Source organism: Eschrichtius robustus, chromosome 20 (genome assembly GCF_028021215.1).
Source record: "Eschrichtius robustus isolate mEscRob2 chromosome 20, mEscRob2.pri, whole genome shotgun sequence".
NCBI lineage: Eukaryota > Metazoa > Chordata > Mammalia > Artiodactyla > Eschrichtiidae > Eschrichtius > Eschrichtius robustus.
Window position 1 is genome coordinate 23,034,708 of NC_090843.1, and position 140,626 is coordinate 23,175,333.

A 140,626-nucleotide genomic window follows, 5' to 3' on the forward strand; every position below is an offset into this window, starting at 1 on the left:
AAAGAATTAATGTGCTGAAGGCTGTTTGTTTATTCTCTTGCATGCGTCAAATATGCCCCACAATCCTGTTTTGGTCAAACCTTGGCTTAGAAAGCCCCCTTTTTCTGTTCCATGGAGAGATTAAATGCACTAATACAAAAAAAAAAAAAAAAAAAAATTGAGCAACCGTATAGATAAATCTTAAAAGGTTTCGGATAAACAGCAAGTTATTAAAAGATTTTGGCAGTATGATTCGTAGAAATTTAGGCCACCAGATTCTGAATTTGCAGAGTTCCGATTAATGAAGCCGTTTTGTTCCTTCTCTGTACCCTGTAATTCAGTAATTCTGTAATTCATCTCAGGTACAGAGAGTGCTGAGTGAGGCTGGGGCCTGCATCATGGCTGTTCCCTCCCAGCCTCCCCCGACTTGAGGGGTGGGGAACAGTGTGTGGGGTGTGCCCTGGACTTGGGATTTGGCATGGGGAGACCTGACATTGAACTTTGGCTCCGACGACTTTACTGGGCAAGTGATCTTTCATTCACCAACATTTGTTGAGTGCCAGGCACTAGATTGTCACCAGAAAGACAAAGATAAATAAGACACAATTCCCCCCCAACACTTTTGTTTTTGTTTTTTTTTAATGCTGAGGAGTACTTTTAAATATGTCAGGCAATCAGAAAAGTATAAAGGATACAGAATAATAAAATGAACACCCATGATAAGAACAACCTAGCTTCTGAAAGAAAGCTAGAAAAACATTTGAAGTCCCTTGTGCATAACTGAGTCCCCTCTCTCCCCCTAAAATGGAGCCTCTGTTCTGCATTTAGGGTTTATCATCCCCCTGCATGTCTGTTATTTGTACAACCTGGGTATGTATGCTTAAACAAAATGTAGTGTTAGGTACTTTAAAAATTTCTATGAATCATACGACCCACATCTTTTCATAATGTGGTCTTTGCACAAAAATGTTTTCAGATTTATTGATGTGATACAAGTAGCTCAATTCATTTGTCTTTTCTATCTTAGTGTATACTTTTTATTGAAGTATAACATTTATACAAACAGGTGCATAAATCATTTGTACAGCTTAATGAATTTTCATAAGGTCAACACACCTGTGTAACCACACCTAATAAAGAAACAGAACACTACCAGCACCCCAGATCTCCCCAAGCCTCGCTTTTAATCACCAAGGGCAACCTCTATCCTGACCTCTAACGTAGACAAGTTGGCTGTTTTGGGACCTTCTGTGAAAATAAACATGCTATATGTACCTCTTCTGTGCTCGGTTTCTTTCCACCAACATTATGTCCGTGAGATTTATCTATGTTGCTATGAGGAGCAGGTGTTCGTTTTTTCATTGCTGTATAGTATTCCATTGCATTAATATCCTAAAATGCATGAATTCATTCTGCTGCTGCTGTACATTTGGGTTGTTTCCAGTTTTGCATGGATTATGATGAGTGCTGCTATGGAAATTATTTTACATATCTTTTAGTGCCCATGTGCACACATTCCTCTGGGGTATATATCTAGGAGTGAAAGTGCTGGGTCGTACTGTATGCATATAATTAGCTTTGACAGGAACTGCTAAATGGTTTTCCACTTCTACCAACTGAGTATGAGAGTTCCTTTGCTCCACATCCTTGGCCAACACTTGGTGTCTGCTCTTTTCATTTCAGCCATTCTGGTGGGGAAGGGCTTCCTTTTTTAAGTCAAATGTACTGTGCTAAGCACTTTCTATGCATCTTCTTATTTTACTGTCACGTCAACCTCATGCGGAGGGTACTGCCATTAGCTCTGTTTTATAGATGAGAAAACTGAACTTGAAGAAATTAAGGAAATTCCTTAAGGCCACATAGTGAGGACTAGAGCAGGGCTCCCAGGTTTCACTGTCTCCCATCAAGTGGTCTGGAACCTGGTCTGGCACGGGTGGGGGACCCATGAAGACAACTGCAGTAACTGAGACATCATGTGAGGTGCAGGGGTCACCCCAAAGCTGAATGAGATCAACCCCACTGGGAGAGTCAGGAAGAGTCACAGAGGAGCACTGGATTGAAGTGGATCCCTGGACAAGCCAACTTAGAGTACTAGTGCCCGTCTCCAGTGGTCCTAGTGAGGATTTTTTTTTTGGTTGTGAGGGCGGATTTAAAGTGCTGGCATTAGCTAAGGCTCCTTGTACCTCGCACAGAGCTGGTGCTCAGTGAAGGGCTCTCGTAGGCCTTAGTGAACACACAGGATTCGGAGAACTTCACACAGTTAAATGGTCCTTCCTGCGGCCAGAGGGATGGACCAAATGACCTCGCTAGGCCCCCTTCACCCCGAGTCTGGGAGTGCTGGGGAAGAGTGGGAGTAAAGGGCCAGCTCCACCTCCCAGGCAGGGAAGACCTCCGCACACCCACCCCAGCCCCCTCTACTGCAGAAGGGCTGTGAGAGCAACTCCCTTCCACACAGGAAAAAATAACCTCACTGGGCATCAGGGCATCTCTCCACCCCCCTCAGCACCCTGTCACCCCCTCTCCATCTCCATCCTGATCCCTGGACCCAGCAGAAGGAGCTGGAGTCTAGGAAAAACAACTCCTGGAGAAAGGCCCAGGGAGGCTGGGGGTGGGCTGAGGGGGTGCGCAAGTTTTGAAAGCCCTGGGGCCGCTCTAATGAGAGGAGGAGGAGGAGGGGAGTGAAAGGAGGGGAGTGAAAGGGGGAGAAGAGGAGGAGGAGAGGGAGATGGGGCAGAGAAAAGGGGAGGATTAATTTGCAGCTCGGATTCTAGGGCCGAGGACTGAAGCCTGTTCCTGCTTATCCCCTCCCCTCCTCCACCGGGCGTCATCCAAGAGAGTTGCCTTGGGACATCCAAGGTGGGGGAGGGGGTGCGGGGAAGCTGAGGCCCCGGGAGTGGGAAGTGCAAGGATGCAGGGGGAGCAAGGGTGTGCGAGGCTGCTTACAGACCCCAGTGGGCTGGGTTCTGGAAAACACCCCACGGCTGACCCTCTCCAGGTGCCGCCTGAGCCCCTGCCAGGTTCTGCCAGCGCTGGCTCAACAGCGACACCTGCTGGCCGGACCCCTCCCTGCGGGGCGGGGCTTCCCCTCCGCCCAGGGAGCCCAGCGGGTGAGTCACTCCTGGCTGGATTGGCGACCGAGCGCACCAGCTGTCGGGTCAGAAAATGTCGCGGCCGAGGCGTGTCCCCCAGCGGCGGGCCTCGTCCCTTCGGGTCGCCGTCCCCGGTCCTAATGCTGCCCTGTACACCCAGGACACCGACCGAGGGTCCGCCCTGGGCCAGCCCAAGGCCAGCGTTGGAGCAAAAGAGAAGGATAAAGGGCCCTAACTTCAGGAGGCTCCTGGTTTGGGTAGAGTTTTTTTTGTTTTTTAAAACTTTTTATTTGGAAAAATTTTAAGCTCACAGAAGAGCTGCGATACAAAGATCCTTCATATACGCCTTACCCAGATTCACCAGTTGTTAAAATTTTGTCCCAATTGCTCCCTCTCTTATTCTCTGTGAAATATATATTTAATATTTATTTATTTGTTTGTTTATTTATTTATTTATTCCCTGAACCGAGAGTAGTAAGTGGCAACCGTCATGCCCATTTACCTGTACATACTTTAGCGGGTATTTCCTAAAAACAAGGACATTCTCTTGCATAAGCACTCTTTTCAACTTTGGGAGATTTCAAGTTGATACAATACTTTCATCTAATTTACTGTTCATATTCCAGTTTTACCAGATGATTCAATAGGGTCCTTTAGAGTATTTTTTCCCCTCTAGTGTACGATCCAAACCAGGATTACAGATTGCATACAATTGTCATGTTTCTTAAACTTCTTTAATCTGGAACAATTCCTTATCTTTTTTCATCTTTCGTGACATTTTTTCAGAGTAGACCTCCCTGCCTTTTCTTCTTTTAATTGAGTGTTCCTCATTTGGGGTTTGTCTGCTGTTTCCTTAGGGGTAGATTCAGTCTACACACCCTGGGAGGGAATACTACGTAAGCAATATTTTATGTTCTTGAGGTGGGATTCTCCACTTTAAGGAGTTCATGGAACTCCTAAACCTCTAAGGATTAACCCATGAGTTATCTGTAAAAACTTGAACCAGATTTTCAACACAGGTTAAGAATGGCACCATTAATTATGTGTGTGTGTTTTCTGTCTGCTGGTGGCTGGCTTAGATTTTGACCCTCTCTTCTCCCCTCATCTCCCTTCTGCTGCCAAACTTGCCCTTGAAATTCAGAGCTCCCATGGAAAACATTATTCTTTTTGAAGGCTACTAGGGACATCCTGATTGCCCAACTCAATCGTCTTCATAGTCCTTACCCTCTTGACCTCCTCCCAGGGCTGGAATCTAACCCTCCTCCCTGAAACCTCCCAGGCCCTGCTTCCCCAGTCTCTGCCCATCCTCCCTCCTCAACAAATGATGGAGTGCTGGCTGGGCCTGCTGGCTTCTCTGGGAGTCAGCCTTGCAAGTGTGGTTTATCCGAGGAAATCTGCAGGTCCTGGTCTTTGTTGTAGCCTCCCCACACCCCAGTGGAGACATCGTCCCAGTTCTTGTCCTCAGATGGGTCTCTGGACTCATTCGCCTCCCTGCAAGAGCTCAGCCTTCTCACGGCGTCTACATCCCCTCTCTTCTTCACTAACATAGGAGGGCAGGACTGGTCCAGTGTCCACCCCCCTGTCTGGACTGGCCCAGTGGATGCCCCTCAGAGTCTAGGAATCCCAAATGGAACTGTTTATTTCTCTCCCAATATGTGACTCCTCCTTCGTCCTTGTCCCTGTTGTGACCCACCATCTCCCCATCACCTCCTCCCCAAACATGAGCTGTTTTTCACCCTTACATCAAAGCCACGTCTTCCCTCTGAAAGATCTCTCCCTCCCCACCCCTCTGCTTCTCTCTCCTGGTCTGTTGTTCTGTTTTGTTTTGAAATCCCTAACTGGTCTTCAGTTCTTCCTTCTCTTTCTGATGTGCCCAGCTGGCCATGTCCCTCTTGCCCCTCCTGCCCTCATCAACCACCAGCTCAAGTCTCATATCCTTAGCATGTCCTCCAGGACCTTGAGGATTGGGCCTGTGGATCCTTCCAGACTCCCACCCTCCTCCCCCCTCTAATCCCATGCCCCTCATTCCAGTGGCCACTGGACCTTTGCATATGCACATGCTGTTCTCTCTGTTTGAATGGCCATTCACATTCCTTTTCCCACCCCCTCCCACTAATTTGGTCAAGTGCTCAAATGACACCCTCTTTGTGAAGACTTCCTGACATCCTCAGGCTGTGCAGCCTTTACATCTGGGCAAGAGGGGTGCAGCTCTGACCTCTTCCAGGTGAGGAGCTCACTGGGAGGCCTGCCTCACCGTCTAGACCAGCGCTGTTCAGTAGAACTTTCTGCGGTAATAGAAATATTCTCTATCTGTGCTGTCCAGTGTGGTGGCCACAAGCCACATGTGGTTATTGAGCACTTGATATGTGGTTCAGTGGGACTGAGGAATTTTATTTAATTTTAAATAGTTTAAATCAAAATGTAAGTAGCTACATGTGGCTAGTGGCTACCATATTGGATCGCCCAGGGCTAGCACATGCCTTAGGGACCTGTTATCTGTGGTTCCCTGCTCAGAGGGTCCCAAGCCTGCTTCCAGGGCCTACACAGGCCACCCTCCAGGTTTATTCTCCTAAGGGCAGACTGTACAGCTGGTGTGCACAGCTCTAGTTGTACAGGTGGGTCAGGGTGCTTGGAAGGGTGTGGGTGTGGAAGGGGCTTGGCTATGCAGCCTGAGGTGTGTGTGTGTGTGTGTGTGTGTGTGTGTGTGTGATTGTGGCTCCTCTTAGTGCAGAACAGAGCCGGGGGTGTTCCAGTGCAGAGCTCTAGTTGGAGAATTTATTTTTATAACTGGCTTTCCAGGTCCTCTTGAAGGTATATTTATGAGGGTAAGAGGATAGAATGTACTTATCTGGGTTGGCTTGCTGTATTTATTTATTTGTTTGTTTTTTAATTTAATATTTATTTATTTGGCTGGTTTGGGTCTTAGTTGCGGCATGCAGGATCTTCGTTGCCGTGTGCAGGATCTTTAGTTGCGGCATGCGGGATCTTTAGTTGCGGCATGTGAACTCTTAGTTGTGGCATGTGGGATCTAGTTCCCTGACCAGGGATTGAACCTGGGCCCCCTGCATTGGGAGCATGGAGTCTTAGCCACTGGACCACCAGGGAAGTCCCTGGGTTGGCTTGCTTTATAACTGTTAAACATTTAGATGAATGGTAAGTGGGCTCCAGTTGACTTCTTGTCCTGAACCCACAAGCGTCAGGAGTGGGGCTGGGGTTAGTTTCCTCTTCTGTGGCCCCTGGGGCACACAGAACCTCCCTCACGCCCCCCACTCTCAGCTGTGAGCTCTTCCAAGTCAGGCCCAGTGTTAATTCTTCTCTCTTCCCCGGTGCCTGGCAGGCTGTGGGCTCACCAGACAGGCTGTTGGCTCACCAGAGATTGTTATCGAGTAAAGCGGTTCAGCTGCTTGCCCAAGGCCTTGCCCTGATCTTGGCTTTCATCACAGTGACCTCTGGGTCGGCAGACTGGCTGAGAGGGAGACCTTTGAAAACCAGCTGTCCCTGGATTGGGAGACATGGTAGGGAAAGCAGGGCCCCCAAACCTGGATTCTTGTCTCTGCTCTGCCACTTTCTTGACCTTGGACAAGTCACATAATCTCTCTGAGCCCTAGTCCCCTCATCTGTAAAAAAATGGGGATAATAACACCAACCTCAGCATATTACCATGAGAATCAAACTAAACTAAATGAGACCTTTTCACAGACACTGTGCCTGTATGCAGCAGGTCTTCCATAAATGTCCCTCAGTCAGCATTCATTAAACAATTACTGTGTGCCAGGCAAAAGGCTTTGTTCCCCATCATAGGTGAGGTGACCTCTAGCCTGGAGGGTGGGTCTGGGTGCTCCCTGTGGCTCCCTCAGGCCGCCTTTGCCTCTCAGGTCGGCAGCTCTGGGCACCTGTGTGCCCCACTTCATTTGGCCACTGGTCGAATGGGGCCCCATCTGCCCTAGTTTGTGTGGACTTCAGGGCCCTGCATGAAAGACCACGTTTTTCACTTCTGGCTGGGCTAGCAGAGCTGGTTGAGACAGACCAACCGACAGACAGACCTATGACGGCTGTGGTTTGTGGCCTCTCGGCTCAGCCAGACAGCTTGGAGCTTGAGAGGCGAGCAAATGCCTCCTTGGCAGACTATTTCGAAGATTAAGACAGTTGATCTGAGACTGAGATTTATTGTTAACTGACAAGCCTGTCCCTGCCTCCCTCAGCTGTCCATTCAGGGGCACCATGAAAGTGAGAGAGCCAACCTGGGTCTGCATCCCGGCTGTGCCATTTTCTGACTAGGTGACTTGGGCTCCCTCGCCATTAGCAGCCTCAGTGGCCTCATTAGGAAAATGGGACCAGAATAATCCCCAACTCACAGGGTTGTTGTTTGTAACTCATCCTTGGGGTCTTCCCTTCCCAGACTCAGTGGTTACCTTCAAACTCAGCCTTTCACACTTTCTCCTCCTCCTCTGACCTCAAGACTGACTAATGGGGACTTCTCTGGTGGCACAGTGGTTAAGAATCTGCCTGCTAATGCAGGGGACACGGGTTCGAGCCCTGGTCCGGGAAGATCCCACATGCCGCGGAGCAACTAAGCCCGTGCTCCACAACTACTGACCCTGCGCTCTAGAGCCCGCGAGCCACAACTACTGAGCCCGTGTGCCACAACTACTGAAGCCCGTGTGCCCTAGCTCTCATGCTCCGCTACAAAGACAAGCCACCACAATGAGAAGCCCGTGCACTGCAATGAAGAGTAGCCCCCACTTGCGCAGCTAGAGAAAGCCCGTGCGCAGCAACGAAGACCCAACGCAGCCAAAAAAAAAAAAAAAAAAAGACTGACTACTGCCAAGTTTGTTTTACAGAACCCCCCCCCCCAAAATATTCTGGATAATTTCTAATTTCTTTTATGAGTTCTTCAACGCATAAATTATTTAGAAGTGCGTTTTGACATTTGCAAATTCATGGGGTTGCCTTTTGATTATTGATTTCCTTTTTTTTGGCCGCTGTGGCTTGTGGAATCTTAGTTCCCCCACCAGGAATTGAACCTGGGCCCCCTGCAGTGGAAGCAGGGAGTCCTAACCACTGGACCACCAGGGAATTCCCAATTGATTTCTAATTTAATTATATTGCTGTCAGATAATGAGGTCTGAATGATTTTTTTGAATTAGTGGAGACTTGCCTTATGATCTGATATGTGGTCATTTTTGTAAATGTGTGACTGAAAGCAACAGTGTGTTCTCCAGTAGTCAACTGGAGTATTCAAAATATTCAATTAGGGACTTCCCTCGTGGCGCAGTGGTTAAGAATCCTCCTGCCAATGCGGGGGACCCGGGGTCGATCCCTGGTCTGGGAAGATCCCACATGCCGCGGAGCAACTAAGCCCGTGCGCCACAGCTACTGAGCCTGCGCTCTAGAGCCGGTGAGCCACAACTAATGAAGCCCGCGTGCTACAACTACTGAAGCCTGCACACCTAGAGCCCGTGCTCCGCAACAAGAGAAGCCACCACAATGAGAAGGCCGCGCACTGCAATGAAGAGTAGTCCCTGCTCGCTGCAACTAGAGAAAGCCCGCGCGCAGCAATGAAGACCCAACGCAGCCAAAATAAAGAAAGAAAGAAAAAAAAAAGAAATGCATTGAGAAGTCTTGCTCCCACCTCTGCCTTGTTCACCCTGTTTCCCCAGAACCTTATAGGTTACCACTTTTATTACCTTCCCTACGTAAATTCAAGCAAATACAAACATTTATTCTTATTTCCACCTCCCTTTCTTATACAAAAGTTAACATACTATATATACTGTTCTGCACCATATTTTTGCTTCAAAATATATCCTGAGGATCTTTCCATGTCAGTCATTCTCTCTTTTTTTTTTTTTTTACAGCGGCATAGTTTTCCACTAGGGGGATATACCATTTTACCACAGTTTATTAAACCCTTCACTATCCAATATAGTAGCCACATGTGGCTATTTACACTGAAAATTGCAATTAAGTAAAATTTGAAATTCATTTCCCCAGTTGCACTTAGTAGCTACATGTAGCTAGTAGCTACCATATTGGACAGCACAGAGAACATTTCCATCATCACAGAAAGTTCTATTGAGTTGCTGGTTGAACTAATCCCCTATAGCTGAGCATCTGGCTTACTTCCAGTCTTTAAGAGCTGAGGGATGATGAGTCCCATCCCTGGGTTGCAAGAGAGCTAAGTGAGAACTGCCTAGGGAATGCTGGACCTTCAACCTCAGATCTTGAAATCTTGGAGGCTCCTGCAAGAGAAGCACTTTTGTTTGTTTGTTTGTTTTTGGCCGCACAGCGTGGCTTGAGGGATCTTAGTTCCCTGACCAGGGATCGAACCTGTGCCCCCTGCAATGGAAGCACAGAGTCCTAACCACTGGACCGCCAGGGAATTCTCAAGATGAGGGCTTTTGGGTTTGAGGCAGAGGCTTGACCAGGGCCTGGAAACAAGAGTGACCCTTAAGGACAGGCTTCATGCTTAACCCTAACCCTCTACTTCCCTCTCCAGTCCTACCAAAATGCAGTCCTATTTTCTTTCATTTAATATTTAAGTCCTGTGCTAGGGAGACAGGTTCAGAAAAGACACAGTCTCTGTCTTGAAGAAAGAGAAAGATCATCACCTGCCTTGTGACAGACTTTCAAGGAGGCCTCATCAAAAACCAAAAGGCCTGAAAATATCCTCTGTTAGTTAGGATGGTTGAAACAGGTGATCTCATCCATTTCTGGAGGTTGCAAATTGGTGCAAACTTTTTGGAAGTCAATTCCAAATCTATCCAAATTCCAGTGAAAATCTATCTGAAATTTAAAAGCACATAACCTTTGACCCAGCAATGTCATATTTATAAACTTGTCTTACAGATACACACGTAAGTGCAAAACAATTATATGTACCAAGATATTTCCTGAAGGCACCATTGTTTATAGTAACAAAAGGCTGACACGCCCTAAATGTCCACTAGGTAGAGAATAGCAAAATAAATTGGGACACAAGCAACCTAAGTGTCCATCGACAGATGAATGGATAAAGAAGGTGTGGCACATATATACAATGGAATATTACTCCGCCATAAAAAGAAACAAAATTGAGTTATTTGTAGTGAGGTGGATGGACCTAGAGTCTGTCGCACGGAGTGAAGTAAGTCAGAAAGAGAAAAACAAATACCGTATGCTAACACATATATATGGAATCTAAAAGAAAAAGGTTCTGATGAACATAGGGCCAGGACAGGAATAAAGACGGAGATGTAGAGAATGGACTTGAGGACACGGGGAGGGGGAAGGGTAAGCTGGGACGAAGTGAGAGAGTGGCATGGACATATATACCCTACCAAATGTAAAATAGATAGCTAGTGGGAAGCAGCCGCATAACACAGGGAGATCAGCTCGGTGCTTTGTGACCCCCTAGAGGGGTGGGAGGGAGTTGCAAGAGGGAGGAGATATGGGGATGTATGTATATATATAGCTGATTCACTTTGTTATACAGAAAAAGCTAACACAACATTGTAAAGCAACTATACTCCAATAAATATGTTAAAAAAATTATTGAAAAAAATAATAAATTGCGACACATTCCATATGATGGAAGACTATATAGATTTTGTGGAGGCAGATATATTATTAAGTGAAAATAGCAAGGTGTCAAGCAGTGTGGAATGTGTGCTATCATTTGTGTCAAACATACAAACACACACACACAAACATACTGTTTGTATATGTCCAAAAATATCTCTGGAAAGATACATTAAAATTGGTTTTCTTTTAAACTGTACACATGTATTACCTTTTAAAAAAAAAATGAGGCACCAACTGAGTAACGGTGAGCAGGGATGGGGAGGGAGGAGATTCCTGGGGAAACCTGCTCAGTCACCTGAGCTCCGAGTGTGCCCAGTGACTGCACAATCATTCCATCGGAGGTGACAAGGCGACAACAATTCAGAAATGTCACCCATGCTGTGACTCCATCTCTATCACCTCTGGAGGCCTCGCCCTGTCTTGGCTGTCATACCGCCTGTGCCCAGCAGGGGGAAGCACAGACCCACCAAAGTATTGGTCCCAAACTTCAAGCATCCCTTCTAGGATTTCCTCCTCTGTGGACCACGGTTGGAAAGACACTTCCTGCCAAGCCAACCAAATCTATTAGGTAATAATTGATTAAAATTCCTCCCCCCCACCCTTTTTTTTGTACCTTACAGTTCTGATCAGCATGAGAGAGAGATAATGTAGGCTTGTTGGGCTGATCATTTTCCACACAACAGGTCCTACTTAGCCCAGGCTTATTTCCATCAGGCCTTGGGTGGGCAGTGGTTGGCAATGGCCTGAGCAACCCCAGGGACCGAGGGTGCAGGCTGGCAACTATTAAGTCATTAGAGGCTCCCCACCCCCCTGGGATTTTCAGCTGTGGGGCACAACTCCCACTCTTGTCCTACCCACTCAAAGAAGTAGTTCTGAGCAAGAGTAAGCATGAACACCTGGCACCATAGGCGGACTCTCCCAGTCACTCTCCCAGATGTGTTTAGAGTGTGTCCTTTGCTAGACTGTGAGCAGCCCAAGGACAGAGACTCTTCTCATCTGCCACAGAATCTTCAGGAGTGAGCACAGTCCCGGGCACAGAGCTAGTGCTAAGTAAAGCCTTGTTAAATGGAAAGAGACAGTCATTGAGGAGAACAGGGACTAAATTTTTTAAATAAAAAAGAAAGAAGGAAAGAAAGAAAGGGAGAGAGAGAGAGGTCTTAGCTAATCTCAAGGGCAAGAATCCAAGGGCAAGACTGTGGTCTGCTCTAGGCTGGAGGTGAGGGCAGTGGGCACAGAATGGATCACCTTCTTAGCACACTCAAGGAATATCCTGCTTTGTCTTACTTTGTGGGTCCCTGCCTGGGACATGAAATAAGTGATGACATCTCTCACCCACCAGAGGTGCTGGTGACCTTGGCAGAAGAAAGGCTTAAATCAGGTCAGCCTGGGGGAAAGGACTGGCTCATTCCAGGGCCTTCCTTAAGATTAGATAAATTCCCAGCTCCTGCTTAAACTTCGGTGGTTCTGAATTTGAGAAGGGAGGGCAGAAGGAAGAGGAAGCTGTAGTGGAGGGGATGTTTATGGCCCCTGCCCGGCCTAGAGAAAATCCAGGGCTCATTAATGGGCCCCCGGTCCTCAATGCCTTGATGGTGCAAGGAAGGACCAACTGGGGATCCCCACAAATTATAATAGATGGGAGTGGGAGGAGCAACTGAAAGAGAAAAGCCTCAAATTCAGGCTGGAGATTGTGCCCAGACCTGGGGTTCTAACTGCCCCCCTCCCCCACCGCAATACTCTCTCATCCTCTGGTCCATCCTGAATGAGAGGGCCAGTGGGAGGAAGGGGCAGCAGCTCCAAGGCATTGTAGATTTTGGAGGTGGACAGAAAGGAGGCCTGTTTCTGCCCTTTATTAGCTGTGTGCCCTTCGGCAAGTCACTTAACCACTCTGAGCCTCAATTTCCCCCTCTAAAATGAGGATATCAATACCTACCTTCCCTGGTCATTGTCAGGATGAATGAAAGAAGACCTCTGGAAGTATTTCTGTAATTGCCAGACATCAGAGATTGTTATTCGTCAAGGCAAGCGAGAAGCCACCGTAGGTCTCTGGAGGTGACAGCATCAAGATTTTTTTCCCCCTCTGCGGTTCCTGCTCCTTTCCCAGCGTGGATGCTGGCTTTAATCTTCCCGTTCCTCAACACCCTCGCTTCTCCTTGAGACCGCCTTGGTGGTCCCCAGATTTTCGCAGCCTGCTTTTTTCCTTGGGCGCCCCCATTCTAAAAGCACTGGGGATGCCGGCACAGGCGCAGAGTTGGTCCAGAGTGGACAGGTCGCGGGGGTCTCCGCTGGCCTGGATCTGCGCCCCCCGCCCTGCTTTGGGATTCTTATTTGCAGATGGTTCCCTCTGGTCTTCAGCTCGGTCCTGGGCTAAAGAGAGGAGGGGAGAAACAAGGGGTGGGGGGGCCTGGAAGGGGGTTCCCACCTTCTCCGGCGGGAACCCGAGAGGGGGACGCAGCCCTTGCGCCCCAACGCCGCACCGTCATGGGTCTCCAAGCCGCGCTCGTAAGTGGTGGCAGTCCTCGACTCCGATGATTGCCCCCTCTGTCCCCCAGGCCGTGACCCCCTTCACCCAGACCCCGTCAGTCCCCCGGCTCCGAGCGAGCGGGAGCCTGCGGTTCTAGGACCCCGAGGCGCGGCCGAGCGCGCCGCCGCCTCTGCCTCGCCTCGGTTGCTCCCGCTGCGGCAGGTGAAGCGGCGCCGGCCGCCCCCTCTGCGGCAGGTGAAGCGGGTCGGTAGCCCCCTCTCCGCCACGCCATGGCTGCGGCCGACCCCCGGCCGGCGCCCGGCGCCCTCCCCCTCCCTCCAGCCCGCCCCCCTGGGGCTGGGTGCGTAGCGGCGGCGGAGGCGAAATGCGGTTTGCGCGCACAGGGAGCGACAGCAGAAGTTAGAAGATCGCCGAGGGGGGAGCCCGTGCCGCAGCTTCCTGCCCCCGGCCCAGCCCTCTGGCCCCGGCGGCCTGCAGCCTGACTTCCTCCCCCGACCCCGCAGCTCGCCGCCCGGCTCCTCGGACGGGGCTGCCCCGATGGGACGCCGCGCCCCGGCCCTTGCGCGCCGCTGAGCCGAGCGCCCGCGTCGCCGAGCCCCCGCCGCCGCCGAGAGCCGCTGCCCTCCTCGCCCCCCAGGCCGGGAGCCTCATCCGCCCTCCCCGGGAAAGCTGGATTTCCGAGGCTGGAGGCGCCTGGCCGACTGGGTGGGGACCACCATGGGCAACGCGGCCGGCAGCGCGGAGCAGCCCGCGAGCCCCGCAGCGCTGTCCCCCAAGCATCCCGCGGCGCCCAAGCAGCCGATGCCCGCGGCCGGAGAGCTGGAGGAGAGGTTTAACCGGGTCCTGGTGAGTGTGGCCGGCTGTGCGCGGGGCGCGGGCGGGGGGCGGCAGGGGCTCGCCACGCGTCCCCGCCCCCGGGGGCTCAGGTACCGCTTGGAGATCTCCGGCGGCTCGGTGGCGGCCCCTCCATGGGGTGGGAGTGACAGTGGTTTCTTAAAGAGTGACTTAGCACTCTCCCCCCAAAACTTTCTTCTGCAACCGTCCAGTCTCCCTCCCCAAGATACCCCCTCCCCCAGCGCTTCTGGGTCTAAAGGTCTAAACAAAAATGTCCTGTGAGGAAGTTGGGAGCGCAGAACGCGGGGGGCGGGGGTCCCGGAGCACCCCCTTCCCCACTGCACGCAGGCCCAGCCACAGGGTGCAAGAGCATCTACTTGTGTCTCAGGGTCAAAGACAGAAGGGGTTATATTTTAACCTCCTGGGAGCTGCAAACTGAGTAGAGGTGTTTGGTCCTGATCTGCTGGTGCCTGAGCTGCTGGGAGCTGGGTTGTCAGATCATGCAGTTGGGGGTGTCTGTGTTTCTCCCTCACTGCATGTCCGGGAGAGCTTGTCTGTGGGTCCTTATGTTGTGCATCCCCTCACACCCACTGGAGGGATTAAGGTTAAGGATGGGCGGGGGCAGGATGTGTTGGTCACTCTGGCTTGGGGTGGAACAAAAGTCTGGAAGCCCCTCTCCCTCACTGTCACCTGCTCCAGGGGATTGGGGGGCTTGGGGACTAGGCCACCGGGGAGGAAGCCATCAACTGAGCCTGGAGGCAGTTGGGATGGATGTGGTGGGTAGGGGCTCCAGAGCAAAGTCAGGGTTCTCTAAGACCTGGTAGAAGAAGGGAAGGGAAATGGCCACTCATTCTCACTTCCCTCTCCCTATCTCAACCCTGTCCCAGGCTCCTTCTGTAACTAATTGCCTGGTGGCCTGTCTGCTGTCAGCTCCCTTGCCAGACCCTGGGTGACAGGCAAGTAAGGCCGTGCTTTTCCCCAGAGGCACTTCCAAGTCCAAGCAGGCTAGCACTGCAGGTCTGAGGGTGGGGGCCGGAGGGAGACGCAGGCAGCAGAGCCACGCAGGCTGGTGGCCCTGTTGATTCTTCGTCTCCTCCACCTCCTTGACATCATTTCCCCTCCCCTGGCCTGCCGTGAGGCCCTACTTGCCAGATCCCCTGTGTGGCCCCTCCTCCCAGTTCCTGGAAATCTTGTCTGCTGCCCCCTCCCAGGAGAAAGACTGGGAGGGATTTGGAGGAGCTGTAGGGTGGGGTGGGGTCTGATCTGTCCATGTGAAGTCACCTTGCTTGATTCGTTGAGAGGGAGGGACGCTGAGGGACACCTCACATCAGGCTAGTCCCCAAATACCCCACCTCTCCACCTGCTTCCCTTTCCCCAAACCCATGGCTTCACAAAGCTGAGTTGAGCGGAGCAGAAGGGGGAGGGGGAAGAATGAGATAGACGGTTTCTGGAGAGCCTGAGTTGGTGGTGGATCCCTGGACCTTGGCCAGCCTGACTGGGAGGACACCAGTCTGTCTTTCCCCTTAAGTGTGTGTCTATGGATGGGGGGGATGGGCTCTCAGGGTGAGGTCCAGGTCCCAGTCTGTTCTCTGTTACACACACCTAATGGGAGGAGCTGGGTGAATAATTCAGACCACTGGAAAATCCAAAAGTCAAGTGGTGAGGTTCTGATGCCTGTGTAGGACTTGACTGCCATGCTTGCGTTTTTTTTGGCCTTAGCTCTGATTGGCTGAGTCTGACACTAAATGCCACTGGGAGTTCCCTGAGAACCAGGGCGTGGAGGGTGAAGGCCCAGAGAGGGGTCCGAAGGTGTCCTGGTGGAGAAAGCGGTGGTGGCTAGGTAGAAATCTAGGGCAGCAGCACCCACTGGGGTTCACCGCCCCCCTCCCCAAGGAACCCCAGTGTGTTTACACTTCCCCCTTCTTCCTGGGGATGGATCAGCCTGTCCCATGTCTTGTATGCACAGAAGGCACCCAACCCAAGGTCACTTGGCTAAGAACCTCGTTCCGCACTCCTCACTGTGCCCTGGGACTATACCCTTGGCCCCTGCCTGAGGCTGGCGGGGGTGGGAGAGGTGGGGGGGGGGATGCAGATTTGGCTAAAACTATAGTCCCAGTGACGGGGATTACAGGGAGTGCCTCCATCTGAGCACTGCCTCCTTGGCCAGAGCTGAGCCCTGTCCTCAGTGAATGTCTAAAGAAGAGGGCTTCCCTGGTGGCACAGTGGTTAATAATCCGCCTGCCAATGCAGGGGACACGGGTTTGAGCCCTGGTCCAGGAAGATCCCACATGCCGTGCAGCTAAGCCCGTTCGCCACAACTACTGAGCCTGCGCTCTAGAGCCCGCGAGCCACAACTACTGAAGCCCGCGCGCCTAGAGCCCATGCTCCGCAGCAAGAGAAGCCACCGCAATGAGAAGCCCGCACACCCCAATGAAAGGGTAGCCCCCGCTCGCTGCAACTAGAGAAAGCCCATGTGCATCAACGAAGACCCAACACAGCCAAATAAATAAATAAATAAATATAAAATCCTTAAAAAAAAAAATTAATAAAAGGAGAAGAATCTCAGACTGATGAGTGGTGGGCCTCCCACCCCCAGGGGATCCCGTAGTCTGGAAGGGGGAAGCACAGCCCTCCCCTTGGGATCTAGTCACATGGCCCCAGGGAAGCTCTTCCTTTCACTGAAGCTCAGCCCTTTCATCCCTGGTGGGGAGTAGGATCCTGAAATCTAAAACCACTCCTTGGCTTCTGGCTGTGGAACTCCTCTTGTGGGTTAAGGGTATCCTGACCGAGGCCCACTGCCAGGCAGGAGATGAGGGTGCTGTTCTCCCTTTCCCCCTGGGCAGCCTTTTTCCCATGCAAGAATGGGTGGTGGGAGCTACTTTTCTGAGGAGGCTCTGAGAGAGAGGGGTGCCCTTGCTTAAATGGTGGTGGGGAGGAAGAGCAGGTTGATCCAGGGTTTCCACCTGCTGCCTTAGCAACAGTGGAGGAGTGATGGCTGCCTGCTGCAATGGTGGGAAAACCAGCCCGCCAAGCTCCATGCTGTCGCCTCTCCTACGCCACGCTGAATGCTGGGTGTCTTCCAGCCTCTTCAGGCCTTCCCCTGCAGGGGTCAGGGTTTGGGGTGGCAGGGCACTCTTTCCAGGCCTGCCAGAAGTGCCAGGCTTACGGCCTGGCCTAGGACACCCCTGATGTGTCTGGGCGGGGAGGAGCCTCTAACCTTGGGGCAAAGGGATCAAGGGAAGGCGCTGTGATGTGCTTGAGTCCAAGTGATGCTGCCATTCAAGAGAAGAGGAATTTACCTGATGGGGCCTGGCACCCTGGGGTGCCCTTAGCATGTGCCTAGGGTGGTGGGCACTTGTCCAGGCTGTGTGGGGAGGTCAGGGCAGTCCCTGGCAGGGTGTGGATGCTGGGAGTCCTGCTTTTAGCTGGACTCCTTCCCTGCTGGGGCTGGGACTGGGAGTGAAGGGCAGAGGTGGGTGTCTCCATTCTGTAGGCTGTGACCGAGGCACTGCCTCCTCAGCCAGCTCCCTCCTCTGGGGTGGGGCAGAAGAAGTTTGGCGCATGGAGCTGTGGGTCGCTTAGGCCCTGTGCCTCCCATCTCTGGGGTCTCACATGGAGGATCCCAATGGGGTTGTGGCCCCGTGTCAGAGGCTGGGCTGGGCAGAGGCCGTGGGGTGCCATTCCCAGCAGGCAGCGCTGGCACATGCTGCCCCTGGAAACCCAGGGATGCGGTAGGCATGATTCACAGTGACATCTGGGACCAGTTGGCAAAGAGCTGGGGGAGATGGGCAGGAGCAGGTGGGGCTGCTCTTGGGGCCACCTCTAAATTTTTCCTGGGAGCATGGAGCCCTGGAAGGTGGCTCAGCCCTCCCTGCCTCTGAGAAAGGCAGGGGTTACTCACAGGGAAGGCTGAGTAGCTTCCCGGGCTTTGGGGTCATGAAGTTTGGAAGTTGAGTTTTGTCTTTGCCACTTACTACCTGTGTGACCTTGAACAAGTTACCCACCTTCTCCGAGCTTCAGTTTTCCTCCTGTGTAAAAAGATAAAAATGGTATATGCCAGGGAATTCCCTGGTGGTCCAGTGGTTAGGACTCCTCGCTTCCACTGCAGGGGGCGCGGGTTCCATCCCTGGTTGGGGAACTAAGATCCCGCGTGCAGCGCAGTGCGGCCCCCCCCCAAAAAAAGCGTATATGCCGGCCTGCTAGGGTTGCTGAAGGGATTAAATAGAGTTGAGGGGATTAAATAGAGTGCTTAGCACAATGCCTGACACAGAACAAGTGCTCAATAAACACTGTCCACTGTGAGGACGGGATGATGTTGAGGCTGACCTGGTCCTCTTCATCTTGGGGCCCTTCGAGGTGAAGGAGCCCAGACCCTGCCTCTTCCCTCCCCCCACCTCCATTTCCAAGACCAACCATGGGTGCCGTCTTTAGTCTTCAGCCATCACAGGCCAGGCTGCCCTCCCTGCCATCACGCACGTCAGCCACAGAGGGGCCTAGATGAAAACTGCCTGGTGGCCGGAAACCACGAGAGGGAGGGCCCACCTCTCCTGGAGGGTGGGGCAGCGGTGGCACTAACGGTAGCTGTGTGCACATGGGGAGGGGTGGGGAGGCCTCCACTTCCCGCAGAGAGAGGGTGTGCTGGTGAGGGGGGGTTCCCCAGTGAGTAAGAGCTCAGTGTGGGCAACAACAGGAAACGTAGGGTGCTGGGTGGCAGGAAATGGGGCCGGCTGTTCCTGGTTCCTCAGACAGGCGCAGGGGCCAGGCTGTCTGCAGAAGACCCCTGGGAGGCCAGGACCCATGTTTCTCATTGCTCTGAGCGCTCCTTCTTCCGAGGAAACTGAGTCTTCTTACCAGCTTGCCAGCTAGGTCACCTTGGGCAAGCAGCTTAATGGCTCTGTGCCTCAGTTTACCGTTTGTGAAAAGGGGATTATAATAGTATCTACTTTGTAGGCTTGTTGTTGAGATTTAAATGAGTTAATAGAGGTAAAGCCCTTAGCATGGCACCTAGCGCGGATTGAATGTTTGGGGGAATATTAATTATTGTTGTTGTCGTTATTCTCCTACCAGCCTGGATTACAAGGGCAGTGCCTGCTGCCCTGGCTCCTACCCTGCTTGCCCTTGTTCCTGCCATGGGGACACTTCAACCCTGATGGGAGAAGCTGTTAGCTTTTTGGGGTTCTTAGCACCCTAGGGCCGGGTTACCCCACACCCTCCTCTAAGCCTGGGATTGCTTAGATGAGCCCTAGAAAATCTATATACCAGAATTTTTAAAAGAGGATAACGTTGGTTGTTTTTGGAGATGCCCTGAGAGCTCTAAAACCAAGCTTGAGGCCATGTATAGGTGGGCAGGGGAGATGGATGGGGAAGTGGGGCCGGGGGACAGGGCTGGCTTCTGGACCCATCAGGCTGTGGAATACCTGTGGGGCTGATGTGAGACGGGCTTGTGCCTAAGTTCAAGGGCATCCTGGGGCTTGAAGGGCTGGGCTTCCTAGGGAGACGGTGGGCAGGTGGGTTGGGACATAGTCTCAGCTCAAACTAAAAGTGAAACTGGAGGGTGTGACTGTGTCCACATGTAGCCGGAGCCCCTTCAGTCTCCAGGGACACCTGCCCACATGTCAGTGTTGGGATGGGGGGCGGCCTGCAAGGGACTGGCCTTGGGTGTGCAGGGCTGGAGGTCCCTCTGACACACAGAGAGGGGGCAGGGAAGGAGGGGAATGACCCTCACCCATTCTAATAGGAGGAGCAGGGAAACAGCTCCTTCTCTTGGCCACACCTTGAGAGGTGAAACCTATCTCCCTCTTCGCAAAGTGTGAAGGGCAGCAGCGGGTGGGAGCTGAAGGCTCAGTTCATTTTTGGCCAAGCCTTGGAGACAGGTCTGCTTCTCCGAATGTTTTCACCAACTTCTGTCTGCCACACAGCCCCCACCTTGGGGTCTTCAGTGGACTCCCTTGACCCCCCCAACCTGTGACATGCCTCTTCATAGTGGTATGTCCCTGAAGAGTATTGTTACATCAAAACACAGCTTCTAACCTAGGGACAGGACAGGAATAAAGACGCAGATGTAGAGAATGGACTTGAGGACACGGGGAGGGGGAAGGGGAAGCTGGGATGAAGTGAGAGAGTGGCATGGACATATATACACTACCAAACGTAAAATAGCTAGCTAGTGGGAAGCAGCTGCATAGCACAGGGAGATCAGCTCGGTGCTTTGTGTCCACCTAGAGGCGTGGGATAGGGAGGGTGGGAGGGAGACGCAAGAGGGAGGAGATATGGGGATATATGCATACGTATGGCTGATTCACTTTGTTATATAGCAGAAGCTAACACACCATTGTAAAGCAATTACACTCCAATAAAGATGTTAAAAAAACAAAAACAAACAAACCAAAAAAAACCCACACAGCTTCTCACTGAAGTGTTCCTGGGAGCCTGGTGAGTCTGAGGCAGGAGGGAAGTGTGCCCACTTTATGGAGGAGGAAGTTGAGGCTCAAGGAGACAAAGAAGCAGTCAGGCTAGGTGGGCCCAGAGCCTGGGTCCCCTGAATCCCGCTCGGGTTCCTCCACATCACAGCCACCCCCCCTCCACCCCTCACAGGAGGCGGGTGTTCCCCCACCCCCCCGCCACGCACACCTGGACTTCCCGGTCCTTCCCTGTCCCATCTGAGGGCCATCAGCCAACCTTCTGCTTGTCTCCCAGTCCCCAGCCCCATGGCGCTCCCTCCTTGCTAAGGGCCCCGAGTCTGGGGGTCTGTCACTGTTTCCAGGATGGCCTCACCCCGCTCTGAGTGAGTGGCATTGCTGGTCTCTCTCCTGCTCCCTAGGGTACCCATCTCCTCTGTGGGCACAGCCGAGGAACAGCTGCTAATTAGTGCTCAGCGCTGTCAGAGCTATTTCTGATTTCCGAGCCTAAATTTAGCCCGTCTGGCAGGCTGGTATGGAGGCCCGGGGGCCTGAGGAGGCCCAGGTGGGGAAGGGGCAAAGGGGTGCCTTGCCCTCCACCACTGCTGGGACAGGGGCGCTGGCCCAGCAGAGACCTCCCCCTCCCAAGTAATAACCATGGGCTGAACTGGGGGAGTGGACATGGGCGCTGGTTCTGAGTTGGCTCAGGGCTCAAAGTCAGCCCGGCTCCCCTCTTACTGGGTTCATAACCTTGGGCAGGTTACTAAACTAATCTGTGCTTCACCTGTGGGATGGGACTAATAGCAGTGCCAATAATGGTGGTGAGGGTGGAAGGCTGCCATCTGTGAGCAGGGCTGGTAAGCCTTCGGGCAAAGCTGGCACCACAGTTGTCAGAGTCATTATGATGATTAGTTGCTGTCTCTAGAAGTGCCACTGGGGCCACTCCTGGAGCCAGCAAGTCCCCAGGGTGGGTGAGGGCCCAGATGGACCCATGTCAGGAAGCGGCGATCTCCTCTAAGGCTCAGCTGCTGAGCCATCCCCCTCACTCCTCTGTGCCCTCCTTCCCCCGCCACCACCTCCTCCCCCGTGCTGGCCGCTGGTCCAGTTTCCCTGGCATCGCCTGCCTTCTCTCTCTGCTTCCTCCTCCCCCCTCAGCCTTGACCCCCACCCCCACCTCGGCCCTGCCCCACCCTGGGTCTCTGTGAGGTGGGGATGGATCTGGAGGGACCAGGGAGAAAGAGAGAGAGAGACAGAGACAGAGAATGGCCCCAGGGAAGCCTCCCTGGCCAGGTACGTCCTTCTCTGGGCTCCAGGACCCCTTCCTGGGCAGTCCCTCTCATGGGGCAGGAGCTGTCCTGGCTGTTGGCAGGTTGGTGGGGGGCGTGCAGTAGATGAGACCGCAGGCGGTTTCCTCAATCTGGGCTCACTTTCGCAACGGAGGAGAGGAATGACGTATCGCCATGCCCAGCCGGCCCAGGGGAGAGGGCCTGGTGGATGGGCAGTTTCACCTCTCAAGTGGGGCCCCGGCCGGAAAGCTTGGGCAACCGGGGCAGAGGGTACCAAGCTTCCTGTTGTCTGGGGCCGACCTAAGGCAGTGATTTTCGGGGTGAGGTCTGGCCAGAGCCCCAGAATTAGGCCTAGCACCCGGGAGAGGAAGCTGGCCGAGAAGCCTTGGGTGGGTGTGACCCCTTCTCTGCTCCAGCTGTGGCCTCCTCTCAGGGCCGTGTGACTGAGGATGTGTAGTCTGAGCCATCAGAGCTGGTGACAGGGGCCTCTTCTACCCTGGGCTGGGGCTCCCTGGGGCTCCCACATCCCCAGTACAGACTAAGCTCCTTGAGGGCCAGAACTGTCTTTTGGAGCCTGACATATAGTAGACCCTCAATAAACCTGGGGTTTACTGAATCGGGGTGAACTGGCGTCACCTGCTGGTTCTTTTAGGGAGACACGCCAAGTCCTGGGGGTCCAGGGAGCTCCTAGTGCTGGTGGCACCTGGTGATTCCATAGCACCAGGTGGGACACTAAGCCTGTCCTGTGGGGAGAAGTTTGGCAGGCACATTGTACCCTTGTCATCTGTGGCTGGGGGAGGAGGACCCAGGCAGAGCAGTGCTGACCTTTCTTAGCTCTTGAGGGGAGTCCCAGCCTGGGCCACCAGCACCACAGACCCAGCGTGCTGGCTGCTCTCCCTGGTTCCTGTAAGTGGGTGACCTTCCCCTGGAATCCCCCCGGGCCCTGCAGCCACCATGCACCTGCTTGGAAATCCCTGCCCATCTGACCTCATCTCCCTCGGTCTGTCCCGAAGTGACCAAGTGGGAGGGGGCTGGAGAGGGACGGGGGCTGCTGGCTGCTGTCCTTGCAGAGGCTTTGTGGTGTTCGTGAGACACTGGTGCCCTGGGCTGGGACCGCATACACGTGTTGTTTGGTGGCATGTGGGAACGGGGCACAGTCCACGCCTGGCCACACTTGGGCCTGGCCAGAGATGGGTCCCTGTTAGCTTCCCATGCAAATGGGAGAAGAGATGATACCCCCTTATCACATGTGGGGAAACGAGCCCAGAGGTGCCTGAGGCCCCAGGAAGTTAGGCTGCGAACCCACGCTCCTGCCTCCATGCCAGTTGTGCCAGGGGGGCGATTTAGGGGTGATAGAGCCCAGGCCCTGGAGTCAGGCAGACTTGGATTCAAATCCCAGTGTCACTTTCTAGCTGTTGGGCCTTCGGAAAGGTGCTCCATCTCTGGGTCTCGGTGTTCTCGTTGGCTAATGCTACTTATTTCCGGGGGTGATGTGGTGACGGGACTCATATGAATGACAGGCCTACTAGGGAGCTGGCCTCTAGTGGGTTCCCTGAAAATGCCCATGCTCCTCTCCCCCTTGTGTTAGGGCCCCAGACTCAGCATCTTTATCTTGTCGTCTTCCTCCCCAGAACTGCATGAACTTGCCCCCGGACAAGGTCCAGCTGCTGAGCCAGTATGACAACGAGAAGAAGTGGGAGCTCATCTGTGACCAGGTGGGCACAGGCCCCTTCCGTCATCAGGGTGCCCTGCCCTGGCCAGGCTGGGGCTGGCAGGAGAGGCGACACTGCCACGCTGCCACAGGGCCAAGACCCTGCCCAGAGGCCAGCCTAGCATCTGGGGAGGGTGCTGAGGACATATGCAGGACTCTGGAATCCCCCTCTCTTGGGCCTGGGCCTCCCCAGGGACCTTATGAGTCACGAGCAGGGCTGGGTCTGCCCTCTGAAGAGCTGGCAGGGGCTGGTCCAGGGTACTGGCCAGTGCAGCTAGGGCCGTGTCCCCATGCTCCTTGCTGAGCTTCCCGGCGAAGCCTCTGCCCACCCTCCAGCTCTGGGCTGGGGAAGAGAAGGGGCAGCCCTAGGGCTGGACATCTTCATTCCACCCCATGGGAGGTGGGGAGGAGGGTCAGGAATTCCTGTCCTCCTTTGACCTTGGATCCAGAGGAGCTGCAGTCAACCAAGCAGTTCCCCAAGTCAGCCAGCTCCCAAGTGGCAGAGCAGGGACTAGAGCCCCCGTCTCCCGGTTCTCAGTGGGGCACGTGGACTTGCCACCTCCCTGGCTCTCTTGGCTGCCCCAGCCCCTTCAGCAGTAGGGCTGCTGTCCGAGGTAGCAGGGAGGACCCCTGCTGTGGCAGGGAGGGTCCTGGCTGCCACAGTGATTCAGAGAGGGAGGGAGGCGGGCCTGTGGCCCTGGAGGCTGGGGGTGGGGAGTTGGGGAGCAGGGAGCCTCTCCTGGGAGCTAGGGCTGGGCCTTCGGCTTCTGCTAATGGACCAGAATGGGATGAGCTGGCAGAGCAGGGGTCTGGGGGGTGAGGGCAGGGCTATGGGGAGAGGGTGGGGAGCTGCCTCCGGAGGCTTTGGGGCTGGGGTAGGGGTCCCTGCCCCTTGGCCTGGCATCTCAGGTTGAGCTCACAGAGGCCTGGGAGAAGTGGGAGGTTGAGGGGGGTGGCTGGGCATATCTGAGGGGTCTGGACTGGGAAGGGTGGGAGCTCCTTTGGGTGGAGGGCCTCTAGTGGGGCCCCTGCCTCTTTTGTGAGTGGCTCCTGGAGCCCTGGATGGGGTGGGGGAGTTAAGGATTGTTTTATTGAGCACAGGTCACGTGCGCGTGCACACACACAGGTGAATGAGAAGACTGGGGCGGAGCCCTGCGGGAGGGGCCCCCAGCCTGCTAGGAGCTGGGCGCTTCATAAGGCCCTTCCAGAGTGTTCTTCCTCCTGGTACTCCCACTTCTGGGCTGGGATGTGGCCCAGGGAGGGCACAGGGCTGGGAGAGTGCCACCCACTGGCCTGCCTGAGTCTCCCCCTCCAGGGTGGGGTGTATAGTAGGACTGACCCCTCCACACTCCACCCAGGCTGTTCTAGGCCTGTGGCCATAGACCAAGGGACGGCCTGGCCGGGGACTGGGGTCTTTTCAAGTGGCAGACGGAACGTTTGGGTTTATGCCTTTGGTATTCAGGGGGGTCTTAAGGCAGCCTGGGACCTTGGGTCAGAGCTGAGAAAGGGACTCTGGGACAGGGGCTGGCCATTTGCCCTGGGGTGGCCCTGGCTGGTCCCTTGTACATCCTACTCCATCTCCGCAGGAGCGGTTTCAAGTCAAGAACCCCCCTGAAGCCTATATCCAGAAGCTGAAGAGCTACCTGGAAATCGGTGGGGTCAGCCGAAAGGTAGCAGCAGATTGGATGTCCAACTTAGGGGTATATGTCTCCCCCTTTTCCTCTGTCCCTTTCCCCCTGCACTTTCCAAGCTCTGGGCAGCTGGAGTAACTGTGTGTGTAGACTTTTCCGCAGGCCTGTGTGGGTACATGGACGAGTGTGTGTGGGTATTTACAGGGGACTGAGAGTGCCCTGGACGTGCACTTTCACGGGTTCCTCTGCAGCTCCTATTTGTACTCAGATGTGTACACTTGTGTGTACTTGTGTAGTGTGTGTGCATGTGTGCACACTGTGTGCCCAGGCATGGATGTGCATGTGTGTATTATGTACGTCCTTTTGTGTCCACATATGGATGTATGTGTATCCTTGAGTCTTTGTATAGGGGTGTGTGTGTGTGTACCCCCTGTGTCTGTGTGTGGATATGTGAGTGTCTTATGTCTGTGTACCCACTGTACTTGTGTATGGATATGCACGTGTGTGTGTACCCAGGGTGTTCATGTTTGAATGTGTGTGTACCCTTTGTCCTCATATATGGGTGTGTGTGTGTGTGCGCGCGCGCGTTGTATGTCTGTGTCTAGAGACGCGTGTGCCTCTTTCGTGTCTGTGCATGGCCGTGTGGTGTGCACCCTGTGTGTCTGTATAGGGGGGCGTGTGTGTGGCCTGAGTATGCTTATTCTGCTGGGCAGGTGTGTGGAGGTGGTGGAGACAGCCGAGCATGAAAGGCCAGCTGTCGGGGTGGGCAGGCACTGTGGGCTGAGGCCCGGGCTCCACCCACCAGACTCCCCTCTTCTTGGCTCCCAGTTTAAGAGGAGAGTTCAGGAGTCCACCCAGGTGCTACGGGAGTTGGAGACCTCCCTGAGGACCAACCACATTGGGTGAGCAAGGGCTCAGATTTCCCTGGGGAGGTCGGGGGAGGGGGAGAGCTCTGCCAGCAGGCAGCCCCTGGGGTCCCCTTGTTATCCCCCCATACCCCCACAGGCTATGCCTATGGGCCCCCTCCAGGCTGGGTGTCCTCTCTTGCCCACCCTCTGCCTGCCCCTTGAGGCATGGCTGGGCCGTGGGTCCTGCCCGAGGTTTCCACCATCATCCCCTGGCGTCACTGGGTCTTCCGAGGCCAGGGCTGGTGGCTGTCTTCCTGGGAAAGGGCAGCCCAGGGCCCCTTGCTGTGCCCGTTCTGTGCCAACACTGGGCAGGACTTCCTTCCTGGGCGGCACTCAGGGAGCCCTGTGCCCTGCAGGTGGGTGCAGGAGTTCCTCAACGAGGAGAACCGTGGCCTGGATGTGCTGCTCGAGTACCTGGCCTTCGTGCAGTGCTCTGTCACGTAAGCCTGGCCCTGCCCTGGTGCCCCCCCCAGAGTCCGTGCCTTCCTGCGCCTCGCCCACTCCTCGGGCCGCTTCCAGGCAACTTAGACTGGGTCCATCCTGGAGCCCTGCAGTTGGCTTGAGCAAGGCCCCTTCCTGATGGCCTGCCTTGGACGGGGAGGGAGGTGGCCTGCGGTGGCCAGCTGGGACCTGCTAGGCCCAGCACAGCGCCAAGAACACAGCCTCCTATCCTGCCCCCAGTCTCTCCTGCAGATCTGTCTCTCCCTGGGTTCCCCCCACCCCCTCTGAAGTGCCCTGCAGTGTTGGCCTCCATCCCCAGTCTAACCCCCACAGGTACTACATGGAGAGCACAGACAATGGGGCCCCGGGCTCCGAGAAGAGCAAGCCGCTGGAGCAGTCGGTGGAAGATCTCAGCAAGGGCCCGCCCTCATCCTTGCTGCCACAGCCCAAGAGCCGCCACCTGACCATCAAGTATGTGGGCCCCCTGGGGGGGTGGCAGGTGGCGGGGTGAATGGAGAATTCACCCCTGGGCGGCTGTACCCAGCCTGCTCCACCAGGGCCCTGGGGGTGGTGGGAGGGGTAGCCTGGCATCGGGGATCAGAGTAAGGGCCTCACCCAGGGCTCGGGAGATTGGTGTGTTAAGAAGCCTCTGGGGTGCACTTAGAGGCTGGAATCTCGGTGGGGTCTGAGATAAGGAGTGGGTTTCGGGGTCGGTGGGACCCCTTTTGTATCATCTAACCCCCTGTTTTCTCCCATGCGGACTCCAGATGCCCCCCTTCTCCCCGGTATGTAGCCGCCTAGGGGCAGGTGCATGCCTGGTCAGCTTCCAGGGTGGTGGTGGGGTTGGGTGAGGTGTTCAACTCAGGTGACACCCCTGGATTCAGCTGCTTCGGATACATCAGCCCACCCTAACTTATGACATCTGCTGGGAGGTGGGGAGAGGGAAGGAGATGGCCCTGGAGCCTCATGTGGACCCCAGGTACCTTCCTTCCCACTCTGGGTCTAGGAAGCCAACTTCATCTTAAGCTCCAAACTCTCACAATATATTTCTTTGTTCATTCATTCATTCATTCATTCCACAAACATTTTTTTAGCATTTACTATGTACCAGGCATGGTGGTAGATTCTCAGGTGACAGATTACCCTGCCCTTGGGAGCCTTCCATCTAGTAGGAGACAAGTGTGTGACAGGTTGTCATGGAAATATGACTGGGAACTCTGAGTAGGGAGGTGGCCACTGCCTGGGGCATCAGGAAGGCTTCCCAGAAGAGATGACACTGGAACTGTGTCTTGCAGATGGATACAGGCTTTAGAAGCAGTGGTGGGAACAGGGAAGGGCATTTCAGGCAGAAGGAACAGCACAAGCAAAGACTCAGAGGCACGTTTGAGCAATGACGGGAAAAGGGAGATGTGGTGGGAAGAACGAGGAGTGGGGCCTTCCAGTATTGATTGGCGGTTCTGGGACAATGGAAAAAAATCACGTTTCTTTTAGCAAAGAATCAGCAAAACCATTCATAGAGCACTTACTATGTGCCAGGCAGTGTTCTAAGCTCATTTCATAGTCCCAACAACCCTATCAGGAAGGTACTGTTATTACAATTCCTATTTTACAAAAGAGGAAACTGAGGCCCAGGGAGATTAAGTAACATGCATGCCTAGTAATCAGTGAGCTGGGATTTGACCCATGGCAGCCTGAATTGTCAAGATGCAAGGTAAACTCACGTGGCTGTGAGCGCCACCTTGTGGAGAGCATTTTCATGGCCGTTCACAAGCTTTGGCGGTTTTTTCCCTCTATAAGCTCTCCATCCCCACAATACAGCAACTCTTTTTTTTTTAATTTTTTTATTTTTGTTTTTATTTCCATTACTCTAGGAGGTGGATCAAAAAAGATCTTGCTGTGATTTATGTCAAAGAGTGTTCTTCCTATGTTTTCCTCTAAGAGTTTTATAGTGTCCAGTCTTATATTTAGGTCCCTAATCCATTTTGAGTTTATTTTTGTGTATGGTGTTAGGGAGTATTCTAATTTCATTCTTTTACATGTAGCTGTCCAGTTTTCCCAGCACCACTTATTGAAGAGACTGTCTTTTCTCCATTGTATATCTTTGCCTCCTTTGTCATAGATGAGTTGACCATAGGTGCGTGGGTTAATCTCTGGGCTTTCTATCTTGTTCCATTGATCTATGTTTCTGTTTTTGTGCCAGTACCATATTGTCTTGATTACTGTAGCTTTGTAGTAGAGTCTGAAGTCAGGGAGTCTGATTCCTCCAGCTCCATTTTTTTGCCTCAAGACTGCTTTGGCTATTCGGGGTCTTTTGTGTCTCCATACAAATTTTAAGATGATTTGTTCTAGCTCCGTAAAAAATGCCATTGGTAATTTGATAGGGATTGCATTGAATCTCTAGATTGCTTTGGGTAGTATACTCATTTTCACAATGTTGACTCTTCCAATCCAAGAACATGGTATATCTCTCCATCTGTTGGTATCATCTTTAATTTCTTTCATCAGTGTCTTATAGTTTTCTGCATACAGGTCTTTTGTCTCCCTAGGTAGGTTTATTCCTAGGTATTTTATTCTTTTTGTTGCAATGGTAAATGGGAGTGTTTCCATAATTTCTCTTTCAGATTTTTCATCATTAGTGTATAGGAATGCAAGAGATTTCTGTGCATTAATTTTGTATCCTGCAACGTTACCATATTCATTAATTAGCTCTAGCAGTTTTCTGGTGGCAGTTTTAGGATTCTCTGTGTATAGTATCATGTCATCCGCAAACAGTGACAGTTTTACTTCTTCTTTTCCAATTTGTATTCCTTTTATTTCTTTTTCTTCTCTGATTGCCGTGGCTAGGACTTCCAGAACTATGTTGAATAATAGTGGTGAGAGTGGACATCCTTGTCTCGTTCCTGATCTTAGAGGAAATGCTTTCAGTTTTTCACCATTGAGAATGATGTTTGCTGTGGGTTTGTCATATATGGCCTTTATTATGTTGAGGTAGGTTCCCTCTATGCCCACTTTCTGGAGAGTTTTTATCATAAATGGGTGTTGAATTTTGTCAAAAGCTTTTTCTGCATCTATTGAGATGATCATATGGTTTTTATTCTTCAACTTGTTAATATGGTGTATCACATTGATTGATTTGCGTATATTGAAGAATCCTCGCATCCCTGGGATAAATCCCACTTGATCGTGGTGTATGATCCTTTTACTGTGTTGTTGGATTCTGTTTGCTAGTATTTTGTTGAGGATTTTTGCATCTATATTCATCAATGATATTGGTCTGTAATTTTCTTTTTTTGTAGTGTCTTTGTCTGGTTTTGGTATCAGGGTGATGGTGGCCTCATAGAATGAGTTTGGGAGTGTTCCTTCCTCTGCAATTTTTTGGAAGAGTTTGAGAAGGATGGGTGTTAGCTCTTCTCTAAATGTTTGATAGAATTCACCTGTGAAGCCATCGGGTCCTGGACTTTTGTTTGTTGGAAGATTTTTAATCACAGTTTCAATTTCATTACTTGTGATTGGTCTGTTCATATTTTCTGTTTCTTCCTGGTTCAGTCTTGGAAGTTTATACCTTTCTAAAAATTTGTCCATTTCTTCCAGGTTGTCCATTTTATTGGCATAAAGTTGCTTGTAGCAGTCTCTTAGGATGCTTTGTATTTCTGCGGTGTCTGTTGTAACTTCTCCTTTTTCATTTCTGATTTTATTGATTTGAGTCCTCTCCCTCTTTTTCTTGATGAGTCTGGCTAATGGCTTATCAATTTTGTTTATCTTCTCAAAGAACCAACTTTTAGTTTTATTGATCTTTGCTATTGTTTTCTTTGTTTCTATTTCATGTATTTCCGCTCTGATCTTTATGATTTCTTTCCTTCTGCTAACTTTGGGTTTTGTTTGTTCTTCTTTCTCTAGTTTCTTTAGGTGTAAGGTTAGATTGTTTACTTGAGATTTTTCTTGTTTCTTGAGGTAGGCTTGTATAGCTATAAACTTCCCTCTTAGAACTGCTTTCGCTGCATCCCATAGGTTTTGGGTCGTCGTGTTTTCATTGTCATTTGTCTCTAGGTATTTTTTTATTTCCTCTTTGATTTCTTCAGTGATCTCTTGGTTATTTAGTAACGTATTGTTTAGCCTCCATGTGTTTGTCTTTTTTACGTTTTTGTCCCTGTAATTCATTTCTAATCTCATAGCGTTGTGGTCAGAAAAGACGCTTGATATGATTTCAGTTTTCTTAAAGTTACTGAGGCTTGATTTGTGACCCAAGATGTGATCTATCCTGGAGAATGTTCCGTGCGCACTTGAGAAGAACGTGTAATCTGCTGTTTTTGGATGGAATGTCCTATATATATCAATTAAATCTATCTGGTCTATTGTGTCATTTAAAGCTTCTGTTTCCTTATTTATTTCCATTTTGGATGATCTGTCCATTGGTGTAAGTGAGGTGTTAAAGTCCCCCACTATGATTGTGTTACTGTCAATTTCCTCTTTTATAGCTGTTAGCAGTTGCCTTATGTATTGAGGTGCTCCTGTGTTGGGTGCATATATATTTATAATTGTTATAAATTGTCTTCTTCTTGGATTGATCCCCTGATCATTATGTAGTGTCCTTCCTTGTCTCTTGTAACATTCTTTATTTTAAAGTTTATTTTATCTGATATGAGTATAGCTACTCCAGCTTTCTTTTGATTTCCATTTGCATGGAATATCTTTTTCCATCCCCTCACTTTCAGTGTGTATGTGTCCCTAGGTCTAAAGTGGGTCTCTTGTAGACAGCATATATATAGGTCTTGTTTTTGTATCCATTCAGCCAGTCTATGTCTTTTGGTTGGGGCATTTAATCCATTCACGTTTAAGGTAATTATCGATATGTATGTTCCTATGACCATTTTCTTAATTGTTTTGGGTTTGTTTTTGTAGGTCCTTTTCTTCTCTTGTGTTTCCCACTTAGAGAAGTTCCTTTAGCATTTGTTGTAGAGCTGGTTGGGTGGTGCTGAATTCTCTTAGCTTTTGCTTGTCTGTAAAGCTTTTGATTTCTCCATCAAATCTAAATGAGATCCTTGCCGGCTAGAGTAATCTTGGTTGTAGGTTCTTCCCTTTCATCACTTTAAGTATATCATGCCACTCCCTTCTGGCTTGCAGAGTTTCTGCTGAGAAATCAGCTGTTAACCTTATGGGAGTTCCCTTGTATGTTATTTGTCGTTTTTCCCTTGCTGCTTTCAATAATTTTTCTTTGTCTTTAATTTTTGCCACTTTGATTACTATGTGTCTCGGCGTGTTTCTCCTTGGGTTTATCCTGTATGGGACTCTCTGCGCTTCCTGGACTTGGGTGACTATTTCCTTTCCCATGTTAGGGAAGTTTTCGACTATAATCTCTTCAAATATTTTCTCTGGCCCTTTCTCTCTCTCTTCTCCTTCTGGGACCCCTATAATGCGAATGTTGTTGCGTTTAATGTTGTCCCAGAGGTCTCTTAGGCTGTCTTCATTTCTTTTCATTCTTTTTTCTTTAGTCTGTTCCGCAGCAGTGAATTCCACCATTCTGTCTTCCAGGTCACTTATCCGTTCTTCTGCCTCAGTTATTCTGCTATTGATTCCTTCTAGTGTAGTTTTCATTTCAGTTATTGTATTGGTCATCTCTGTTTGTTTGTTCTTTAATTCTTCTAGGTCTTTGTTAATCATTTCTTGCATCTTCTCAATCTTTGCCTCCATTCTTATTCCGAGGTCCTGGATCATCTTCACTATCAGCAACTCTTTTTTTTTTATTTTTATTTTTTTAATTTATTTTTATATTTATTTTTGGCTGTGTTGGGTCTTCGTTTCTGTGCGAGGGCTTTCTCTAGTTGCGGCGAGCGGGGGCCACTCTTCATCACAGTGCGCGGGCCTCTCACTGTCGTGGCCTCTCTTGTTGCGGAGCACAGGCTCCAGACGCGCAGGCTCAGTAGTTGTGGCTCACGGGCCTAGTTGCTCCGCGGCATGTGGGATCTTCCCAGACCAGGGCTCGAACCCGTGTCCCCTGCATTGGCAGGCAGATTCTCAACCACTGCGCCACCAGGGAAGCCCTCAGCAACTCTTTTTAATACCAAGTCGCTGTTAGGGGTCTTTGCTTCCCTGACCCCGCCTCTTCACCTCCCCCCGGAAATGCCAGGTCCCAGGCCTAAGAACTGAGGAAGACTTCCGGCCCTCAGCTGGCCTCTTTGGTTGGGTGGACGGGAAGCAGAAGTTTCCAGATGTGCCCCCTCTTACTCCAGTGGCCATCTGAGTGGTGGGGGGAATAGGAAGCTGGGTTTGGGACTCTGACCCCTGCTGCCTCCTCTCCACCTGCCCAGGCTGACCCCGGCCCATAGCAGGAAGGCCCTGAGGAATTCCCGCATCGTCAGCCAGAAGGATGACGTCCACGTCTGCATCATGTGTCTGCGTGCCATCATGAACTACCAGGTTGGTCAGTGGGCCCGGGGCATTGGCACTGACTGTCCTCCCTGGGGGCTGCCTAAGCTGCTGAGGTTCTGGGACCAACTGTGCCCCACCCTGTCCCCATTGGAGAACCCTGGGGATCTGGGCTGTTAGTTCAGGGTCTTGAGGCTGATGAGTCTTGAGGGGAAGCCCAGATTTCTGCACCTTCCTGGTTAGGTCCCCTAGAATACCCTGGACATGGCTGGGGGCCTGGATATGCCTCACGTGGGGACTTAGGCACCCCACTAAGAAAGGCCACACACCAGGGAGAGCAGCCTCTGGCTTATTTCATCTGGAGGGGTGATTGGTGAAGCCGGTCCTCCCTCACTCAGCTGGCCTTAAAGGACTCACTTTGTCCAAGGTACTGAGTCTTGACACTGGCTTTTGAGCAAAGGTATTTATTTATTATTATTTTTAAATTAATTAATTAATTAATTTTTGGCTGCGTTGGGTCTTTGTTGCTGTGTGCGGGCTTTCTCTAGTTGTGGCGAGCGGGGCTACTCTTCGTTGCAGTGCGTGGGCTTCTCACTGCAGTGGCTTCTCTTGTTGCGGAGCACGGGTTCTAGGTGTGCGGGCTTCAGTAGTTGTGGCTCGTGGGCTCTAGAGCTCAGGCTCAGTAGTTGTGGCGCACGGGCTTAGTTGCTCCGCGGCATGTGGGGTCTTCCCGGACCAAGGATCACACCCATGTCCCCTGCATTGGCAGGCGGATTCTTAACCACTGCGCCACCAGGGAAGTCCCAGACAAAGGTATTTAAAAAGAGGCACCAGGCTTTGGCTGCCACCCAAGAGGTCGTGGTTGGATATAAAGAACTTCCTGGGAATTCCCTGGTGGTCCAGTGGTTAGGACTCCACGCTCTCACTGCCGGGGCCCTAGGTTCGCGCAGCCAAAAAAAAAAAAAAAAGAACCCTGGGGGGGTCTGCCTGGAGGAGCTGACCTCTCCTTTCTCCCCAGTCTGGCTTCAGCCTCGTCATGAACCACCCAGCCTGTGTCAATGAGATTGCTCTGAGCCTCAACAACAAGAACCCTAGGTGAGGTCCAGGCCCCTAAACTTTCTCCATGTCTAGATTCTCCTCCTACTTCACCCCTTGCCTACTCTGTCCCCTCAGTTCTCAGGACCACTGCCCAGGCTCATTCCCACCCCATCAGCTCCCCTGTCCTCCCCCCTAGTCAGGCCCACATCCACCTTTGCTGCGGGGCCTGCCTGTTCGCAAGGGACAGCCTGCCCCTTCTCTCCCCAGAACCAAGGCTCTGGTGCTGGAGCTGCTGGCGGCTGTGTGCCTGGTTCGGGGAGGACACGATATCATCCTCTCCGCCTTTGACAACTTCAAGGAGGTAATTGAGCCCCCACCCAAACATGTACTTGCCCTCTAGTGTTGCTTGGAGCCCTGTTGCTGGCAATTGTGGCTTCTGCTGGGGGCAGCTAGGGACGCTGGGTGGGTATTTGGGGACTTTCCTCATCTGAAGGGAAGGTACAGGGTCACGCAGGGGCACTGCCTGGGGCGACAGGGACAACTATGGGGATCTGCTGAACCTCTGCCTAAACTGGCCTTGATCCATACATCTCGGAGTTGCTGACTCTGTTTAACAGGCTCGCAAGAAGTAACTGCATGAGAATATGATGCATAAGGCAGCATAGGATCAATGCATTCCTTTAATGAATATTTATCAAGGGCCTACTATGTGTCAGGCACAGAGTGGGCACTTGGGATACATTAGTGAACAAAAGAAACAAAGAAGGCAGGGGAAGACAGATAGTCAGTGACATAATAAATAAGCAAATTACATAGTCTATGAAGAAATCGTAAATGCTTTGGGGAAAAAAGTCAGGGAAGCTGTCAGGGGAGGGGGAACTGGTTGCCGGGTGGTTAGGAAGCCTCATTGAGAAGGTAAGATTTGAGCAAAGTTGTGAGGGAAGTGAGGGATTGGTGTGGTGGCTGTCTTGAGTAAGAGCACATCAGGCAGGTGGAACAGCAGGTGCAAAGGCCCTGAGGTAGGAATGTGCCAGGACGCCAGTGTGGCCAGAATGGGTCAGTGTTGGGGAGGGCTGTGAGAGATCAAGAGGGAATAGAGGTTTTGAGCAGAAGAGTGACGTGGCCTGACTTAGATTTAACTTGAGAGGCGCTCACAGAGGCATAAAGGGGGCAGCTGGAAGATAGCTGAGGAGGTGTGTCACTGGGACCTCAGTGACAGCCATTCCTCCTACCCAGGTATGTGGGGAGCAGCACCGCTTTGAAAAGCTGATGGAATATTTCCGGAATGAGGACAGCAACATTGACTTCATGGTGAGCTCAGGAGCCCAGCCTGGGCCAGGTCACCCTCGGGTGCCAGGAGCAGTCAGGAGCCTGGGTATCTGGGATCTGGGCTCAGCTCCTGCAGATATGAGGACTGAGTGGTTGGTGAGGGAGGGGCGGATGTCAGTGAAGGGGAGGTTGGGAGGAGGGGACGTGGGAGAAATATGGGTGGGACAAAGCTGGGTTAGTGGGGTGAGAAATGTGGCAAGGGTGGGGGAGTTGGGGTTAAATGGGGGGGTGGTGGAAGTCACTGAGAACCCCCCACCAAGAGGATCATAGACCTGCTCACTGCCCCGCCTCCCAGGTGGCCTGCATGCAATTCATCAACATTGTGGTACATTCAGTGGAGAACATGAACTTCCGCGTCTTCCTGCAATATGAGTTCACCCACCTGGGCCTGGACCTGTACTTGGAGGTGAGCCCTGTACTCCCCCGAGACTTAACCACTTGCCTGCTGCAGAGTATGGCTCAGTGGTTAGCACAGGTGCCGGGGTCAGGCAGACCTGGGTTCAAATCCTGACTCTGTCACTTCCTAGCTCATGTGACCTTAGATAGGTCTCGTCTCTCTAAGCCTCACTTTTCCCATCTGTAAGATAGGAGAATCATAGAAATAATAAAGACTGTAAATGTATAGAGTGGTGCCTGCGCAAAATAGGCACTCAGACCACAGAGCTGTTGTTTCAGGTGCTAGAACAGGCTCTCGGTGGCCCTCGGTCTGGCTCTGGGAGCACCGGACTCAGATAGGCACACAGTGGGGAGCACAGAGATACTGGGCAAAAGCAGGAGCTGGCTCATGCTGTATGGGTCTGGGTCATGGGGGAGTTCCTTGCTCTGGGGAAGATGGGCAGAGGGGCTTGTACTTTGTTGCTCAGCCTGAGCAGAGAAGTTGTAGCTTTCTTCTGATTTCTTTGTGAGGCGTCCCAGAGAAGCAGGGCCTTTGGGATTGGATTTTTGAAAACCAGGATCAACAAAAGGTGAAAAGCAGGCTAGAGTGATACGTCCATTCAATGGAATATTATTCAGCCACGAAAAGGAGCAAAGTAGTGATACATGGTAGAACGTGGATGGGCCTTGAAAACATTATGCTATTATGCTCAGTGAAAAGAAGCCAGACACAAAGCCCATATATTGTATGATTCCTTTATACGAAATGTCCGGAATAGGTAAGTCCATAGAGACAGTAAGATTGGTGGTTGCCAGGGGCTGGGAGAGGAGAGGATGGGGAGTGACTGCTAACAGGTACAGGGTTTCTTTTTGGGGTGATGAAAATGTTCTGAAATTAGATAGTGGTGCTGGTTTGCACAACCTTGTGAATATACTAAAAACTACTGAATTGTACGCTTTAAAATAGTGAATTTTATGGTATATGAATTATATCTCAATAAAAAATAAAGAAACAAAAGTGGGCTAGGGCTCAGGCCCCTTTGTCTGGGCTCTGGTGGTAATGGGGGTTACTGGAAAGATCCCTCACACCAGGCCTCAACCTGAACCTTCCATCTGGGGACAGAGGCTTCGGCTCACGGAGAGTGACAAGCTGCAGGTGCAGATTCAGGCCTACTTGGACAATGTTTTTGATGTGGGTGCGCTGCTGGAGGACACTGAGACTAAGAATGCTGTGCTGGAGCACGTGGAGGAGCTGCAGGAGCAGGTGGCCCTGGTGAGAGCTGCTCCTGAACTTGGCCCAGCACAGAGTAGGCCCACAGAGCCCCACACGATATCAGGCACTGGTTCTAGGTGTGAGCTGGGGACCCCTGAGTTTGACCTGAATCCTTTGGGTGCCTTTCTCAATGAATGAATGTTCATTCATTGGAAGGAAGGCAGGTCTCCTCCTCTCCAGGTGCTCGGACCCCAGGCCCTGGTTTGGGTGGAATTGGGTGCCTGGGGCCCCTGCCAGCTCAGTCTCCTCTCCAGCTCCCTCCCTCATCAGTGGTGCCTTGGTTTCCCCTCCTGAGAGCACTTTAGTGCTCTCAGTACCTCACCTACTTGGGTTCAAGTGCCAGGCTCGGCTGACCCCGCGGCACCCCAGGGCTAAGCACATCCGGCAGCCTCCCCTAGCCCTCCAGGCAGGCATGCCTGGTGCCGCCCCCTCGGTGCCCATGCTAATGCCCGGCTGCGGGTGGGAGCTCACCATGTGCTGGTGCCACAGCTGACAGAGCGGCTTCGGGACGCGGAGAACGAATCCATGGCCAAGATCGCAGAACTGGAAAAGCAGCTAAGCCAGGCCCGAAAGGAGTTGGAGACCCTGCGGGTGAGGTTGGGGGGACTGGGGGTTGGGGGGTGGGTGGGCCGGGCCAGGGGGGGAACGGACTCCCAAGAACAGACCATTTGGGGCTTCTAGGCTTGACACCTCCCTCCACCCCGGCAAGAAAATGGGGGCTCTGTGCCAGGCTTGCCGGTGGTTACTAACCCCCCACCGGGGGCTCGCAGGAGCGCTTCAGCGAATCGACCCCCATGGGCACCTCCAGACGTCCCTCTGAGCCTGAGAAAGTGCCTGCCCCTGCCCCGGCGCAGCCCTCAGCGCTAGAGCTGAAAGTGGAGGAGCTGGAGGAGAAGGGGTTGATCCGTATCCTGAGGGGGCCCGGGGATGCCGTCTCCATCGAGATCCTCCCGGTCGCTGTGGCAACTCCGAGCGGCAGTGATGCCCCGACTCCGGGGGTGCCCACCGGCTCCCCCAGCCCAGGTGTGCAGGGGCTTCAAGCCGGGTGGGGTAGGAATGGCGGAACCGGGACCTGCGTGAGGGAGCCTGGGGACATCTCAGGCGGGGAGAGGTAGGTTTGGATTGTGGGCGTGGCTCAGGCAGGTGCGGGTGGGTCGCAACGAGCCCAGTGCGCATGCGTAGGGCGGGGAGGCGGAGACACAACCCCTCAACCTAAGAAGTTGACACGCCCTTCTCCCCGCCCCCTCCCCGGTTCTCGCTGGGCTCAGAACTCCCACCTGCAGCAGAGCCGGTTCCCGGAGCAGCAGCCCCACCGCCGCCGCTGCCGCCCCCACTACCTGGTCTCCCCTCCCAGCAGGAAGCCACGCCCCTGGCGCCCCCACTGGCCCCGCCCCTCCCAGGCAGTCCGGTGCCCCCGCCCCCGCCGCCGCTGCCGGGAGACCAGCCGCCCCCACCCCCGCCGCCACCGCTGCCTCCCGGCGCTGACGGGCCGGTGCCTCCACCGCCCCCACCGCCTCCGGGAGGTCCCTCTGCTGCTCTTGGAGGGCCTAGCTCAGAGATGGGCCCGGGTGAGTAGACTGCCCAGGGCAGGGGGACGAGGCGGAGGTGCGGTGGGGGGGGTACTCTGGCTTCAGTATCCTCCAGGACCCTCTGTCTGTGGGCCTCCTACTGCCTCCAGTCTGCTCTGTCTGTCCTCACTGGGCCTGGGCCCAGGTTCCTTCCAGCCATGGCACCTACTACTGCCCCAGTGACCACTCCCTCTCTGTCCCAGGAATGAAGGCCAAGAAACCCATCCAGACCAAGTTCAGAATGCCGCTCTTAAACTGGGTGGCCCTGAAACCCAACCAGATCACAGGCACTGTCTTCACTGAGCTCAATGACGAGAAGGTGCTGCAGGTGAGTGGTCCTGCCTTGCTGCCAGTGTGGGCACCAGAGGAGGGGGGGGACCTGCCTGGACCATGCTGGGCACTGGGGGTGGTCACCTCCTCTACCCCATTTTATGGAGGAGGACACGGAGGCCCAAGAATGGGGGTTAAGCCAAACTGGACTAGTGCATCTCGTAGGCAGTGTGTCCTGACTCCCTTGGAGGCGTTCCCTCCATCCCTGCAGAGGGGCTCATCCCTCCCCTAAGTCTGGCCTCTCTCCTCCTTTCAGGCCCCTCTCCCACCACCTTCCCACAGACAACCAGGGCCTCAGCCCTTCTAATTACATTTTCAGTTTTCCAAAAGGGTTGTGTTCTGTTGCCTCCAGGCCATTGCTCATGCTGTTCCTCTGCCTGGAATGCCCTTCCCTTTCCTCTTTTTAACTCTGGCCAATTTGGCTCTTCCTTCAGCTGAAGCGGCTTGGAGTCTGGGTCCCCTGGATGGGGTGCTGTTCCTGCTCCTCCTTAGTGCTCCATGTACTTCCCCTGTATCCCCCATCAAGGTGCATGGTCAGGCTGGGTACTGGTTTGTTTCTCTGCTGGTGGCCTGGTCAGGGCTGGATAGGTGGCTCTGGCACCAAGCACAGTGCTCAGCCAGGAACGCACCAGACCCCGGCCCCGCCCAGCCCCGCCTCCTCTCTCTGCACCCTTAGGAGCTGGACATGAGTGACTTTGAGGAGCAGTTCAAGACTAAGTCCCAAGGTCCCAATCTAGACCTTAGTGCTCTCAAGAGTAAGGCAGCCCAGAAGGCCCCCAGCAAAGCCACGCTCATCGAGGCCAACCGGGCCAAGAACCTGGCCATCACCCTGCGCAAGGGCAACCTGGGGGCGGACCGCATCTGCCAGGCCATCGAGACGTGAGTACCTCTGCCCCAGGCTTATAGGCAGCGCAGCCCCTCTGCTAGGCCGGGGTTGTTAGGCAGATAGTAAAAGAGCCCCAACTATGGAACGGAGTCCATCAAGTTTCGTACCAATGCTGGTCGGAGAGTAGGGCAGGGAACTGTGTTCCCATTTTCAGGTTAAGAAAACTGAGGTCATACTGTGAGTCCATGCCCGGATGGAGATGTTCCTTTTGCCTTCTTGCTTCCTTGCACTCAGGCCCAGGCATTTACAGCTTGGACATCCGCCACTGATGTATGATTGGGACTCCGGGCTTCCTAGCTCCCAGCTTCCCTTGACTGTTATCTCTTATTCCCTGAAGCCGTTGGCAATAGCAAATAGTTAAGTTCATTTATTCAATCAAGTAATGGGGTAGGAGTGGTCCTGCTCTCAAGAACTGGTGAGTGTGGAGTGATACCGGCCCCTCCCTTCACAGGTACGACCTACAGACCCTTGGCCTGGACTTCCTGGAGTTGCTGACCCGCTTCCTGCCCACAGAGTATGAACATAGCCTCATCGCCCGTTTCGAGCGGGACCAGCGACCCATAGAGGAGCTGTCAGAGGAGGACCGTTTCATGCTGCGCTTCAGCCGCATCCCCCGCCTGCCCGAGCGCGTGAACACGCTCACCTTCCTGGGCAACTTCCCTGACACTGTCCAGCTGCTCATGCCGGTGTGCGCGGGCTGGCAGGGCGATGCGGCCTGGGCTGGGATTGGGGAGGAGGCAGCTTGCAGCCTGGTCTCCAAGAGGGCATCTGGGAGTACTTGAGCCTCCTATGGGCTTCCCCCAACTCCCACCCCAACTTACCATGCCTCCCCCATCCCACCCCCAGCAACTGAATGCCATCATTGCAGCCTCAATGTCCATCAAGTCCTCGGACAAACTCCGCCAGATCCTGGAGGTGAGAGCCTAGGGCAAGGGTCTAGGAGGCGGGGCCCACCCACGATGCCTTGCCTGTTCTGGGTTGTGTGAGAGGGAGACCCAGGCCCTGCCCTGAGTCCCTGGGATGCAACAACGATAAGGTTCCCACTTCTAACATCCAGGCTCAGGAGGGCAAAGCTAAGGTGGGGTTGGGGGACATGTTACAACAGCGCACCTCACACCCTGCCTGAGGGTTCATTAGCAGAGCATCGTGTTGTCGGGGAACCAATAGACATGGCTGTGAGGGAGACGGTGACCCCACAGCCTTGGAGGAGGTGTTGGCAGCACAGCTTTGGGTAAGGATAGCAGGTGACAAAATTGGGTGTGCCATGGTGTTGGCTGTGCACATGTGTCAGACACGCATGTACATGCGTCATGGACCTGAGGCATCCACGCAGGAGTTCGGTGGGCGCTTAGTGCAGGGCTTGCTCTTTACCACCTTTTCTTCTTGTGCAATTTATACTTTAGGGGGTTTCCTCAGCCCCAACACCTGGCTGAGCTCCCCCCGCCACCCCCACCCCGCCTCTTGCAGATCGTCCTGGCTTTCGGCAACTACATGAACAGCAGCAAGCGTGGAGCAGCCTATGGCTTCCGGCTCCAGAGTCTGGATGCGGTGAGGGGGGGGCAAGGAGAGGTGCCCTGGCCCGGGGGCTGGGGGATGGCTGGTGGCCTGGGGCTTACAGCAGGTCCTCATTGCAGCTGCTGGAGATGAAGTCGACTGACCGCAAGCAGACGCTGCTGCACTACCTGGTGAAGGTCATTGCTGAGAAGTACCCACAGCTCACAGGTTTCCACAGCGACCTGCACTTTCTGGACAAGGCAGGCACAGGTATGGGTGGGGGGAGGGGCTCAGCCCTGGGGACGGATACAGGTTGGGAGAAAGCAACAGGACCACAGGAGGTAACTGGACGGGAATGCTGCCTCTCTGCTTCCCTGCTTCTCTACTGCCCCACCACCCACTCAGTGTCCTTGGACAGCGTGCTGGCCGACGTACGCTCCCTGCAGCGAGGCCTGGAGTTGACCCAGCGGGAGTTTGTGCGACAGGATGACTGCGCAGTGCTCAAGGAGTTCCTGAGGGCCAACTCGCCCATCATGGATAAGCTGCTGGCAGACAGCAAGACGGCTCAGGTGGGCTGGGGCTGACCCGGCCCGGGAGGTGGGGAAGCTGGGTTGGGGGGTGAAGGACTACCTAGGTGGGGTTGTGTAGCCAAGGCCTGGAGCGCTGTGACCACAGCAGGGACGCCTTGGGGGGATGGGGCAGGAGGGAGCAGCCATCTGCCTGGAGGAGGAGAGATGAAGTGGCCAGTGTCTTAAGGGGGTACAGAACAGTGGTCAGGCTCTGAGGGGTCTGTGCTGGTGGGGCTGACAGGCTGTTCCCGCAGGAAGCCTACGAGTCTGTGGTGGAGTACTTTGGAGAGAACCCCAAGACCACGTCCCCCTCCATGTTCTTTTCCCTCTTCAGTCGCTTCATCAAAGCCTATAAGGTATGTGTGTTTGGTGGGCAGGCTGGGACCCCTGCAGGGCATTGCAGCCTCTCCACATGGGCAGTGGGAGTGGTAGGGGTTATTTCTTCTGGGGGGTGGAATAGGGAAGGGAGGACTCCCCTTACGCAGACCTGCCTTGGCCCCTCAGAAAGCCGAGCAGGAGGTGGAACAGTGGAAGAAAGCAGCAGCTGCCCAGGAGGCAGGCACCGACACCCCGGGGAAAGGGGAGCCCCCAGCACCCAAGGTAGGCAGCTGCCCCTGAACTTGGAACTAGGATCCAATGATGCTTGGTATCCTCACCCCAAAGATCTGGCCCTCCTGCACACCCTTATTTTTATGGACTGACCCTGCCCAAGGCCAGGATGCTCCAGTAGCCTGGGGTGGAAATGGGTTCCTTTTCCTCAAGCCAGCTCCTCTTACCGTGGGGGACCAGGCAGATGGTCTAGGGTTTAGTGGCACAGGGGGGAAGGGGATCCTGGAGTTGGAGCTATATACCCTCGCCCTCCCCCCCAGTCCCCACCCAAGATCCGGCGGCAACAGATGGACCTCATCTCTGAGCTGAAACGGAAGCAGCAGAAGGAGCCACTCATCTATGAGAGTGACCGTGATGGGGCCATTGAAGATATCATCACAGGTGAGGACTTGGTGGGGCCTGTCCCGTCCTTGGTCTGTCCTATGCTGTCCTCCATCCACCGCCCAACCCTGGGGGTCTGGCTGCCTCACTGCCTCTTTGCTACTTCTGTCTTTTTTTCCTTTTCCCTTTCTCTCCCCTCCTCCCTTCCAACCCTCAGTGCTCAAGACGGTGCCCTTCACTGCTCGCACCGGCAAGAGGACGTCCAGGCTCCTCTGTGAGGCCAGCCTGGGAGAGGAGATCCCCCTCTAGCCCCCAGGTACCCAGCGGCCTGGCCTCTGATCCCAGTGGCTGCCCACAGCCCTGGGGGCCCTTGGGGGGACTGAGTCATGCTGCCCTCCCCTGGACCATGCATGGCTGGGCTGTGTTGGAGGGAGGTCTGATAAACAGGCTCCCACCCACGTGAACACAACCTGTGTCCCTAGAGGGGTGAGACCTGTGCCCTGGAGTGGTGTCCCAACCCTGGGCAGACTCCTGAAAAGGTAAATGTCTCTCCTCTCCGCCTCCAGATCTGCGGAACCAGCCCTACATCCGCGCAGACACAGGCCGTCGCAGCGCTCGTCGGCGCCCCCCCGGACCCCCCCTTCAGCTCACCTCCGACCTCTCGCTGTAGCCACTATTTCTGCAGATGGACTGGGAGGCTGGGAGGGGGGGCAGGGAGGGTGGCAAGCCAGGACTCAAGGAAGGTGGTCCTCAGCTCGGCTGGGCCGGGCAGTCTCCTCCGCCGAGGTCCCCGACCATGCGCCCACCTCAGATAGGTGGGTGCACCCTCATCTGGCCACTGGGGGCAGCATCTCTGGCCCCTCCCCCCAAATGCTGCTTGCAGCACCCCTCTTCCCCCAATAGCCATACTTAGCCTCAGCCGGAGCCTGGCCTGTAACTTATAAAGTGCAACCTCGCGCCCCCTCCACCCCCTACCCCGCCCCAACTCCGGGCACTCCCCGTGGACCTTATTTTTATACAAGATTAATAAAGACGTTTGCAAAAGATCCGCGTCCCGCTCCCTGCCCGCCCCCACCAAGCGCAACCTGTTTTCGCTCAGCAAATGCTTTACTTGTACAAGTTCTTCATAGCAGGTCTCTGCAAACAGGCTGGAAAGGAGAAGGGCGGCTTCTGCACTAGAGTTGGTGGGGAGGGAGCCAGCTTCGAAGGGCGCGTATACCCTAGCGTCTGGCCCACGAACCCTGCGGAAGCGCGGAGGGGGCGTACAGACGGTCAAGCCTGCTGCTCGGGTTAGAGACGCAGGGTTAGCTCCACCTCAGTCCACCTTTCTGCCGGCCCCGCCCCATTTCCGTCAGTCCCCCCTCCTACCTGGGTCCCCGGCCTCGTTTTCTTACGCCCCGCCGTATCCTTAGTCGCGCCCTTGAGTGATTTATTGCATCTCCGCCAGTCAGGTCCCAATTTCTTGGAGTTCTTCTTCCACTCTTCGCCTGCCCTCCCCTCCCCGTCTGTCTGCCCCGCCCCCGGTCCGTCTGCCCCGCCCCTATGCTCTCGGTCCCGCCCCACCCCTCACATGGCCCGCCCCTTATCTGCATGACCCGGCCCCGCCCGCTGGCCCTGCCTCTTTAGACTTTAACTTTGGCTGAGCCGCCCACGGTTGGGCCGGCGCTTGGGTTGGCTGGGCTGGTAGGACTTGGGAAGTCGGACGTCTGGGCGCGGGGTTCGGTTCCGCGTGTGGAATTCTGACTGCGTCCGCCCGTTCAGGTTAGGTATCTGGGAGTAGGCGCTGCGCGCACCTGGAGCGAGGAAGCCGGTAGGAGGAAAAGGAACGGCCAGTTCTGAGAGAGAGTCCCCAGTCCCGCAGGTCCCCGCCCAGCCCGGGGCGCACCCGCTTTGTGCAGTCCATGCAGCGAGCACGCCAGCTCGGCACTGGAAAGGCCGCTAAGGTGCGCGGCCTGGCAGAAGATCGCGAGGCCCGCCTGAGAGCGCGAGGTGCGGCCGTGGCCGCCGGACCCGCCCTTCCAGTTCGAGTTCAGCCGCAGACACCGCTGCTTCTTGTAGTAGTAGCTTGAAGGAGGAAAGTGGGTAGCCGCCTCAGACACCGCCTCCCCCAGTCCTCTCCATCTCACCGGTGGGGAAACCAAAGCAGGACAGAAAGCCACTTTGGTCTGGGGGGCAAGTTGGGGCCCAGGAAACTGACCCAGAATTCAGGGCTCCCGTCTCTGGGGCAGGGACATCTGGGAACTCCTGCAGGGGCAGAGTCTGCTCCCCCCATCTTGGGCCCTGAAGCTGGGTCCAGTTGTGCCCACCTCATCACCTCCTGTACCGACTTGAAGGGCACAAAGCCCAGACTCATCAACTTGAACAGCATCTCTAAGAACAGGGTTTGCAAGCCCTGGGGACCACAGACCCGGCTGTTCCTCACCTTGCCTAGGGGCAGAGAACATGGGGGCAGGTAAGGAAGAGCCTCCCCCTGGCCAGATCCACTCCTGCCCCACCAGCCTTGCCCCTCGCCCAAGCACTGAGCGAGTCGGTGGCTGTCAGTGAGGACACCCAGGAAGTCTTTGAAGCTTACGGTTCCATCACCTGGGAAGAGAGAAAGGAGTGGGGGCTGTAGGTGCCTACCCCCTGCCAAAGCCCTACTCTGCATATGCGTTAGGGGCTTGCCAGCAGTTCGAGGCATAGAGCATCCAGTCCTGCCTCTGGCCAAGCATTGTCCCAGGTTGAGTGGGGGAGAAATAGCCCTTGCCCTTGGGAGCCCCAAGTCAGGATGATTATCACAGCAGGAATGTTTAGGGGCTCCGGGATAGGTGTGTTGTTCAGGGCAGGCTTCCTGGAAGAGGGGACTTTAGAATAGGACCAGGCCCAGGATTTTGTGGGCAAGGGAGGCGTTCTTCAGGGCTAGAGGTGGGAGAGGAGAGGAGGGCAGGGACAGGGTCACCCACCATCCAAGTCTGCCTGCTGCAGAACCTCACACATCTCCTGCGGGCTCAGCTGGACACCCACATGGCACTGGGCAGCTTTCTGCTGCGCATGTCCATGGTGCCTGTCGGGCTGGAGCTGAACAGTTTGAAGACGTCCTGGAACGCTGAGGGTGGGGAGGAGGGCAGGTGTGCAAGGTGAACCACAGGCACAGGAACCCTGAGATTCACCCACTCTAGCTCAGATGGGACTGAGGACTTGGGTTCACCAACCCCCCGTGCATTATAACTTAATGGAGAACAGTGGCTGCTGTGTTTTGGCACTTGTTAAGTGTCAGTTCAATTCTCGTGTCCAAAAACTGAACTCAGGGCCCAGGTTCAATCCCTGGTCAGGGAACTAGATCCTGCGTGCAGCAACTAAAGATCCCGCATGCTGCAGTGAAGATTCCCGCACGTGGCAACGAAGATCCCGCGTGCCGCGACTAAGACCCGGTGCAGCCAAATAAATAAATAAATATTTTAAAAACAATGACAACATGCTTGCTTCGGCAGCACATACACTAAAATTGGAATGATACAGAGAAGATTAGCATGGCCCCTGTGCAAGGATGACACGCAAATTCATGAAGCGTTCCATATTTTCTATGTGTACATATAGCTGATTAACTTTGTTGTACAGCAGAAACTAACACAACATTGTAAAGCAATTATACTCCAATAAAGATGTTAAAAAAAATAGATAAAATATATGTAACATAAAAAAAATGTAATGACCATTCTCAGTTCACAGGCAGTACAAAAAGAGGCCAAATGCTGGACCTGGTCCAAGACTTGTAGCTTGCTAACCCCTATGTTACTGTATATCTGTTGCAATTCTAAGGATCTATAAATATTAAATCATTCTAGCGATCCTATGAAAAAAAAAACCCAAACAACAACAACAACAACAAAAACAAACAACAAAATAACTCATGTCCAAGGCCACACCACCAGTAGGGGCAATGCTGGGCTTTGGACTCGGGCAGTCTGGCTCTGGAGCTATGATGCCCAGAGGCTCCAGGAGCCCTGCTGGCACCTGGCTTGTAGTAGGCACTGAAAATTATTGATGATGAATAGAATGATTCTGCTTCGAGGGGCCCCTACCAGTATCAGGGCATGATCTTTGCAGGGACATTGGGGCCCCCAAATGTGGAAATGATTCCTTCCATCCCTACTCCCACAGCTCCAAACCCCAGTGGGGCAGGGACCTCAGATTCTTTTTTTCCATCCTTTCTCCTAGTTTCCCTTCTTCCTTTCATCCTGTTCATCCATCCACCATCCGTCCATCCACCATCCAAATACCTTGCTATCCACCAATCCCATCCCTCCTTCCCTCCTTCACTCACTCACACACACACACACACACACACACACACACACACACACACACACACACAGCAACAAGCCCTGGGATTGCAGAGATGAGCAAATTAGGCTGGCATGGAGAGGTTACAACACAATCACTGGCTTCTCACTGTGTCCCCAGCCTCTGGGCAGGCAACTCCATTGTATTCTGCTCGGAGCACCCCCTAGTTTTCCTCCCTGCTCCCAGCCCTGAGGCCCTCACCTGCCAGTTGCCCGGGTGTCAGGGGTAGCAGGTTCTTGTCTGCAAAGCCGCCTCGCGGGAAGGAAGCTGGAAAGGCTTTTGTACCTGCTGCAGAGAGATGCCAGGGCCAGGCAGGCCTTTCCCCAAACCCAGCACCCCAGGCCTGGCCTCAGTCCCTGCCCTCACTTCTCAGACCCAGCGCTTGGGCCTGTCTGTACTATACGGGTGGCTGCAAGGCCCTTGAACTCCCTCGCGCCCTGGGAAGGCTGCTCAGCCCGTGGCTGTGGCCGCTGCTGCTTTTGTCTGGGTCAGCAGGGTACGCGCTGCTGCGGCCTCCTCCCCTGCGTCCTCCCGGCCTGCTCCTCTCCTGGGTCTCGTGCGAGCAGTCTTTGAGGCTTCTGTGGAGGCCTTGGAGGCAGGAAGAAGACAGGACCGAGGGGCCCAGCCCACTTGAGTACTCAGACTCCAGGGGACCTGAGACCAGACCTGTGGGTGCACAGCTTCCCCTCCCAGGACCTGCCCCGCCCCCACCAGCCTGCACCCACAGTCCTCTCCCTGGGGGATTCCTGGGGCAGTAGTTTGGAGGAGTGGCGGACCTTCCCCCTGCCCTCGTCACCTGGACGTTCTCTTTGCCGATGGTGATATCTTGGTCTTCCATCCTCTGCTGCCTGAAAGGCAGTCACAGGCTCGGAGGCTGGTCCAATGTCCCAGGTCCGCAGTCCCCAGGCTGGCTTTGGGGTGGATCTTAACAACTTTTGGCAGGGGTGCCCTTCTCCCTCACCACTGGCCCGCTCCTCTCTGCTGGGGTACCTGCAGTTTTCGTCTTTTGCATTTCTGCCTCCCTTAAGGCATGTACATTTGTGACTCCACTTGGAAGCTAACAGGATGGCTGAGACCCAGGGGAGAAGCAGGCCCCAGAGGCCCCAAGTCAAGGCGTGGGAGGGTGGGATCTAGCCAAGTTGGGGCTGTGGCCCACCTTACCCCAGGACCCCCGGGAGGGAAGAAGCCCTTCCTCCAAATGATGCAAACCCACAAACCACATTAACAAAATACTCTGGGAAGAGGCATCCCAACAGCCAGATGACCGTTCTGGCCCAGCTCCTCCCCAGACACTCACCTATGGGTCTCTTCTTCATCCTTCTTTCCAGCCTCCTGCCCCCTTCTCTGGCCCTGGCCCATTCTTAACTGCTCACCCCTTCCTAATCCCATTCTCCCAGGCCCTGGGCACCTGCCTCCTCAGCCCCGTCTCAAGGCAGGGCAGGATTCTGAGGATCTGCAAGGAGGAGCTTTCACTGCACGGGGAGCCTTGGCCCAGAGTAGGTCTCAAGGCTCACCAGGTCCCAAGCCTCGGTGCTGCCTCCCCTTCTCTTCCTCCCCAACTTCCCTCTTCCTGCCCATGTCCATCCCCGCACTCCAAGTTCTCTTCCCTCCTTTGCTGCCATCTCCTCTTCCAGAAGCTTCGCCACATTGCCTGTCCTCCCCCGCCGTGGGGAGGCTTGTGCGTTTGTGTGCATGTGTCTGGGTCACAGGTACTGTGTTTGTGTGTGCCTGTGTGCACGGCATGTGTGGAACATACTTCCTCGGTCTGCATGTGGTTATGTCATGTGACTGTATGTGTAACATGCTGGTCAGCTGCTGGTATGTGTGTGTGTTTGTGTGTGTGTGTGTGTGTGTGTGTCTGGGTTGCATGCAGAAGTGCATCATTACACATGGGCTCTCCCCTACGCTGGAGGTACCTCGGACTCAAGGCGGTGGCCCCTGGAGGACCAATCCTTTAGCTTCATTCTTGCCCTCCTTCAAGCCCTGGACACCACCCCTTTCCCATGCCAGGCCTTCCCCATGGAGAGAAGCAGGAAGAACTCCTTCCAGAAGACTTCTCACCTGCCCAGCCCCACCCCCAGCAGGCTCTTGCCTCAGGCGATCCCAACATGCCCCCTTTTACATCTAAGAAACAGAAGCCCCAGAAAGGGCACCACTGAGGCCTGCCCTAGTCATGAGTCTGCTGCTGGCTGGGAGGTCCGGCTAGGTGCAGGGGAAGTGGGACCAGCCATGGGGAGTGAGCAGGCACAAAACAGGGCTGGCAGAGCCCTCAGGGGGCAGGGGCTGCTGGGGTAGCTACAGTGGGGGTGGCATCCCTAAAAAAATCGAGACCAGGATGCCGCAGCCAGAGGAGTTCACTGGTCCAGGAGCATTTGCACAAAAAGTCTGAGCCGGGGGCCAGCAATGGAGGCTTTACTGGTGTTGTCTAGTCTTCTCTGGAGAAGTGGGGGACGACAGCTTAAAATGGATTTTCAGCAATAATGGACTCCCTCCCGAACTGCAATGCAAAAGAGAGAGTGTCACTTGGGCTTTGGTGGGAAGGTCAAAAGAGAGGGGTGAGCCCAGAGGCCTCTCCGAGGAAGGCCCTGGGGCTAAGAGGGCCTCTTCCTGCCATGCTGATGGGCAGCTGGTGTTCTGTTGTGTTCATTCAACACCAGGAAGCACGGGGTGCTGGGGAGCCCTGTTTCCTCATTCCTGGCTTGATGGAGGTGTCCTGGGCCCAGGGCTGGGGCCATCGGGTTCTCAGTAGGGAAGACACTAGCCTGAGCATTTCCAGTGAGGGTGAGGCTGTCTATACTCTGGGTGAGAAGCCTCCTGACGCTAGGACGACATTCTAGTTCCCTCTTTGAACCCAGGTCCTTGCCCCTGCCCTGGAGCGCTTACCCTCCATGGTTCCCAGGCCTCCAGCCCTGGCCTTGGCACTGCGCCTCAGCCCACCGTAACCTTGTTTCCAGCAGCCTTTATGAGGTCACTGAGGTTGAGACATCACAGCCCACCCATCCCCCAGCCAGTCCCTCATTCCACTGTCCCCACCCCCACCTGGCTGTGTGAGGAATGGGGCCACCTGCACATCATAACACAGCCCCCTCCTGGGGGAGCTTTGGGCCAGCCTCACTTACTCTTTGGGCCAGCCTCACTTACTCTTTCCCAGCTCCTTGCGGCTGAGGGGACATGTTTGGGGGCTGGAGAAACTTCACTTCCCCTTCAATGGTGGCCCTCTTGAACCCTGGCTTGCTGAAGTCAAGGTAAGGGTGAGGGAAGTGCTTGTCTTCCTGCTTTGAAGCATCCTGCGGCTCCCTGGCTTCTAGTGGTTCCTCTGGTGGCTTCTCTAGCACATCCTTAGTGAGGTTTTCCTGCTCTGGCTCTTTCACGGTGGGCTGGGCAGTGTGATCCACAGTGGGCTCTGTGGAAGGCTTCATGGCCATCTGGAGTGGGGCTTTGACCACATGCCCCAAATTGGGCAAGTCCATCCTGCTGGAGGAGGCCATGGCCAGGGAAGATGTGACGTTGATCAGCTCTGCCAGGCTGATGGTTTGTGGGGAGGGGGACGGCTGAGGGCTTGGAGGCTGCTGGGAGACTTTGTCTGAAAGAGCTGGCTGGGCACTGGGGGCCTGGCTCTGCTTCTTGGAGCACACAGTGTCCTTGGGGGCCGACGGCTGGTCTGGGTGGCAGGCGGTCTCTTTTGTGCTCTCCTTGATGGGCTGCATGCTGATAGCCTGTTGCAGGCTGTGTTCTGAGGCCTGGACGAACTTGTCTGCCCAGAAGAGGTGTTTGGAGGTCTGCACACAGAGGGAGCGGTGGTCGGTGGACACCGGGTCCTCCTCTGTGGTACTCAGGTAGCTGGAGTTTGACCTCATACTCCATCGGCTGATGTCCTGCTGCGTTAGCCCTTCCATGTAGGGGTGGAGTGACTCTGTCTTATGTCCCTGTGGCTCAGGGTCTTCACTGAAGGGTTTCAAGTTAACCACCTTCAGCTTGGGCTCTGTGTCCAGCTTGGCCTCGGGCTTGAGCATGAGAAGCGGGCGCATCTCTGGCTGCGGGAAAGGCTTGGGCTTCCGTTCCGGCTCCAGTTCTGGGTCTAGGCGCAGGACTTCTTTGTCTGGGGGCTCCAGCTCTAGCAGTTCTTTCTCCAGCTGAAAGGTTTCAACAGAAAGCTGAGGAGGCGCCTGCCCCCCAAAGTCCTCCCCGTCACCCATTCCCTGCCCTGCCCCCCTCGTGCTTCTTCTCACTTCCTTTCCCACACTTGCCTCTTCCAAGTGACCTGCCTAGGGCAGGGAGGCGGTGTGGGCAGCTGGTGAGGGCAGGTGTGCGCGCTCGTGCCGACACTGGCCTGGTGCTAGGGTCCCAGAATTGTCCAGGGTAGGGGCTGGTCGGGCTTTAGAGAAGACGGGCCCCAAAGAGCCCTGCCCCTGGACTCCCACCTCCCCATAAGATGTGATGCTGCCCATTATTACCTCCATGTCATCTTCCTCTTGTATTGGTTGGAACTGGTTTTGGTTTATGCCAGCCCTAAGACAGAAGGAGACAGAGTGTGTGACAGGGCTCCATGGGGTGGCTTCAGGGGACGGTGTCTGGAGTCCTTAAGGCCCCCTGCCTTGTACACGAGCTGGCAAGATGCCCTCAGCTCACTCCCCTGTCTGTGCCCACTCCCACCAAGAATTCCAGACTCATTCTCAAACTTCAGTGAGTTCAGGAAGCGCCTAGAGAGCTGGCCAAGTTGCCCCCCGCCACCCGCAAAGAGGGATACAGTTGGTTGGAGGTGAGGCCCAGGAATCTTCATTTTAATCCAGCATTCCAGTGAGCCAGCGCCCTTGAAAGCGGCTCCCCACAGAGGGGAAAGCCCAGAGCAACGCCCTCTCCAGGACCTGCCCGCTCTCAGCTTGGCAGATCTGACATGCAGGGGTGTATATGGAGGGTGCCCTTGGTTCTTGTTGGTATTTTGCTGTCATCTTGGCCGTTGCCCTCAGCGCTCAGCCACTGTGACCCCCCTCCGTCTTTAGGCAACTGCCCACCCTTCCCTTGGACAGCTCTGTCCTCAGAGAAATGCAGCTCTAAGGGGTCAGGTCCCATCCATGTCTTGGGTGTGCCCCACCACCCCTCAGTCCTCCTCAAACGTCAGGGGCTGGGGGCAGAAGCAGAGGAGAATATTACGCCCAGCCCCTGCTGCCTTTTGGCCTGGATACTGCCCTTGGGGAGATTTTGGAAACGGGCAAGATAGAGGGAGATCCTGGGTGGGTACACATGAAAACTTCACAGCCATGGCAGCCAGTGAGGGTTGGTGATCTTGGAGGGCTGGGGAGAGGTCCTACGATGATGGGGGGACTAGTTCTCACTGTGTATCGACAATGTCCACCGACTCCTTGTCACAGCAGGGAAATCCATTGGCACCTGGCAGGGAGAAGGAGGTGAGGGCGGGGACAGTCCCTGAGGGGTTCTGGAGCCCGGGCTGGTGGCTCTGCTCCAGCTACCCCTTCCCTCCCTGTCCCTCACCTAAGCCCATGTGCCATCCCCTCGCCCATCCTGCCCCTCGTCTCCTCGCCCTCCCTTGCCAGGGTCACCAGCCCTATCCTCCACGTCTGCTCCCTCCACCTTCCGTGATCCATCACTGTCCTCCATTAGGGCGAATACTAACAGTGGTCACTTCCGTTCTTTGAGGGCTTCTAGCCCAGGTATTGTGTGGCGCACTTTATATGCTTTAGCTCATTGATTCAACACAAAAAATGAGAAGAGGTTCATTTGCCCAAAGTCCCTCAGCTGATCATTCAGGAAGTCAGGACCTGAATGCAGATTTCACTCAAGGAACTCTTTACTCCCCTGTCCCACATGCCGTCCTACCCTGGAGCCTACAACTGTGTGGGGTTCCCCGTCACACCCCAGATGAACTTCACCTTTCTCCATTCCTGCCCCCTCTGCCCCCTTTCTCCACTCTCTCTGGCCAGGCTTCAGATTTGCCACTCACTCTAACCCTGGCCTCTCCTGCCCTGAAATCTGTCCTCTCTTCCCCTGGCTTCTCACACCATCACACCCTTGGGTCATCTATCTCCAGCTCTGGGCCAGAGTTCTCACCCCAGGTGCTTGGTTTGAGGTGATGCTGACACCCATCTGGTTACTTATGAGCTCCAATCATCCTCTGCAGGAGAGACTGACTCCCTGGGGGAGGTGCCCCCGCCCCAGTCCCCTTCCTGGAAGCTTGTATCTTTTATTGCAGAAGCTTCTTTTTCATCTTTTGGGGATAGGGGCCACCAGGCTGTCCCATTCTCTGCTCCCCAGCATACTGGATAGAAGTTGATGGTGGGGCCATCATGGCAATGGGCAAGCTGGGTCCCTACGAGCCTGGAGTGTGGCAGGAAGTGACAGCCTTGGCTCTGGCTGAGAAGAATTGCTCCCAGGATTAGACCAGAAGGATTAGAGTGTGCTGTGGCCTCTCCCTAGAGATGTAGAGGCTGGAGAGTGTCCTTGCAAGGCTGGTGCTGTTCCTGGGATTTGGCTTCCTCCATGTTCAGCCTGGGCCTGGGATCCAGAGTGCTGGGCTAAGAGTACACCAGGGACAGGCTCACAGTGGTGGGCTCAGTGGTCTCTTCAGAACCCATCACCTCCTTGACCACCGTGCTTCCTTCGACCATCCCTTGGCTTTCTCCCCACGTCTCTCTTCCTCTGCAATTCTACCTGCCCCAAGTGCTGCTATTCCTCAGGCTTCTGACCTCAGAGCCTTCTTTTGCTTGCTTTACAAAGTTTCCCTGGGAAATTTAGTCAACACCTGCAGCCTTAACCCTTCCATAAACAGCAACTGAATATGGATAGAAGGGGAGAAATTATTATGGTGTAAACCTCATTGCAGCACTGGGGGATGGAAGCAAAAGTCTGAGGTTGATTCAACTTGGGGCCTCTGTACCCAACTTGGGGATGTTCTATTAGGGATTCAAGTGACATTCTGTAGTGCATGAAATCATTTCAATTTCCAATTGTGGGCTGCTATTATATAGAAATGTATTGATCTTGTATCCTGTAACCATCCTAAAATCTTATTAGTTCTAGTAACTTTTTTTAGATTCCATAGGGTTTTCTTTTTTTTTTTTTTTAATTTTTATTTATTTTATTTATTTATTTTTGGCTGTGTTGTGTCCTCGTTGCTGCGCCTGGCATTTCTCTAGTTGTGGTGAGCGGGGGCTACTCTTCATTGCGGTGTGCGGGCTTCTCTTGTTGCTGAGCACGGGCTCTAGGCGTGGGGCTTCAGTAGTTGTGACATGCGGGCTTAGTAGCTGTGGTTCGCGGGCTCTAGAGCACAGGCTCAGTAGTTGTGGCGCACGGGCTTAGTTGCTCTGTGGCATGTGGGATCTTTCCGGACCAGGGCTCAAACCCATGTCCCCTGAATTGGCGGGCGGATTCTTAACCACTGTACCACCAGGGAAGCCCTCCATAGGGTTTTCTATGTGAACAATAATGTTCGTGACTCAACACAGTCTTACTTCTTCGTTCCCAACTTGGATGTCTCTAATTTTCTTTACTTGCCTTATTGCACTGAGAATAATCTCCAGTAAAATGTTGAAGAGAATTGAGAGTGGACATCCTTGCTTTGCTCCTGAGCTTAGGGGGAAAGCATTCAGTATTTCACCACGAGGTATAATGTTATAATTTTTCTCATAGATGCCCTTTGTCAGGTTGAGGAAGTTCCCTTCTATTCCTAGTTTACTTAATTTTTTTTTTTTTTTTTTTTTTGCAGAAAAAACTCCACACCACTTTATTTCAACCTTTATCCAAAAATGTAAAAAAATGTTAAAAATGTGTAGTCCTGAGCATCAGATGCTGACCTCCAACCTCATAAGCAAGTGGGGAGAGAGGGTCAGGATGGAAGTTCAGAGTTCCTCCCACTCCTGAAGAAAAGGGAAGCTCCGGGTGTGGTACAGGATTAGAACACCAGGGCACTATGGAGACTGGGACTCCCTCTCTCCTAGCACCAGACCAAACCCCATCCACCCCACCCCACCACTACCCATCCTCTTCAATGGAGAAGACACAAAATTCTTGAAACTTGTACAGGAACCTGGTGCATGTGCATGTGGCAGGCAGCTAGCTGACCAGGGAGGGTTAGAACCTGCCCCCCTGCTTCTTGGCAGGCAGGGTGGGGCACAACTCAGCTTCCTCCTCCTCACTGCCCTCTTCTTCGCTCTCTTCCTCAGAAACATCATTGCTTATAGTAACAATCTGGTGCCGCCCAGTGATCCGCACAGGGCCAGAACCTGACTTCAGGCGGAAGGTTACAGGTGGTTGGAGCTGGAAGTCATCCAAACTGAGCATGGGTTGGCAGGACAACTTGAGGTTGGCCACAGGGACTGCGATCTCCTGGTGGTCATGATTCCGGGCCACGACTTCTACCACATTACACTCATCTTTGGCCCCCTCGGTGAGGCAGAGCATGGTCAAAGCCAGCACGTGCTCCGCATCATCCTCTTCCTCTACCTTGAAGGTGAAAGAGCGGGTGTGGCCTGAGAGCTCACAGCCGAAGAAAAAACTGTCCATAGTGACCGGGGTAGGGACTCGCAGACCGCCGATCCCCCCCGGCCCGGACTCGGCTCTCCTGACTCAGAAAGGCCAAGGCGGCGGCAGCGCCGGCGGCCATGCTGCCTAATTTTTAAATAGGAAGGGATGTTGGATTTTATCTGATGCTTTTTCTGAATTTATTGAGATTATCACATGGTTTTTCTTTTATATTCTGTTAATATATTATGTAAGTTATATATAGCATATATTATGTTAACATATGTTACATATTATTCTGTTAATAATTCTTTTATAATTTTTTTATGGTGAAATAAATTGATTTTTTTAAAAAATTATTTTTTTATTTATTTATGGCTGCGTTGGGTCTTCATTGCCGCACGCGGGCTTTCTCTAGTTGTGGTGAGTGGGGGCTACTCTTTGTTGTGGTGCGTGGGCTTCTCATTGCGGTGGCTTCTCTTGTTGCAGAGCACAGGCTCTAGGCTTGTGGGCTTCAGTAGTTGTGGCACGTGGGCTCAGTAGTTGTGGCGCATGGGCTTAGTTGTTCCGTGGCATGTGGGGTCTTCCCGGACCAGGGCTTGAACCCATGTCCCCTGCATTGGCAGGTGGATTCTTAACCACTGCGCCACCAGGGAAGCCCTAAATTGATTTTTTTAGATGTTAACTCAATCTTGCATTCCTGGGATAAATCTCATTTGATCATGATGTACTATCTTTTTATACATCGTTGAATTTGATTTGCTAACTTTCAAAAAGGATTTTCACATACATGTTCACGAGGTATATTGGTGTGTAATTTTCTTTTCTTATTATGTCTTTGTTAGGTTTTGATATGCTGGCCTCATAGAATGAGTTGAGAAGTAACCCCTCTTCAATTTTCTGAAACAGTTTGTGTAAAATTGATATTATTTCTTCTTATGTTTGGTAGAAATCACAAATGAAGCTTGTGGACCTGGGCCTGGACTTTCCTTGTGTGAAGATTTTTAATTACAAATTCAACTTTCAAAAATAGATACAGGGCTATTTAGCCTATCTATTTCTTCTTTTTTATTGTGGTAAAATATATATAACATAAATTGCCCTTTTAAAACTATTTTTAAGTACACAGTTCAGTGGCATTAAGTACATTCACATTGTTGTGCAACCAACACTATCCATCCCCAGAATATCTATTTTTCTTGAGTCAGCTTTTGGAGTGTGTAATTTTTTTTAAAGGAATTTATCCATTTCACCTAAGTTGTCAAATTTATTGGCACAATTTGTTCCTAATATTCCCTTGTTATCTTTTTCATATCTACAGAATCTGTAGTGATGTCACCTCTTTCATTCCTCATGCTAGTAATTTTTGTCTTTCTTTTTTTCTTGTTCATTTTGGCTGGAGATTTATCAATTTTGTTGGTCTTCTTGAACCAGCCAGAGATATGTCTGATTCCTGTCTGGTCACCCTAAAGTGACATCTGCCAGGCAATATGCTCCTGAAGTCATAGGTTCCCAAATAGCTTTTTATGATTTCACTATTACACATGAACAACCAAGCATCACCAGGCATTTGAGAGAACTGCTAACATGGGAGTGACAGACCAAGAGAAAAAAGCACTCCAGAGTACCAGAGGTAATTTGAGAAACTTGAGGAAACTTAAAAACTCTAATCATCTTCAGAGATTCAGAAATGAAGATATTCAACAATATATTGCATCCAGAAAACAAGAACAGGATACTATTTTAAAAGAATTAAGAAAAGAAAGAGCTTTTTGGCAAATAGAATTGGAAAATAAAATACAGAGAATATTCCTAGAAAGTAGAACCAAAATATCAAGACAATGTGAGAGAAAAGGATCAAAAGGAAATCTAGGGCTTCCCTGGTGGCACAGTGGTTAGGAATCTGCCTGCCAACGCAGGGGACACGGGCTTGAGCCCTGGTCTGGGAAGATCCCACATGCCGCGGAGCAACTAAGCCTGTGCGCCACAACTACTGAGCCTGCGCTCTAGAGCCCGCGAGCCACAACTACTGAAGCCCACGTGCCTAGAGCCTGTTCTCCGCAACAAGAGAAGCCACTGCAATGAGAAGCCCGCACACCGCAACGAAGAGCAGCCCCCCACTCATCGCACCTAGAGAAAGCCCATGCGCAGCAATGAAGACCCAATGCAGCCAAAAATAAATAAATAAAATAAAGTTAAAAGGAAATCTAATTCTGGGTTATAGAAAGGGGATTCAGAAAGAATGGAGAACATGGAGAAGAAAAGAGAAATCAATATTTCCCTGAGCTGAAGGATGTCATTGGCTTAAAAGAGTTCACTGAATGCCCAGCACTACAGATGTCAAAAGATCTTTGCTGTAAAAGTTCATTGCACCAAGAACAAAGGATTCCTAATTGTTTCTAAGTGGAAAAACAAGTCACCTACAAGGGGAGGAGAATCATATTGGCAGCAGAGTTAGCAACAAAGGTTGTCTGTAAAATTTCTGAGGAAAATGGTTTTTAACCTAGAATTTTATATCCAGCCCAACTATCATTTGAGTCATGGAAAACTCGGAAAATTTACCCCCTCTTTTTTTTTTTTTTTTTTTGGGGGGGGGAGTTATTTGAGGCTGTGCTAAAGCAAAATAAAGGTGTAAAACAAGAGAGTCAGGAATGAAATAGTGTGTGAACCCTCGGAAAGAAGCTAAGTCCCAGATGTTAACTGTATAGAGGCCTACAACCAGTACACATTGGTGCAGGAGAATAGAGGATCCTGGGCAGTAGGTCTCTGAAATAAAGAAGACCTGACAAGGTAGTTGGCTAGATGTAGAGGTTGAAGAAAACAAAGACTATAATAAAAGCAAAGAGTACAAGGAAAAGGCCACTAAAAACTCCAGGAAAAACAAAAAGCTGCATGAGAAAGAAAAGGTAGTTGTGTTACCTTTTCTGGTCCTGCAGTGAACAGTTGTTATGTAGTCACAATAAGGTAAATCCTGTTTATTAACTTTCAACTTTTAGAATCAATATATAAACAAAATCTGGAAAACATAATTATGGTTATGGGACAATATGAATGTTACCAACCTTGACATTAAAAAAAAAAATACAGGTTAGAGGCTTTAGGAGGTGTAAGGCAGGGAGGAAAGCTGAAGGGAAAGGTAGGGTCACTAAAAACTTCATCTTACTATGTGTGGTGTCAAAAGATATTCTCTAAAGTTGATAAAAAAATAAAGATATAAGTATATTAAATTTACAAAGGTTATCAGCATATCTAAAAACAATTGAAGTTGGGAGGATGGGGGAGGGTGGTGCCATTAGAGAGAAAGTGGTAATGTCTAGAGCTGATAAACCAAGAAAAAGCCTGTGAGCTTGTAGAGAGATAAGAAGGGAACTAGGCAGAAAAACTGTTCACATGAAACAAGAGTGGTTGCTCTGAGAAGTGAGGCTGGGGGTGTGTGGTATAGGGGATTCTTGTTTCTCATCACTGAATAAGCTCTTCAGTACTATTTAACCACATGCATATATTTCTCTGATAAAGTTAAAAGAAAATGTTGAGCCCCAGCTACTGGCCAGGCACTGTGCTAGGGGAGGAGGAGATAGTGATGAACATACACAGTCTCTGCCCCCTTGGAGCTTTCAAGCCTGTGGCTGTGACCGCAGGAGACCCTCCAATCTCTATTTCTTACTCTCACTTCTCCTGAGTTCTAGACTCAAACTGCAATCACTGATTACACATTTCTCCCTCAGGGGGCCTCAACTTCACCTTGTACAAAACAGTACGGATTCCTTGTCAAAGCCTGGAATTCCCCTGTTTCTTATTGTGACGTTGCTCAGGATTCACCTCTTCCTGAAGACCTTCCAGACTCTACCTCGAGGTGCTGAGCTAGGGACTCCTCGTCCAATTGCCCCCACCCCACCCCTGTGGACTTCTATCTAAGCACACAGCTTCTTGCTGACCCCAAATTAGAGGTGGGTCGGGTGCGTGGGTTGCTCACTTTGAATCTCTGATCCTCCACACAGAGAGTCAGACATAACGTGGATGCTCAACAAAAGTCTGTGCAAAAAAATGGTTTCCTTATCCCTCTCACCCTGCCAAACCCTGCGGTTTATCCCCCATTTCTGACCTCAACCTCACACCCTGGTGTCCAGACTCTAGCCTGGCCAACACGGTTCTGCATGTCTGACCTGTCTTCCTTTCCAATCTCTCATCTCTCGATAACCTTCTCTGCCTGATTCATCCTTCATCCTATCACCCCAATTAGAGACCTGGGTCATTTGTGACCTTCTCACTTCCCCAGCTTCTGACCTTCCCACCACCGCTGTTGCTGACCTTCTCTTCCGACACCAAAGTCAACACAAACCCAGGACTCACTACCCCTCAAAACTCAGTTCTGAGTGCTTTGCACACATTCAATCCTCAGAGCCACTCTATGCACAGGTGGCCACGACTCTCCTCTTACAGATGAGGAAGCTTGCACAAGTCACACAGCTCTTAAGAGCAGTACCATGACCTGAACACAAATCGGACTGGCTCCAAACCCTGTGGTGCTAACCACTGTGCTGTCTGAAATTTCTTTAGGCCTCTAGATGGACCACTGAACCATGTCCCCCCACCCCCTTCCCCACTCCAACCTGGGCATCTCAATGACTGCAGAGTGAGCCTGCTGCATCACCCCTGCCTCTGCTCACGTCCAGACTCTAGGGTGGCCTCAAAGATCCTGCATGGTCTGACCTCTGCCTTCTTTTCTCATCTCCTGGTATCCAGTTCCTTGCCTTGCCCCAAGCCCAAGACACCCTGGAGCATGGCAGGGTCTTTTGTGCCCCAGTGCCTTTGCACATGCTATTTCTGATATGCAGAAAGTCTCTCTCCTGACAAAATCCTACTCATGCCTGACAGCTCAAATCTCCATTGTCGTCATCTCAGTGATAAACCTAGCTGTCCAACCTACATTTTAATTTTTAGTTAACTCATCAGACTTGGCCTAGCACAAGACTAAGTCCTTACAAATAATAAATGCTAGCGAGGGTGTGGAGAAAAAGAAACCCTCCTATACTGTTGGTGGGAATGTAAATTGGTACAACCACTATGGAGAACAGTATGGAGGTTCCTTAAAAAACTAAAAATAGAGTTACCATATGATCCTGCAATCCCACTCCTGGGCATATATCTGGAGAAAACTCTAATTCAAAAAGATACATACACCCCAATGTTCATTGCAGCACTATTTACAATAGCCAAGGCATGGAAGCAACCTAAATATCCATGGACAGATGAATGGATAAAGAAGATGTGGTATATATATACATAATGGAATATTACTCAGCCATTAAAAAGGCTGAAATAATGCCATTTGCAGCAACATGGATGGACCTAGAGATTATCATACCAAGTGAAGTGAGAGAGACAAAGAAAGACAAATATCATATGATATCACTTATATGTAGAATCTAAAAAAAATAAAAGATACAAACGAACTTATTTACAAAATAGAAAGAGACTCACAGGCACGGAAAACAAACTTATGGTTACCAAAGGGAAAGCGGGGGCAGGGGGGTAGGGATAACATATACACACTACTATATATTAAAATAGATAACCAACAAGGACTCACTGTATAGCACAGGGAAGTATACTCAACATTTTGTAATAGCCTATAAGGGAAAAGGATCTGAAAAAAATATATATATAACAATTACTGTGCTGTACACCTGAAACTAATATGACATTGTAAATCAACTATACAATTAAAAAATAAAATAGGACTTCCCTGGTGGTGCAGTGGTTGAGAATCTGCCTGCCAGTGCAGGGGACACGGGTTTGAGCCCTGGTCTGGGAAGATACCACATGCCGCGGAGCAACTGAGCCCGGGAGCCACAACTACTGAGCCTGCGTGTCACAACTACTGAAGCCCATGCATCTAGAGCCCACGCTCCACAACAAAGAGAAGCCACTGCAATGAGAAGCCCGCACGCCCCAAAGAAGAGTAGCTCCTGCTCACTGAAAGCCCGCGCACAGCAATGAAGATCCAACGTAGCCATAAATAAATAAATAAATGTATAAGTAAATTTATAAAATAAAATACTGTTCTCTGCTGAGAAAAAAAAAGAAAAGAAAAAAGAAAAAGAAAAAAAAAGAGTAAGTCCTGAAGGGGGTGCAATAAATGTTGCAGGAGTGATTTAAGTTGTCTGCATCAATTTGTTTGCCTTAGGCATTTGGGACGGGGGTCGGGGGGGGGGGGGGAAGCTGCTCTCTGATAGTTGGTTCTTGGCACGTTTTGAAGGCTGGCCCATGTCCTCCTGGGAGAGAAGGTCCTGAGAAGAAAGCCTCCATTTCGGGGGTGGGGGGGATCTGAGCCCTCATTATTAGAAACCTGGGAGATCCAGGGCCCTGAGGGGCAAACATCTTTGCTCGTTGGTACACAGAAGAGTGCAAAGCACAACGGATGCGCTCAGTAAACATCTGTTGAAGCAGATTGCTTTTCCCTGCAAAAGCTCCAAGCATCAACCAGGAACAACTTGATTTGATTTGGGGGTGGTTCTCGGCAGTTTGGGATAATTCATGTGTCGTTTCTGGGCACAGGGCCACTGCTCTTTCTGGGTACCCTGAAGCCCTCCAAGAACCCGCCGGGTCTGCGGCCTCCACCCCTCGGTGTGCACGTGTGTACACACACGCTTGTGCACCGCGCAGGGCCAACGCTGGGTGGCTGTGGTGGTCAGGGTAGCACCTCCCCTCATCCTCGCGGGGATCGCGAGGGTTTTGGCTGGGGTCGACCTTCCTTTCAGGAGCCGGCAGGGGCCATGGCCGATCCCCGCCCCCGGCGCCCCGCCCCTCACTTTCACTTTTCCTGCCCCGGCCCTCCCTCCACGCCTGGCCCCGCCTCGCCGCGCGCCCGCCCGCTCCCACCTGTCACCCCCATGCTGACCGAGGCTCCGTCGGGAAGGCGGGGAGCGGGCTGGTGGCTGCTGCCCCTCCGCCTCCAGTGCGCTCTTTGGTGGCGGGCTGTGGAGATGCCGGGGCGCCGGCGTCTGTGATGTCGCCGCCTCTGTGACATCCCTGCCACGAACCCCGCGGGCAGGGAACAGCGCTCACGATCCCGGCGCGTGGGTGGGCTTGGCGGTTGGGGGGCATCTTCTGGATTGGGCTGCCCCACCTCGCCCCGCAGCCGGAGCCCCTCTCCCGGAGACACGGGGCGGCTCTGCTCTCTGCAGCAGGCCCAGAGCAGTGGAGGGCAGCGACCTGTAAGCCTGGGGTCTGCTAGGCTGAACTTCGCACCTGCCCTGGGCACACTGGCACAAGGCCACTGCCCCTTCCGTGCGCCCAGGACCCTCCAAGAACCTGCTGAACCTGCCACCTTTACCCCAAGTTGTGCACGTGTGTCCAGTGCACACACACTGGGGCACAGCTTTGGGGTGTAGAGCCAGATTAGATAAGGCACCCTGTGTGCTGGTGGCACCCATCCTCAGACAGGTCCTCTCCCACCACCAGGGAACCGACTTTGGGAAAGTCATCTCTGATCACCTGCAGACACTTGGGTGGCTGGAAGGGCTGGGAGCGCAGGCTCACTCCCAGTTCAGTTCCTGGGAAGCCAGACCTCAGGGACAGAGGAGTGGGGGGGAGGGGGGGCATGTCTTTGTTCTGGGCATGTGGTCTGCCCCCACCTATCCCTGCTGGGTCAGTGCCCAGGCCTCGACATCCTCCTCCTCCTCCCCTCAGCCTGGCAGCGTTCTGCCAGGGACTTCCCTGCTGTCACCGGGTGGGGGATCTTGCCTAACTGGTCTGAATGGATAGCTCAGAGGCGGAACTGGAAGCACCAACTGGGAGGAGTGGTGCGAAAAGCAGCCCCATTCAAGGGCTGAAAACAGTCCTTGCCTACGGGGCAAGACTTGACAAGATCCCACCAAGAAGGCACAAGGAGGCTGCTGTTAGGATGTGAGGTTCAGCACACAGGCAGGCGTGAGTGGAGACAACCGTGGCCTAAACACACTTATCATTACTGCAAACTTTATTGCTCAGGAGGAGTTCTCTAACGTCTCAACTCTGCAGGACCAAGGCTGCAGTTCTTCACGTACGGGGGGCCGGGGGTCTCTCCCTGGGGAGCAGCATGGCTCAATGTGGAGAGCTGGGCAGAGGCCACCATGGCAAAATGTGGGGATGAGCTTCTCCCCAGATGGAATCTCAGGGGACATCCCCTCACCCCGCAACAATTCACAGTTGATTAATGCTACATGAGTGCTGATCAGCTCCCCTGGAAAGAAGAGGCTGGACTGGGGTGATGGTAGGGGGTGCTCACCTTAAAGAAACCTGAAGGAGGTTTGAGGAGTCACATGCATGGAGAAGGGTCAAGAGCTGAGTCCCTTCACCCCATCTCCTGGCCTGCTTGTGCTCATGCAGAACCGCTGGCCTGCCCTCCTGGAGGGCAGCCATGAAAGTGCTTGAGGTCATCAGAGTGCAAAGTGCAGCTGGCAGTGCCCCCGAGACCAGGGGCAGCAGGATCAGTGAGTGTCTCGGGAAGCTCATGTGAGGATGTTGAGAGCCGTGGCCTGGGTAACAGTAGCGCCTGCATCTGCTGCCTTCTCTCGAGTCTATCGTGCTCTGTCCTCAGACCGTTCCCGTCAGGTAGGTCTCATGTCACCCTTCACTACTACAGATGAGGAAGCCGAGTGCCAGCTGGGCAGGGGCGGTGCTGGGCCTGCGGTTGGGGCTCAGGGCCTGCTGCTCTGGGGAAGACTGGTGGCCAGCAGCAAAGGGGCATGTGCTTAGGGACTGAGAACCATGTCACTTGAATGCCTTCTGTGGTCCTTGGCTGAAGCTGAGCTCAGCTCAGGGCCTGGGTTGCGGCTCCCTGAGAAGTGTGGTGTTTTCTCCCAGGGAGACCCCCAGTGTCAGGCATTCCTCCCTCCCTGACCTGGTCTGAAAAGCACCTAGAGATAGAAGGGGGGCTGATGGCCAGGCAAGGCCGGCCAAGGGGGGCCAGAGGGCCCCCTCCATTAACCCAAGGGTAGGCACACCTGCTGCCCCCGTCCTGTACTGGGCCTGGGGGTAGGTCATTAGATGCTCATACCCGCCTGGAAGCCGAGGGAGGGGCTCGCCCACCTCTCTGGGACCTGGGCCGGAAGCCACTCTCCCCTGACTGCCAGCAAGTGGTCACTGATCCGAATGGGTCAGGCCAGCTTGTCAGGACCAAGGCAGAGAAGACCCTCTTTGTTCCCCATGGGAAGAGGCCTCCTGCCTTCCTCCTCCTCCTCCTCATGTGGGCTCAGGCAGGACACAGGTGGGAGATCCTGGGAGGTGTTCTGCTAGCCCCACCTTACTGCTGCCAGCCCCTGGTCCCACCGCTGAGCCACGGGCTGGCAGACCCCTGGGAGCAGGCAGGCTGAGCCTGTGTCTCAGGGGCAGCGTTGAGCACCGAGAAGGAAGGTCGCTTCTGGCCGAGTGGAGCCAGTGGTGGAAGGCTGGTTAGGGCCTGTTCTCCAGCTGGCCGTGCTTGACCCTCCAGCTCCAGGCGAAGCTGCCATCAGGGGCCAGGGTGCACTGCAGGTCGATGCCCGAGTCTGGCACCTCCATGTCGTAGCGCACGGGCTGCCCGTCCTTGGTCACCAAGCTGAAGGCTGAGGCTGGGATCTAGGGGCAGAGCAAACCAATGGGCCTGAGAGTGGCAAGGGGCACCGAAGGTTCCTAGAAGTGCGGTACTGATGGTCTCCTGCCGTGCTGGCAGACACCTCCCTCCAGCCGAGTAGGCAGCCCTGAGGTATCATCTGCCTTTCATTCTGGAACACTTGGAGAATCTCACCTGGCCCAAGTGTGGATCCTGAGGACCCTTCAGTCACCACGGCCAGTCTTGCCCTGGGACCCCGGGGGACTTCTGGGGCCAACTATTCCCTCTGGGGCCATTTCTACTTATTCAAAAGCCTCCTTCCTGGATGACTGGGCTAGGTGCACTGGGTTGTGGGGCTCTGCCCCTAAGCGTGTACCTGCCCCCTTACCTGGCTGCTGATGCCGGTTGCGATGTCTCCCACCTTGACCCGGTGGAATTCCCGGATGTGCAGGTGTTCGCCATTGAGAGACTGTATTTGGACTTTCACACCTAGAAGGCAGGTAAGGTGACCATCAGGAGAGCGGCTGCTAGCTCCCTAAGGCGCCCTATGTAGGGGGAAGCAAGGTGGCTGTGGGGAAGCTGCAGAGATGACATTGAGGATGGAGTGGCTGTAATGTTATACCCCTGCTAGCTCTTACTGCCCATTTCCTGTCAACACCAGGAATTTGGCCTGCACAGTGCAAAGATCTAAGGTTGGCTCCTGTGGGAAAGTAGTATTTCAACTTACAAAGCAGAAAGGAACTGGACACAAAGATTCTTAAATTAGATTGTGGGCAACTTAGATTGTAAGTCCCTGAGGTGGAGCGGCCTCTGCCCAGGCATGGGGGCTTGATGACATGAGTCTCACTGTCCCCAGGGAACCGTGAGCTGATGAAACCCTCATTCTATCAAAATCACAACATGACCTCTGCAACCACGCTTGAAAACAGAGTTCTACATATGTTGTCCTTCTCATCTTCTGACTTCAAATGTCAGAGGAGGATCTCAGCAAACCTACTGCTGAGTTTGTTTGTTTTTTTTTTAATATTTATTTATTTTTGGCTGCGTTGGGTCTTTGTAGCTGTGCGCGGGCTTTCTCTAGTTGTGGAGAGCAGAGGCTACTCTTTGTTGCGGTGCACAGGCTTCTCATTGCGGTGGCTTCTCTTGTTGCGGAGCACGGGCTCTAGGCGCACGGGCTTCAGTAGTTGTGGCTCACGGGCTCTAGAGCTCAGGCTCAGTAGTTGTGGCGCATGGGCTTTGTTGCTCTGTGGCATGGGGGATCTTCCCGGACCAGGGCTCAAACCTGCGTCCCCTGCACTGGCAGGTGGATTCTTAACCACTGCGCCACGAGGGAAGCCCCTATTGCTGAGTTCTTGATTAAAACTCATGGGGTCCTGTTCTTCCTTTTCTCTTTAGAAGACATTAATTGCTCAGTTTTTGGACTCCAGGCCAGGAAAGACTGCTCTCTGCCCCAAGCTAGAGGCCTTCTGGGACTCTATCAGCTGCTCACAAGGGGCAATGGTCCTCGACTGCCCCATGAGGAAAGGCTCTGGGTGATCAGGGCCTTTACTCTAAACCAACTTAATGGCCAGGTACCTCAAATTCTGGGTGCCAGGTGCCTTCCTCTCCCTTCCCCACTGTGCCCCACTCTCAGACTCCCCAGTCCCAGGCGGGTCAGGTGACTGTACCGTTGAAATAGCTCGGCATGTCGGTGGGCCGCCCCCGGGCCAGCACCATGTTCCAGCTGGAGCTGCGGGCCTCCGCCTGGCTGCCCCACGAGTGCACGCCGGAACTCAGGGTGTCCCGCGAGCTCTGAGAGGCTCTGGACGGGTTCTGAAACAAGAGTGGGCACAGACTGAGGCTCCTGGGCTTAGGGAACCATCTCTGGCCTTGGTCTGATTTGGCGAGGAAGTGCCCATGTCCTAGGCTGGAGCGTGGCTCTCCTGAGCACTGGGGCTCAGCACAGGACTGAGTTCCTGAGGGGCCCTTGGGCTGGAGGAGGGTGAACAGTAATTCTATGGGGACCAAAGCCAAGCCTTTCCCCTCACTATCCTAGTAGCCAAACCAGTCCCTAATTCCCAGGTGTGTTGGAGATGGACTGTCTCATTCTGAGAAACCAGGACCCCTGCCCCAGTGAGGACCCCTCCCAGAAGGAATGGGCAATCCTGTCACCTGCCCTTTACCCGCTACTTGCACGCGGCCCCTTCACTGGCCGGACACAAAGCCACCTGCCCTGTGCCCCGGCTCCTGGTCCACGGCCGACTCACCTTCTCACTGTCATCTGACAGGGAGAGGCTGTCGACGCTGAGGCATGAGAGGATTTGCTCCTGTTCCTCCAGAGAAAATGGCTGCGACAGGCTGTTCAGAAATAATTCTGCAGAGAAAGGCAGAAGACGGCTGTGAAAGACTGGGAGGGTCTGGCTGTGCCGTCAGCCTTCTTCTGCACAGACTGCTGACCCTGGGGAAGAGGACGAAGCCCAGGCCTTGCTGCAGGGCCCAGGCCCGTGCTCAGGGGCCCGGAGGCCGTGGCTGCCCGTACCTATTTCCAGCTGTTGCAGCTCTTGCTCGGGGAAGGTTGCCTTCCGCTCTGGTGAGCTGGAGTTCTTGGCTGGGGCCGTATCTAGGGAGGACAGAGCCAGTGGTTCCCATGTCCCGGACTCTTCTTTGCCCCATTGCAGGCTGGGAGACTTGTTCTGCTCTGGGGGCTCCGGGGGTGGAGGAGGCTGGAGCTTAGGGGCCCCGCCTGCTGCGTCCTCAGCTGGCTGGGGCCCTGGGGCCTCTGGAGAGAGCTCCCCTGGCGAGAGCTCCACTGGTGGGGCACATAGGGTCTGGTGAGGGTGCCCTTGGCCTGGCGGTGGGTAAGCTTGGAGTGGCGGCGGATGTCTTGGTTCTTTGTACTCTCCCCTCCAAGGGCTCCTCAGACCTCCCACTACAAAACAGAGAGCACATGTGGTGAGGTGGAAATGGGCCAGGCCAGGTGGCCTTTCCTGAGCAGAAGAGGGCCAGAAGCGGGTGGGTGAGGTGACCTTTTGCCCGGCCAGGACATGGCTTTGGAGGGCAGTGCGTGGTCTCCAGAGGAGGCCTCTTCCATAAGATGGCCCCGATGACGGGACTAGGACAGTATTTCTTTTATTCCATTTTCCTCCTAGGTAACAACTGCAAATTTAAAAATTACAGAATGGCTCCAGAGAAGGACTTTGTTAATATTAATAGTAAAGAGAAGATTTAAAAATAGCTCTGGGGTAATGCCAACACAGAGTTCCCAGGCGAATGGGCCTCGCTGACCCTCCGTCTCTCTTACCCCTCCCTTCCCGATAGTCAGTGCTTCCTGAAGACACCATACCTCTGGAGTGGGGGGCAATTCAGCCCCGGGGCCATTACAACTACCATCTATGTTTGGCGTCGGGGGGCTATGCAGTCTCTCTTCTGTTTTACTTATTCCCTTTCATTCCCATAACCACTGTCTCTCCCTTGCCACCCCCTACTCCGCCCCCGGCTGATGTTCTCTTATGTTCAACATGTCATTTTGGGTTTGATCGAATTCTTGCAAAGCATGTGTTGTTTTTATTTATCAATTTTTTAAAATACATTTATTTTATTTTTGGCTGCGTTGGGTCTTTGTTGCTGTGCGTGGACTTTCTGTAGTTGTGGCGAGCGGGGGCTACGCTCTGTCGTGGTGCGCAGGCTTCTCATTGCAGTGGCTTCTCTTGTTGCGGAACACAGGCTCTAGGCGCGCGGGCTTCAGTAGTTGTGGCACGCGGGCTCAGCCGTTGTGGCTCGCGGGCTCTAGAGCGCAGGCTCAGTAGTTGTGGTGCATGGGTCTAGCTGCTCCACGGCATGTGGGATCTTCCCGGCCCAGGGCTCGAACCTGCATCCCCCGCATTGGCAGGCGGATTCTTAACCACTGCGCCACCAGGGAAGCCCTATTTATCAATTTTTAATTTACAGAAAAGGCACTGTGTTCTAGGCCTCGCTCTGTTGGTCCTCTTTGCAGCCAGCACTGTGGCCTGAAGATCCAGCCAGGTTGCCCCATGAGCACTGAGTTGCTTTAACTGCTGTGAGTGCTGCGTGGAGTGTCCCCCACCCTCCACCCCCACCTTTGGCCTCTCCAAGCTCCCAGGGAGGGACACCTGACTGCACCCGACTCCCCTCCCACGAACGACACTGCAGCGTGCATCCGCAGGCGTGTCCCCTCATGTACCTGGGCAGAGTTTCTTTGGCGGTGTGCCCTGGAGCGGGGTGCTGGGTCCCGGGTCCCGGGTCTACAGACGTCTGCCAGAGTGCTGCCAGGTGCTCTCCAGCAGAGCCTAAAGGCCACTGTCCCTCATCCCCACCAACACTTGGTGTGACACCAACTTCCTGATTTTCCCCACACAAATGGCTAGAAAGTGATACCTGGCTTTATTTCACATTCTCTGATACTAATGAGTTCAAGCCTCCCTTTATATGTTGTAACCCCTTGCCCCATCTCTGAGCACAGCCTCTGCATCAAGACACAGTACTAAGCACAATACAAGGCACAGTACTAAGCACTTTGACTCACGTGACCTCAGTCTTCCTAACAAGCCCGAGGTTGGTGTCATGCCCATGCTCTAGACGGGGAAACCAGGGCTCTGAGAGGCTGAGTACCTTGCTCTTAGCCACTACACGACCCCGCCGCCTCTCTCGCCCCCTGCAGCCAGCATGGGGCTCTTACCATGCTGCAGTGCCAGGCTGACCTTCCCCCCCAGCTCCGCTGCAGACGCTCGGTGGACAGGCTCTTTCCTGAGCCCCTCCTGGATGGCCTGGGCTGTGAGGGGGGCACAGGAGGGCGGGATCTCCCTCACAGGTGGAGGCTCGCTGGCAATCTGGGGGTCAAAAGGCAACATATGAGGCCTGCCTCCCCATCACTTCCTGGCCCCCAGCTTTCTGTTCTTCCTCCTCTCCACTCTCCCCTGCCCTGCTGTGCTGGGGTCGGTCGCAAGGACTAGAGTGGCCTGGGCTACAGTGAGGGCTGGGACTTTTCCAAGAAAAGGTAGGACAGCACAGAGCCAGGGGGTGAGGCACCCATGACCCCCAGGCCCAGCCTGTCAGGAGGCAGGCAGAGGTGGCCCGGGGTGTGGATGCAAGAGAGCCCTGAACCATGAACCCAAGAAGACCCCTCACCTAGGATCTGCCCTTGGACCCTCAGATTCGAGTAGCCAAGTATTTTAGTCAGGATCCCACATTTAGGATGAGGCCTCTGCTTGCTCCCATCTGCCACTGAAGAGCGGCCAAAATGGGAGGCCACATCAAGCCTGCGGCCTGGGCCCCGTGGCCCTGCTGGCTGTCCCAGGTGCTGTCACGGACCTTGAGGCACAGCGGCCCTCGGAAGTACTGGGTCCAAGGGTGACAGCCATTGAGCATGTGCAGCATCATGCAACAGCTGCTCCAGATGTCCACCTTGGCATCACAGGGCTTGCCCATCACCACCTCTGGCGCCATGTGGGTCTCTGTACCGGGGATGTAGTCCCCTGAGAAGGTGAGGAGAGACAGAAAAGGCAACTGTGAACTCTGATGGGCAGAAGCCTCGGCAATGACCACCCGAGTCAATTCCTGAAACACCCTGACTGTCTCAAAGTACTTTAAATAGAGATAAAGCCTCCAAATCAAACTTGCTGGGGCTGAGCCAAGTCGGGGATTGTCCTGGGCACTAGGACAAAGAATATATCATCCAAAACACGGGCTCTGCCCTGTGGACCAAACCCTTAAAGTGCTTTCCAAAAAGGGGGAGGGGCCTAGACACTGGAAATTCGGTTGTAGAAGACTGATTAGTGGTATGATGTTCCTAAAATGTAGGTTAAAAAAAAAGGAAAAAGAAAACTTATATGCATAAAAGACTAGAAAGATTGATGCCAGATGTGAACAGTATTTTTTTCTGGTGGTGTGTATTTTTTATTTTTGCTTAGCTTTACTTTCTGCAAAAGATATTAGAAAAGATATTTTTGTAATAAGAAGAAAACACTACAGTTCTTTCAAAGTGGAGGGCAGGTGTCCATGTTCAATTTACATCTTCAGAATTACCAACAGTCCTTTAACAACAAAGAATCACTTCTAAAAGACTGTTTTTCCTTTGGTCAAAATGAAATAATTTTATGCTAATGCTATAAATAAAAAAAAAAGCAGGGCACAAAATTGTGTTATAATGGCCTTAACTATGTATGGAAAAAAAAAAGACCTGGAGGGAATTATCTAAAATATTCACGATTATCTCTCTGGGCAAGAGGAATGGTGAGAATTCTTTTTTCCTCCCCTTCCATACCACTTAACACTGTAGTTGCCAAATATTTTACAGTGGGTATGGATTATTTTGATAATCAGAAGAATGTAAGTTAAAAACAGGGATTTCTTCAGCTACTGAGCCCCAGCCCCTTGGTCAGCCTTCCCATTTTGCTTTCAGAGACTGTGCTCTCAGAGGCACAGGAGGGCTGAGGTCGCAGGCTGGGAGCACAGCTCCCCAGAAAAGGCTGGACAAGAGGGGTGGAGCTCTGGGGGCTCTGAGATAGGAGACCTGGGGACCTCGGGCGAGGCACCCAGCCTTTCTGTTCCCTCCCCTGTATAACAGGAACATCAGAAACAAGCATCTGACATGCATTATTGCATTTAAGCCTAACAACAAAAGCCTCATGATAACCTAGGGTTGCTGTGGGACTGAAGTATCTTGGTGGACCTAAAGTGCTCACATCTCTGATTGCCATTAAGGAAAGTACAGGAGAAGGCGCATGGCTAATGCGTAGCAAAGGCTACTGGCTATTACCATTGTGGGGAGCGGTGGTGGGGAGGGGCGTACCTGTGAGCAAAGACTTCCCCAGGCCATCGGGTTGAAGGCACACAGCATGGCCAAAGTCGCAGAGGGCTGCGTGGCTCCCATCGCTGGACAGGAGCACGTTGTCGGCTGCCAGGCCACCCCCGGGAAGAAGAGGAACAGGTGAGTCACCAAGGGCCCCGGCCCAATCTGCACCTCCGGCGAGGCGATTTTCTGGCTGACCCTGCATGGCAGCTGCTGCTTCTGATTACTTTCATTAGTCATGGAGGGAGGGAGGAGGGAATCAGTTCAGCCGGGATGCAGGCAGCAGGCAGGATCACTGAGGGTGAGTGGACAGTGCCACTCAGCTCTGCTGTCCCCACCCTCCCCCAGTGGTCACCAGTGTGGTAGGAGCTTGATCTACTGTTCTCTGTGGGCATCACCCACTGGAAACTACAGTGCCAGGCTGAGGGCTGGGAGAACACACTTCCCCTTCCTACTGGAGCAGGCCGAGAAGACCTGGGAGGAAACCAGGCAGGGTGGGGTGAGGAAGGAGCCTTACCTTTCACATCTCCATGTAGAATCCTTCGGGTATGGAGGTATTCCAGCCCTTCCAGAGCCTGGCCCAGGTAATAAAGGGCCCGGTCCTCCGGCAGACAGCCCCTCTGCTTTATGAGCTGGCCCAGTGAGCCACCTAGGAGACCAATGGCCAGTCTTTACATGGGGCTTTTCCAGGCCTGCAAGCCAGCCAAGGGCAAGTGCCTTCGAAGGGCAGGTGGTAGAAAGCAGTCCTTTCTTGCCGATGTCACAGGGTCAAGAGATTAAAAATGGATTGACTGGGGACGAGGGTCAACCTGGGCAAGACTCGGGGAAACCCTTGGCTCTGAATTTGGAGGGAGAAGGAGCGGCAGCTGGCTCCTTACCTTCTAGCAGCTCCATGAAGATGTTGACCCAAGGACCTTCCTTCACAGCTCCATACAAAGGGACGATTCTGGGGGAGGTCAATCCCGCACATGCCATCAACTCCTCAGCCCGAAACACTTCAACTCGCACCTGGAAGGGCCCAGAGGTGGGTGTGAGTCCGGGTGACGGACCAGGGCTGGTTCCCTGGCATCCTGTCAGGACCCTTGAAGCTCCCTGCACAGAGACCGCTGATGTTCCCGGTGACGATTCTGAGGCCAGGCAGGGGCCCTGGTGGGCCTACTGGACCCTTAGAGACTAAACTGTGCCCCCTGGGGGTCGGGGTCAACGCCTAGTACTTGATTAAAGTTCTGCAGTGCTGATGCCTATGGAAATATAGTCACAAAAACTAAAATCCTTATCCAGGCCCCTGGCATGCTGCCCACCCTCAGAGATCCGCCAAACACAGAACTTTCTTTTCCCCAGCCCAAATGTCTGGACAGTTTCTAGGTCATGGGACCTTTTGTGTATCAACAACCACTTCTACTCTTAAGATGCTGGGCTTCTGTAGCCAGAGTTGATGCGGCCAAGATTCTGGCTCTGTCAAGTGCCCCTGGGTCCTCAGCATCCTTCTCAGCACTTATTATTTGCTCATAATTATTTGCCTTTTCCCCGGAGGGCTAAAATGTCCACGTAGATGGGGCAGTGCTTGTTTATTCTGTTTGCAGCTGTTTCCCCAGGATCTGGGCATAGGAGAGGATTCTCCTATGGGGAGGGGTTTGGCCAAGGCCCCTCCTGCAGGGGACTGGCAGGCCAGGGACCCCCCACTCCTTTCTGCAGGGACCAGCATGACATGGAGGGAAGAAATAGGCCTTGGATACAAACATCCTGGGCTGAGACCCTGGCTTGGCCATTTCCAAAGGTAGATCACTTCCCCCAAGCTATGTGGCTCCACATGTGAACGGTGGGGACAGTGGCATCTGCTCCAGGGTAGAGTGGGGATCTGGAGGGGTGATAACCAGCACCGGGCCTGGCAACTAGTGGGTGCTCAGGAAATGCCAGCTCCCCGCCTCCTCCCTCCAGCTCAAATAAGCGCAGCTTACTAAATGCTTACACTTCCTAATAGAGACTCGTCCTTTCCGGCTGCAGCTGGTTCTCATGTTAGCCCTGAGAAGTGCCACCAGGGGGCATGAGTGGTAACAAAACTAGCCTGGAAGCCGTCAGTCAGGGCCTGGCAGTTTTCTTCCGAGACCTGCTGACTTGTGTAGCGTTTGGACTTTAGCCTGTCAGTGGAAAATGTCCCTCTTCTGGTTACCTGCAGAATATCTGGTTTGGTTAATCAACTCACATGAACTTTGACTCCCTGTCAGTGTTTCCAGCTCTGAAACTGAGTTGGAACTAATTCACCAACCGGACTTGTATTAGCAAATGTCTTTAATCCTACTGCTCCCAAACTGTGGGGTGAAGCGCCCTGGGGCACTGCAGAGAACTTGGAAGGGGGTTACAGGGTATTTTTTGCATTTGAGGGAAACAGCAACGATTGACATCTGGGGGCACCACACAAACTACTAGCGTGAGACAGTTCAGTTTCAATGATCGAACTGCATTCTTTTGATGATATATCTTTATGAAGCTAGGTTTTTGGAGGTTGTTGTGACAAAAAGGTACTTCAGGGGGATAAGGGGATAATGTGGAGCAGGAAATGAAAGTGACGGTGTCCAGTGATTTCTAAGTTGGAGAAGTTGTGCCTGCCCAACAAGGCATGCATCCCGTTAGTAATTACGGTTGTTTAAGAACAAAATTTATCTCTCAATTTATGTGTGTTGTTATTCAAATGGCTACTAGGTTATTAGGATAAAGACTTATTATTTGACCCAATTATTTAATAAATGGAACTGGTCAGTACTTGTTTTGGCCTGGAGCACCTTGAAAAAATGACTGAGACATTAAGGGCTGTGAACCAAGAAAGTCTGGGAGCCTCGGCTTTAACTTTGAAGAAATCCATAAGTCCTCTGGAGTGTCCCAGGAATATTAAAACCCTTCCCAACCACCCAGATCAGAGGGGGTTGGAAGGGACACCTCAAAACACAAGGTGCGTTAGAAGTCTGGGCCAGCCCCAGGGAGAGCAGGCTGAAAGGGCGGTCCCAAGGGAGAAAGGACGGCCTTCTGGACCAGGCCAGCTGCCCGTCTGGCCACCTCTCCTCCCTGGACTTGAGTGTCCTCGTCTGTCAAGTGAGGGCTGGACTCTGATGAGGATGTTAATGAGGACTAATATTTAATGCCCACTTAACACCTGCCAGGTACTGTGCTCAGCACTTTATAAGCATTAGTCGTTTACGTCTTACGATAGCCTAGGAGGTGAGATTATCTCATTTTACAGACAAGGAAGCTGAAAACTGGACCAGTAATCTGCTCAAGGTCACTGGATATAAAGTAGCAAAGCTGGGATTTTGGTGGGGGAAGCCTGACTCCAGAGCTCCCAGCTACCCCACCTCGCTGAAGGCCCTTCCAGGTGTATTAGCTTTGACATCCGGGACGTTTTTACCTACGTTCAGGCACGCGCCTACCCAGGTGGAAACATGGTCAACAATCACCTAACTGCCAAATCCACAAGCCACTTCCCTCTGCTTAACTGCCTGCACGCTTTACACAGCGGATCGCTTTTTCCTTCTTGAAACTTTCCCTCTTGTTTTCTTTAGTATTCGTATCCATTTTATTTCATCGGTAAAAAAGGGAGTAACAGAAACTCTAATAAGTTCTTTTAAAGATCCCAGGAACATAAATATGTGAAGGTGACTAACACAGTATTGGGCACATAGCTTGCCGCCTTATTTCGTCATCACCATCGAGATATGCTCCCCTCGGTCCTTGTTCTGATTTCCTTCTCAACACTTGTCCCGGCTGATTTCACCATGTCCCCGGCTGATGGCTGCTTCTACCACCTTTACACCATGTAAGTGTCCACCCCCCATTACAGTCTGAGCTCCTTCAGGTCAGGCGTGTGGATTCCACACCTCTGTCTCCCTGGCACAGCGCCTGGCACAGAACAGGTGCTTGGTAACAACAGCTGGCTGGACTTGGCCAAGGCCACACTACCCCAGATCAGGGAAGAGGCAAAAGGAGGCTCCCAGAACTCCATGCTCGAGCCAGATGTTCTCAAATGAACAGTTCTTAACCCTCTTTGAGCCACAGACCCCTTTGAAAATCTAATAAATAAAAAATGTGTGTGTGTCCACACGTGCCACACACATACACACTTTAGAATAAACTTCCAGGAATTCATGGATCTTATGAATTCGTCCACTGACTACGTTAAGAACTTATACACTGGCTGTTAAAAAGCACTGGACAAATGTATATGTACCAATAAGGAAATCTATCCATGATACACCATCACATGAAAAAACATGGTACAGAACAACAAATGAGTGCAATCTCATTTCAATAAAAGAAACAACTACATGTTTATATATGCGTAACAAGTCTAAAAAAGATTTATGTCAAAGGCTGGTTACCTCAGAAGGGGACTGGGCAACAGAGAGACTTTTGCTTTTTGGGTATCATTCTTTTACAACGAGCCTCTATTAATTTGAAATTAAAAGTAAGCTCAAACAAAACCCTAAACCGCACCACCCCCCCGCAAACCCTACATTAAGCCCTGGACTTGTGACCAATCAACATCTGACCTGGGGCCGTGAATGTTCTAGAAGGAGGACCAATGGGGTGCTGATGTCACCACATGATACTCCACATCCTGGATCCTCCCTAGGGAGCGTCAGAGGGTGTGCAGACTTGCTCTGACCCCCTGTGCGGCTTGACCTCTGATCCTTGGTCCCCACCCTCCACCCCTACCCCCTAGCAGGGAACTGTTTCTGAGATCTTCCAGCTGAAAACGCTAAAGGACACTACTGCCTTCCCTACCCTGCTGCCCTGGAGAGAAAGGAGGGGTGGTCTGCCCGACCAAAGGCAGCTGTGTGGGCTGCCAAAAGCCAACCCCGCTAAGATCCTGGATGGGGGAGGCGGAGTTCTGAGAAGGGCTGGCTCTGGTGGGCTGGGGCAGCAGTTCTGGGGGCTGGCAAGTCCGTGCCTTGTGTTTGGAGCTTGTCCGACTGCCTTGGGGAGGTGAGAAATGGAGTCTCTGTCCTCTTCTACTATATTAGGGTTGTTTACCTTGTTGCCTGGGACTCTGAGGACCTCAGCAGGGGAACAGCTGAGGAGCCCGGTGACTAAGCTCCCCAGCATGGGCGCTCATCTCCAGGACACTTCACACTCTCTTGCCCTCCTCCCACCCGCCTCTCAGGAGGAACAGCTGAGCCTTCTCCGGTGGCCTGGGGAGGGGACTGCAGCTGAGGAGGTCAGGCACGTGGCCTTGGCATCCCAGCGAAAGATGACCCGTGCTGGCAAGAACTAAGCACGTGTTTTGGCCGGTGGGGGTGGGCAGGGGTGGAGCTGGCTTATTTGACACAGTATGTCTGAAGCTTGGGGTAATACCTACGGATAGTCCCCTCTCTCATCCCATCACCCCGAGGCCCAAACTCTAGAACTCTAACACCTGGTCACACACAAGCCAGGGAAGCCAGGTTTACTCACAACACAATCTGTACCATCGCCCCTTAAAGTCACAGGCACCCAAGACAGTGGCGGCAGCAGTGTCCACTCTGCGTGGGGCCTGAGTGGGATGGACCCGCCTGGGCTGGCTATTTGGTCCCTTTCCTTTTGGGGATCAGAGTGTCCTTGACAAAAGCCATTTGAAAACAAGGTCCATCTTTGAATTAGCTTATTTCACGCTGCCCAAGGGCCAAGGAAATGCTCCATGGAAATGTTTCTGATTTCTACCTTAGGAAGTCCTTGGTGCTAGCCCTCAGGCTGAGTTGGGGTCAAGGACAAGGTGGCTTCTAGTCAAGGTGAGGGGAGAGGAGGAGAAATGGTATCTGAAGGAGAGCAGGGCTGACACCCTCAAGGACTGCTAGGCCTGGGCAGTGTGATCTGACAGAAGGAGGCCTCAGTTCCAGGCCCAGCTGTGCAGCTGTGGGCAAGGTGCAGACCCTCTCTGGTCTCCAGTTCTAACATCAGTGAGACGAGGGAGTGGGAGAGGTGACTCAGGCCTCTACCGCTAATCAAAATCCTAGAAGCATGAGTCTTCCTCCCCTGTCCCTTCCCGAAGACAGGTTCAAAGCCAAACTCTACAGTCGGACAAGCCTGGGGCTTCTCGCTAAGTCTCATTTCCTCATAACGTCCATCTCGCAGGACCTAGTACCTCCGGCCGACAGGAAGCAGAGCCCAAACTCAAGTCAGATCTGACTCCCAAGGTGCACGGCCTCCTTCGGGAGGCACCTGTTAGGTGGAGGCTATGCTCTTGCTATTACCTTCTGGTCCACTATGTAGTTTAGGGGTTTCAGCTCAACATGAATTTCATGACAATCCAACCATCTTCCAGGTTTTGACTTGCCCTAGGGGCCTGGCATCAGGAGTGGTCCAGGCTGCGTGCACACTCTCATGCTCCCTCTCACATACACGCGCACCAAGTGCGGTGCCCAGGCGGGGACACGTGGCCTGGACTGTCCCCTTCCAGCTCCAGCTGACCCAGGGCAGCCAGGGTAGCCAGACGCTGTTAACGAGTCAGACCCACGGCCTCCCTGTGCTAACCTTGAAAGGAAGCAGAGGGAACGCGACAGGCCTCCTGCCCGCCTTCCCTCCTCAGCCCCGGAGCCCGGCATACCTTTTTGACGGCACACTGGAAGCCAGTTTGCTTGTCCTCCATCCTGTGGACCTCTCCGAAGGAGCCTCTGCCCAGGCAGGGCTGGCGCGTGGCCCAGTGGACGTCCTCTCGGTACTCATAATCCACTGGCTTGAGTTTCTGGGGTTGGCAGGAGACAGAGGCCGGTTTCAGTGGCCAGGGCAGTGGAGGGACGAAGGGTTACAGTGAGGAAGGCTCTCCAACTGGTGGCCCTTGCCAGGCTGCTGGGCTGAGCCCTCACATCCAAGAATACCAGCAGGTCTGAGGCAGGGCTCGGGGTCGGGGTGTGGGGACGGACCCAGAGAGGGGGTTGCAGGAGTCAGGCGAAGGCAAAGGAGAGCTTCACGGGCTGAGGCAAGCCGATCCTTGCGATGAAGAAACCTCCTCCCCAGACTTGTGATTGTGGGACAGAAACGAAATTGTCAACCGCCTTGACCATGAGAAAAAATGACTCAGGAGCTAAGTGGCAGAGGAAAGGGAAGGACAGTGAAGAGGGGCGGGGGACAAGGGATAGTGTCAGAGATGGACGGGATAACACCCAGAGATCTAAGTTTGGGAAAATCACATAACATTACACAGTGATCCAGGCAGAGAACTAGAGGAAAAGGGGAAGGGAAGGGGGGTAGTGAAGGTGGACGGCCCTGGAGGTGGAGGGGGAGGCGGTGGTAGGTGTACGTGTGTTTGGGGACTACTCGCCTCGATAAGCAGGACCCCCTCACTGTCCTCGGTTTCAGGGCCGGGCTCCCGCGGCTTGGAGCCCCCCACCAACCAGGTCTTGGCCAGGCTGGCCAGGCCGTGGGCCTGGCCGGAGCTCACGCTGCCTTGCAGGGCGTGCACCAGGTACTCCTCCACGGACAGCTTGTCACTCGAGCCATGAGATGGGCGGCTGGGCTTCACATGTGGGCCAGGCAGGGGCTTCTGGCCGTCTACACAGGCCAGTCTGCCCAGGGGAGGGCCGGGCAGGGGCCGCTGGCTGTCTACACAGTTTGCCAGTTTGCCTAGGAAGAAGGACTCTAAGGGGTGAGGTTTCCAGGGCTGGAGAGGGTGGAACGGGAAGGGGTGGGGCCGTCTGCTGTAGGGGAAGGGGTGAGCGGGCTGGGGCAGGGGGCCTACGTCCTGGGGGTGGTGGAGTTTCCACACGTGGTTTAGGCACTGCAGGGGGCTGATCAGTTTGTGGAGTTCCGGTCGAGGCAGCGCTGGCCGCAGGCCCTCCCCGAGTTTCTTAAACCAGAGATGGCCAAGGCCTGGCTCCTTCAGAGGCTTGGAGAACTGGGGGGTGTTTCTAACACACGGGGTGCCTAGCGGAGACTCATCCTCCTGCGGGGGAAACACAGCTGTTAGGATGCGGGGCTGGGGCCAAGGCACAGGTGCTGTTCCGATGGCCCGTGAGCCCAGGGGGTGCCCGGCACAGGGGTCTGGGCGTAGGGGCGGGTCTCACCTGCACCGGGACCGTGCAGCTCTCCTGCTCAGGGGTTCTGGGGAGGGGTCTGGCCAAGGCCACTCCTGCCTGAGCCAGGGACTTGGAGCTCTTCTTCTTGCGTTTCCTCCGGGCTTTGCTGCGACGCTTCCCCTTCCAACACACGCGGGCCATCTTGCCCTCGGTCGAGTGGGCCACATTATTGGGGATTTGATCAAGACTCTCGGACTGGCTGTCAGCAAGGGGACACAGACACGCATTCTGAGTGTGAGGGGGCAGGGAGACAGAACGGCTCAGGTAGCTGCGGCTGGAGTCATACAGACCCAAGGTCAAATCCCAGCTTGGTCAGGACTTGTGTGAAAGTGGGAAAGTTCCCAAGCCCCAAAGACCTTTAGGCTCCTCACTGATAAAATGGAGGTGGTGTTTCCTGCCAGGCAGGGCGAAGATGGGGTTTAAATGAAATATGAAATAGCTCATTTAAAAAGCCTGCCTCGGTGCCCTGCCCCACGGCAAGCTTCCGATCAACGGTGGTTATTACTAAAGTGAGGGCGCACACTGCTCTTCTGGTGTGGAGGGGGAGACATGGTTCTCTCCTTGCTCTCCAAGGGGGGCTTGCCCTTGAGAGGTCCCGGGAGGGGGGCATGTGGCTCAGAGGGCCACAGCCCACGGCAGGCATTCTCGGCTCTGAGTTGGCTTCTGTTGCCTCCGAAGCAGGGACAGCTGAGGTTGGTCACTTTCCCGCTAGCAGTTCCCAAATTCCAACGATAAAGAAGTCCACCTGGTAGTAGGGGAGGAACCATTTCCAGGTTCAACCTCCAGCTGCCAAAAATCTTCTTTGGGGCTGGGGAGGCTGGGAACAGACCGAGCCTCACTTGGCCTCCTTTCTACAGGGCCACCAGCTGCAAGTCTGTCCCTGCCTGTTTCCAAGCCCTCATCCCTGCTTGGGTGTGTCTCACAGAAGGAAAGACACAGCAGGTTTCTCCCCAAGTTAGAGCGGCTTCTCTGGGCCTGCACTCGTGGTCACGCACCAGCGGCAAAGTGCCTCCTGTTCCCAGCACCCTCCCTACTGATGGGAACCGAAGGGAGCAGCAAGGACTCCGAGGCGAGGAGGAGAATAAAAATAAAACGTCAAGCTGATGTGACCCTGAGGTGACCCAGAGGCAGTCACCCACACGCTGTGAAAAGCTTTTGAAAAGCTTATTTGGCTGCAAGAGCAGCTCAGCGAGGAAGCCTGGGTGGGTTCCAAGAGCCAAACCACAGGTGCTGAAGGAAGGAGCCAGGGGTCACTTGGGAGCGGCCTGAGCAAGCAGCTGGGGTGGGGACGCCCCCGCGACAGCTCCCTGCCACCCCACTCAAGCTGACCTCCTTACCTGTACTGTTTCGAGCCAGCGATGAAGATCCGTTCTGAAAAGGTGGGGCTGAACTCTTGGCTATTCTCACCTTTTAAGTAAAGGCAAAGGGGTTGGATGAGCAGAAAGGAGAGAGAAAGAACAGGAATTCAGCACTTAGGAGAGAGGCACTTTGCAGATACCCTCCCGGGCCACTCCTCCTTCCCAGACCCCTTCCGCCTGGAGACTCACCTCCTCTCACTGGCAGCCTCACCCCTCCCTCCCAGCCTGAGGGTCAAGGCCCAGGGCGTGCCTACAATATGGGATCATAGGGTGCCCACCTCACTTCACGTACTGTGAGGTGTAAGTGAGATGATCTATAAAACACTCAACTCGGTGCCTGGCACACGGTGACAGCTCAACAAATATACACTATTACATATAACGTGTGTGTGCGTGCGCGTGTGCGGTACTATCGTTACTATGTCACTCACTCCACTTTAATTTTTATTCTCTCATCTCTCGTCAAAGGCCAGCCAGAAGGAAGAGGAAGATGAGGGGAAGGATGTGTGTATGTGAGAAAATACCATTATGAGCTGTAGGTCTCGCCAGGCTCCACCCCAGGAAACCTCCTGGGGTGGAGGGTAGGTGTGGGGTAGAGAGGGGATTCCTGGCCCTCCCCACGCCCCTGGGAGTTTCTCAGGCTCTGGTGGCAGCCACTGTTCCGAGCCGTCTTGAGGTATTGCGAGTGGAAGCAGAAGGGATCAGCCCAGGATGCCCCGCAGACCCTGCATCGGCCCTGCAGGCCCGAGGGCAGGCGTTCATTCTTTGGGGGGGTGGGGGGCGGCAAGCACCAGCGTGGAAGGAGGTGAAGGGCCCAGGTCCCAGGGCCCAGAGAGGCTTTCCGGGAGACCTGGCCTTTCCTGCCTGGGCCTCTCCAGAGATGCTCAGGCTGCCCAAGGTCCCAGCAGAAGGCCTGCCTGATGGTCCTGCAGAGAGTCCCCAGGACCTTGGACCCCAAGCATTCCTGTCTCCCAGCTCCCTTCCCCTGCTCTGGTCATGAGCAAGGCCTCTGTCTGCCACTTCTCCCTTCTTGTGCTTCACTCCCCTGCACTGTTCAAGCTCCCACTTCACACTGATCCTTGGCTTAATTCCTAGGTGTGTCTTGCAAGTCTTCTATGGTGGTCACCCTGACTTCCCTCTTCCACAAGGGGACCCTGAGCCCAGCCCCATCGGTGCCCAACCACCCTTGCACAAGTGCTGCACCCACCTGCAGGCTCCCCACCTGCCCTCTCTGCCAACACTCCCAGCCCAGGGCTCCTTACATTCGGCCTGGGCGATAATGGAGATGGCGGCCGGCCCGCCCTCGGAGCCTTCCTTGGCTGTGCCTTTGGTAATCACGTCGTTCAGGATCTCCCACTTCCCGCAGAACATGGGGCTCTTCTCCACGGCCTCGAGCTTGTGGACGGAGCTCTGCTTCGTCTCCGTTGCCTGTGTCTTCTCCTTGGCTTTGGCGAACTCCTTCTGCTGCCCGACCGCGGAGCCGGGGGCGCCTGGGCAGGCCATTTCCATCACTGCCATCTCCCAGGCTCACGCTCACCCTGTGAGAGAACACACACAGAGCAGGTCACCCCCAGACCCCGAGGCGCCCAGGTCAGGCTTGGGTGGGAGGAGAAAAGCAGGGGGCAAAGGGTCTCTACCGCCTCATGCCACACGTAGCTATCCTCCAAGTGTTCCAAATGGCAACCTCACCATTGTTCCACGTGGGGTGAGCCCCCCAGCCCTACTGGTCCCTCCACCGTAAATGGCCCCTCTCTCCACCCCACAAGGGGAACTCCAGCCCGCCTCCTCCAGGAGAGACGTGGACCAACATCTGGGTTGGTTCTTTCTTGCCTTTATAAATAATGGCTGAATCTTTTTCTGTTGTTTGTTTTGTGGTGAACTTTGTTTCCCCAGAACAGGGTGGTGGATCCCATACTCCAAAACCATCAGTCACATCACTGATTCCGCATAAGCCTTGCTTCGTAGAGGACATGCCTGCACCATCCATGATGGCTTTTCTCCAAGTGGAGAGAACCAAGGTTTTGCTTTGTTCCCTAGCTAGAGGTAGATATATGTATGTATATGTGTGTGTGCATGCGTGTGTGTACATAGGCATCCATATGTGTGTGTGCATATATATATAGATTTGTGTGTATATTTATATAAACATTACATACATACACACAAATGAAATCTTGCAAATTGAAAAACCAGCATGCAAATGGCAATACCAGCACTTGGCTCCTTTCACAAGATGCATCTGTTTGTGGCTCTCCAGAAGGAACTGACATGCTTCCTTCTGTAATGTCCAAACTCATTCGCTGAAAACCTCTCGTAAGTATCATTTTTCTTTCAGGCAACATTAGTAGTGGAATTTATATTAGAGCCCAGGACACCAACTGACACCTCTAGAAATATGAGGACAAAGCACAAGAAGTCACCTCGCTCTGGGCTCCATCTCTACCAGCTCTGCGTTCCCACAAAGCCAGAAGGGAGAGAGAGCCCACTGTTGTGACAATCTGTGCAAACAGCACGTGGGCTAGAGTTGTTATGAAAGAGAATGGCACCGCCCTGAGATTGTTACCATTTGGGAACCTTTTTAAAGACTGGGGCTGTGGACTCCCAAGGGCAGGGCCCTTCTGGGTCGTGACTTGCTTGAGACAAAGCCTGAGAAGGCATCAACTGCAGACAGGCCTTTAATAAGTGCTCTCTGATGGCAGCCTGGTCCTAAGGCTGTTACTAGCAGATGCGGTCTTCCCTGCGGTAGCTCCGTTCATCCCGGATCACTCCTCCATCTGCTCTTGCGCGAGAAAGGCAGACCGTGGGAAGCCGACCCTCCAACACCTCTGACCTTCTGCCGGATCAGGCTGGAAGCTTACAAGAGACAGTGGGGTGCTGGGAAACACTAGGCTGAAACCTCCTTCCTACTGCATCTGCCTCACCACAGTGGCTACGAAAGGCTGAGTCAGCTTGACCGGGGTGTGGGTGTGTGGGGTGCCTTCAAGGGCCTTCTAGCTTTGAACTCAGCAGCTCCAGCTTTCAGCCTGGATGCCTGGGTGTGGTCCTGCAGGCCGGATGCTCAGGAGGCTGAATGGCTGGCCTCATTGTTCCTTGATGACCTTAAGAAGTCTAAGGGGTGTTCTGACTTCAATTAGGTGAAAGCCCTCCAAGGCAGGCTCTTTTACTTGTAACCATACTGTCATCCCACCCCACACCTCCACAGCCCCTTCCATCTCCAAAAAGGACTTGATCCAGGGCCTAGAGTAGGGCCCACCGCTCTCAGCCTCTTTATAAGGGAAATGAGATCTTAAAAACAGACCCCAAGCCCTCCAAACCTAATAGTATTAGAAGCGTGCCTACAGGGACATTGCTTTAATCTCATTAAAAGAATTTTTTTTGTTTATTTGGCTGCACTGGGTCTTAGTTGCAGCATGCGGGCTCCTTTAGTTGTGGCATGCATGTGGGATCTAGTTCCCTGACCCTGCATTGGGAGCACGGACACTTAACCGCTGGACTACCAGGGAAGTCCCTCTCCTCATTTTTACTTGAAGAAACGCAGGCCTAATTAGGTGGAGACTTGCCCCAGATCACCCAGCCTGTGTGGGGCAGTGCGGGGCCGGACCTAGTGGGCTGTGCTGCCCACTCCCCAGTCCCCTGGGCTGCAGGCAAACACAAGGAGGAAAGTCGTGGTCCTCCCTGGGCAGAAGGCTTCTGAGGGTCAGAGGCGGTGTTGCCGGTGTAGAGCAGAGTGGGGCATAGATGAAACAGCTGGTGCTGGCTGCATGAGGGAATCAAAGCGTGATGCTGAGCATCGGGGATGAAGAGAGAGTTTCATCTGACGGTGAGAGAAATGAGGCCAGCAGTCAATCTTGCTCCGAGGGCAAGATCTTAAACCCAACATCTTAAACCCAGATGTTTAGAGGTCTATAGAGCTGCACTCAGGCTCAAGTGGCCTGTCCTGCCTGACGCGGCTCATCCTCAGCTGGAGCTCCTCCAGACAGGCTGTGGGGCAACCCCTCCCCCAGAAGCTGCCCTTTCACCTTGGTGGCTAGGTAGGCAGCTGGCCAGGGGCCCTGATCCTCCCTCCAGGAGCACTCCAGGCGCCCTTGTCCCAGAGAAGCCGAGGCTGAGGCAGCCGAGCTTGGGGCCTCCTCCTTGTAGTTCCCTGATGACTCATCCGGCAGCCGAGCAGGCAGAGAGAGGAACAAGGCGGCCTGAGAAGCTAACCCAGCAGCTGGCAGCTGAACCTGTGAAGGGCATGGGGAAAACAGGCTGACCCTCACCTCCCAGGGCCACGAAATCTCGGCCCGGGAGCTGTACAGCTTCTCCTGTGTCTGGCTTTCCTGTGCCACATGACCATGACTCAGACCCTCACCGACAGTCTCCAAGTTCAAGAGGCTATTTTCAGGACACTTTGGCCTGACAGCAGCTCTCCGACACATACACACGCTTGCTTCCTCACTCTTCCCCACTTCTACATGGGTTCTGATCTACAAAAAATGGGGTTCTGCACTAAACCTGGGGCTGCTGATTGGGTGACCTGCCCAGCTCTGGGCTTTGGTCCCTGGCTCGTTGCCCCAGCCCAGAGCCCCGCAGCTTTGCCCCTTCTCTCTCACTCCTGCAGCTTGTGGGAAGTGAGGACTAAGTGGGAGCCCGTTGTGTCTCTGCCTTTGAAGGCAAGTCAAAATCCTGATCCATTACTCAGCTGGACTCTCTCCACAGCTCCACTCAGGCCCCAGATGCATTCTTCCCTCTGCTCTCTGTGTCAGAGCTGAGGACATGAGCAGTGACAATAGCCACACCCTCTCAGCTCACCCACAAGGCTATGAAAACACAAGGGGAAAGGAAAGGGGCAGAACTAATTCAGTATTCTTTCAGGGCCTGATCCACATACACTGCCTGTTCTCTCCTCTGTGGTGCCTCCATGATGCCCTGGAGGGATCCAGGGGTAGGAATGAGTGGGATGGTACCAGATTAACCCTTGGGCATATCTGTGTGACATGCCTGCATGTCACAAGGCTCCTGGGCTCAAGCTCAACTCCCTCAGCAGCTAGTAAAGATCTTCTGTCCAAGTTGAGGTGTTCTTAATGTGGGTTCAAGGATGGCTTCAGGGAGGTCTGGGAGCCCTAGAAACTATTTTTGTATTTTTCCAGGGAAGAGGTCCATAGCTTTCATCACATTCTCCAAGGGTCTGACATTCCTCAGAAAGTTGCTCTAGTCTCCCCAGAAAATCAAGGCCAGGGCAAAATGCTTGTTCTGGCTCCATATTTTTACGCCGAGGGAAAGCTCACTAATGTAGTGCCTTCCTACCTGACTGCAAGTTAGAATAACCGTCTCAAACGCACTCGCCCTAGGTCTACTGAATCAGTCACTGGGCATTAGGCCCAGAATCTGTACTTTTGACAAGTTCTCTGGATGATTCTCATGCCCAGAGGCCAGGGACTGCCACCTGACCCCTGCTCTATACTGTAAGGCGGCACTGTCCAATATGGCAGCCACTAGCCACATGGCTATTTACATTTAAATCAATTCATTTTAAATAAAATTTAAAAATCAGTTCCTCAGTTACACTAGCTACCATATATGACAGTGCACACAGAGAACATTTCCATCACTGCAGAAAGTTCTATTAGACAGTTTTTGTCTAAGGCTATGGTAGCAATGCTTTCTCTGACAGCAAAATTTCTGTTCCTAGGATTCTGAGACAGGAATGGGGTTTAGACTAAATGAGTGCTTGAGTAACTGGAAGGTACAAGAATAATGTTTAAAATTTTGATGACAACCTTCCTAAAATGTATCATATTTCAGTTCCCTGTTTTAGTAAGGTCAGTAAAAACACTAGATTAGGAACCAGGAGATATGAGGTCAAGCCTTGGAAGCTTTTTTTAAAAAGCAGCAGGACCATTTTTATTAAATGAAATCCACCTCAACCCCCACAATATAAAAGAGCGAGAAACGTGCAACTGCTATGTAATTCACATCAGAAACAGCTGCTCTGCTGAAGAAGGTGGGCAAGGGCCACACATACTCAGCTTCCCTTCATCCACCACGGACCTCCCCAGAATCCTAGGTCTCCAAGGAAAAGAGTCTGAAAACTAGTGGCCTAGGAAACCTTTTGAGATTCCTTCTAGTTTCCCAAATGCCACTGATTTGTCAGGATTATTTGAGGGCTGGATGACTCCAATTCAGAATGATAATTGTCAATATTTACTAAGCACCGCCATTATTAATGTCAATTTCAGATGTGAAAACTGAGGCTTAGAGAAGTTCAGGAGCCTGCCAAAACAGTCACACAGGGACAAGTTGCAGAGGTGGGGCTGAACGTGCACTGCTGCCTCCCCAGCCTTCATGCTAAACCTTGAGCAGGCCACTGAGTTTCTTCTCATAGCTTCTTCAGAGTTGTTTTGAGGGCTGAAGGAGGTAGAGTACAAGAAATGCCAATCAGCTTGCCTGGCCAATAGAAGCTGATAAACGCCCTCACTGAGACAATGGGACTTCTTTGTTTCAGCATGATACAGCCAAGGTGTCAAGCCTTACCTAAGGCACTCAACACTTTGAGCCTTGGTTCGCTGTATATCAAAGAGAAATATAGGGCCATCTTGAAAATGTCCACTGAGGGGCCAGGGCAGACCAGGGCAAATCCCTCTCATGATATTTCATCTGGAAATAAAAACTTGTCCTTCTCTGAATGCCCAGAGGGGACAAATAGCAGAAGTAGAATAACTCAACTTCCTTAATAAGATATTAGTTGAAAACCAATCTCATTCTGATGCTTCCTCTTTTAAGCCTTCAGCTTGCCTGGCTACTAGGCCACAATGGGCCAGCCTCTGCCTATCAAGAACAAGGGGTATGCAGGAAGGGGAACCAAGGGCAAGTGCCGGGCAGCGTGAGCTGGCCAGGCAAAACGGCCATCTGGCCAGGCGGACATGGAGATCCCCATGCGTTCTCAATCCCAGCTCCCTTTTCTGCCCTGCCTACCCTCCCCAAGCCCCTACCCTCAGCCTCTGTTCCAGCCACACTGCTCCTTTCACTTCCCTGAGCAGGGAAGCAATGGGTGAGCCTGATTCTCTTCCTCTGCTCATCCTGTTCCCTGTAAAGAGTGCCTTCTTCCTTTATTACTATCTGTCCAGATCTCACCTATCATTTATAACCTATCTCCTCAATGAAACCTTTTCCGGTAGGCTCTCCTGCATTCACTCAACAGGTATTAAATGACAGTCTCCTAAGTACCAGGGACTGTCATAGTCACTACCATTCATTAAACATCTTCTGTGTGTTGGGCATATGCTAGGGGCTTTATCCATGTTATTGACGAACCTCACAGCAACACTGCAAGGTTGGTAATATTTTTACAGATGAAGAAACTAAGGCTCTGAGAGGTAAACTGCCTGCAGAAACGAATAAGGCCCAATTTATACAACTAGAGCATCTAACATGGGGTTAGGGCTAAAGGCAGGACACTCCTGGCCCTTTCCCCTGGGACCCAAGGATACTTAGTTCATTTCTAGGATAAAAGCTTGTTGGCAAAGTTACCTGGAACTTCAGGAACTGAGCAATATTACTACCCACGTGCATATTACTACCCCTATTTTACCCGCAGAATCTGCCCACTGTTGGTAATAATTTCTTAGCCTGTGTAGGCAGGAAGGACAAGAACTAAAAATGAGGGGTCTCATCAGTAAGGGCTGGATCAGCAATAAATTGGTCAGACTTCTAGTGGAGTTACTCCAGTACATGTTCCTGGGATGTTACCATTTTTCACTTGATTAGTTTTAACAGGTCATTTCATTTTCTTAATACAATTAAAAAAAAATCCACACAATACACAAACACAGCGACAAGAGTTCCAGGAAAGATGGTACTATCTTCAGGGAAAGAAGCACTGAAGGTTGTGCTTTGGCAAGCAGAAAAGTAAACCAGAGAAGAAATGGGATGCAAGAAACAATGGTAGGCACAGGAATCGATACGATATGTTGGTCAATTTAATTAACAATTGAATGTAAAAAAATTAGTTTCACCCTGAGAAAACCATAATTCAAAAAGAGACATGTACAACAATGTTCACTGCAGCACTATTTACAATAGCCTAGACATGGAACCAACCTAAATGTCCATCGACAGATGAATGCATAAAGAAGATGTGGCACATATATACAATGGAATATTCCTCAGCCATAAAAAGAAACGAAATTGAGTTATTTGTAGTGAGGTGGATGGACCTAGGGTCTGTCACACAGAGTGAAGTTAGTCAGAAAGAGAGAAACAAATACCGTATGCTAATGCATATATATGGAGTCTAAAAAAAAGGAAAATGGTACTGATGAACCTAGTTGCAGGGCAGGAATAAAGATGTAGACATAGAGAATGGACCTGAGGACAGAGGGTGGGAGGGGGAAGCTGGGGCGAAGTGAGAGTAGCATCAACATATATACACCACCGAATGTAAATAGTTAGCTAGTGGGAAGCAGCAGCATAGCACAGGGAGATCAGTTTGGTGCTTTGCAATGACCTAGAGGGGTGGGATAGGGACGATGGGAGGGAGGCTCAAGAGGGAGGGGAAATGGGGACATATGTATGCATATGGCTGATCCACTTTGGTGTAAAACAGAAACTAACAGTATTGTGAAGCAATTATACTCCAATAAAGATCTATTAAAAAAAAGATTTTAATCTACATAAGCACATATGGTCTACATTTTAAAAAATTATTTTATAATATAAAAGAGAAACAGAAATAACTTGTTCATTTTACCACTAAAAACAAAAACTACATTTGATAGCCATGAACATTTCGCCAAATAGAAAATGTTCAAGAACAGATAGATGAAACAAACAAATCAATGGAAAGTATTTCTCAAACAGACCAAAATTATATGTGATTAAATGAGGAAACTTTTAGATTGAACAATATGCAATCATCATTTTTATAAGTCAAAAATAGTAAACAATCCAGTAGTTTTATATTTTTCTATCAAATATATAGGATGGTTTCTGCATTATACAAGCCTTTGGGAAAATAGCAAAAATAAAGAAATTTAAAAATCTCAAAAAAAAATTAGTTTAAAGCACTTTAAAACATTAAGTTTTCAAGTCAGACAATCAGGATTTTAAAAGATCCCTCTAGATGCTAACTAAAAGAGACCAAACAAAATTATACAGAAAGATTGAGAACAAAGGATGCAAAGAGATATGCCAGGCCTATACTAACCAAAAACATTTAATATTAATATCAGACCAAACACTTAAGACAAAAAGATATAACAATCACTTATATGCACGCAATAAGGAGCCTCTAAATCCAGAGACTTGTGGCAGGTTGAGGCTTTCTGGATGAGTAAGGTCTTGCCTTCGGAGTGTCCTGTCACACTGCAGAGAACTGCAGGATCTTATAACACAGCATTCTTTGAACATGTATTGGTCTGCTGGGTATAGGGGCTTTGCTGAGCACTGGGTGTACACTGAGGAAGAAGATGCAGCAGCCCATTGAGGAGCTTACAGTCTACTGGGGAAAGAGACAAGTAGTCTCTTACCACACAGCGATGCAATGACAGGCACAGACACATAGCAGATGCAGTGGGAACACATGGAGGGACAGCTAGCCCAGCCTGGTGGGGATCAGGAAAGGTTTCTTAAAGCAGGTGACACCTGGGCTGAGTCTCAAGGGGTGAGTGAGAAGTTCCCAAGAAAAAAGGAGAGGGTATTCCAAGTACAGGGGATGGCAAAAGTTAAGGAACAGGGGTAAGTCTATGTAGGAATCACAAACAGCTTGAAGTTGTTGGTGAGCAAAGCTTGTCGAGAGCTGCAGGAGATGAGGTTGCCTGTGGAGTTCAGGTACCAGATCATGGAACTGTGCTCGGTCCTGATACACCCCCAGGGGTGAAATTCTCAGAAGAGCGAGAGGCGTCTAATTCAGGGGCAGAGTTCCAGATGGAGGAACCTACAGCCTGAGGGCAGATGGTGGATGCTGGGCATTAAATGAAAATCCTGCCATTGGGACAGAACTCTCCACCACCTGCCCAGCCTGGGCTGATAAAATCACAAGTTACAGGCCTCTGGAAGGCTTGCTAATTTCCCCTTCGGCAGAGAGACGGAGTGGGCATTTGGACCTAGAAACAGACATCGGAGGAAGGAGCACTCTGAGTGAAACGCAGCTGGAGGAATCTCAACACCTGCCTCCTCGCCAGCTTGAGGCCTGCTTCCCAGGAGAGCAATTTCTGCGTAAGCACTTCCCATTAAAGAGGATATGAAATGTGAATGTAATACATTAATCATTAAAATCTTACAGGCCAGTTATGAAAAAGAAACCTGTCACGCCCACAAAACTCAATCTCACTGCCAATTCCATAGGTCAAACTGCCAGGTAGATGAAATGTATGGAATAAAATTTATGACCATCCCTAATTCCCACCACACATCAAGGTTAACCAGCCCTGTCTGTCATACAGAGTGAAGTAAGTCAGAAAGAGAAAAACAAATACCATATGCTAACACATATATGTGGAATCTAAAAAAAAGAAAATGGTTCTGATGAACCTAGGGGCAGGACAGGAATAAAGACGCAGATGTAGAGAATGGACTTGAGGACACGGGGAGGGGGAAGGGTAAGCTGGGATGAAGTGAGAGAGTGGCATGGACATATATACACTACCAAATGCAAAATATAGCTAGTGGGAAGCAGCCGCATAGCACAGGGAGATCAGCTCGATGCTCTGTGACCACCTAGAGGGGTGGGATAGGGAGGGTGGGAGGGAGACACAAGAGGGAGGAGATATGGGGATATATGTATATGTATAGCTGATTCACTTTGTTATACAGCAGAAACTGACACAACATTGTAAAGCAATTATACTCCAATAAAGATGTTAAAAAAAAAAAAGGTTAACTAGCCCCACATGTGCAGGAACACCGCTGTCTACAGGCCCTTTCAAACGTTTAAGACACGAAGTCACCTCACTATTCTATTAGCACAGGCCTTACCCACTTCCAGCTTCTCCCTGACCCCTCCCATCTCACAATGAGGCCAAGCTAATCTTAAATCATTATGTCCTTAAGATAACCTCAAGCTCAAAGACATCTGTTGGCTGTGCACTGCTTATGGGCCTGGTCCCAACTCTGTGGTCCATAATCTGTCTTACCACTGTTTCCCTAAACACAGGGTTTGGCTCTGGCCAGTCTGATCTCTCCACACCCCGATGGCTACTCAGATCTACAGGTCTCCGTGTGCGCTTCGTCCTTGTGTGGGCCGTGCTGCACATCCTGCTTGTCCTTCCCAGGCGAAGCTCAGGCCTTCCACCTCCAGGAAGTCCCCGCCGATAGCACCTGGTCTCCTTACTCTCCTCACCCTCACTCCCTTTACTCGTTAAATAAGATAATGTAGGTGAAAGAACTCTAAATGTGATAAATCATCATATACCAAGGGAAGATAGCCATTTCTTGTGCGCACAACTCCATAATTGCAATCTAGGAGGTATGGAGCAGATAGAAATATGGGAAAAGATGTACAAAGATGTTCAGTGTATTTTTATAATAGTAAAACACTGAAACAAAAATGTCTAATTACATGGGGAGGATAATTATTAAATAAGTCATGGTACATCCATTAAAAATGCTTACAAATAATATTTAACTATATGGAAAAATGCGTATGGGATACAATGTTAAAAGAAAAAGGATACAGAATTATACCTAAGGTATGATCCCACCTAGCATGTGTCTGTATATTTTATCAACATTTATAAAAATGCAGACACCTAGCACAGACATGCAGCAATGGTTCTCCCTTTGTGGTGGTAATATTCTTTATACTTTTCTAATTTTTCCACATTTTTTGCAGTGAGCAAGTACTACTTTCCCCAGTCTTCATTCTTCAACAGATGTTTCCAAGTGGTAAAAAATAAAATACAGAAAGGATAAACAGCGAGAAATATAAGTCCTTCCCACCGCTCCCCCATTCTTCTGAGGGGATCCCCATTACCAGTTTCTTACATATCCCTCCAGAGATGTTCTCTGCGGGGTATTACTTTTATGGTGAAAACAAGCTATAACTAAAATAAGGTCTCTTGGTATGGGATGAGAATTTAGGAGGTGTCTGGTCCACATCTGTGACTGGGGCTTCATAAATACGTGATGACTGCTTCCTCACCCCGCACACACACACCACACACACAGGAAACCTTGCCAGAACCTCGGGGGCTGTTCAGTGAGTTCTGGCAGCAGGGCCGCTAAAACAGAAGCTGGAGATGGGTAAGCTTGTCCCTCCTGGTTTTGGTTTTCATTTCACTCTCTTTCTAGTCTTCCCCGGGGGACTGTGAGTTTCATCCGTTGTGACTCAAGAAGCAGGAAGGTGCTCAGCGATCGCTGTGCCAGCCGTCCTCAACTCTGATGGCCAGTGCTTCCCTGCTTTTACTTTGTCCAATGACAAGTGTATGCAGCGGTGAAGATGCTGGGTAAGACATGCTCGTGGGCACAAGTGGCCCCATAAAGAGTGGGAAACAGCAGAACTGGACCTGAGAGAAAACCACTGGCCCCTCCGTGGCTGCTGATGTCAAGGGGTAGGATCTGAGGGCTGGTCCCAACCCGGGGAACCTGAAAGAGGCAAGGGTTTCAGGCTAGTGTATCTGAAGCTGCTTCCTTGTATATCTGACGCTGCTTTTTAAAAAAAAAAAAAAAAGAAAAAAAAATATTTTGTTTTCAAATACAAATATAATACTTGTTCATTATAAAAAATTAAACAATACAAAAAGTGTATATATTAAAAAAAAAAATCCCTGCACCATTCCCTTCTCCCTGCAATGTTAGAAACAGGTTTGGTGTAAACCCCTCTAGTTCCATTACTGTACATATACGAACATAGAGTTTGGGACTATTTTTAAAATAAACATAGGATTATACACACATAATATTCTACACGTTGCTTCTTTCACTTAACAATAAATTATGAATACTGTTCCATTTCAGTGTATGTAGATCTATCTCATTCTTTTTAATGGTTCCATAAGATTTTATGGTACAGATGTACTATCATTTTCCCACTTTTTCTTCTATGGATGGATTTTCAAATTGTTTCCATTTTTTATTCTTGTAAGTAATATTGCAAAACAACACTTTTATTCACTTCTTTGTGCACTTTTCTTTTCTTTATTTTTTTTTTTTTTCGGCCGTGCCGCGTGGCTTGCGGCTTGTGGGATCTTAGTTCCCTGACCAGGGATTGAACCCATGTGCTTGGCAGTGAAAGTGCAGAGTCCTAACCACTGGACCACCAGGGAATTCCCTCTTTGTGCACTCTTACAAGTAACTCTAGGTGGTAAATTGCTGGGATCAGAATTCCTGGGTAACCCTTTTCTTAGCGGGTTAGTGGCCCTTTCTTCTCTCCTGTTTCTATGTGTCAGGGAAGTAGGCAGCATCCATCAGTTAAGGACAGGTGGTTAACAAACACTACACTAGTTATTTGCTGTAAAGACTATCCTTGCCCTCAAGGTGCTTATAATCTAGTTGGTGCAAATGGGTGGATGGATAAATAGATGATCAAGGAATCTCAAAATGACCTTGGGATCAGAAGGGCCCTGGATGTCATTTATTCCAACATAGCACTCAATGATCCTGAGGGATGGCCATCCAGCTACTTAACAGGATGGTCTTGGCATCAAAAGATCTGAGTTTGAATCTTGGTCTTAACATTCTGGCGTGTAACCATGGGCAGATCACTTAATCTGAGACTCAGGTATCTCATCTGTTAAATAAGGATCCTCAAACGTACATAACAGGATTTTACAGGACAATTAAATACAAGAAACAATGTTTAAATGCCCAACAGAGTGCCTGGCACACAGGGGACGCTCTAGAAACATTAGCAGAACCTCCAGTGAGAGGGAAGCTGTTACAAGATGAGCAGTCCTTTCCGGGACTGGAATTGCCAGTTGTTTGACAGTCCTTGCCTGTGCAGAGCTGAAACCCACCAGCCAGCAGCCCTAGTGTTGGAAGGAAAGTCTGCAACAGGCACTGTCAAAGGAGGAGGGGAGCATCCCAAGAGCAGGGAGGCAGAAGCGGCCAGCAGGAAAAGGACCACCCATGACAGGGGTGTTCTTTGTTTGTTTGGGTTTTTTTTTTGGCTTCGCCTTGCATGCAGGATCTTAGTTCCCTGAGCAGGGCTCGAACCCGTGTCCCCTGCAGTGGAAGCACAGAGCCCTAACCACTGGATCGCCAGGGAATTCCTGAGGGGGTTGTTCTTTGAAGAGCATTCTGCACACGCCATCCAGCCTCTCTCTCCTGGCAGTGCCTCAGCTCTGAATGGACTCAAGAATGACCCACCAGTGCACAATGAACAAGGACCCAGAACTCCTCGGCACCTAGAGCCGAAATCAGTTGTCCTGTGGACATCTTTGGGTGTTTTCAACAACCTGCTGCTATATGTATACACAGAATTACATGCTGGTTGTCAATAATAATAAAAATAATAATGACAGCTATTATTGTTTGCTATGTATTAGGTACACTAGGCAATGTTTGCTATGTATTACTTCTTGAATCCTCACAGTAACTCTAGTATCATTCCCCTTATATGGAGGAATAAATTGAGGCTCAGTAGGTCAAGTGATTTTCCCATGGTCACACTGCAAGGAAGTGGCAGAAGCAGGATTTGCACGTGGGACTCTTTTATGTCAAAGTCCATACTCTTAACCATGACACTGAATCCATTTTCAAACGATTCAAGCTTTAAAAATTGGGACCCCAATGCAGAAGCTGCCACAAGCCAAAGGTTTGTTAGTGAGAAACCCAGGGACTGACCCAGGAGGAAGCATCTCAATTAGGAAGCATAAATACAGCCAGCCTAAGTTTTGGAAAAAGCAACTTTAAAATGGCAATGGGGATCAAAGACTCCAAGCATGTGGCAGGCCAGTGTTCCTTAGCCCACCCATGCCCAGCACAGCTGGACCCATCCCAGGGACCAACAGTATGACAAAGTTCAAATTCACCATTCATTTTATAAAGCCTGGCTCCAGGCTTCTTGAGCCTATTTTACTGTTTTTTGTTTTTGTTTTTAATAGCAAAGCGTTGAGCATCAGTTACTAAATTCATAAATATGGTTATTACTTTGTCTCCAGGCCCTGATATAGGGCATTGTATAAACTTTAAAAGAAAAGTATTACAACGACATTTTCAATTCAACTTTCAAATCCTTTGCATGAGGAGAGCCAATGGCATATAGAAAAGATGCCACTGGGGCATCACTGATCCACAGAGGCAGTTACTCAGGAGAATGGGGGGCGGGGTAGTATTGAGAAAAACCTCAACCACTTCATTTTCTACAATACACAGCAAGGAATTTTTAATGTATGTTATATATAAAAATTTCATAGGGTCACTGAAATCTGTAGGTTGGGGTATTCTGTGTAACTGAATATTCTGATTAAGTGGGGGCTGCAGTGTGTACCACTCAATAACGATCAGTTTCCAAAGATTATAGTGCCATTAACTGCCCTCAACACTAAAGTCGTGCCAAACACAACCAGCTTTCTTTGATGAGTCAAAATGCACTTCTGGATCTTGCCAAGCCTTGAGGTCATCATTGCAAGCAAGGTCTGCTTGTGAAAAACTTCTCCTTATTTAACTTTTCGGATTGGATTCTGAGCAAGGAGCAGTTCCCTGGGCTATGGTCAATCCTGCTGCAACACAACCACTTCCCTCCTCTGTTGGTTGGTAACTCTGCTTTTCACAGGTGGGACTGGCTTCAAGCAGGGTCTACCTGTTTTCGGAGATGGAGAAAGATGGGCTCAGCCTCTTTGGAAGGGAAGAGGCGTCAAGTTCATTGTAGTTATTGGTGACTGGTCCTGAAATTGAGGAACTTCAGAATAAACAAGAAACCCAAACAACTTGGCTTTCCACAGAAGGCTTCCAATGTATGGGGGTAAATGGAAGGAAGTACACAGTCCAGCTCTGCCCTTTGGCAGTGGCACCCTGATCATGGCCTCGTTTCAGATGCTGCCCTACACATCCTTTGACAGACTGGCCTGAGTGAGCAGCTTGAGGACATGTCCCTTTCAACACAGGGTCACATTCTTGTCCTCCCCCAGGAAGGGAGGAAAGGGTTTGGGACCTGTGGTATGACAGGGAATGTTCGCAGAGGATCTCTGGAAGGCAGACTCTTTATTTATATTTTTATTATTATTTTAAAAAAATTTTATTTTTGGCTGCGCTGGGTCTTCATTGCTGTGTGCAGGCTTTCTCTAGTCGTGGTGAGCAGGGGCTACTCTTCGTTGCGGTGGGAGGGCTTCTCATTGTGGTGGCTTCTCTTGTTGCGGAGCACAGGCTCTAGGCGTGGGGGCTTCAGTAGTTGTGGCACACGGGCTCAGTAGTTGTGGCTCGCGGGCTCTAGAGCGCGGGCTCAGTAGTTGTGGTGCATGGGCTTAGTTGCTCCGTGGCATGTGGGATCTTCCTGGACTAGGGCTCGAACCCGTGTCTCCTGCATCGGCAGGAGGATTCTTAACCACTGTGCCATCAGGGAAGTCCCTCCATTTCTAATCTTAATTGGCAATAGCATCCTCATTTGAGGCTGGCAAAGCCCCCTTCCTTCCAAGCCTCCCACCTATCCCTAGTATTGACCAGGACTAATTCTGTTCTGATAAAAGGAAATGTCGCAGTCAGCAGAAGGTGGGTGGTGGATCTCAGATACAACAGCTCTTTGCACTTATGGAGGCCACCATCTAGATGTGACATCGAGCTTTGCCCACAAGAAAGAGCCTCTTCACTGAGAGGAGCTGGACGGATCCCGAGGGAATGACGCCCAACTACTCTGGGTCTTCTGGCTACCTGCACACCACAGGTAACACAACAGGAGAAAGATGCAGAGGAGCTTCATGGTGCCCAGTGGGTTTGTAGCCTCACAATCAATCATTCATAGCTACTGAAGACCCACTTTGGGTAAGATACTGCCTGGTGAGGTAGGACAGTGACCTACAGGTGTAGGCAGCCTTTGAGACTTCCGGGTAACCCTGCCCAGAATTGTATTTTCTTATCAACCTTCACCTCCTTTTGGTTACACGAACCTTATGGTACAAGAGAGTGTCAAATAAATAGCTTTCTGTTTACTTTTTCTTAGACTCAGAGCAGCTGCCGCTTTGGCTCCACCCTCCCCAGGTCTGGCAAAGCTTGAAGAAAGGCCGGGAGTGATGGGATTGGGTGTGGATATGAAGGAGGAGCTAGTTAAAAAAATACAATTCCTACTCCAGGAGTAGTTCTTTTGTTCAAGGAGCAGCACAGCACAGTGCAGAGAGCCTGGACTTTAGTTCAGATTCTGCAATTAACTAGCCGTGTAGCCTTGGGCAACTCAGCTTCTTGGGGTCACCATTTTCTCGTTTGTAAAACAGAGCACGCAAACGGTTATGATCACTTCCAGGCTATAACTCAAATAGCTCTTTCTTGACAGAGTGGTTCAGGCCTAAGGTCACTTAGCCATGCCCACCCAAAGTGACTGCTGGCTAGTCCAGATGGATGAGGTGTGGGTAGGGGGGGCTGGAGGGGAGCCTGCAACAGATAAAGGAAACAAGGTAATACTAGCTCTTCCCCTGTGGCTTCAATAAAGTCAAGCCCACCTGGTGGTGTGATCTGGACATTGCTTAGAGAGGTCCTTGACCCTCAGCAGTCAAGTTCAACACCAACTGCACTGGTCTAGAACACAGAGTCTGAACAAACTTTTTGCCTTGAAGGACACCTGGTCACGGCTTTAGTGGTAAGAAGGTCAGAAGGCACAGCATCCAGAAACCGGGTGGAAGAGATGGCTCAGGAGTTCCCTCTGCTGCTTCTTTCTTTTCTTTTTAAATAAATTAATTTATTTTATTTATTTTATTTTTGGCTGTGTTGGGTCTTCATTGCTGCGCGTGGGCTTTTCTCTAGTTGCGGCGAGTGGGGGCTACTCTTCGTTGGGGTGCGCGGGCTTCTCATTGCGGTGGCTTCTCTTGTTGCGGAGCACGGGCTCTAGGCGCACGGGCTTCAGTAGTTGGGGCACGTGAGCTCAGTAGTTGTAGTTCGCAGACTCTAGAGCACAGGCTCAGTAGTTGTGGCACACGGGCTTAGTTGCTCCGTGGCATGTGGGATCTTCCCAGACCAGGGCTCGAACCCGTGTTCCCTGCATTGGCAGGCAGATTCTTAACCGGTGAGCCACCAGGGAAGCCCTGCAGCTTCTTTCTGAGTCCAAACACTGGTTCCAGAAGTGTGGCAGGCTCAGAATTCCAAAGTTTCCTGAAAGCCAGGGTTGAATCTAGCCTTCCTAATCACTGGAGCTCTTCAGAGCCTCCAACTCAGGTGGCGAAAAGGAAGGCAGGTAGAAAAGGGTTCCCCAAAAGGCCTTTCACACCAAAGTATGGTATGTATCTCTCTGCTTTTTGCCAAGGGGTTTCCCAGCTCCCTAGAGCCAAAGCTCCCCTCCTGCTTCTTTGTTGACTCTCACTGGAAGTGGGCCATTTTCCACCCTCAAGGTGGCTGGACTCAAGAGTGCAGTGACACTGCTGATCTGGTCTCTGTGCCGGTCCACATGAACCCCCTGCCGGGGGATCCATCTCTCTGTCAGTCCGCAAGCCCCGGGAGCCTTCGGTTTGCTTCCTTACCCCTGCCTCCAAAGTCCTTGGACCGAAATGAACATGACCTTTGGCAAAGGGCTTCTCAACAAGGTCTGTTCAAGACTTCCTCTGCGACTGAGCTGGGGAATAAATCGCCTGTCACCTACACCCCTGCAAGGGTGACTCACCTTCCAGAGAAAGTGCTCTGCTCACCTAAGCAAAGCTGCCTGGAAAATGACTAAGGCGCCTATCAAATGCACCCTGTGGGGCCGACCAGTTACCAAGCTGGGCCCAGACACACTCTGCCTCTCACCTGCAGCCTGAAGTGAAGTGTGGAGCTGCCACTCCAGATCTGCTGGTTTCATTTTCATCTGAACCGAGCTCCACACGAGGCTTGACATCCGGTGATCTATTTTTTCTAAAAACTAGGTTCACTTTAGAAATGACTCTTTGGCCACGAAGGAAGCTTCCCCAAGAGAAAACAAAATGTTATTTAAAGGCAACGTCAGCCTGGTGGGAGCCTGTATTTTTGTTTTGTATTAAGAAGGGGAAAAAAAAGAATTTAAAATATAATGTGAAACTGGTTTTTTTCTTGGGTGATTTAAAGGGAAATCTGCAAGTCCCTGACTGCGGATCCAGGGCCCCCAGACTGGCAATAAGGCAACAAAGCGTAGTGAGCTGAGGCTGCCACATGGTGGTGGGAACCTTGCCCCACAGAACCCGGGTTCCCCTCCTGGTCTCCCAAACAGAGAAGAATGAGTCCTTGCTGACTTATATTCTACACAGTGTTTTCCTTTTTTTCCCCTCCAGAGTTAAGGCTGGGACCCACTTCGCTGCACAGGGGACACAGGACGGCCCTAGAAAGGCTCAGCTCTGCCTCTTGCCAGAGTCCTGGGAGGGCCGAGGGTGGCCAAGGGTTAGGCTCGCCAACTCTGACCAGGCAGAGCCGGAGCTTTTTTAGACTCATTTGGAGGGTGGTAAGGGCAGTATTTAGTGTAAGACAGGGAAAACCTGACAGCTAAACCCTCTAGACAGAAGAAATGTCCCCCGGGAGGTCCTGCTGAGAAAATGACTGCCCTTATCAGGCAGTGTGACCCTTCCTGATGTCATCTTACAGAAAACAGGTCTAGTCAAAGTGGTAATCGGCAACTACTAGTACTGCGATTACTACTACAACCACCATCAGCAGTTATAGCCATTGTGTGCTATGGCTTATTCTGTGCCAGGCACCGAGCTCAGCACTTTACATACATTCTCTCCTTTTCTACTCAAAACAACACCATGAAGTATTTACAGATGAGGCACCCAATGCTTAGAGAAGTGAAGTGATTTGCCTGAGGTCACACAGGCAGACAGTGGCAGACCTGGACCTGACCCGACAGCCTAAACCCCCAAGTTGGATACGAAGATGCCGTGGACTTGCTCTACCGCTCCGGGCAAATCACTTGACCACTCTGCTTTAATTTCTGCATCTGTAAAACGGGGATAAGCAGACTCGCCCAGAGGATGCTCTATTCATCTTTTAGACTTTTGTTAATAATTATTATGGATAATCAATATCAACTAATAATTAATTGTTAACACTTATTAATTAATACTTGTTAACATAAATAGATAAATAAAGCAGCTACCCTGGTTTAGTTATATTCAAAACTGACCTGTTTTGGAAAAAAAAAAAAAGAAAACAACTTACCCTTTCATGAGTAAGTTAGTAGAAGAGGCAGTGAACTAGATATCAAGAAACGTGGGTTTAGCTTCTAGGCATGACACTGATTTCCTGAGTAATCTCATCCCCTTTATTTCTCCTTACTAGGCCTCACATTCCTCATCTTTGTCCCTGCCTTTCTTTACGGGAGTATTGTGAGAAAATACAGAAAATAGCCACTAAGTACCATTACTCTGGATGCCATATAATTTCAAGGGATTTATATCAGGAGGATAAGAGATTAAAGGGTATAAAATAGCAAGGGCAAGGGGATCTTTTTTTTTTTTTTAATTGAAGTATAGTTGATTTACAATGTGTTAATTTCTGGTGTATAGAAAAGTGATTCAGTTATACATATATATATTCTTTTTCATATTCTTTTCCATTATGGTTTATCACAGGATATTGAAAATAGTTCCCTGTGCTATACAGTAGGACCTTGTTGTTTATCCATTCTATATGTAATAGCTTGCATCTTCTCATCCCAAACTCCCAATCCAACCCCGCCCCCCCACCTTGGCAACCACAGGAAGGGGATCTTTTAAACTATTGATAGAGTACAAAGAAGGGTGCACAGGCTGCTGAGAAAAAGTGACTTTTCTCTGCATTGTCACTCAGGCAGTAAGACAAGGCCAGAACTGAAGACCCCAAATCCAACATACTTCAGTGTCTCGCTCAGCTCAACTGAAATGTTCTACCACACGATCTGCCCTATGTTTGGCCTTCCACTTCTCATCTACTGCTTTCAACATTTCAGTCAGCATCGCCAAGCAAATGCAAAGCCTTCACACGTGCATCACTCTAAACGCTCACCTACCCCTTGAAGGTGCTCAACCCCCATTCCTTCTCCTGCTGAAGGATCTCAGGCGTGTGGCGGCCAGATAGGCTGGCTTATCCTTAAAGCTCCCTAAATCCACTGACAGGGAACTGTCCCCCTTCCCGCCAATTTCACGTTGGTGCCATCAAAAGTGCCCATAAGGCTCAGATGTTTCCAGTTTAACTGAAATACTAAAATGGGGCAAACAGGAAGCATCAGACACAACTGCGGTAGTGACTTATTAATCATGAAAGCAGAATTTTAGTTGCATTTTAACCTTTTGCCAGGAAAAAAAAAACACCTCTGAGATGATGGAAGCCATTGGTACAAAAGATGCTGCCTATGTGTGTATCAAGCTGACTTACACTTTTGATTTAGGACTGAATTTGGTTTTAAGATTTCTTTTTTTTTTTTAAAGATTTATTGATTGATTGATTGATTGATTGCTATGTTGGGTCTTCGTTTCTGTGCTAGGGCTTTCTCTAGTTGCGGCAAGCGGGGGCCACTCTTCATCGCGGTGCGCGGGCCTCTCACTATCGTGGCCTCTCTTGTTGCGGAGCATAGGCTCCAGACGCGCAGGCTCAGTAGCTGTGGCTCACGGGCCCAGTTGCTCCGTGGCATGTGGGATTCTCCCAGACCAGGGCTTGAACCCGTGTCCCCTGCATTAGCAGGCAGATTCTCAACCACTGCGCCACCAGGGAAGCCCTTAAGATTTCTTAATTACTCTCCCAGAAAAAACATGTGTCAGGTCAACCAACATTAATCTCTCAGCTCTTCATCAAGGCAGGCAGGCCTGTTAGGAAAGCTCATGTGCTGTCCATCGAGACAGGAAAAAAAATAGGAAATTAAAAGTGACTTTGCAGGCCAAAGTGATAGGACACTCTTAAGAGGGTGCCAACACTGAGGAAAACAACCCTGCATCGGGCTTTACTTCTTTCACATATCTACAGATCTCTCACCAGACCCTGGTCAGGATGAACAGTTACCACGCACCAAACAAAATCACAACAGCTGCCTGGAGTTGGACAACCAATCAGGGCAGGCCTGCTTCTCAACATTAAGTGATATACAAACACTCCAAGCAGATCACAATGGAGTCAGTGTTCAACAGGAGAACCAAAATGAGGAACCAAACCTCCGTCTGTTGAGGCGAAATGGCCAACCAGACATTTTTGTTTAATAGATGAAGGCTCATTTGGCAGGGTCTCCGTGGTGCCACTCCCGCAAACTCTAACTGACAATACCAGGGGCGAAAAACCCCCTTCAGAACTAACTGCTCCTTAGACTCTGAAAACAGTCAGAAGGTGACCTAAAGCTTGGCGGCTTACTGCTGTCTGATTTCACAAAAGTGCTGGAACATATACCTGGGTATATATTTCTAAAATTGAAGTCAGAGACTAGTACTTTTACTTTGAGTCCTTCTGAGAAGTTCACCACACCCTTCAAAATAAACGAGGATGTCCTCAAGGTGTCTGAAAATCTCAGATGTCTGGCATTGCTGCACCAAAGGAACTGTCTTTGACATCACTTAAAAAACACCAAGAGTAAATCCAAACACTTTGTAAGACAAGCACCTGTTCTCTCATGTTAAAAGCATAAATACCCCAGCAAACACTTCTCCCTCTGTCCTGCATCTTAAGTCCCATAAATGTGGTCCTGGTCCAGGGGAAGGAGCCTGGGAAAGACTCCAGTGGCCCAGGTTCAAGTCTTCACCCTGGGTCCTAGCTATGAGGCATTAGGCAAGATCTATTTACATCCCCGCCCCCGACAAACACACACCTGCCTCAGGTGCCTCACCTCTAAAGCAGGACAATACTAACTATCTTATCACACGGACATCTGAAGGGAAAAGGAGGTTACAAGTATGAAGATACTAAGTAAAAAACACATCACTAATGTTAAGATACTATCTCCCTCTACTCTTTCAGAAAGACCATGTTTCTAGTCAAGGGGTTTTCAACATTTTTCCTGGAATAAACTTCAGACTTCTATTCTGTATTAGGCCCCATCTCTCATCATTTAACTTCATTTGCTTTTCAAGTTCTTAATCAAGGGACAGGTACTCACTGTCCCCCAGTTAAAAAATAATAATTTTACCATTTACACCACTGATTTCTGTCTCTTTTCTCCATTCATCCCCTAGTCCACCCTTAGGACCGAGAGCAATATTTTAACTTCAATTAGGAAAAAACGGCTTTTTCTGAAGTTATCCAGCACCGAGGAGGTTCCCGGGCAGGTGGGACTCTCTGTACTTTACAAGTGGCCTCCTTCTGCCTGGTGCCGGTGGCTGCAGGCTGCCAGGGCCACGATCGGCTTCCAAGATGGGATATTTTATCTGAGCTGACAGATAAAGTCCTGAGTGGAATGGACAGAAGAATTACAGAGGGGTCAGGGAGAGAAAGAGGATGCTGCGAGTAGCCTGCACTGCCCCGCTGGGTGCCAAGGGCAGGTTCTGCCTCTTCTCCCAGGCTCGGGGTGTGACCCCAGAACTTCCCAGGAAAGGCCTGAGGGTTTCACTGCCCGGACAGGTGGGAGGGCTCACGGATCCGGCGCACCTGGGCGTTAGGCACCTTCTGCCCGGTGCCGAGGTGAGCCCTCATCCTGGGGGGCATCCAGGGAACAGAGCAGGAGGGGCAGGCCTGGCGGTGGGGCAGCTTGGCGCAGAGAAACAAGGATGTTGGAGAAGGGGAAGCAAGGCGTCCCTGCGCGCGCTTCGGGCGAGCGTGTGGCCTGTGGGTGTGCTGGTTGAGCACGGCGTGAGACCGTGGCCCTGGCAGCGTGAGTGAGAGAGCGCCGGCGGCCGGCCGCCAGGGCCGTGGGCCCGCGCGCGAGTGGGTCCCCCGGCCGTGCCGCCGACCCCCACCATTCCGGGGCGGCGGGCCAGGCCGCAGCCCGGCCCCGGGTTGAGGAGCGACCCATCCCCTCTGCCCCTCGCCCCGGGACTCGCTCCAGTCACCTACCGGCCGAGCGCCGATCTCCCCACCAGCGAGTGTCGCGCTCCCTTCGTCCACGATCTCCCGCCGCCGGTCGCCGACCGCTGCTCTCAGGGCCCACGGTCACCCCGCCCCGCCTCGGGCCCCGCCCCCTCACCGCCTTCCCGGCCGCCCCCGGGGCCACGCCTCCGCCGGCGGCAGCAAATTTGCCTCGCTTCGCGCCTCCTTGCTTTGGCCTCACCTAGACCCTTGGCCCCGCCCACTCCTCCAGTCTAACCAATGAGACAGCGCGTCCCAGCCAGTTCTGGCCTACCGCCCCAAGCAACGATTGGTTAACGAGGCCTCGTTTCCAGGAATGGGCACTATTTCCGGACAGTGTTTATAGAGAAGAGATTGCTGGGCAGACTGATCCACAGAAGGCGGAGGCGGTAGGGTTGTTGGTGTAACCACACATGCGCGCTCGGCTTCTGGCAATCTTTCGGGTTGCTTTCTTTTGGAGGTTACGGGAAGAAAGGGTGAGCTTGCGCATGCGTGGGCCCTCCCCAGCCTAGGACCTGGTTACCTAGGAGACGGCGAGGCGTGCTCTCGCTCCAGGCTTTGGGTGTGTTTCCTCTTTGCTCCAGGCCGTGGCGGCTGAGGCAGGTGTGTTGGTTGTGGAGGGAGCGGGGCGGGGCAGGGGTGTGTATTTAGAAACACTTAATTGAGCACTTGTTGTGAGCCTGGTACTGTAGAGTCTCTGAGGATAGGGTAGGTTCTAGTGCCTGCCCTCGAGAAGGTTGGGGGGCTAAAGGCCTACGCAGGTCAGACCTGTGTTTTGAAACCCAGGTCTGGTGAGAGCGTGCGGCTGGCGTGGTGCAATCCCTTTCCACAGCCAGAGAAGCAACGTGGTGTGAGCGCTGCGTGAAGCAGCTCCTCGCTGGGTTTACAGGTTATGGAGCCAGAAAGAAGACTAGAGCTTTACTTATTTAAAAAAAGGACTTGGAGTCTGGATATGCACCAAGGTGTCAACAATGCTTCTCTCTGAATGGGGGTGGGGGTGGGCGTTGGGGAAGGGGTAGGGGAGGTGCTTAAGGGAGGTATGGATATTTTTTCTTTTCTAACTTTTGCTTTTCCATATTTTCCAGTGTTTCCACAGTGGGCTTGTATTTATAATAAAGAAAATATTTCCACGCTTAAAAAAAGTTTGCAAAATAAAAGATATGCCCCTACCTGGGCACCCCACCCCAATAAGTGGTCTACAACAGGCAGGTGTGGTAAGTGGCTCTAGTGGTACGGGTAAGCAGGCCCCATTCAAGGCTGTCTGGGAAAGTAAGGATCACCCTATCTCTGGAAGTGTTGGAGCAAAGACCTGCTCAGGACCACTTTGCAGACAGTGGTTCATAGCTTGAAGTCTGTTTCTGGAGATCTGCATCCAACAGACATCTTGGTTGTCAGGGGATACGGAAGACCATTCATTTAGGCAGAAAACTGAACCATCTAGAGGCCTCACCCACTCACTCAGGCCATAGATAAGTTTTGTTTGGCTGGCCCAATGTTTTTTTTTAATTGAATTTGAATGCCTTCGAGCAGAGCCTGCAGTTCCTCACAGCCCCAGCCCCTGTTGTCTTACACCCAACCACTTAACCTATGTCATTTGCCTGGCCACTAAAGCGTTTGTGGTCATGGTCCAGATAGAGCCCATACTTTGGAGCTGGACAGTCTCTGTTGCATAAACTTGCTCTGCTACTGACTGGCGTGGGAGATGATGGGTAAGAAAGAAGCTGGGGGCCCTTAAAGCTGCTTCCAACCACAGGGTTTTCATTTCAGTGACTCAGGGAGAGGTGGAGCTTGGCCAGATGGTGGGTTACAGGTCAGTATCAGCAAGCCTGGATGCAGGGCTTGCCTCTTCCACCACCTGTTTGCCTCTGGGCACACCGCTTCTCAGGAAAGATGTGGGCACAGGGCCAGAGTCTGCAGACATTCCCTGGCCTGCCTTTGCCTTCTCCCTCTTTCACCATTCCTTCTTTATGACACCCAGTGCCCATGTACTTTACCCAGCTTCCCTCGACACGTCTCTCGGTCCTGCGATGACCCACCCACCCTATCAAGATTATCTGTCTTTAAATCTATCCACTAACACTAATGTGTATTACTGGGAGAGAGTGAACCTGTTGACCCATAGTTGCAACTCGCAAGAAGGAATTTCACATCAGGTTGCAGGAGAGGAACAAACCTCTACAGACTAATGAGGACAAGATTTGGGACTCCTGGTTTCAGCTACTTTCCCCAGGCCTTTCCAAGCCCAACTGTGTGTGATGTGAGGTAAGAAACAACATGACACCCACTGCAAGTGAGCACTGAGCACTTCTGAGCCTTGAAATGCTGGCATCTTCTGGAAGGAGAGCTTCAGGGTAAAATTACTTCCTTCCAGCCCAGCTAGTTAAGTCACGACAACCTGGGAAGGCTTCTAGCCCTGAGTCAGTCGTGCAGCCTCAGCTCTGCTTTAAATAAAATAAATTGCTATTTATGGGATGACTCACACCTGGAGGAGTGAGCTGGGTTCTCAGCACTCAAGGATTTCTGCATCCCACTCCCATGGTTCAAGTCCGGAAATGGAAGGGCAAGACTATGCTCTTCCAAAAAGAATAGCAGCTTCTGTTTTTTGAGAGCTTATAAAAAATAAACCAGATATTTCTAAGTGCTTTGTATGCATAATAACCTCGCTAAATATTCACTCCTGTCTAGGGTTTCCCAACCTGGCACCACTGACATTTTGGATTGGATAATTCTTTGTTGTGGGGAGGCTATCATATATATTATAAGATGTTTAAGAGCATTCCTGGCCTCTGCCCACTTGATGCCAGTAACACCGCCCTCCTACACCCAGTTGTGACAACAAAAAAAATGTCTTCAGACCTTGACAGATGTCCCAAAGGGAGCAAAACTGCCCCCAGTTGAGAAACTTTGCAGTCTAACCTCATAGAATAATAACTATTATTATCATCCCCACTTCACAGATGAGGAAACTGAGGCTCAGAGAAAAGTAACTTGCCCAAGGTCACTTCACTGTAATAGAAGATCTGGGATTTAAACCAGGTGTGACCCAGAGCCCCTGCTCTCCTGCGTGCAGGACTCTGCAAAGAGACTGTGGGCTTCAAGGAGCAAATTGCCCAATCACTTCTGTAGAAGAGTGATGAAGAGTGAGTGAATTCTGTGAATCAGTGAGAGAATGCCATTCTTGGATCATTTCTCCTTTTCTGTTTGCTTTGGAAGAAAGACAATTATATTCTGGTTTTTATTGCCTTGGTCAGCACAGTTCACGGTGTCCAGTGATGTCTAGTGGGAAATTAGCTAGTGAATCATCTCTGTGTCTGTGGGTCTTAGGCCCCACTTTGCTGGGAGATCCTGAAGTTATGCTTGAGAAGAACTCGGATGTGAGGCTGAGATCAGAGAGGACTGGGGTGTGGGAATGGATGTTCCTGAAGGAGAAGCAGCTTTCTTTCTCCATCAGGGGCCTGGCCGAGGCTGCAGCTGTAGTGCTGTTGCTGCCTTCCCAGGCTTGGACCTGCCCCATTGCTGCCACCCAGTCCAGAGGTATCGGTGGGACTAGGGAGGCAGGAGAGGGAATGGGTGCAGGCAGTGGTGTGCTGGGGCTCTCTTCCTATCCTGCCGCCAGGAACTCATGTTGCTTGAAATCAGACATGATGGGAGTATTTACACCACAGAAATTAGCAAACAATATAAACCAGGGCTACCTACCAGCAAGCTGGTTGTTCAGCATTTACCAGCACACCATTGCATGCAGATTCTGGATCCTGATTGACTCTCACTAATTCTGCTTCACAAGGGGGGATAGAAGGGGGCATGGCGAGCCACAGAGCTGTGGGACAATAGGAGGAGCCCTGGTGACGTGGCTGAGGAGAGAGATGTTCATCTCCACAAAGGACAGAGCTGCCTGGGTGGGGGTCTCTGGAGCACTGGGCAAAAATGACCTTACCAAGAGGTCATCTCCTGGGCGTACCCGAGACCCCCTCCTGACCTTGGAGCCTTCTTAGGCTTCTTAGGGAGCCCTGGGTTAAGGCTTGACTCAAATTCTTCTCGCTTCCTGATGGGTTATCCCCTCCTAACTCACCTCCCTGCCTCCAGTCTCCTCTCAACATCCTTCTCAACCCTTCTGGTGGATTTAATCCTCCTAAGAGACCACTTAGGTCATGTGTTCTAGCCCCAGTGTCTCCACATCTCTCGCCTTTCAATTCCTCACCTTTAGCTTTTTCTTCTCAACCTCCAAATGTTATCGAGTCTCCCCAGCCGAAAAACAGACCAATAAAGAAAAAAAAACCCTTCCTCTGTCTTGGCTCTCCCCTACACTATTGCCCCAGCCTTCTTTCCCCTCTCAGCTCCCAAAGTTCTTGGTACTCCTGGTGTCTGCTTCATCTCCCACTTGTGTGTAACTCCGGCAGTCTGTTTTTGGCCCACTATCCCTCCTCTCCATGGACACCCCACTAACCGCCTCCGAGTCAGATGCCCTTGTCTTTGCTCTCATATGCAGCCAGCTACAGATGTGATGCTCCGGGCACCTACTGTGCCAGGCCCTGGGGAAGGAGTGCGGGACCTCCAGACCAGTCCCTGCCCTGCCCTTAGGGAACACCCTTCCCAAGGGTGGGCAGACCTTGAAAAGTGACTACAGATGAGGACCGAAATCATTCCAGGTGTTGAGGATGTTGAGAGGATGGACAGAGTGTACTGTATCACGCAGGGCCCAACCAGGGAAACAGAACTCATTCTGAGTTTTTAAACATGGAATTTCATACAAGGAGTTGGTTACACAGAGGTTGGAAGAGCTGAGGAGCCCAGGAGGAGATGGCAAGGTAACCAGGAATCCACTATTAGTCCTGGGTTGGGGGGAAAACAGTGTAATCAGTGGCGGGGGGCCAGGGTCACCTGGAAGAAGTTGGAACCACAGAGAAGATACAATCCACTTCCATAGATACCGCTCAGGACTGACCCGGACGAAGATTCTCCTTTCCTTCCACGTTCCACCCTCTGGTCTCCTGCCAGAGCCTCTCATTGGTCCGGAGCCTGCAGGGGTCAGTCATCTGCAGTGCAGAACAGAGAAGGTGAGGACCAGAAGGGAGGGCAACAGCCCAGGACCACTACCAGGATGGGATGGGAGAGGATGAGGGGGGACTGACTTAGTGGAGGGGGCTCAGAGAAGGCTTCCCTGAGGAACTAAGCTGAGACCTGCAAGGTGAAGGGGAATTGGAGGAGAAAATGTTCCCAGCAATCACTGACATTTTAAAAAGACTAATTTTTTAGAGCGTGATGTTCCCAGCAAAATTGAGTAGAAGGTGCAGAGATTTGCCATCTACCCCCTGCCCCCGCACACGCATAGCCTCCCCACTATCAGCATCACACACCAGAGTGGTACCTTTGTTACAGTCGATGAACCTACATTGACACGTTGTAATCACCCAAAGTCCACAGTTTACATTAGGGTTCACTTTTGCTGTTGTACAGTCTATAATACAGTCTGTGGGTTTGGACAAGTGTATGATGACATGTATTCATTATTATAATATCATACAGAGTATTTTCACTGCCCTAAAAATCCTCTGTGCTCTGTATGTTCATTCCTCCCTCCTCCCACCCCACCACCCCAAACCCTGGCAGCCACTGATGTTTTTACTATCTCCATAGTAATAAATAAATAAATTGTGATACATCCAACCAATGAAATACTATTCAGCGCTAAAACGGAATGAGCTATCCAACATGAAAAGACTTAAATGCATATTACTTAAAAGACTTATATGCGTATTACTAAGGGAAAGAAGACAATATGAAAAGATTCCATACTGTATGATTCCAACTATATGACATTCTGGAAAAGGCAAAAGTATGGAGACAGTAAAAAGGTCAGTGGTATTTTTTTGCCCATTCTCCTCCTGAGACTTCACGGATACTGTACTTTCTGTTTCTTTCTCCAGTTTTTTTTTTTTTTTTTTTTTTTTGGCCGTGCTACGCGGCTTGTGGGATCTTAGTTCCCTGGCATTCCCTCTTTCTCCCATTCTTAAAGATTGAGGCACACCCCAAGTTTCAGTCCTAAGCCCCCCACTTCTCTGCACTTTCTCCTTTGGAGTTCTCATCCATTCCTAACTTCACTTAATCATTCGACAAACATTAATTGAGCACCTGGTGTGTGCCAGACACTTGAGTAGGCCCCTGGTGACAGTGAGAGATGAGTGAGTCATGAGGCCCGCCCTCAAAGAGGAGATGGACAAAGTTGCAATACAATGTGGACGATAGAAGGAAGTCCTGGGTGAGGTAAGAACGCATAGAAGAGATCAAAGAAGGCTTCCTGGAGGAGGTGACCTTTGAGCCGATTGCTGCCAGGTACGCTAGCAGTGAGCCAGGTGAATGTGCTGGGAAGAACATTCAGGTGGAAGGAATAACATGTGCACAGGCATGGAGACAAGGGGCATGTCAAGGCACATTGTGGACTTGGGTGTGGAATGCAAGGTATGCGGGGAGAGAGAGAGCCTCAGGCTGGCCCCCGAAGGCTTCGATCTGGATTGCAGAGGGCCTTATATACTTAGTAGGCTGGGCTGGGGAGAAGACAACATTTCTAGAACACAATTTCATTAAAAAAATTTTTTTTTTCATCTTTATTGGAGTATAATTGCTTTACAATGGTGTGTTAGTTTCTGCTGTACAACAAAGTGAATCAGCTATATGTATACATATATCCCCATATCCCCTTCCTCTTGAGCCTCCCTCCCACCCTCCCTATCCCACCCCTCTAGGTGGTCACAAAGCACCGAGCTGATCTCCCTGTGCTATGCGGCTGCTTCCCACTAGCCATCCATTTTACATTTGGTAGTGTATATATGTCAGTGCTACTCTCTCACTTCGTCCTAGCTTCCCTTCCCCACCCCCCCACCCCCCCCCCGTGTCCTCAAGTCCGTAGAACACAATTTTAGAGACGTTTCTCTGTCTGCAGTGTGAAAGGGTTGGGGTGGTGGAGCAGGTTACAAACTAGGAGGCTAGTTGGGGGGCTTTGTAGTAAACCAGGTGAGAGACAATGGGGGCTGGACTCAGGCAGTGCAAGGGGATGCGGAGCCAGGACAGTCTAGCAAAATATGGAGAGATTCAGAATTGAGAAAAGAAGTCAGCTGGTAGGGCGTGGACCGAGGGTGGGAACGGCGAGTCTGGGCTGATACTGCTGAGGTCAGGACCCATTGGAGGAGACAGGTTCTGGGAAGAAGAGGAGTATCGGCTTTGGACATATTGTAGCTGAAGTACATCTGGCCCCATCAATTGTCCTTCTTGACTGTTCACTTCCAAATGAACACCTTCAGCTCTGACCTCGATCCTGAGCTCCAAACCGGAATTTCCAGGGGCCCGTAGAGCATTTCCACCTTCTAGCCAGTCGCCTGTCACCTCTACCTCTACGTAGTCCCCCAAACCTGTGCCTCGCCCGTCTCCTTCTGTTAGTGACGTCACCACCAACCCCAGGAGTGTCCTCTCCTTCTCTCGCCGACTCACCCCGAGCCACACTGATTCTGCCTCCATAACGCCCTTTGAGTCTGTGGCCTCCCTTTGGCTCCTCTTTCTGCCAGTGCCCCTGTGATGTCCCACCGTTTCCTCTTGCTTCCTGTCATTTCCATTCCGATCCTTCCTACTGTCTGTCTGACACTCCCTTGCTCAAAACTTTCAGTGCCTGCCCATTGCCTACTGATAAAGTACACGCTTGTTCTCTGGCTCTCAAGGTCCTCACAGTCCAGCCCCCACTTACCTTTTTGGCTCTTAATTTTCACAACTTCCTGGCAGACACCCTTACCATCGCCCCAAACCATGCCACGTCTTGTGCGTCCAGACCACAGGCTTTCCTGCAGACTGCAATGCATCTTCTCCTGCCTCTGCCTGTCAAATCACACCCATCCCTCAAGGCCCCGATGAAATGCTTCCTCTCCACGCACCGTATTTCCCAGGTAATTGTCTGCCTCATCTCTCTTAACAGACAGCACCTTAAGGGCAGCTTTTAATCACCGTATGAGGAGTTGGTATTCACTAAATGTGTGTTGAACTGAATTGGCTCAAAAAACATTCCTCAGATCAAGAACCTGTTGTGGCTCCTCATTGTCCACCACTTCAAACCTGTTCCTAGTGGCTTCCCAGGCTCCATCTTAGGTATCTAATCTTATTCCCCCACTGTTCCCCCAAATATGGCCCTTGTTCAATTTCAACTCTATGCTAGAAGCGTGAAAGATAGAAAAATGAATAAAATACACCTTCCCTGCCTTCCCTTCCCGTATCTACCAGGGTGGATAAACTATGCCTACTGATAACTACTATCAGTTTAAAATAATATCTTTCACTCACGAGTTCTCCTGCCTTTCCTTCTTTAAGATTGAAATTCTAATTTTGTTCATAATGGTGACCTGCTCCTTTTTAAATGCTTCCTGGACTCCCTTGAAGCTAGGATGGCCATGTGACAAAATTCTGGCCAGTGAGATGTACATGGGAGTCTCTGGGTGGGGCTCCTGGGAAAACTTGCTAAAGAGGACCAACCCAGCTGGCACATACCCTTTGTCTTTTGTCCTTTGTCTTATTATCCTTCTTTAGTCTAGAATGTAGACCCACTGCCAGGAGGTATAGCAGCCAGTGTTTGAGCATAAGCATGAAAACTTCATCCTCTGATGGCAGAGCAGAAAGCTAGATGGGCTTTGAGTCCCTGACGGTTCCTTCAGTAGTTGTGGCACGTGGACTCAGTAGTTGCGGCTCGAGGGCTCTAGAGCGCAGGCTCAGTAGTTGTGGCTTGCGGGCTTAGTTGCTCCTTGGCATGTGGGATTTTCCTGGACCAGGGCTCGAACCCGTGTCCACTGCATTGGCAGGCAGATTCTTAACCACTGTGCCACTGGGGAAGTCCTCCAGTTCGTTTTTCAAACCTCCAGTCCTCCAGGTTTGTCTATTCCTTGAATAGTTGATGTGTGCACTTTGTACAAATTTCAAAAGAGTGTGCTTCTCCCACCTCTGGCCCCAGGTTTCCCTCTTTTGAAGCAACCATTCAAAAATATAGTTTCTTATGTATTTTTCCAGATGTGTTTCACGCATCTACAAACACATAAATTCAGGTAGCCTCTTTTTTAAAAAGTAACGGAAGTGGACTTCCCTGGTGGTGCAGTGGTTAAGAATCCGCCTGCCAATGCAGGGGACACGGGTCTGAGCCCTTGTCCGGGAAGATCCCACATGCCGTGGAGCAACTAAGCCCGTGTATCACAACTACTGAGCCTGTGCTCTAGAGCCCGCGAGCCACAACTACTGAGCCTGCGTGCCACAACTACTGAAGCCCACATGCCTAGAGCCCATGCTCCACAACAAGAGAAGCCACCACAATGAGAAGCCTGCCCACCGCAACAAAGAGTGGCCCCCACTTGCTGCAACTAGAGAAAGCCCGTGTGCATCAACAAAGACCCAACACAGCCAAAAATAAATAAATTTATATATATATAAAAAAAAAGTAACGGAAGCATGCTATACACAACAGCTCTGTACTTTATTTCACTTTACATATCAGTGAGTTCCACATTGTACATGCTTCATTCTACCCCATTGTATGTCTGGTATGTAATTTACCTGGTCCCCTATTGATGGAGTTACCTGTTTCCAACCCATTTCCTACTATAAGAATTGTTGCAGTAAAATCTTTGTACCTATTTCGTTTTGCATATTAATTCATCCATGCATTCCACAAATGTTATTGAGCACTTACTATGCACCAGGCCAGCTCTAGGCATGGTGTGTGTGTGCGTGTGTGTGTGTGTGTGTGTGTGTGTGTGTGCAGAGTAGTGAGCACAACAGGCCCAGTCCTTGCATCATGGAGCTGACAATCTATAGTGGAGAAAGCTACAGGATAAATTCCTAGAAGTGGGTCACACTTTCTTTCAATCCTTCTAATGATGTCAAGAAGAATCTCACTTGGGTGAGAAAGTCTCACTAGTGCCAATATGTCTTTAATATTATCTTTCTCTAATACTTGCTAATCTCTTCAAGACAGAGTGTTGGTCTCGGATTAGAGTCTTTGGCCAGAGCCTAGCTAGAGTATAATAACAATGTTTGGTTTTTATTGGATATAGTTTTACATAGATTTTCCATCTACAATCAAAATATGAAGGTTCCTTTCAAAATAATTTAAGTTAAAAAAAAAAGGTGTGTCAATTTAGAGAAGAATGCTAAGTAAATAATAACATAGGTGGGAATTCGGGGGTGGAAAAAACCCGCAAAACCCGCGAAGGTATTATTCAAATGACTGAGGTTGGGAAATCACTGATGGAAACAAAGCAAGGAGAAAAGGTGAGGCTCTTTCTACTGTATTTGGTGTTTATTTTTGTATCCTCACTCATCTTTGGTGTTGAAATGGACTTGCATCCGTATTTCTTCCTAGGCAGGTTATTTGTTTGTCATTTACTATTTGCTTGGTAATTCTTATGCTTAAATTGCACTGAGCTTCTGGTCATGAAAGGGTTTTTTTGTTTTGTTTTGTTTTGTTTTTTGGTTGAACTGTTCCAATTTGCATTCTCTCACAGAATCTCTTCCACTTGGGTTCCCCAGATGCCCCAGCCTCTATGTCATTGCCGTCCCTGGAGATATTTGGAAACGCCTCTGCCAGGGGTGTTCATGCAGCACCCTTAGTCAGATTTTCTTAATCTGGTTGAGGCTTGCTCGATAATGCTCTTAAAATATAATATGATGAAACAACCAACCCAAGTAGGCCTTTGAGGAGATCTCAAAGCCAGAACCTTCTGAACAATCCCCACAGCCACCAGTGGGCCCGTAATCACCCACAGCTTGTTAGCTAAAGACACAATTAGCTGGGTGGTTGCAAGTGTAAACAAGAGTACCTTTCACAGATGGGCTCTTTATGCCGAGTAGGTGGTAGAAAGCCTCTGGCAGAGGTTGCTGGCTATGGTCAGAGGGTGGATGGTGCCTCAAGGCCCTGGAGCAGAGAAACTTTCTGGTGGGAGCTAAGAGGGGCCACAGTCGAATGGAGGGGTGAGGTTGGGGGTGAGAGCAAGGAGCATCTGGGGACTTGGAAAATGAAAAACAAAAAATAAGGCCCTCCATTAATGACTACATCCTTGAACTTTGAAATCTGGTGGAGATTAATTATTGATAATTAATTACTGAGGACCTACCTCATACTAGGCATTGATTTAAGTATTTTGTGAGTACTTAACTCAATGGTTCTCAAACTTTTCTGGCTGCCTCAAAAATTCTTGAAAACCCCCAAAGAGCTTTTATTTCTGTGGATTATATCTGGTGGTGTGATGCTTAATAACTGGTTCTCTGGGAGAAAAATTCTGATGTGTAGCATTTGCCAATTCCCATGGTGTAAATACTTCTACTGTGACCCATTTTAAGATTCCCCCTGACATAACCGAATGTGAAATGGGGAGAGATGTGCACAATCAACTCTCCCAAGCCAGTGCAAGCTGACTCCAGCACCCTGCTGGGATATTTATCAATATTTAAGGTATTAGAAATTAAAATTGAGAAAAAGTTAAACTATGCATCCATTAAAAATACTAATAACAAACCCATTGCATGTCAGTATAAATAACATTCTTTGCAAAAATAACTGTTATTTTCCAAAATAAACAATATTTAGTGAAGAGGGTGACTTTTTTTTTTTTTTAATATTTTTGCAATTCCCTGTAACGTCTAGTTCAATCAAAGACAGTTTGATTCACACATCTTCTGCATTCAATCTGTTGTGATGTCACACATCATATGGTCTCTGGAAAACACTGGAGAGCAATGAAGGTAAATAATATTTTACTATTACTATGAAAATAGTTTTTACCTTTTGGACCCCCAGACAAAATCCTGAGGACTTCCAAGGGTCCCTGGACCACACTTTAAAAGCTGCTGTACTGAATCAGGGACATAGTGATTAGACTGGTGGTTGCCAAGGGGGAGTGGGGTGGGAGAGTGTTGGAGTGGGAGTTTGGGGTTAGCAGATGCAAACTGGTATATGTAGAATGGATAAACAACAAGGTCAGGCTTCCCTGGTGGAGCAGTGGTTAAGAATCCGCCTGCCAATGCAGGGGACACGGGTTCAAGCCCCGGTCTGGAAGGATCCCACATGCCACGGAACAACTAAGCTCATGCGCCACAACTACTGAAGCCCACGCACCTAGAGCCCGTGCTCCGCAACAAGAGAAGCCACCGCAATGCAAAGCCCGCGCACCGCAACGAAGAGTAGTCCCTGCTCGCTGCAACTGGAGAAAGCCCGCGTGCAGCAACGAAGACCCAACGCAGCCAAAAATAAAATAAATAAATTAGAAAACAACAACAACAACAAGGTCCTACTGTATAGCACAGGGAACTATATTCAATATCCTGTGATAAGCCATAATGGAAAAGAGTATGAAAAAGAATATATATATATATATGTGTAACCGAGTCACCTGCGGTACAGCAATAATTAACACCACATTGTAATTCAACTATACTTCAATAAAAAATAAATTTTAAAAAACAAGAATTGCTGTACTAATACATTTACTTTTTCCAAACTGCCTAATGAGGCAGCTTTCTTATTATCCCGATTTAACAGACGGAGAAACTGAGGCACAGAGAAGTTGAGTAACTTACCCAAGGGCACTTCGCTAGAAAGTGGCAGAGTTAGGAGTCAAAGTCAGTTTATAGAGATGAGATTCAGTTGGTGACTGTCACTAGATGTGTGATCTTGGAGGCAATTAGTCTCTGAGTCTGAAGCATTGTCATTTGTTTAACCCATTGTCATGCGGGAGGAGACTTGACTTCCTCCCTCACACAGGTCTCACTGAGGGGTCCCTCATCTGTGTTCCTTAGCTTTCTCACTTTTTTCTGCCCACATAGCACTTTACTCCACACTATTGTGGAATCATTTCATTGTCCCCATTGGACTGTACACTCCATGAGAGCAGACACTGCATCTACCTTGATTACAATTGTTTTATCAGGGTCTGGAATAGGTGCTTGAAAATCTTTGCTGAAGAAAGAAATGAATAAATAAATGCATAGACATTTCATGTGAAGGCAGGATGAGTCCCTCCTACCCAGAGTTCCCCTCTGTGGCCCCAAAGAAGGAGGAGTGAGGATAGGGGAGGGGAAGGGGGTTGTAATGCACTTATATACGCTTATCCAAAACTGTTGCGTCATCAAAATCACAGGATGAATCACAGGCTAGAAACGTCTCTTCCTAAAAACTCCAAAGCAATTCAGATCATCCTCTTTTTTGCCTGGAGTTACCTCTACTCAATCTTCCCATCACTTGGCACTCAGACACTCCATTTAGCAGTCCCTCCAGGTAGTCTTCATCCTTCTGGAAAAAATCTGCATCTCCCCCTGTTCTGCTTGGTGGGATGGGGAGCTCTCTGCCTTTTCCTTTCATATCCTGGGCTTTGTATGTTATCAACAACCCCCGTACCCTTTTCTGTTCCACCTTTTTATTTCATCACCTGTAGAAAGGGTCAGGCATACAAGTGTGAAGGTGTTATTGTTCCAGTGCTCCATACCTCTTGGTACCTAATTAGTGGCGGCATTTCTGGAGGCTGGGGACCCTGGGGAGATGCAGCCTGACAGGTGGGAACCAGCTAGATGGAGGCTGCCTCCTTAGGCTGGAGCCTCTCAGCTTCCTCTTTCGCTATCTATATACGGTCCTTTCCAGCAGTGTGACCTTCTAGGATTCTCAGAAGCCTCCGAAGAGAAGTGTAATTGTGGGGGAAGGAGGGAGGCAGCATGGAGACCATCAACCAGGATTCTGCCTGGAAGGTCATGGGGCTGAGCTCCCGCACCAGAGACCTTTAAGAAAAGCAAAAAGGAACTGAGAAAACAGCCAGGAGTCTGCTCAGCCTGGAGTTCCTGGAATTCTGCTTTGTGTATGAGTTTCCCTCAGCTGCCAAGGCCCCTCTGACTAACAGGAGATGAGAATGGGAAGCGAGAGGGCGGGTGGAGAGGTAGCTTGGCCTGGCGGCTCTCCTGGGCACTGCCCGTTCTGCAGACCGGTTCCAGGTTTCCTCCAGGAGCTGACCTGGGTCTCCCAAGAACCTCATCCACGAGGGTGGGTGGCTGCCTGCTGTGTAAGGTGTGGGGCAAGTCTACAAGACAGGTTCTCTTCCCACCCAGGATCCAGCTCTCTGCCCACCTGGTCTGGAGCAGGCCACCAATCTGAGGCCATTGTCTCTAGAAGGCCAGCTTTACAACATGACCTCTACCCAGGAAGGGAAATGTGACCCCAGGGCCATTTTTAGGATTCGGTACTTGTCATCTTGGAAGGCACCTAACCTGGCCTGGGCTGCAGGACTGATGGATTTCAGGAGGAGGCGGGAGGGGGAGGGAGTGGGAGCAGTAGTGGGGTCGGGGTCGGGGCCAGTTCTTAGGGATGGGTACAATTGGGATCAGAGCCATTCCTGGGCTTGCAGACAAACCCAAGGATCCTTTTTCCTCCCTCCGCCCAACATTAGTGCAAGTGAAATCTTGCTAAAATAAAAATCAAGGGTAGCCTTGGTATACTATTGCCTTCTCATACTATATCACAAGAGCCCTTCCCACATCTGTCTCTTCCTCTGACCTGTGAGCTCCTGGAGGACAGAGGGCTGGTTGTATTCACCTCTGTATCCCAGTGTCCTGCCCTGGGCCTGGCACACAGGGAGGGCTCCGCAGGTATTCCATGAATGAATGAATGAATGAACAAATGAATGAAGCCATAAACAAGAAGAACTATAGTCAGGGATGGGATGTTGTTGGGAGGAGGCAATAAAGCCAGGAGGAGCAAAGGCAGACTGGGGAGGACGGTGGTAGATGCATGTGTCTTGCTGCTACTTTGCATTTTAGGGGCTCAGGGCAGCTTCCTCCTCCTCCTCCTCCTCCCCCCGCCCCCGCCCCCCCCCACCCTCCAGCTCGTCTGGTCTCTAAATTCTCAGATAAGGTGCTTAATCCATCCATTCAACAAATATTTATTCAGCACTGCTGTGACAAGCACTGGGTTCTGCATGATTGGGAATGAGACCTCCACATTGCCTGCCTCAGGGGGCTCCCAGTCTAGTGTCACTAAATAAGTCATTGCAATGAGCTGTGACAAGTGCTGTGACCTGGTAGGTCTCATGGAGCTAGGGTGACCGTACCGTTTAGTATTCTAACTAGGACACTATTGAGAGTAAAAATGATCGTTGCAGGTTAAGTTCCCCAGGAAGCAGATTTTAAGATGAGGGTGGGAGGTCGGAGTGGGATTTGCGTGCAGAAAGATTATTAGGAGTACTTTTGGGATCAATACACGTGGAAAGGAAGGGACAGAAGCCAGACTGGGCAGAGGGAGAAGTTGAGATGTGACACAGTCTGAGTGAAGGTCTCAGCTAACCCCACGGGGAGCCCAGAGCTAAGATGGCCCTTCACTATCATCTCCAGCTGGGGCCGGGGGCCTGGCTTGTATAACATCTTGTATAACAACGAGCAGTCACTGGATACTTGTGGCCTCTGGAAGGAGGTGTGACCTCGGGGGAGGCTGTTTCCTTTAGCTGAGGCAACGCCCAAAGAGGGCTGACAGCTGAAGGCAGCTTGGGTAGCCAACCCAACAGCTGGGGATTTGGATGGTGCCTCACAGCATCTGCCACAGGGGCATGATGACAACCATGTCCGGGCAATAGGTGTAACCCAGGCTGTGTCGGGTGCCCACAGCAGGAGCACCTGCTGGATGTTTCAGCTGGAACCCTGTATCAGTGCAGGATGGCATGAAGCTCCAGGCAACAGGAACAACATCAGGGCTGGTTCAGTCTGCAACCTCTTCATTGCTAGCTCTCCTCCTTTCCTTCATCTGTTTCCTTTGCTTTAGGGGATCATTTGTGGCTTTTGCATGCATTATATCATTCACTTCACATGCACTGTATCACTTGATTTGCAGCGAGAAGGGTGTAATTTTTATTCTCACCCCCACATCCAAACTATCAGGAAGTCCTCTGACTGTGACCTCCAAAACAGAGCTCCAGACTATTCCCTTTCTCCATCTCCACCTCTTTCCTAACTGCTGACATTGTTTTGATTTTGAGCCAAGATGGCCAACAGTATGGAGCTGCTGAAAAGACAGGTAACAATGTGAACAAAAAAATAAGACAACTGAAGGAGCCTCAAGTAGAGCATATGAACTAAACAAACTTTAGGAAAGCCACAAACATGATACTTGATCTGGAAAATCAGCACATTACCTGATATTTGAAGCTATTCCCTCTCCAGAGTAAATTGAGAGGCAGGAGAGCACAGTGGTTAGCGACACGGCCACTGAGGTCAGAGTGCCTGGGTTCGTGTAACCTCGAGCCAGCTTCTTGATTTCTCTGTGCCTCAGTTTCCTTGTCTGTAAGGCAGAGGTGATGATAACAGAACTATGGGTAAGACATTTAGAACAGTGCTTGGGGCACACAGGAAGTGCTTTTCCAGGGTTAGCTACTGGTATTACCCTGTGAGCTGCCATCTTGGTCCACATTCTGCATGGCAGATGTGACTGTTGGTACCCTTATTGGTCCCCATCTTCCTTCTGCTCCTGTTTCCAACACACCCTACCCCACTCCCACATGGAGTCATTTATCCATTCAACAAATAGTTCTTGAGTGCCTACCCGTGGTACCGGCCACTAAACTCTTGTTTTAGTCTTCTGCATCTCACAAATCCTTGAGCATCCCACAAGTCCTGCCTTGGGTTTGTTTTTGCTGGAGATGGGAGGCCCTGTCCCCCCCACCCCCATTTCTTGTACACGCTCAGGGTCACCCAGATGTAAAGCCAGTCTCCATGTGACCCAGCTACCTCTTGTCCTCCCTTCTGGACCTTCAGCTGCTGGCTGAGAGTGAGCGTCACGAACGGCCCCATGGATCCTTCCTCTTGGACCCCAGAGGGCTCAGTGGGAGGGAAGGCCCTTTGCAGCATGGAGCCCTCCTCTTTCATGTGACCGCATCCTACCTTGTCCTTGGCCTTGTGTACTCTTGGCCTGCGTTTTCTTTTCCTGGATGTCTCTCCTGATGTCAGGAAAGGCCCTGGAAGAGACGAGGGAGGGGTAATCCAAAGAGAGCAGTGGGCAGAGCAAGTGGAAGAAAGAAGTGAGGCCAAGCGAGGAAAGGAGGTTGAAACGGAAGGAGGGAGGGAGGATGCCGATGACAACATGTGACATGAATTTAACACATTGATGCCTTAATCCACATAATAGCCCTGTGAGGTCAGCACGATTATCATCCCCATTTTACAGGGGAGGAGGCAAGGATGGGTTATGAAACTTGCCCAAAGCCTTATGGCTTGTAAGTGGCAGTGCTGGAATTTGAACTCAGAGTCTGTCTCCACTCCCCGGAGGCGGGAGGGTGTAGAAGTCCCAACAGGGCATCCTGAGGAGGAGGGCGTGCACCTGGCATACAGATGGCACTCGATGAATAGTGTTGAATGGATGGGGATTCAGGCGGGTTGAGGCTTAAGGCTACGAACTGACTATGTAAATCCCTGGTGTCTGTAGGCACCGGCTAGTGAAGCATCTTACCTTCCCCACCCCTCAGCCACCTTGATCAGGGCTCCGAAATCCACCAGCCAGAAGGAGACCTGGATTTACCAGTTCTCAGTTCCCACAACCCACACCGACTGTGTGAGGAGTGAGGAGACTGTGGTGTGGGCACAGCTTGACGTCGGTCATTTCCTGCCCCCGGGGCCAGAGTTGAGGCACTTAGGCTCACTTTCTTCCATCAGAAAATAGGAATAGTAGGTCCGTCCTCATAGGGTCTTTGTGGAGATGAAATTGCACAGGGACAGACCCCACAAGGGGCAGAGAGGCAATAAATAGACGCTGTTACACTGCAGCTCCTGGTCACTAGCCCTACTGTGCGGATGGCCAATGGGGTCATTACGGTTGACAAAGCCCTTTCTGCTCCCATCTCAGCCTGACTTGGATCCTCTTAGCAGGCGGGCAGGCACTGCAGAACCTCCCTGTTTGTTTCGCAGATGAGCAAATTGAAGCCCAGGAGGTCAGAGAGGACGAGGAGGCCTTGCAGAGGTCTGTGGGGAGTCCGAGGGGGTGTCAGGAAGAGAGGGCCCCCTTTGGGTCCTGGAGCCCAGTGTGCCTGCTTGCCGGCCCCTCCTCCCTCAGCTGCCGAGCCCATCAGCGCGGCCGGGATCTGCTGGCCCATAACTGGTCCCTGTGTCCCTTTCCAGCAGCAGCCTGACCTCGTCTACTTGAAGAAAAACAGGAAGCTGGGCTCTGCCAGGAATCGGAACACACCCTTCCTCAGCCCTGGGCTGGAGGACACTGTGATGGTGCTGGGGACAGGACACGGGACAGCGTGTGGGGTTGGCGCTCTGCAGCCCAAGCCAGGGTGGCTTGGACCCTGCCACCTCGCTGAGGGGCTGGGCTTAATAGGCTGGGCTTGCTCTGGCCTGGCCTTGCTGAGCGCCCCCAGGGACCAGGAGCATGCGGGAAGGTGGGGTGTCAGGAGGAGGAGCTCCTGACCTTCCTCTCCCAGGTGGGGACATAATTATGGGGTACCAGGGCCACTTATGACTTTTGCCTTTGTGGGCCCCTTCCTTCATAAAAAATACTAAAAAGTATATGATACAACTGTATCGGTATAAAGATGAATATAATCCAAGCTGGATTCATGATTATATATTCATTATTTTATTCAATTTATCTTTTGATTTTAAAATAAATTAAAATGAAAACATTTGCATGGGCCCCTGAAAGTACTGTGGGCCCTGTGCCTAAAAGATAAGGCAGCTCCGTGGGGGAAGCTTCTAGTGCTTTCCTGTTCTGCAGAAGCTGTGCTCCCCACACATGGCCCCATGCATGACACAGGGATTAGCACTCAGACATTAGAGGGGAATGCCTGGCTCAGCCTAGAAATAGAACCTCGCTGAGCCTCAGTTTCCTCTTCTGTAGAATGGGGCCATGAGAACATCTGATCTTGTGAAAAGCGTCTGCCCAGGACCTGCTCGGAGGAGGCCCCCCCGCTGTTTTCACAGTGTCTGTGAATTTCAGAGCCCAGGGGGAGACCACAGCAGCTACAAGGTGCCTGGCCTTGGGGTTTGGGGGCAGTCCCAGAGTTCCAACCTCTTTAACTTCTCCCTCCTTTCCTGTCTGTCCCTCTTTGACCCCTGCTTCAGAGTCAGACCCAAGGTAACAATGAATCTAATGAATCGTGTGGGTCCAGCTCACAAACCACTTCACCCCATAACCCCATCAGTCCTCACAACAACCCCACGAAGAATGTCTTATGTGTTTATTCCTCCCATTTTCCCAGAGAGGATACTGACCAACAGAGAGGTTAGGTACTTTGTCTAAGGTCACACAGCTGGCAGGGACAGAGCTGGGACAAGAGTTTAGATCTGTCAACCCTGACCTCAGTTGACTCTGTTAAACCTGACACCCCAAGATGTTCATGGCAACCAGCGTGTGTATGTGTGTGTGTTGGTTCTTGTGACCAAGGAGGTGTCAAGGATTGGAGTGACTGTGAAAGGGCTCAGGACCTTGCTGGGATGTGTTGACAGGAGGTTCATAGATGTAACATGTCTCTTGCTGTCCCCTGCGGGGTCCCTGAGGATCTGGACTTTTGTCTTTGCCCTGCTCGGGGCCTGGGCCAGGACCAGCTTCTTGCTGTGCTGCTCCAGACACACCCCTCCCTCCCTCCTTTCCGTGCTCCTGCTCCTCTTTACTCGCTGTGTCCTTAGTAGCAACATATTTAGGCACCTACTGGGTACAGGACCCAGGGAAGAAAGTGGCTTAAGAGAACGGCCACCCCTTTATGTTAGAGCTCCAGAGTCATCTTTAATTTTTTAACTTTTTATTGGACAATAATTTCTTATCTTCAAATATACGTAATTTCACAAATAGAAATATATTGAAAAGCTGGTATTCATGTTAGATTTCAGTAAAGAAGTCTTAGCCCCGGGACGAAGAAGAAGTCCCAGTTCATAAATATTGTTTAAGTACAAAAACTGATCACTGTGTAGTGTAAAGCAAACTCTTTTTAAAGACCTTGAAAGAGAGACTGAATTTCCAGCTGGTGGGGATGGTTTGGATTAAGGTTTTTATTTCTGTGATGTTTCTAATTAAAACCTCCCAGCTCTTCTAGCTGAATTAGGCCACGTTGGTCTCTCGTTATTTTGGTATTTCCTAAGAATCTGAGCTGGGGCCGGATGACAAATGTGCTCCTCAGCCCTTTACCCATGGACTCCGTGGCTTGGTGGCCTGAGATATCACTGGTCTTGCCCTTCCTTTGCCAGAGGAGGAAGAGGGTAGGGGTGGGGAGGACAGGTCACCCAGCTAATCGGTTTTGAAATGGAAGGGGAATCCGTTTGCTGGGGGTGGTCTCTTAATGACCCAGATCTGATCCTGTCACTGTTCTGCCTGAAACCCTCAGGGACCCCTCTGGCTTGTACCCCTCCCCAGCCCAGCAGGACCATGCCCCCTGCCCGCTGGAACCAGCTGGCTCCTTCTCCACATCTCACTTCCTCTCCCTCTGGCTGACACAGGCCCACCATTACTCCCCATTCCAGCCTCCAGGTGGCCTTCTTCACAGCCTTCAGCATCTGGAAATGTTTATGGGCATGAGTGTTGGCGTAGAGTCTTTAAATTGAGTGCATCTGCCCCACTGGCTCGTAAGCTCCCCGAGGGCCAGGACTTGTCCGGTCCTGCTCACCACTCTATACCCAGCACCAGCTCAGTGCCCAGCCCACAAGAGGCACACGGGAAATATTTCTTGACGCCATTATTATGTCTAAGCATATAGTATTAATCCATAGAATAATGACTTCAACAACTATTTACTGGAAGATAAGCTTAGGAGTCACACAGACCTGGGTTCATGTGCCATCTCAGCCAGCCTCAGGTTTGTCATCTTCAAAGTGTGGGTAATAATCGCACCTGGATCACCGGGCAACTGTGGGGAAAGTGAGGCAACGCACATAAAGCACTTAACAGAACGCCTGTTGGGGCAGAGCACGCACTGAACAAATGCAAGCGGAGCAGGCTGCTATGATGGGGATTCTCTCTGGAGACAGGGGTGGGTGAGGGTGAGGGCCCAGGGCCCACTGACTTTGTCTACATCAGTGGTGGACGTCCACCACAGCTGTTCCACTCCGACGTTGGCTTCATCGGATTTAGAATGGCGTTACTGCTGTGGTTCCCAAACTTGGCTATATGTTAGAATCAAAGGGGAGTTAAAAAAAAATCCTAATGCCTGAGCTCAGCTCCAGAGAATTCTGATGTAATTGATCTGGGACGTGGCCTGGACATTGGGACTTTTACAATGGCCCCAGGTGATTCTACCAGGCAGCCAAGGGTGAGACCTGCTGCCTTACCCCAGGTGTGACTTCAGTGGCCTCCTACCTCTACACTGCCTTCTTCCCACCTGCCTGAAGTTCATTTGACACAGCGCAAAGACTTTCATGGCACAATAAAAAGTAATGGCTTAAAATGCCGAGGACGAATTGAGGAGAGAAAATGGCTGAATTTCTTTCCTACACATGCTCTCAGTCAGCTGTCAGATTCTTTTCTGCTTTCCTAGCAGGAAGGGGATTAGAGCAGAGGGGCTGGGCCCTGGGAGCTGGAAGGGAAAGGAGAGAGAGGGTCTGGTGTCTGGAGACCCACGTCTTAACCTCAGCTTTGCCACCATGTAAATATAGACAAGTCACTCCTTTCCCCCAATCTGGGTCTCAGTAACCCCTCTGTGAGATGACATTCCTTTGAAAACCATCATCCTAGAGCCAGGGCCAATTCCACAATCCCTAAGAACCAGCTTTCCAGCCATCCTAAACCCTGCTCATCCACACAGATTCCCTGGACTCTAGCTTGCCCTGCTTCCTGAAATTTTTATTTATTTATTTATTTCTTATTTTATTTTATTTTTAAAATTTATTTGTTTTTGGCTGCATTGGCTCTTCGTTGCTGCATGCGGGCTTTCTCTACTTGCGTCGAGCGGGGGCTACTCTTCATTGCAGGGCACGGGCTTCTCATTGTGGTGGCTTCTCTTCTTGTGGAGCACGGCTCTAGGCACGTGGGCTTCAGTAGTTGTGTCACATGGGCTCAGTAGTTGTGGCTCGCAGGCTTAGTTGCTCCGCGGCATGTGGGATCTTCCTGGACCAGGGCTCGAATCTGTGTTCCCTGCATTCGCAGGAGGACTCCCAACCACTGCACCACCAGGGAAGTCTCCCTGAAGTTTATTTAACACAATTGAGTTACTATAAAGCTTAGTTCCCAGAAGACATCACTGTACCCGTGAGGTTATGAAGCAACCCACAGTAAACTTATGAGATGTTGATAAGTAGAGGTCATGGGGGATCAGCTTTTTATGGCATAGACGAGAATCTTCTATAATCAGCTGGAGGCTTATTTACAGTTAGATGTTGCCTAAGAGAGTGAACATGTTTCCTCTCTTGAGCAGGTCAACATGGAGCCACTGTAATAATTTTTACACAAGTTATTTAAAGGGAACCCTGTTCTTATTCCTTGTTGCCCAATTAATTGATGAGATTTTAGGCCTATAAAGCAGTTTTTTGTTTTTTTTAAAATTAATTAATTAATTAATTTTTACTTGCGTCGGGTCTTCGTTGCTGCGCGCGGGCTTTTCTCTAGTTGCAGCTAGCGGGGGCTGCTGTTCGTTGCGGTGCGCGGGCTTCACATTGTGGCGGCTTTTGCGTGGGCTCTAGGTGTGCGGGCTTCAGTAGTTGTGACTCGCGGGCTCTAGAGCGCAGGCTCAGTAGTTGTGGCGCTTGGGCTTAGCTGCTCCGCGGCATGTGGGATCTTCCCGGACCAGGGCTCAAGCCCGTGTCTCCTGCATTGGCAGGCAGATTCTTAACCACTGCGCCACCAGGGAAGCCCCTAAAGCAGTTTTAATGAGGCAAAGAATGAGTAGGGTTGAGGCAGGGAAACGCCCTGGAACCAGCCTGAAGGGTGGGCCCAGGACGGTACCCCTGGGCAACCACTGTTGGCTTTCAGATTGTTTTCCAAGGTCAGGGCTGAGGGCCTCCTAGTCACAGAGCCCAATCAGGCCATGATGACTGCACAAATCACAAACATCTAGCGGCAGCCCAATCAGCCCAACTTTTACGAATGTTAGAGCTTGCACATTTGAGGTCAAGCGCTGTTGGACACAGAGAGGAAGGGTAATTGGGGAAAGGACAGACTTTTCCCAGAAATTCTCTGGCACCCAGCCCCCCTCTCTCCAATTCAGATTTGGGAGCACATCCAAAGCAAGGCACCATCATGCAGACGGCTCAGATACTCTGGGGAAGCTTTCTAGATGAAATCCATTCAATCACTTCAAAATATGAATTGGCTGAGTCTCCTTGTGTCCAGCACTGGGTTAGAGGCTCAAGTAGGAGTTGGGAGGTAAGACAATGTGGCATTATTCCCGTGAGGGAGTGGAACCAGTCTGTGCTCCAGGCACTGTGGATTCAGACTGGGGGTTCAGAGGTGAGAAAGACCCGCCCCTACTCTGGAGAGGGTCGCAGTCTATGGGGGAGACAAACAACAGACCTGGCTCAACCATCCCGCTGCTCCAGGATTTGACCCCGCCTGGACAGACCGTGGCTCTTGGTCCCACACACAGTAATCATTAAGCTCCCTTTACACTGCTATATCCTCCTTTATCCCATTGGCTGCCTGATGGGCTATCTGGTTGACCCATCCTCCAAATAATAATTTATCTTGATAATTGAGTTTCTTGGCACTTCCTGAAATTTTGCTCTCGAGGCAAATGCCTAACTTATCCAACCCTAACTGAGGCCTGGACAGATGTCTGACACAGCCACACATATATAAGCAGCTGCAGGCCAAAGGGGTGAGTGCTTAGAACAAAGCCCCATGAAAGTTCAGAGGGACGTTTGAATAATTCTGGGGGCAGTGTTTCCCAGACTATGCTCTGTGGAACACCAGTCCTCCACGAATAAAAGATTTTGTGGACAAATAAGTCTGGGAAACAGTGCTTATTTTAGCTTCCCCTTTAGATATTCATGAGGGACATGAGCACACTGGAGCCTCTGAGACTCCTATATGAAGAAACAATACTTTCTTAGCCCATCCTCTGAGGCTACTAACTGGGTCGGCTTGGGCAAGTCTATCAATGTTTTTTAAAGTGAAATGAGAGAGACTTATCTCAGAATCTCTTGGGGAGTGCTTGTTAGAAATACAGGGTCACCAGTCTTGCTGCAGAGTTTCTGAGTCAGAGTATATGGAGCCAGGACCCAGGAAACTGCTTTGAACAAGCTCCCAGTTGATCGTGATGCATGCTCAACTTGAGAACCCCAGATAAATCTTCCCAGGCCTTGGCTTTTTTCTCAGAATGTTGTAAAGATCAAGAGATAAGCTTGACCAAAACATGAGTGAAAAAGAAACCTAGACACTTCCAACTCATTCTATGAGGCTAGTATTGCCCTAATAACAAAACCAGGCAAAGACACCGCAAGAAGAGAAAACTGCAGACCAATATATATCATGAATATACATGAAAAAATCCTCAACCAAGTACTAGCAAACCAAATCCAGCAACGTATCAAAAGGATTACACACCATGACAAAGTGGGATTTACCCCAGAGGTGCAAGGTTGGTTTAACAAATCTATTCATAATATATCATATTGACGGAATTAAAGACCCAAACCATATGATTATCTCAAAGCATACAGAAAAAGCATTTGACAAAATCCAACACCTCTTCGTGATAAAAACACTCAAGCTAGGAATAGTAAAGAACTTCCTCAACGTGATAAAAGACATCTACAAAAACCCCACAGTAGGTTTTTTAATGGTGAAAGACTGAATGGTTTCCCTCTAAGATTAGGAACAAAACAAGGATGATCACTCTTGCCTTTTCTATTCAATACTGTACTCAGCAAAGTGTAGAATGGTGGTTGCCAGGGGCTGAGGGAGGGGAAAATAGGGAGCTGTTGTTCAATGGGCATAAAGTTTCAGTTATGCAAGATGACTAAGTTCTAGAGATCTGCTGTACAACGTGGTGCCTACAGTTAACAATACTGTATTGTGCACTTAAAATCTTTGTTAAGAAGGTAGATTTCTTTCATGATCAGTGTTCTTACCACAAAAAACAAGACAAAACAAAGGGGCAAGAGGGAACTTTTTGGAGATTTATTACCTTGACTGTAGTGATGGTTTCATGGGTGTATGGAATTCATCAAATGTGTCCAAATTGTATGCATTAAATATCTGCCGTTTTTTGTACATCAATTATACCTCAATAAAGCTGTTTAAAAAACCCCCAGAGAGGTACTTCCCTGGTGGTGCAGTGGTTAAGAATAGCCTGCCCATGCAGGGGACAGGGGTTCGAGCCCTGGTATGGGAAGATCCCACATGCTGCAGAGCAACTAAACCCTAGAGTCACAGCTACTGAGGCTGCGTGCTGCAACTACTGAAGCCCGCGCGCCTAGAGCCCGTGCTCCGCAACAAGAGAAGCCACCTCAATGAGAAGCCTGCGCACTGCAATGAAGAGTAGACCCCGCTTGCCGCAACTAGAGAAAGCCCGTGCGCAGCAACAAAGACCCAACGCAGCCAAAAATAAAATAAATAAATAAAATAAATAGACAAATAAACTATATTTGAAAAAAAAAACCCCACAGAATTGGAGGTTCTAGCCAGGGCAATTAGGGAAGAAAATGAAATAAAAGGCATCCATATTGGAAAAGAAGGAGTAAAATATCTATATTCTCAGATACCATGATCTTTTATATAGAAAATCCTAAGGAATCCACTAAAAAACTATTAGAACTAATAAGCAAGTACAAAAAGATTTCAGAATACAAAAATCAGTTGTACTTCTATACACTTGTAATGAACAATGTGAAAATAAAGAAAATAATTCCATTTACAATAGCATAAAAAAGAATAAAATACTTAGGAATAAACTTAACAAAAGAAGTGAAACTTTATACTCCTGAAAACTACAAAACATTGCTGAAAGATGTTAAAGAAGATCTAGCTTCTTTAATAAAAGAAAAGACATCCCATATTTGTGGATTAGAGGACTTAATACTGTTGAGATGATAAATTTATTTTTTAGATTCAATGCAGTTCTTACTGAAGTCTCAGCTGTCTTATTTCCAGAAATTGATTCTAAAATTCATATGAAGATTCAAGGGATTCAGAACTCAAAGCTATTTAGAAAACGAACAACGTTGAAGAACTTGCCCTTCCAAATTTCAAAACTTACTACAAAGCTACATAATAAAGACAGTGTGGTACTGGCATAAAGACAGATATAGAGATCAATGGAATAGAATGGAGAGTCCAGAAATAAACCCTCACATTTATGGTCAATTGATTTTTGGCATGGATAAAGCAATTCAATGGGGAAAGAATTTCAATAAGTGGTGCTGGAACAAATGGATATCCACATATAAAAGAATGAAGTTGGATCCCTACCTCACACAATATATAAGAATGAATTAAAAATGGATCAAAGGCCTAAATGTAAGAGTTAAAACTGTAAATCTCTTAGAACATAGTACAGGGATAAATCTTCGTGACCCCAGCTTAGGCACTGGTTTCTTAAATATGGCACAAAAGCACGAGCAACAAAAGAAAAAAATAGATAAATTGGACTTCATCAAAATTAAAAACTTTTGTGCTTTAAAGGATACCATCAAGAAAGTGAAAGACAACCCATAGAATGGGAGAAAAAAATAGGCAAAGGATCTGAATAGACATTTCCCCCCAAAAGCTATACAAATGCTCAGTAAACACATGAAAATCTGCTCAACATCATAGTCTTAAGGGAAATAAATGCAAATCAAAGCCATAATGAGACACTACTTCTCACCCATTAGGATACTAACAACAACAACAATAGATAATAACAACTATTGGTGAGGATGTGGTGAAATACTCTTCTGGTGGGAACACAGATGGTGCAGCCACTTTGGAAAACAAATGAAAACTCATCTAACCCTAATGGAGGCCCCGACAGACCTCTGACTGGGGGCAGCACAAGCACAAGCAGCTGTAGGCCAGAGGGGTGAGTTCCTCAAAAGGTTAAACACAGGGTAACCATATGATCCAGCAATTCCACTTCTAGGTACGTACCCAAGAGAATTAAAAACATACATTCACACAAAAACTCGAATGAATGTTCATAGAAGTATTATTCATAATAACCCCAAAGTGGAAACAACCCAATGTCCGTCAACTAATGAATGGATAAATAAAATGTGGCATATCCATACAATGGACTTTACAATGGAATATTATTCAGTAATAAAAAGGAATGAAGTACTGATTGATGCTACAAGATGGAGGAACCTTGAAAACATTATGCTAAGGGAAGGGAGCCAGACACAAAATGTCACATATTGTATGATCCCATTTATATGAAATGTCCAGGATAAGCAAATCTATAGAGACAGAAAATAGATTAGTTGTTGCTTAGGGTTTGGGTGGGGTGGAGGAATGGGGAACAACGGCTAAAGGGTATGGGGTTTCTTTTTGAGGTGATGAAAATATTCTAAAATTGACTGTGGTGATGGTTGCACAAGTCTGTGAATATACTGAAAACCACTGAGTTGTACACTCTAAATGGGTGAATAGTATGGTATGTGAATTATATCTCAATAAAGCTGTTGCAGAAAGAAAAGAAACCTAGAAGTGGAACTTCATTGCACCCTCTGACTGATAAAGTTCATCAGCTTAGACACAAACAGAACGAAACCGAGTATGAATCATTCATTACCTTCAGCCTCTCACTTCCTCTTACTTCCTCAGTATGTTTTCCCTTGCCTCGCTCAACACCCCCCTTGACCACAAACTTGTGGACCTAGCAGAGGAACCCTGGTTGCAAACCCTAGGCTGGTGCTCCACGTGGTCCTCTGTTTTGATGCCTCTGCCTAATTTTCCAGATCTCATTTACCCCAAGAAGCATTTATTTAGAATCTACGTTCTGCAGAGCACTTTGAAGAAAAGAAATATAGCCATTGCCTTCCATTTTTCGCAGAATCATAGGAGAGATAAGACCTATCATTTAGGATTCACTTCGTTGATACAAGAGAAAAACCCAAAATACCAATGGCTTAAACAAGACAGAATTTATTTCGCTCACACTAAACAGAAGCCTGGAGGGACTTCCCTGGTGGCGCAGTTGTTAAGAATCCGCCTGCCAATGCAGGGAACATGGGTTTGAGCCCTGGTCCGGGAAGATCCCACATGCTGCGGAGAAACTAAGCCCGCGAGCCACAACTACTGAGGTCGTGTGCTGCAACTACTGAAGCCCACGCGCCTAGAGCCCGTGCTCTGCAACAAGACAAGCCACCACAATGAGAAGGCCGAGCACTGCAATGAAGAGTAGCCCCCGCTCGCTGCAACTAGAGAAAGCCTGCAGGCAGCAACGAAGACCCAACACAGCCCAAAAAAATTAAAAAAAAAAAAAGAAGCCTGGAGGGGGGTACTCCAGGGCTGGTACCGTCTTTCCTCAGAGTCACTGGGAACCCAGGCTCTTTTATGTTTTTCCATTTTGTCCTGGCACATGATTTCCCATCCCAAGCTTCACTTCCTGAGCTGAGATGGCTGCTGAAGCGGGTTGAGAATGAATGGGAATTGAGGCAGAAGGAGCAAAGAAATGAATGGCACAGAAGTTGGATGTGCATATGAGGTCAAAAGATGAATTTGAAAAGATGGGAGGCAGTAGAGGCAAGTGAAATAATCTCATTCAGAAGGAGAATTTAGAGATGGCAGAGGGGGTAGAACAGCTCAGGAGTCCGGTTCTTGAGAAGGTGAGAAGAGACGGCATCTAGAGCCCATGTGGAGGGAATGGTCTTGGAGAGGAGCAGGGATGCTCTTCCAGTTGTCACAGGAGTAGGAGAACATGGTACAGATGGGGACATGGGAAGGTGAGGGTGCTCCTGAGGGATTGCTTCTATTTTCTAATTGAAGCTGTCTCCCCCTTGGCCCTCTTTATTTCTTTATTTTTTCCTTTCTTTTTACAAGCATTTACTGAGCACCTACTGGGTGTCATAGCACTGTTCTAGGTTACAGCAGTGATTAAACAGACGACAACACCTCATGGCTCATACATTCTCCTGGGTGGAGTCAACTAATAAAATGAATAAGTAGGCTTTACTGATGTTAGAAGGTAGTAAATGCTACAGGGAAAACTAAAGCAGGAAAAGGAGACAGGGTATTTTGGTGGGAAGAAAGGAAGGAAATAAGAAAGGAGGCTGTGGGGAAAAATGATGGGGTGATTGGATCGGAGATGTTGGAGCACTGGTGCAGTGAGAGAGAGAGCTGGAGGGGAGGGGGATGCTATCTGAGGGTGGGACAAAGTCTAGCACGTTCTAGGGCAATGGGTGGCTGAGATGGTGTGAAGGAAAATAGCTTTGGAGGTGAGGAGGTCAAGTAACTGAGAGGCCAGCATCTTGAAAAGTCATCCCTGTGGACGGCGAGGTCACAAGAATATTATCGACGGGGTGTGGGAGTGACGCGCGGACCGTGCCTGGAGCGAAAGTTCCCAGTGAATTAGGAGGCTGGTCAGGAGGCGGCATGGAGGTTTAGCCAGTTGGTGCGGACTTCGAAGGAACTAGAGTTTTTAAGGGAGGAAGGAAGAGAAATGACTTTGAAGGAGCTGTGGGGAGTAAGAAAAACACCTGCCCCACCCCCGGCTCTGAGGTACTTGGAATATGAGAGAAAAAATAGCTTCCTCTTGAGCAGGAGGCAGTGTCTCAGGGGAGAGCTTGGTTTCCATTAGGGCCAGGAGGTAGGGGAAATTTCCAGAAGAGGTAGAGTGGGAGTTCCAGAGAGCCCAGGGGGAGGGTTTGGAAAGGGGAGGAGAGGGATTGGGTAGCTTGGAATGAGTGTCTGAGTGACGAGGGATCAACAATGACTTGCAGCGAGCGATGTGAACAAGGGTGTGGGGCCTGATGGGATAGTCTCAATGGTCTCATAGAAGGAGAGAAATTAGTCCAGACTGTGTTGATGAAGATTTGTTTGTTTTGCCCTTTTTTCCAAAACGTTTTATTATGAAAAATTTCAAACATACAGAAAATTTAAAAAAGAATTGCATTTGAGCACTCACATACCTACCACTGAGGTTCTACAATCAAGATTTTGTTCTGCTTAATCACATGTCTATGCATCTCTCTTTCTTTCCCCATCCATCCATCCATCCACCCACCCACCCATCCATTCACCTATACCTCCATTTAAAAAAATCTTTGAGGGAATTCCCTGGAGGTCCAGTGGTTAGGACTCAGTGCTTTCACTGCCAAAGGCCTGGGTTCAATCCCTGGTCAGGGAACTAAGATCCTGTAAGCCACACAGTGTGGCAAAACAAAAACAAAAAACTAAAAAAAAAAAACCAAACAAAAAGAATTTTTGAACCATTTCAAAGAAAATTGCAGACATTAGCATATTTTACCCCTAAACTCTTCTGGAGATATATAATTAACTAAAGTTCAATATTTGTTTATCCTGTTCAGGTACAATTTACATACAAGAAAGGCACAGATCTTAATTATACATTAGGTGAATTTTGACAGGTGCCTGTACCTATATAATTCAAACCTCCATCAAGATATAGTACATAGGGCTTCCCTGGTGGCGCAGTGGTTGGGAGTCTGCCTGCCAATGCAGGGGACACGGGTTCGAGCCCTGGTCTGGGAAGATCCCACATGCCGTGGAGCAACTAGGCCCGTGAGCCACAACTACTGAGCCTGCGCGTCTGGAGCCTGTGCTCCACAACAAGAGAGGCCACGATAGTGAGAGGCCCGAGCACCGTGATGAAGAGTGGCCCCCGCTTGCCGCAACTAGAGAAAGTCCTCACACAGAAATGAAGAACCAACACAGCCAAAAATAAATAATAAATAAATAATAAATAAAAAAATTTTTTAAATGTATAGTACATTACCATCACCTCAGGAGGTCCCCCATGCTCCTTCCTAGTCAGTCCCTTCCTCCCCCGACCCAGGCAGCCACTATTCCGATATTTTCACCATAGATTCGTTTTGCCTGTTCTAGGACTTCATAGAAATCAAATCATACTACATGTACTCTTCTGTGTCTAATTTTTTTCTCTTGGCATAATGGGCGATTCATTCATGATGTTGCATGTATTGGTAGTTAATTCCTTTTTATTGCTAAGTAATGTCCCATTGTATGATTATACCAGAAGAATTATTTATTCTTCTGTTGATAGTCACTGGAGCTGTTTCTAGTTTTTAGAGATTATGAATAAAGTGGCTATGAACATTCTTGTATGAGTCTTTTTGAGGACATATACTGTCCTTTCTCTTAGGTAAGTAGCTAGAAGTGAAATTGCTGGATCATAGGTGGCTTTTGTTTTAAGAAACTACCAGATCTTTATCCAAAGTGGCTGTACCATTTTACATTCTTTTTTTTTTTTTTTAAATTTATTTTATTTATTTATGGCTGTGTTGGGTCTTCGTTTCTGTGCAAGGGCTTTCTCTAGTTGTGGCGAGCGGGGGCCACTCTTCATCGCGGTGCGCGGGCCTCTCACCATCACGGCCTCTCTTGTTGCGGAGCACAGGCTCCAGACGCGTAGGCTCAGTAATTGTGGCTCACGGGCCCAGCTGCTCCGCAGCATGTGGGATCTTCCCAGACCAGGGCTCGAACCCGTGTCCCCTGCATTGGCAGGCGGATTCTCAACCACTGCACCACCAAGGAAGCCCCCATTTTACATTCTTACCAACAATGTATGAGAGTTCTGATTGCTCCACATCTTTGCCAACATTTGATCTTGTCGGTCTTTAATTTTAGTTGTTCTGGTAGGTGTATATTGGTGTCTTGTTGTGGGTTTTATTTTGTATTTTCCTGATGATTAATGATGTTAAGCAGTTTTTCATGTGCTTCTTGGCCATCTGTATATCTTCCTTTGTGAAGTTTTTATTTAAATCTTTTGTCTATTTAAAACATTGGGTTCTTCTTATTTATTATTATTGAGTTGTAGGGATTATTTATATATTCTGCATACAAGTCCTTTGTCAGATATATTTTGCAAATATTTTCTCACAACCTAAGGCTTGTCTATACTACACCTAATAGTGTATTTTTAAAATAAATTTATTTGTTATTTTATTTATTTATTTTTGGCTGTGTTGGGTCTTCATTGCTGCATGCAGGCTTTCTTTCGTTGTGGTGAGCGGAGGCTACTCTTCATTGCGGTGCATGGGCTTCTCATTGCAGTGGCTTCTCTTGTTGTGGAGCACAGGCGCTAGGCGCGCGGGCTTCAGTAGTTGTGGTGTGTGGGCTCAGTAATTGTGGCTCGTGGGCTCTAGAGTGCAGGCTCAGTAGTTGTGGTGCACAGGCTTAGTTGCTCCATGGCATGTGGGATCTTCCTGGACGAGGGATCAAAACCCTGGTCCCTGCATTGGCAGGTGGATTCTTAACCACTGCGCCACCAGGGAAGCCCACCTAATAGTGTATTTTGATGAACAGAATTTTTTAATTTTTATGAAGTCTAATTTTTCAATCTTTTTAAAAATAGTTATTTCTTTCTATGATCTATTTTAAGATACTTTGCCTACCTCCAAGTCCCAAAGATATTCTGCTATATTTTCTTCTAGAATTTCAGCTTTTGACTGAGGTCTGTGGTTCATCTCAAATCAACTTTTGTGAGGGAGGGAATGAAGTTTATTTTTTTCTATATGAATTTTCAGTTGGTCTAACATCATTCGTTGAAAAGACTTCCCTTTTCCCTTTGGATTGCTTTGGTGTCTTTATTTATTTAAAAAATAAATTTATTTTATTTTATTTTTTATTTATTTTTGGCTGTGTTGGGTCTTCGTTGCTGTGCGCAGGCTTTCTCTAGTTGCGGTGAGCAGGGGCTACTCTTCGTTGCAGCGCATGGGCCTCTCATTGCAGTGGCTTCTCTTGTTGCGGAGCATGGGCTCTAGGTGCACGGGCTTCAGTAGTTGTGGCACGTGGGCTTCAGTAGTTGTAGTTCGCCGGCTCTAGAGCACAGGCTCAGTAGTTGTGGTGCACAGGCTTAGTTGCTCCGCGGCATGTGGGATCTTCCTGGACCAGGGCTCGAACCCGTGTTATCTACATTGGCAGGGGGATTCTTAACCACTGCGCAACCAGGGAAGTCCCTGCTTTGGTGACTTTATGAAAAAATCAAATGACTGTTTAATTGTGGGTTTATTTCTGGTTTCTCTTCTATTCCATTGTCATTTATCCTTATGACAGTGCTGCAATATCTCAATTACTGTAGCCTTATAAGTCATGATGACAGGTAGGATAAATTCTCCATTTTGTTCTTCTTTTTCATGGTGCTTTGGATATTCTAGATCCTTTGCATTTCCATAAAAATTTTAGAATCAACATGTCAATTTCTACAAAAGGGTCTGCTGGGATTATGATTGAAATTGAGTTGCATCTAAAAATCGTTTTGGAGAGAACTGACATCACAAAAATATTGAGTCTTCCAATCCATGAACATATCTCTCCATTTCTTTAGGTCTTCTGGAATTTCTCTCAGGGATACTTTGTAGTCTTCAGTGCAGAGGTCTTACACATAATTTGTGAACTTTTTTCCTAAGTATTTCATGTTGTTTTAAAAAATGTTATTGCAAATGGAAAATTTTCAAATTTCATTTTCTATTGTTGGCAGCAGAGCTGAATGCCAGAACAGTGACAGAAAAGACAGCCCATCAGGAGATCCTAGGTTTGGGAAGTGGGAGTGGGGAGGTGCCATTTATTTACAGGCAATTGTAGAGGGTCTAGGAAGGTTAAGAATATTGTGGCCATGTGATGGGAGGGAGAAAGAGGCACAATATAGTGTGCAAGACTGACTTCCTTTCTCTATCCTGTTCCTGAGAAGGGATGTTCTTCCTTAACACCCTCCTGGGAAGGGAAGGCAGGGAAGTGCCAAGGGGCCTTGGGAAAGTGTTCTCGTGTCCCTCCTCCCCAACCTTCTGGGCCACATCATTCAACTAGCCCTCTGGTGGGGCTGCTGCCACCATGGCCTGGGATGAGTGTGGTCCTCTGTGGACAGGTAAGCTGGCGTCAGTGGTATAGGTGGCATATTCTGCCCACTCTATGAGAAGCTGCCACAGCCTCTGGTCCTTTGCTGGCCCAGCCTGCAGGGAGGAGAGAGAGGCTGAAATACCTGGGATTTAATCTGCTCAAGATAGCCGAACTCCTGGGCTGGCTTTCCCAGGGCCCCCACTGACTGCCACCCTCGATGGATTTTCCAGCCCCGTTTCTTCATGTCGCCCCACCCAGTTACAGAGTCAGCTGCCCAAACCTCTCACAAGGGCCAAAACTTCCAACTCACGCTCTGAGGAACGATTTTTGAGGAGAAAACTGGGCAAGCCCAAACTCCACCCATCCTGGGTCTTGTCTGTTTCATGGGGAAGGGCGTGGGAGGGGAGGAAGGGAGGAGAGGAAGGCACGGGTGCTGCCCTGTTGCAAGGCAAAAGAGCTGTTGGTGGGGGGACAGTGGCAGTGCTGAGGAGGGGACTGTCACCCCTCTGTACTCCCCACAATGCTCCCAAACCCCCTTCAAAGAAAGGTATACTTACCATGCTTTAAGACAGTGCTAGTTGCTGTAACAAGTAACCCCCCACAGATAGTACGTTTCTTTCTCACTGGGGCACCAGTTTATAGCAACTGTTCCTAGTTTGCATTTCTTCCACGCGGCGATTTAGAGACCAGGATTTTTGCATATTTGAGGCTCTACCATCCCCTGGTCTAGCTGTCATCCTTGGCACCCATCTAGTTGGAAGGAAAGAGGCATAACCGCTTCTCAAAAGCCTTGATTCTATTGGCAAGAATTTGTCATGGGGCCACATTTTAGATGCAAGGGAGCCTGGGAAATGTGGTCCCTGGCTCCGCAGCTGTTTCCCGGTGACAAAGTGACACTGGGAGAGCTTGAATTTTGCTGGCCCTGCCACTGAGTCCCACTGCATTTTAACCAGTTTTGTGACCTTGCTTTGTAAACTGTAGAGGGCTGTTTGTATGTGAAGGGTTGTCCCCCACCCCATCCCCAAGCTGGGTTCCTCACAGCTTCCTCTGTCTCTGACGTTGCTTTCCACCTCACTCAGCTACCCCAAGGTCCCCCTCTTTCTAAGACACTTGCCTATATCTGACCTCCTCCACGAAGCTTTTCAGGGACTTTAATATCCACACTGAAGTCTTCCATTCTCTGGGGACCCCGTTTGCCATAAACATGAGCAGGAGCAACATTTAGGGGCACATCTCCCCCTTTCTCACCTGCTCCTAAGGTTTGGAATTCCTTCAACTGAAGACCAAGACTTTCTGCCCGCAACCAACATTGAGGCTTCAGATATGCGTACCCCTGGGAAAGGGGGCAGAATTCTCACACCCTATAGGTCCTTATAGGTTCTTCTAGAGGGGAGGGAAGGAGAGCAAGGGGACCCTGGACTGAGTGGAGAAAGGGGCCAGCTGGGGAAAGGGAGGTGTCAGGCCTGATGCAAGCTTTGATGACGTCTCAGCTATATTTTTTATATTTTTCAATCATCATATGTTGGGCATCTTCAAATTTTTCTAAACAAAATGAGACTAATTAAATAGTGTCATTTACTTACTTATTTGTTTGTTTGTTTGTTTAGGCCATGCCACGAGGCTTGTGGGACCTTAATTCCCTGA

General features: G+C 50.7%; 4 protein-coding genes, 1 non-coding gene and 1 pseudogene across 6 annotated transcripts; 2 read left to right on the forward strand and 4 right to left on the reverse strand.

Moving 5' to 3' along the window:
• Positions 1 to 13,731: 13,731 nt before the first annotated feature.
• Positions 13,732 to 43,453, forward strand: FMNL1 (formin like 1). The gene is made up of 26 exons (XM_068530035.1): positions 13,732 to 13,959; positions 23,263 to 23,346; positions 24,929 to 25,042; positions 25,802 to 25,875; positions 26,238 to 26,321; positions 26,656 to 26,793; positions 32,628 to 32,736; positions 33,704 to 33,780; positions 33,991 to 34,084; positions 34,960 to 35,034; positions 35,348 to 35,458; positions 36,551 to 36,700; positions 37,190 to 37,291; positions 37,471 to 37,723; positions 37,969 to 38,268; positions 38,472 to 38,596; positions 39,275 to 39,477; positions 39,936 to 40,170; positions 40,331 to 40,399; positions 40,952 to 41,032; positions 41,119 to 41,248; positions 41,384 to 41,547; positions 41,802 to 41,903; positions 42,052 to 42,147; positions 42,417 to 42,537; positions 43,044 to 43,453. Exons 1-26 carry the CDS (start codon positions 13,831 to 13,833, stop codon positions 43,145 to 43,147), a joined length of 3,324 nt encoding a protein of 1,107 aa, XP_068386136.1. The 5' UTR covers positions 13,732 to 13,830; the 3' UTR covers positions 43,148 to 43,453.
• A 131-nt stretch (positions 43,454 to 43,584) lies between these two features.
• Positions 43,585 to 48,384, reverse strand: LOC137755542 (uncharacterized). The gene is given in 11 exon segments (XM_068531752.1): positions 43,585 to 43,718; positions 44,112 to 44,270; positions 44,363 to 44,541; positions 44,784 to 44,904; positions 44,989 to 45,060; positions 45,420 to 45,500; positions 45,503 to 45,562; positions 47,002 to 47,085; positions 47,183 to 47,388; positions 47,597 to 47,732; positions 48,315 to 48,384. Coding segments are annotated over 11 exon segments (1,302 nt in total).
• LOC137755708 (U6 spliceosomal RNA) lies at positions 45,932 to 46,038 on the forward strand. Its single transcript, XR_011072092.1, has one exon. It is a non-coding gene; the product is annotated as a U6 spliceosomal RNA (small nuclear RNA).
• Positions 48,385 to 49,212: 828 nt separating the features above from the next.
• SPATA32 (spermatogenesis associated 32) lies at positions 49,213 to 63,357 on the reverse strand. Its single transcript, XM_068531753.1, is given in 9 exon segments — positions 49,213 to 49,297; positions 49,942 to 50,933; positions 51,255 to 51,309; positions 52,134 to 52,188; positions 62,158 to 62,181; positions 62,184 to 62,240; positions 62,344 to 62,456; positions 62,708 to 62,831; positions 63,324 to 63,357. Coding segments are annotated over 9 exon segments (1,539 nt in total).
• LOC137754636 (nucleoplasmin-3 pseudogene) lies at positions 54,523 to 55,417 on the reverse strand (annotated as a pseudogene).
• On the reverse strand, positions 63,239 to 105,138 carry MAP3K14 (mitogen-activated protein kinase kinase kinase 14). 2 transcript variants are annotated; one of them, XM_068531140.1, is made up of 16 exons: positions 105,049 to 105,138; positions 82,299 to 82,574; positions 81,016 to 81,085; positions 79,667 to 79,877; positions 78,925 to 79,545; positions 78,211 to 78,348; positions 72,515 to 72,644; positions 72,154 to 72,285; positions 71,637 to 71,741; positions 70,157 to 70,320; positions 69,525 to 69,675; positions 67,368 to 67,448; positions 67,096 to 67,202; positions 66,517 to 66,661; positions 65,238 to 65,338; positions 63,239 to 64,875 (listed from the first exon to the last, which is right to left on the reverse strand). In XM_068531140.1, the coding sequence occupies exons 2-16, from the start codon at positions 82,552 to 82,554 to the stop codon at positions 64,711 to 64,713; spliced, it is 2,577 nt and encodes an 858-aa protein (XP_068387241.1). In that variant the 5' UTR covers positions 82,555 to 82,574; positions 105,049 to 105,138; the 3' UTR covers positions 63,239 to 64,710. The 2 variants fall into 2 exon arrangements, with proteins under 2 accessions (XP_068387241.1, XP_068387240.1); XM_068531139.1 differs by having other exon boundaries at positions 67,368 to 67,757.
• Positions 105,139 to 140,626: the final 35,488 nt, after the last annotated feature.

Bases quoted from the DNA above. Each gene is read 5' to 3' on its own strand.
- FMNL1 (XM_068530035.1), top strand. From the start codon at position 13,831: ATGGGCAACGCGGCCGGCAGCGCGGAGCAGCCCGCGAGCCCCGCAGCG. The intron at 26,322-26,655 runs GTAAGCCTGGCC...TAACCCCCACAG, and splicing joins TTCGTGCAGTGCTCTGTCAC to GTACTACATGGAGAGCACAG. The intron at 35,459-36,550 runs GTGAGCCCTGTA...ATCTGGGGACAG, and splicing joins GCCTGGACCTGTACTTGGAG to AGGCTTCGGCTCACGGAGAG.
- MAP3K14 (XM_068531139.1), bottom strand. From the start codon at position 82,554: ATGGCAGTGATGGAAATGGCCTGCCCAGGCGCCCCCGGCTCCGCGGTC. The intron at 79,546-79,666 runs GTGAGACCCGCC...TTTCCCCCGCAG, and splicing joins GCTGCACGGTCCCGGTGCAG to GAGGATGAGTCTCCGCTAGG. The intron at 69,676-70,156 runs GTCCGTGACAGC...TTTGACCCCCAG, and splicing joins GAGGGCCGCTGTGCCTCAAG to ATTGCCAGCGAGCCTCCACC.